At 40.6% G+C, this 121,896-nt stretch overlaps 2 protein-coding genes across 2 annotated transcripts; both read right to left on the reverse strand.

Moving 5' to 3' along the window:
- Positions 1–8,436: 8,436 nt before the first annotated feature.
- Positions 8,437–31,852, reverse strand: LOC308254422 (isochorismatase domain-containing protein 1). The gene is made up of 5 exons (XM_080680512.1): positions 31,364–31,852; positions 18,070–18,189; positions 17,749–17,952; positions 15,342–15,458; positions 8,437–10,007 (listed from the first exon to the last, which is right to left on the reverse strand). Exons 1-5 carry the CDS (start codon positions 31,667–31,669, stop codon positions 9,861–9,863), a joined length of 894 nt encoding a protein of 297 aa, XP_080536638.1. The 5' UTR covers positions 31,670–31,852; the 3' UTR covers positions 8,437–9,860.
- A 31,594-nt stretch (positions 31,853–63,446) lies between these two features.
- LOC308254423 (long-chain fatty acid transport protein 6-like) lies at positions 63,447–120,580 on the reverse strand. The gene is made up of 10 exons (XM_080680513.1): positions 119,229–120,580; positions 107,226–107,429; positions 102,295–102,453; positions 100,808–100,932; positions 83,118–83,312; positions 75,778–75,868; positions 70,376–70,574; positions 69,071–69,168; positions 67,735–67,865; positions 63,447–64,034 (listed from the first exon to the last, which is right to left on the reverse strand). Exons 1-10 carry the CDS (start codon positions 119,707–119,709, stop codon positions 63,858–63,860), a joined length of 1,860 nt encoding a protein of 619 aa, XP_080536639.1. The 5' UTR covers positions 119,710–120,580; the 3' UTR covers positions 63,447–63,857.
- Positions 120,581–121,896: the final 1,316 nt, after the last annotated feature.

The following is a 121,896-nucleotide window of genomic DNA, read 5'->3' on the forward strand; positions in this document are numbered from 1 at the left end:
TTGAGAAGTATTGACAGGTGACACTGTGCTAGACGTTTTATAAACACTACATGAAGTTCTCTCATAAGTAACAGAAGAGATGTTATCTCCTTTCTCCAGCTGGAGAAACAGGAGCAATCTGACTGATCCCAGGTGATCTCTAAGTCCCCTCAGGCAAGATACCTGGTTGACGGAGCCACTCCTGTGGTTTCTTACTGGCCTGTGTTTGGGGGACTGGAGCATGGATTCTGCCCTTCGCCTCAGCCGAAGCATCTGAGTTCTGTGAAAACACAGTGAATGTGGTTGCATCCAGGCATCCCAGTTCCTTGGAAAGGTCCCCAGATGACTTTGCTGTGTAGACAGACTGAAAACCAGAGAGTGAAGGACTGCCTGTTTACAAAGGGGGCAGACTAACTCTTAAACCCATCTTCAAAAGTGGCAGTTGAGGAGTTAATTAGCACAAGTAATCAAAACATTCAGACCTAGATATAATTGCTTACTTAGTTTTGGTAGTAGGCAAAATCCTCCCAGAGCCTTTTAAAATATGAATTATCAGACAACTTTTTTTTAAGTTTATCTTTATTGTTGAAAGTATTACAGATGTCCCCCTGCCCCTCCATCTCCTTTGACCCCCTCCACCTCGCACCAGCCCCTCCCAGGCCTTCACCACACAATTGTCTGCGTCCATGGGCTATGCATACATGCATATAAGGTCCCCGGTTAATCTTTCCCCACCCTCCCACCCCTGCCTTCCCCCTGAGATTGGTCAGCCTGTTCCATGCTTCTATGTCTCTGGGTCTATTTTGTTCATCAGTTTACTCTTTTAATTGTCAGTTTATTTTTCTCATTAGATGCCACATATGAGATCATTGGTACCTACCTTTCTCTATCAGACAACTTTATGGTAGAGATATTTATTGGGCGAAGACAAGTTCGTAGAACTACAAAATGAAGGAAACTGAACTAAGGCAGTTAGTTGTTTTCAACCCTGTGGCATATTAGACTCACTTTGGGACAGTTTTTAAGGAGGCTGATGCCAGGATTCACCACAGATCAATTAAATCAGACTCTTCCAGAACAGGCTGGGATATAGGGACATTTTGGAAACACTCTGGTGATTTTAATGTGTAACTGTGGTTTAGACCCACTGTCCTAAGGCTGAAAAGGGTGGTTCAACCTGTTACTTGATAATTAGGCAATGCTTTAACCTGTGTAGGACTCACCTGGGAATGCCGTTAAACTGCAGGGTCTTCTCGGTAGTACTGGGGTGGGGTTTGAGAATCTGCATTTGCCACCGGCATGATGGTGATGACATGAGCGGCACATTGAGTATTAAGGCTTCAGAGCCTGGTCCTCAGACTTGGCTGCATCTCGGAATCTCCTGGGTCCACGGAGTTTCAGATTTCATTGGTGTGGGGTGTGGTTTTAAAAATTCCCCAAGTGATTGTAATTTGCATCAAAATTTGAGGAGAGAGAAAACTAATAAACCTGAATGAGGAGGAATTAGAAGGACTAGAAGAGTATCATGTGCAGGGAATGAGCTGCATCGACAAACAGGTTTTGTGGCCTACAGACAGTATCAGAAAGGTCTGGCTTTTTATTTTTTTAGAAGATTTGGAAGCTATGCCACCACTGGATCTGCGTTCCATTGTGGTAGCAACCAGGTGGCACCAAGGAGGCCTGCCCCTGTAGAAGGTGCATGCACTTTCCCGTGTGCCTGGCCTACCTGTGTTTCCCATGCCATTTACTTGTGTTCCCTGTCTCGCCCTGAGAGCAATCGCGTTCAAGAGCCCTGGGCTATGCAATGCCTACTGCACCTTGACCCCAGGTCACTTGGTGCAACTGGCAACACCCCATCAGAGCTGCCTTTCATCAAGAGTGACTGTCCATACAATGAATAACTAGCCTCCTCAACAGAATTTGTAGACATTGCCCTGGTACCTGTAGTAAAGAGATGTCCTTGCCCACAGCTGACATTTAGGAATATTAGTGGGGGAGCCCCTACTCCAGAGTGTGGCCATTCCAACTCCCAGCTCCAGGCACTCACCCTCTGTGTGGGAGGACAACAGGAACCACCTGACGAGGTAACGAGAATCAGATCATAGACGTAGAGCACCCATCCAAGTGCCCGGCTCAGAGTAAGTGCTCAGTCTGTGTCAAGCTGCCATCATCGCCCATTTTGTACATATGTCCTTCGCCTGTTCATAGGCGCCAGGACCAGAGCACACCGGGCAGCATTTTAGACAAGCAGACGCTAACCTCCGTCAAGAGACTGTAACCTTGGAACAAAATGTCCTACTCTGTTAAAGCAGCAGCCAGAAATTTCCTATCCTGTTAAAGAAGAAGCCAGGAAATGTTTTGTGTATTAACCCAAACCAACCAACCACCAAACAAACAAACCCTCCCAGAAAGAATTAAAATGAAAGGCTCTGGATTTAAAAAGCTCTAAACCATCTGGGGAGAATTTGTCATCCGCATCCCCTAACTGTGTCCAGCACCTCATATCTGTACTAATCAGCCGTGTGCCCTTTGTTTTGTCTCTCACTCCACCGACTTCCTTCAGAAACAACTCTCTCCTCTGTAGACAATCCCCAGGGGGGCGGCTCTCACAGCTAAGCAATCAATAAAGCAGTACTGAAAGAATGAACAAATAAACCCACACATACTCATCCCAGAGGACTCTTGCTAGCTAAGGTTTGCTTGTATTATATTTATGTGTTAAAATACTTCAAGACCCGGGGTGCTAGTCTGTTGGAGACAGACAGCTTTCGTTGGATGATGTTACTATAAATAAACCTCTGCACCTGGACTTACAATGTTCCGCATTCCAATTAGCCCACATAGAATTTGTGTACAATCCAAATTTTAGCAATAATGATAGCATAGTTGATTTCTTCCAGAAATGTGCTTCGCTATTTTGCAAGCTAATATAGACTAAAATAATTTAACACCTTGCCTTCCTAAGTATCTTTCATTTATATCTTTATTAGTTCATTCAATAGAGAAGTTTTTTAAAGGGTAAAGAGGAGATGCTAAAACAATTTTGAGAAGCTTCGACCAACCAAGCTGATCTAAACAATGTACAATTTAGCAAATTTGTCTTCACAGAGTTTATTCCAACATCTAAAATAAAAATCTATAAAATGCATTTCAAAAGACAAAGCAATGAGCTCTCCTTCATTTGTTCTTGAAAACAAACTCACCTATCTCAAACAATGCAGTCAATCTAAAAATCTCTAAATAATCTAGACATTCCATAGAGATTAATTTTTAAAATGCTCACAACACCCTTATGCCCTATTCAATCACTGGGTTTTTTATGGTTATCAAAAAAAAAAAAAAAGTGAGGTAATCGTTATGCATTCATAATTGTGTTTGCATTTTCTAAGATATATTTCTCTTTAATTTATATAGGGCATCCTTGATCAAACAATTACAATGATTCATTTTCTCTGCTATCGAATCCATTTAGCACTTGAGGGCCATCAGTCACACTATTTGTGTTGCTTGGTTATGTGAAAATTGAGGCTCAATTTTTAGCCATAGGCAACCTGTAAATCTTATTTTAAACTAGTGGCCCAGTGCATGAAATTCGTGCACATTAAAAGGGGATTAATTAGAGGAAATAATTTAATATTGCTATTTGCCTTTTCTCTATAATAGAAGTGTCAGAGATGAAAGAAAATTAGTAAAATGTATATGAAAACCTTCCTCCTGTCAGAGTCTGGGGCACACTACGGGACCCAGAGTCAAGTCCCCGCCCACCCACATCCGCCTCAAAATCTGTGAGACCAGACCTGGCCGCCCCAATTCGGATAGATCCAGACCTGGCTAGTCCCACCCTTGTCAAGCCCCGCTGGGCAGGGAACGTAGCCTCAGGTCCCCTGGCCCGGCACCAGGACGGGGAGCGTGGCCTGAGGTCCCCCAGCCCAGACCAGGGTGGTGGGGGGCGTGCCTTTAGGTCCCCCATCAAGCCCCAACAGGCGGGGGGCAGGGGCGCAGTCTCAGGTCCCCTGGCCCAGCACCAGGAGGGGAGAACAGCCTCAGGTCCCTTGTCAAGCTTCATTGGCAGGGGGGTGCAGCCTCAGGTCCCCCGACCCAGCACTGGGGGTGCACCTTTAGGTACCCTGTCAAGCCCCGCCAGGCAGGGGGGCGCAGCCTCAGGTCCCCTGGCTTGGTGCTGGGGTGGGGGGCGTGGCCTGAGGTCCCCCATCAAGCCCCGCTGGGCAGGGGGCATGGCCTGAGGTCCCCTGTCAAGCCCTGCCAGGTGGGGGGGGGTTGCGGCCTGAGGTCCCCCGGCCTGGCGCTGGGGCGGGGGGAGCAGCCTGAGATCCCCTAGCCCTGCACCAGGACGGGAAACGCACCTTGAGGTCCCCTGTCAAGCCCCACCAGGTGGGGGGCACGGCCTGAGGTCCCCTGTCAAGCCCCACCAGGTGGGGGGCACGGCCTGGCACTGGGGCAGGGGGAGCAGCCTGTGGTCCCCTAGCCCAGAAGCAGGATGGGAAGCGCACCTTGACGTCCCCTGTCAAGCCCCACAGGGGCGGGGGAGGGCGTAGCCTCAGGTCCCTGCTGATTGCTTGTTAAGGCTCCATATGGGACTTGGCCTCAGCTGTGGGTGCAGCCATCTTTGTGATGGAGTGATGGTTAATTAGCATATTCCCTCTTTATTAGATAGGAGGATTATGGTTTTCAGAAGAGGAAGGGGTAGATAATTTTTGTCATCTTATCCAAGTCCATTTCCTGTAAGAACCTAGAGATCTCTCAGAAAGGCTTCAGGGCTGCTGCAGAGAGCTGGACAGGAACCAGAGCTCTGCCAGGCTGCCCTCTCACTGCAGGGCACTGCGCCTGTCTGCCGGGAGGTGCAGCACCCCCTTTGAGTTTCTTGCACCCCTACATGTCTTGCTGGGTGTGCCCTGTCTTCAAGGCCCACCCAGCAACACTTGCAGGCCATTTCTCAGTGTTATTTATGCAGTTGGTAACCTTGAGAAATGAAATTTGCCCCAATTATCAAAGTAATTAAGAATGGAGCCAGGTCTGTTATTTCAATGCTTTCAATTACACAATGCATCACATAGCCACTGAGAGGAAGGGAAAGGGAGAGGGAGAGAGAAACATTGATGAGAAAGAACCACTGATTGGCTGTGTCATGCACACCCCTACTGGGGATCGAGCCTACACACTGGGGCGGTGCCCTGATCAGGAATTGAACCGGTGACCTTTTGGTGCATGGGACAATGCTCAACCAACTGAGCCACATCAGCCATTTCTTTTTTTAAAATGGCCCCAACCATTAATTTTTTTTTTTTACAAGAAATCTATGTTTACATGTGCATGTGGCGCGCACACACACACACACACACACACACACACACTGTTATATATAAACATGCTGTCTACCTTCAGGAATGAATTGCTGAAATGCAATATTGACTTCATGGGATACAGCGTATTTAAATTTTGCCAAATTGTCCAAAAGAATAAAGCACTTACTTATTGGCATACAAACAATACAAATAAAAGGCACCAATATATGGGTAGTGGCTAACAATTTACACCCACGTTCTTCATTCGTGTTTCATGTTTTCTTTTCAGGGTTTTAATTTCTTGGGGAAAAAATCCACATTTCCAACAATTCATAAATCATCACATTTTTAGCTGGGGCTGCCAAACAGTCTATTTTGAAAGCACAATATGCATTTTCCAGAAGCCCAGTTCAAAGCAGTGTGTATTCAATATATGTTAGCAATGAGTACTTGAGTATTAACTATAGGTTCTAAGACACATCACCTTTCATTTCTTGCATTTACTGTCTGGATGGACAATTTAACAAGGAAGCAGCTGCAAGAACAATGAACAAATCCCAAGCCAAGTGACTTTTAGAGCTGAGAAGTAAAATACACTGTGCAGCTAACAATTATATTAAGAAATGACAGGTGTGTTCCAAGTTGACTGTTTTCTGCAAAGAAAAACACAAAAAGCTAACCTTACAATAAAAAAAGCTCTACTAACAATGGACTACAGGACATATTTTCCCTGCCTACCTCACTTTCCTGGAAACAAATTAATAGGAGCTAATCGGAATTTAAAATAGACTTATTTTATCCTCTTGCTGGCATCCCACTTATCTCTTTCCCCCTTTTCTTCATATAAACATGACTGCAAGTTAAAAAAATACAACCCCAAAGAGCAAGCACATTAGTTTTCTATTGCTCTATTATAACAAAGATAAACTTTGTGGCTTAAAACAAGAGAAATGCATTCGCTCACGGTTCTGGAGGTCAGAGGTTCAGGCACAGCATAGCCTTCTCTGCTCAGGGACCCCCAAGGCACGAAATCAAGGTGTCAGCCGCATTGCGTTCTTACCTGGGCTCTGAGGGAAATCTGCTTCCAAACTCAGGTTGGTTGTTGAATTCAGTTCCTTGTGATTGTGCAACTGGGTCCCTGTTTCCTTCCTGGCCACCCCATCCTCAGCCATGGTGAGGCCTCCTCCCTGGACGCCCTCCCACATCCTGAGTCCCATTTGCCCGGAGGAGCCCAGTCCTTTTTAAGAGCTCACCTGATTGGCTCAAGACCACAAAGGCTCTCTCCTTATCTAAAGGTGATTTGAGACCTTAATTCCCTGAGCAAACCCCCTACAGCTGCACTGAGGTTAGCGTTAACTGGGAGAAGGTGTGCGTACACCACAGTGGGAAGCTTGACGGCCATTTCAGAATTCTGTTTCCAAAAGCACACAAATCAGGATTATAATCTCTCCAACAGCAACTCATAAGCTATTTTATTGGACCACCATTTTGGATTTGTCTCTCTTCTAAAAATAAACTTCCTTGGTAAGAGGTCTGCTTGTTCAGGCTTAGTAGATAAAAGCAACATGGAAATAAGAATTCTAAAAGCCAATTGCAATTATTTTAAAAATCTATTTCAATCACACCTAAGTAATTGATATATCTCGTGGTAGCCTGGTGATTATTAAGTTCTTTTTAATCAAGGTTAAACAGTGACAATAATGCTCAATGAAGTAGAAGAGGCATTAACGATGCGGGGATATTGATATATAGTTATTTGACAATGAAAATGATAATTTTTGTATTATCAGCCATTATCCTGATTTAGTTAGAAAACCATCCGAAAAGAAGAAAGACTAGATTGAAGATTGTGGCACAGGAAAAGCTGTGAGCACCAGGAATATCCCATTAGCTTTGCTAATGTAAAACAGAGGACTGTTTTTATTGTCCCCCCCGCCCCCCCGCTCCCTGCCCCCTTTCCACTACTGAAAGTACAGGTCCATGTGTTAAGTAACCTGGTTCTCCTCAAACTGTCTTTAACCACCTGTGCAATTTTAGAAACAGGGCATCTCTGGGCCTCACTAGCCGAACCTGTGAAATAAAACCATGTTAGAATTTTATAGCTGCAATGGACCTTTGAAATCATGATCTTTGAAGTTCTACCCAGCTCTAAAGTCATCATTACCCAAATATTAACTTTTAAAGAGGGAAACTATCCCACCTTATTAGAGAAATGTGATATTTGAATGGATATAACAGGGTACTTGGTTTCCTGGTTAGAATATGTTATCCCTTTCAATTTTAGATTAAGTGTCTGCAGATGTGTTAGCATTTTAATAAATGAAGTGTCTTGATCCTGGCTCCTAACCCCCTTGCAGTTCCATACACTATACTATCCTTTTGCTTATGTTGTCAAGTTGTCTATGTACATCAGTTAATAGAATCTTATTATCCTACAAAATTATAGACACTTCCAAATTCAAAGTCTAATGTATTAAAATCAATTCAGTTTTCCTATAATAATAAGGCCTTGACATCTTGCTTTTGCATAATCTGCAAAAAAAGAAGGGAGAAGGCAGAATTCCCAATTATGTTACTCTGAACTTTAACACTGAATTGACATTCCTGAATCTTAATTCAATTCACATTTACTGGGAGGTTATGGTATATCAGGTTTTGTACCAGACCATAAGTTGCCTGAGCATCTTTTTATCCTAACCACATAGCACAATATTTAGAACTAATAGGTTCTCACAATATGTTTCCAGAAGGAGTGTAGACAATGCACAGGTCCTGCTTTTAAGGAACTTACAATCCACTGGGAAAGATGGATTTTAGCCCAGTGAGACCCATTTCAGTCTTTGAACCTGCAGAACTGTAAGATAATAAGTGCGTGTTGTTTTAAGCCACTAAGTTTGTGGTAATCTGGCATGGTGGCCACAGGAAGCTAGGCAGGGTCAGAGACTTGGTTTCAGCTCTGAAAAGCTTCGTGGTGGTGGCATTTCATGAAAAATGAAGGCCCTGGAGCAGTGAAGGGATACGGGTGCTGTTAGTCAAATCGTTGCTACTCAGTGTGGTCCATTCCGAGCAGCACTGGTGGGAGCCGGTTCGACCCAGACCTACTGAGCCAGAGTCAGCATTTTAACAAGATCCCCAAGTGATTTGCATTCATATTGAAGTTTGAAAAGCACTACATTAAATTTATTAAAAACTACCTTAAAATGTGGAGAAATCTTTGATTCTTCTTTTTGACACACAAGGTTGCTGAAAAGAAAAAATTTAAACACACCCACAAGAAGAACTGTGAAGTTGTTGTCTGTTACCACTGACAAAACAAACAAACATTCCGACTGCTCTTGAATCATGAAGAAGGCCCTTCAGCAAAATCTCTGTACCCCTGCCTGCAAAGGATTTTCCTTCTTTGAAAATTCTCAGAATTATAAATGGCAACATTTATACCTTATATATATATTCTACCTTTAAATAAGTATTAGAATGCCTGGAATAGTACTCAGAGAGCTGTGTTGTGGGGGACACAATAATTTCATTCACATAATACATTTTCTTTAATTACTTTAATATAAAAGACAGCAATGTTCCATAGTTCACATAATACTTTAAAAAAGGTTTAAAACCCTCTACTAAGTACTTAACGAAAATAAATTTATTGAAGGATAGCAATGACTACAAAATTAATACTACCAAATCGTTACTGGTATCTATATAAGTGGAGGGTAGGTGGAGAAAATATCAAACAAAAATATGAACATTTGAAAACTTTTGCTAAATCTTATGCATATTAGAAGATATATTCGACATTTTTGTAAAGACAGTCAGCTAAGGTAATACCTCAAAGATTTAAAAACAGCCCTCCAGTAATTATATGACATTGCAAATCATCCCATCTGTTTACAAAATTAAAACAATGACCCCATGAGTCTTGCTAGGAAAAGACTCAATTAAAAAAGAGAACATTAACAGGGAATTAGTGATGGTGACAAGAACAAGAAAATTAGCATAAACATGAAAGATATATAATTACCCAACCTAATTCCGTCTGGTTAGATGAATGCAACTCAGTCAATAAACTGACTGCATTATGAGGGGAAGGGGTACCATGAATCAGAGACCTGTTTTTAAATCTCATATAAGAATCCTATTTCAATCAATTTGTAAAGTAAAAGCACTGAGTCCACATTAAAGTCTTCACATATGTGTTACAATAATACAAAAGTCAAACTACTGTCAATACAGCTTTTTCTTTGCAGTGCACAATATAAGAAAACTTCACGAGTGTGCACTCTTGAGCTATGATCAATGTATACAGTATAGACAAAACAGGCACCTCTATTATAATTTTTTAAATAAATAAGAGCTCATTAAGAAGAAAAAAAGAAGATAAGCAGCACCTGAAGCTTTGACATTTGTAACTAAATGCTGGTACCCAAATGTTAGAGACCATTTTTACTAAGTTTTACTAAGAGGTGCAAAAAAAGAGCCAATATTTGACTTAACATTTTAATTCTAGTAGAGACAAGAGCTTGTCCGGTTACAGCCCTGTCACCTGATGGTGAGTGGCACACCAGTCCTTCAAATGTCCTAGACTTTGGAAAGCAGACCCGACTCTGGAGCACTCGCCTTAATCAGATTCTGGACTTCCTTGAATTTTGGATGGTCTTTATCAGCCACCAACTGTAGCAGAACAGCCTCGCTGGTAGTCACTATGATCCCAGTTCGAGCAAGACGCTTTAAAAAGAAGAAAGATAAAGACAGATGAAGACAGAAGCATGAGCATAAACACCAGGTTAAAACAGCAAAAAGGATGCTGGGACACAATGATTAGTATTCGCTATTAAATCCATGGTCCTTAGCTATACTATCCAATTCAGTGACGGGGACACACTTCAAACCAACCACACCACAAACCCGCTGTGATTGTTCTTGATTTTGGTACTACGGGCTAGAAACAAGTAAAAGAAAATAGCCAATGTTTTGCCAAAGATAGATGGGAAATCAAGGCTAATGGCTGTAAAACAATGACTCTCATTTACCTTTTCTGTCCACAAACATGTGACGTATAGCATGTGTGTCCTCCCACTAAGTAAGAAATGACAGGTGGTGGAAGAGCCTCAGGTTTCGTTTAAGAATGTGCCCCTTGCCCTAGCTGGTTTGGCTCAGTGGATAGAGCATTGGCCTGGGAACTGAAGGGTCCCGGGTTCAATTCCAGTCAAAGGCACATGCCTGGGTTGTGGGCTTGATCCCCAGTGGGGAGTGTGCAGGAGGCAGCCGATCAATGATTCTCTCTCATCATTGATGTTTCAATCTCTCCCTCCCTCTCCCTTCCTCTCTGAAATCAACAAAAATATATTAAAAAAAAGAAAGAAAAAAAGAATGTACCCCTGGATGACAATGGATCCTCCACCACTGCCACCATCGTTAACATGTGGGAAACACATTAACTACGGCATAAAAGTTAAGATTGTATAATTTCACTGACAGGTCAAAGAGTCCTTGCCAAATTGCGCCAGTGGAATTATGGCAAAGAACTAAGGACAGAAATGTAAGGAGGGGAAGGAGGGAGAGAGTGGAAGAGGGGGGGAAGAGAAAAGAGGGAGGGAGGAAGGCAAACAGGGGAAAGTGGAGGGAATGACAGGGGAGAAGGGGGAAGGGAGAAGGGAGGTGAGAAAAGAATTCTGGAGTAGAGATTCATTTTTGGATGTACTCGTTATCCGAAACCCTAGGCAAACAAACAAACAAACAAAAAACCAAACTAATAGCAAAACAATGGACCAACTGTTATCCCAGAAACATCAGATATAAGAACCATGGAAGATTAGGTGGTGAGAAAAATTTCTAGGCAAGTCAGAGGAAAAGGCCCAGGTCAGTCTCTCATTGGAAAGGAGGGGTTGCTCATTAGATTCCACATATGAGCGACTCCTGGGAATCTAATGAACATAAACTGAAGAACTAAAATAGGTCTGAAGACATAGAAGCACCAAACAGACTGTCAAACCTCAGAGGGAAGGCAGGAGAGGGTGGGGGGTGGGAAGAGATCAACCAACTAACTTGTTATGAATACATGAATATGCATATATTCACAATCCAGGAACACAGACAGTAGGGTGGTGAAGGCCTGGGCTGGGGGCGGGGGCAGGCTGGGAGAGGTCAATGGGGGGTAAAGAGGACATATGTAATATTTTCAACAATAAAGATTAAAAATAATAATAAAAGTGTAATATGCTAATTAGACCAGATGACCTTCCCAATGAAGCTGAGGTGGCGGGGGCCAAGGCAGAGGCGGTGGGGGACCAAGCCCCTTGCACAAATTTGGTGCATCAGGCCTCTAGTAATAAATAAATGGAAGGAAGGGAGGGAGGAAGGAAGGAAGGAAGGAAGGAAGGGAGGGAGGGAGGGCGGGAGAAAGGGAGGGAGGGAGGGAGGGAGGGAAGGAAGGAGTCGCTTGAATAGCCTGACAGCCTGTGGAGCGAAAGTAAACCCTCCTTCATGGCTATGGATGCGCAGGCCCTACCTTCCCACCGGCACACTCCTGCTTTTTACCCCCAAAGATGTGGGAGGAAGTATAGCCACAGCCTGCTTATGGGAAAACAGGCTTGGGCCTCGAGAGCCAGGACAGAGGCGTGCAGAGCAGAGGACCAGAACTCTCAGGACACGAAAAGACAGCAGGGAAGAATGGAGGAAAGAGGAAGCACAAAGCAAGGCTGCTGGTGCCGTCACGTTGGGATAAACACCAGAAGGTGAGTTACCTCTGAGTTTTTTCAACACTTCTGGAAATTACTTTCCTCCTCCTCGCTTTTCAGTCCACTAACATCTCAAAACCTGTAAAATCTCAAAGGACTGTGTGCCTGCTTCAGACAGAAGGGCAGGGAGTAAATGTAGGACTGGCTGCAGCCCAGCTGCATGTCCAGCCATTCAAACCCCGCTGGTGCCCTCACCCCCGGCTGTCCTGCCTGTCTTGCTGCTCACTGTTGCATCAGTGGACCTTCAACATTCAGCCTGAATCTGAATCACACACATTCAACGTCAGTGAAGGTGCTTTAGAAAATCCAAAATGCCAACAAAAGTGAGCTGTCACTCATCTTTCTAGTTCCTTAGTGAGGCGGGAAGGACAGAAAGCTGTTCCCAGGTCCAAGGAAGAAATCTGGTGACCCAGGAAGAAGCCAGCTTTCCTTAGTGCTCTGCTGACCCGAGCGTGGTCCCCTCAACAGCCTTCAGAGATGTTGAGAGTTGATCACAGTGGTGGGGTAGGCCGGGAGGCTCCAGGCACAGAAACACACTAAAACCTATACGATATTACTTGGCTTCAAGACTGACATATGGACAATATGGATTGGATTCAAAAATAATCAAGCCAAGAACCTGTGCAGGGGAAGGTGTGACTGGTAGACCTTTACATGGTACCTGCCCAACCCCAACCTGAAAGCAGGGAGGAAACCACAGCAACTTTTCCAGACCCTGGCAGGCTCCTGCTCACTACCCTGAGCTACAGGACACTTACAGTGCTGGTCCCAAATCCACTTTCTTTCCTGGCTTTAAGAGGGCAATTAAAACTCCAGCTGTTTTGACTACACATGGGTACATGATAATAGGTTTCCGACGTGCTTCCCTTACACTTGCAATATCAGTCCAACCAGACCAAGGGAAAGGAATGATTAGTCTGACCCACAAACCGAAAAATGCAAGAGCACAAAACCATGATGACTTTAAGAGAGGACAGGGGTGTGGGGGCTGTGGGGGGTGTGGGAAGCAAATCCATTAAATTTCCGAGCAACACTAACAACTCCCCAGAAGTACAAGGACATCACCTTCAAGAGAGTGTTTTATTCTATTTTATTCTGCACTTACTCTACAATTATTAGTTGAAAGCAACAATGCCTGCTAGATGGTAGGCGCTCAAAGAGGTTTGCTGAGTGAAGCTCACAGCACAGATCCTGGCACAGAAATTCCAGTAATGGTAACTATAAACTTTATTAGTATCATGACCTTGACAGGCAATATGGGTGGTCTCAGGAATTATCTTCAGTAATTGTAAAGGAACCAAGAAGAAGGGGAGCTGGCAGATTGCTATTTAACTTGCAGAGTCATAACATAAAGGAGAAAATGTAACATTTCTCTCAATAATTTAGGGACAAACTAAAACAGTTCCACAGCCAACTCAGACTCAGCAGAAAACGGAAATGTGGCATGGCTCCCCTACCACCGTCTGACCTGATTCTGTTTTCCCTTTCAACCTCAACACTTTAACTCAATGCTGGTTGCTTCATGCTCTTCCGAATCCACCCTGGACTATATTCTTTTCTCCCCTCCTAAGAACTTTTCACAACTAGTCCCTTCTGGGTCTTGCAAGCTTATACATTTCTGATAAGACTAACCTCATGAAGACAACAAATAATAACAATAAAAATAAAAGCAGCAGCTATCATTTGTGATTACAGTGTCAGACACGGTATTAAATGCTACCAAGACATTATCTTATTTAACCCTCCCCAAATCCTCCCATGTAGTGAATATTATTTCCATTTCACTAGTGAGCAATCTGAGGCATAGATATTAGATAACTTGTCTAAAGACACAAATTTCAAAAATGCCAGAACCTGCATTCACATCCATATTAACCCTCCACGGTGTGGACCCCTAGTCACTGAGATCACAGGCTACCTCTCCAGGAACGAGGTTCCGATGATAAAAAGCTATGCTTTTATTTTGAGCCTTGTGAGAAGACAGAATTGCCAACAATAACAATCTTCTGTAATAAATGCCATAATAAAGACATGTCTAAAAAACTTACATGACTGTAGAACAAACGTCCTTGTACTATCTTTATAAACAAGGAAGATTTGTGTTCCTTGTATGCTTTTAGTTTTCACTTCCTTGGAAACACTTCAAGTTCTAGACCTCAGCACTACCAGAAAGATAAATTATCCACAGAGGAGCAGAGCTGCTTGCTGGGACAGTGAGGATCTGGCAGTGGAAGTGATAAACTCATTATTAAAATCTGAAATGTGGAAGTTGATTAACTCCTGGTTGTAAAAACAGCTTAAAGATCTTTGCTGAGATGGGAAAAAGCAACACTTAGTACCTAAGCAACTGCTACCACCCAGAGAACCCAAGAGTCCAAATGGACTGAAAAATATTTAAACAAAACTAATAAAACTGTTTCCACCCATAATCCCAAAACAGGACTCACTGCGGCAGGAATAAAACAGAGAAGGGATGGCCAACCAGGGCCTTAAACCAATGCTGCTCCCCACCTGCTCCCCACCAGCCCTCCCCACTGACTCTTCTCCTTTCCACCTCGGATTCTTCCTCATTTTCCCCACCTCCTCATCCCAGGGAACGCTCCAGGCTAAAAAGATGACAGCCATCCTACAGAGAAAGTGGTTCATAGGCCATCAGTTAAAGAACTCAGCAACTCAATCTACACGTACATTACTCTAAAATCATTATAGGATTAGAATTAAACAGACACACACACACACACACACACACACACACACACACACACACAGAATGAATCTTCACCATATGGAGTGAATATTTCAAAGGACTATGATGCACATCTTGACACTCTAGTCAGAGAACCACGATACACTGCATGTGAGTGGTATGCACAGTCCGTGACATACCTCCTAGTCCCAGAGATTCAAGTCTGAGGAAACCTCACATGAGGAAACCTCACATTAGGCCCATTATGCCCTCAGTTTGGCTAGATCTTGGTTGAGTTAAATCTAGGTGAGCTGTTTTTAATTTGCAAATCTCTAAATGGTTCAGGTTCAGCTTACTGGAATTTCTCTGAGTTCATGCATAAATCTCTAGCAAAGTTATGACAAAAGACATCAAGGAGCTCTTGGCGTCACCAGTCATCTAGATCTAAGGAGACAGCGGCTATAAAACAGGCTGTGGGGGTAAGATCTCAAAGGTCTCTGGAAACCAATGAGTCTGGCCCTGTCTGACCATGCTCAAATTGAAGAGGTAAATCCTGCATGGCTACCAAATATTCAATGCTCTTCAAACTTATTTGGAAAACGTGGCAAATGACTTATTTTACGGCAGGACAATTACCTCGAGAGCAAACATCCTGTCCATCATGCTTCTTGATGAAGTGGCGTCAGCAACAATATGAACCTCAATACCTCGGCCGACGAGCTCCAGGGCTGTTTGTTGGATGCACACGTGAGTCTAGGAGGAAAGTAAGAAATCATATGCAATAACGCGGTAAATGTAAAGTATTTTGCAAATGTGCAACCACATGATTAGGCAGGAAGAGCAGGGCAGTCTAATGACCTTGTCCTAACCTTGTTTCGCCTCTAACCTGCTAGGTAACCTTGAGCATAAAGAGCATCTCTGCTTAGTTTCCTCTTTGTAACGTCAGGGACTGGATTACTTCAGCGTTCCTCATACTGGGATCCTTGACCATATTCTTAGAGCTCTGTGAGGCTTTGTTAAAAGGTTTTCCTCTCTGTCACCTGGATGACCTCCCAACAGCTGACTGCTACCACCCAGTTTTGATGCCACTCACAATTGGGTTTATTTCTGAATTCACACTAAGTGCCCAATACAAAGAATGAGTCTGCAGTACTGCAGACTGAGAAAGTAATAGGAAAACTGAGTTGTTACAAAGCGCCCTGGAGTAAAGGTAGGCCAGGTTAAAAATAACTCGTGACACAGGCAAAAAATACCCAGTGTGCCAGCAAATGTATTATACAGGTTCCATCTTTCCAAGTAGTAACTTGTAACAAATCATTAGCGGAAAACATAAAGTGAAAACATGCTCCAACAATACTGGATTATACAATGAATGAAAGCAGATTCCAATAATGCCATGATGCCAACCTTATCTTTATACGACAAGAGAGTTTTGGAGAATTATCAACTGACAGCTCAGCTCACTGCAATTAGCACTGGAGGACTGCTCAAAGATCATCTTCATTAGGCACGAGGTCTAATAATGATGAACAAGCAAAAAAAAGTGCAAAAGTCAGCAACAGTATTTGGTGTGACATTTATACAAAAAGGCTTCCTCGCCGGAACCGGTTTGGCTTAGTGGATAGAGCGTCGGCCTGCGGACTGAAGGGTCCCGGGTTCGATTCCGGTCAAGGGCATGTACCTTGGTTGCGGGCACATCCCCAGTGGGAGGTGTGCAGGAGGCAGCTGATCGATGTCTCTCTCTCATCGATGTTTCTAGCTCTCTATCCCTCTCCCTTCCTCTCTGTGAAATACCAATAAAATATATTTAAAAAAAAAAAAAAGGCTTCCTCTATATTTCTTAAGATTTTTTAAACGTACATCGAAACCTGAGACTACATCTTTCTACTGTTAAAACCTACCACTATAAAACCTACTCTCAAAACATCGTAAGTACATTAAATTAATATTTTCTGGATTTCATTGTTTTTAAAGTAACTTTAAATTTAGTTCAATAGTTGTTTAAAAGCTATGAGTAAACACTTATATTCTATTAGTACATGTCCAAGAAAAACAAATCAAACAAAAAATCATTTTAATCAGCACTAGGAATCCATGAGTATTTTTTTCCTTTAAAAAGGTATGTACATGCCAGTGGTTGGCAAACTGCAGCTCGTGAGCCACATGCGGCTCGTGAGCCACGGTTTGCTGTTCTGTTGACTAATGAGTTTGCTGACCACTGACCTAGACTTTCGATTCCAATAATTACAGGCTGTTGTTGTTCCTTGTGATTAAGCCCCTATCCCAGTGGTTGGCAAACTCATTAGTCAACAGAGTGGCAAACAGCGGCTCGCGAGCTGCATGCAGCTTGCGAGCCGCAGTTTGCCGACCACTTCCTTAGCCGGTTTGGCTCAGCAGATAGAGCGTCGACCTATGAACTGAAGGGTCCCAGGTTCGATTCCAGTCAAGGGCACATGCCCAGGTTGTGGGCTCGATCCCCAGTGGGGGACTGCAGGAGACAGCCGATCCATGCTTCTCTCTCATCATGGATGTTTCTATCTCTCTCTCCCTCTTCCTTCCTCTCTGAAATCAATAAAAATATATATATATAAAAAGTATGTACATGTTTGAAATGTGAATGACAATGAACTACATGACTTCTAAGGTTTTTCTAGAGCAAAATTATGACCCAAGGTGAAACCCTACAACATAAAAATAATGCCTTTAGTGAAAATGTGTTCCAGAAGTAATGGTTAAAAGTAAAAGCCCAAGAATTTATCAACCTAGACTGCAATCCAGCTCCATCCCTTAATGTTATACAGCATCTGTGTTTTAGTTTCCTCATCTATAATATGGGGAGTACTTAGCTTAGAGGGTTGCTATGAGAGTTTAATGAATTAACATATAAAGTGTTTAGATTAGTGCCATGCCAATAGTCAACACTTAATAAACGGTGGCTATTTTTCATCAGGATTACCACCTACATGGTATTCTATATAAAAAAATGCATTCTGGAATCAAGTTTTCTACAAATGAGATCCAAAACATAACAAAAGGTACTTACTTCTACTCCAAATAACACAACACTCCTGACTCCAGGAATCTCTGCTAATGCCGCTTCTACTTCTGGTAACACCATTGAAAACTTGGTCTTTGGAAGTACCAGTTTTACACCTGTTAAATCGATTTCTTGAACAGTGCTTCCAAGACCTTTAGGGTACTGCTCTGTTACAATAACTGGAATTCCTAAAATCCGGGCCCCTTGTAACTGAAAAGAAACCACACAAACAAACAAAAAACCCCCACAAAGATAATTAGTCATACGCATATATATATATGAATGTATATCATGCTTTAGTAAATTGGAAAAAATAAGCAAACGTACCAATCTTTGTCCCACACTAATAATATCCCCAAAATACTTGATGGCTGGTCGGAACCTTTCCTGCATATCACAGCAGAAAAACACGGTGCTTGAAGGTGTAAGATTTCCCAGGGTAGTGAGCTGAGGAAAAAAAGAAAAAAGAATGAGTTAGCACTCATTATCCGATGACATTTATTTTCGGTGGAGGTCAATAAAAGAAGAAAACGTTTCTACTGTTTGATCCACTAAGTCAATTTCTTCAACTATTATCCAAAAGAAATTATCTAAACTACAGGAAAAAAATTATCCACAAAGGTTTTCAGTGAATGGCTTTTAATAGTGAAAATTAGCAATAAACCCCGTCAATAATACAGAAATGATTTCACAAATTCAGATGACAAAACATTTTTTAGCCAATTAAAATAGCATACTATCTAATAAAGAGGGAATATGCTAATTGATCATCATGCCCTCACAAAGATGGCGATGCCCACAGCCAATAAAGAGGGAATACGTTAATTGACTGCCACACCCTCACAAAGATGGCGGCGCCCACAGCCACAAGATAGTGGCACCCAGTCCCCTCAGCCCCGCCTCATCCAGCCTCAGTCCCTCAGTCAGAGATCCCCCGAGGGGTCCCAGATTGGAGAGGGTGCAGGCTGGGCTGAGGGACACCCCTCACCCCGTGCATGAATTTCGTGCACCAGGCCTCTAGTATGAATATATTTCAAAAATTTGTACCACCTAAGAAGAAATGCTTATAATCTAATGTTAATTTTAAAAACAGAGCACAGTGTAATAGTATTTCAATAATGTTAAAATGTGAATAAGAAGCAGAAGCAAGCCTTGCTGGGTAACTCAGTTGGTTAGAGCGCTGTCCCCATAAATTTGATGTCTGCATTTTAAAACATGTTTATCAAAATTAGAGGCATCGGGTTTGATCGCTGGTCTGGGCATGTATGCATAAATAAGTGGAGCAACAAATTGATGTTTCTCTCTCTGTTTCTCTCTCTATCTCTAAAATCAACAAATAAGGCATTTTTAAAAAGTAGAAGCAAATATATAAAAATAAGAAGTGGTTATATATAGGGTGTCCTCAAAAATGTATACATACACTTTGAATAATTATAAAGGCAGTGTTTACTAAAATACATTTCATTTTCAAAATTGAGCTATCAGCTGTTAAAGTGTGTATATATTTTTTGGGGGAACACCCTGTAGTTAGGGGTATTAGTAATATTTCCTCTTTATACCTTTTTCATATTTTCCAAGTGCTATTTAAAAACATTTTCTGAATGCTATTTAAAAGTATGTATTACTTTTGTAATAAAAACAAACATTACAACAGTAAATAACTTAAAGTTGATGATGGCATTGCTTACAAGTACAAATTAAAATTGAAAATAACCTGTAATAGAGACTATGGAACATAAAACTAAAAAAAGCAGACAGAAACAAATCCAGAATTATTGCCTATCATCAAGACAGAAATATTATGATGCTATTATTAAGGATAACTTACAAGTTCATAAAAAGGCAATGAAATGATGCCAACCACATCACCAATGTTAAATGGACAGACATAAATTTGATGTCTGCATTTTAAAACATATTTATCAAAATCAGAGGCTTCAATGACAACATGAAAACTGGGTATCAGGTGACCAGGCTTTGCACTGCCATAGTTGGTCTATTCTAACTTGGGCCCAATATGAGTCTACCAAGAAGTGAAAATCACTACTGAATATAAGAATTTAACCAACTGGATTCTTAAAAGTCCATGGTGGTTTTCTTTTCACCTTCTCAAATTACAGAGAGCCATGTAAAGCATTCAGTCTGGTCCTGAATGAACCCACACCACTATTCTTCTAGCCACCCCGCTAATTAACCTGTTTTGCTTTCTCTAAAACCATTCCCCGATGATAATTACTAACAATCTTCTACAGGAACCTGTGTCTCCATTACACAGTGGTGGCTGTAGATGCCAGCCTGGCCCTAGATGCCTTACTGCCTCAGCACACAGCAGGAAACAGGTTACTACAGGAATTCAGTCAATCATTAAAAGGAATCTTTTATCCTTAATAGTATGACTGCTGTAATCAGTTTTCACTTTATTTCTCTATGCCCTGGTCTGAGGGATTCTGGTGCTTTAATCTCCCTCTGGTGTTAACGACATAAACATGCACTGATTAGCCATGTGCAATCCAACACCAAGTTCATGTCAGAGCAAGTGACACCTGTAATTCAAACACAATGTACAGGGTTTCCTACTTTGCCAATAAAGTATATTAAAATAAATATTCAAGCATCTTATATTATATACTAGAGGCCCAGTGCACAGATTTGTGCACCGGTGGGGTCCCTCAGCCTGGCCTGTGCCCTCTCGCAATCTGGGACCCCTGGGGGGATGTCGGACTGCTGGTTTCAAAACCGGAAGTTTGACATCCCCCCAGGGATGTAGTAGTGCCCGAAGTGGCAGACGGCCAGGGAGGAGCACGAGCCCAGGCTGGGCGTCACTCCCGCTCATCCTGGCTCCGCTGCGCCTGCCACCACCGCCACCACTCGGTAAGCTTGCTGAGCGGCGCTCCCACTGTGGGAGTGCACTGACTACCAGGGGGCAGCTCCTCTGTTGAGCGTCTGCCCCCTGGTGGTCAGTGCATGTCATAGAGACCAGTCAACCAGTTGTTTGGTCATTTGGTCATTTGGCCACTTATTGGGGGGGGGGGTCCCCTCAGCCCAGCCTACACCCTCTGCAATCCAGGACCCCTTGGGGAATGTCCGACTGCCAGTTTAGGCCCGGTGCATAAAATTCATTCATTGGCGGGGGCGGGGAGTCCCCTCAGCCCAGCCTGCACCCTCTCACAATCTGGGACTGCTGGCTCCTAACTGCTCACCTGACTGCCTGCCTGATTGCCCCTAACTGCCCCCCCGCTGGCCTGGCTGGCCCCAACTGCGCCCCCCCACCGGCCTGGTCACCCCCAATTGCCCCCCTCTGCTGGCCTGGTCGCCCCACGCAGCCTGCTGTTCAGTCGTTTGGTTGTCCCTCACTAACCCCCCTGCCGGCCTTGTTGCCCCATGCAGCCTGCTGTTCGGTCGTCCGTCTGGTTGTTTCGGTCATCATGGCCCCTAGCTTTTTATATATTAGGATTCTATGGGATTAAACACTATGTATAGGGTTTTCCTAGTTTTAATTAAACTAAATATTCAAGCATCTTAAATTATATACTATGTGTACCAGTTAATAATGTGGATATTTTTCAATAGATTGGGTTACACATATGTTGATATACAGTATATGCAATTTGATATGCATGCTATTTTGTTGTATTGACAACAAGCTTCAAAACTTCATATGTCAAATTTGCTGAAGGTGTTAACATCATAGATATTTTTACACTTAAAAATGTCGAATTTCATGCCAAAAAAAGAGCATTTGTGGGAAGTTTTAATTCATTACTTTATTTTGAAGAAAAGTGCTGTTGAATACTTTGGGAAGCTTATGGTGAACATGCTCCATCTCAAGATACTTGTGAACGCTGTTTAAATGCTTTAAAAGTGATGATTTCGATGTGAAAGACAAGACATCCAGGTCAACCGAAAAAGTTTGAAGACCAACAATTACAAGCATTATTGGATGAAGATGCGTGTCAGACTCAAAAACAACTTGCAGAAAGATTAAATGTTGCTCAGCAAACAATTTCCGATCGTTTACAAGCCCTGGGAAAGATTTTAAAGGAAGGAAAATGGGTGCCACATCAACTGAACGAAAGACAAATGGAAAACCGAAAAGTCATCAGTAAAATGTTGCTTCAATGGCATGAAAGAAAGTCTTTTTTGCATCGAATTGTGACTGGCAATGAAAAGTGGACTTATTTTGAGAATCCCAAACACACAAAATCATGGGTTGATCCAGGTCAATCAACCATCAACACCGACTGCAAGGCCAAATGTCTTCGGAAAGAAGACAATGCTCTGCGTTTGGTGGGATCAGAAAGGTGTGGTGTATTATGAGCTTCTAAAACCAGGTGAAACCATTAATACTGATCGATACTGACAACAAATAATCAATTTGAACCATGCTTTGATCGTGAAATGACCAGACTGTGCCAGAAGACACGGCAAAGTAATTTTGCTTCATGATGACGCACCATCACACGCTTCAAAACCAGTTAAAGACACGTTAAAAGATCTTGCCTGGGAAGTATTAACCCACCCACTGTATTCACCAGACCTTGCTCCTTCAGATTACCACTTGTTCCGATCGATGGCACACGCACTTTCTGAGCAGCACTTCAAAACGAAGAAGTGGAAAATTGGGTCTCTGAATGGTTTGCCTCAAAACAAGAAAAGTTCTATTGGGATGGTATCCACAAATTACCTGAAAGATGGGGAAATGTGTAGCTAGCGATGGACATTACTTTGAATACAGCACTTTTGATGTTTCTCTTGAAATTATCGTGTTTTCTTTGATTACAAAATCTGCTATTTTTAACGGGTACACTTAGTATGCTATCTTTGGCTGCTTTCTTACATACATTTTTAATGAAAGTATTATGCCACCATTTTGGTAATTTTTCAAAAGCTGTGAATATAATATGTATATAAGTACTTAGGGCAGCAGTCGCCAACCGGTGGTCTGCGGACCACTGGTGGTCCGTGAGGTCCGAAAAGTTGGTGACCGCTGACTTAGGGGACCATTTTTAGGAGAATCATTCTTTATGTCTATGTATTTTAAACTCTCAGTAAACATTAAATCTTGGTTACAAAGGCTCACAATCTATATTATTTTCTTCTTATAAATTTGAATCGTGGGTCTCTAGTCATTCACAATGTGTTTAGGGCACACTATGAAAAGCAGTTTACCATCAACTGACCTGTTTTATATGATAGTAATAGAACTCAGCCAAGCTCAACACTCTCCAACAGGGGGAAACCAGCAAGCATGCAGAATAAAACTCCTGGGCAGCTGCTTCTATGCCGGACGGCCAGGTATTAACATACAGTTTATACCTGCTTAGACCTCCAGCTCTCAGATCTCAGTCTCTATGGACTAACTCAAGTTTGGGTGTCTGGATTCTAAACTCATAGATGGTTATAAACAGCAAATGAGAAAGCAAACTGCTGGAGATAGGCAAACTGATAGCAGCAAGAAATGACAGCTGACCGAGAGAAGCTTCAATGCACAATAAGAGCAGATCAAAACTCAACTTGTCCCATAATCTAGACCTCTAGTGAAGAAATAACAAGCCGTATAAAACTTATAAATTGGAAAACATCATGTTTCACACACATTAAGAAAATATTAAATTATATAACATTTTGTGACTATAATATAAAATGGTCAAAATATTTAAAAATATTTTGGATACTTGAAGAAATAAAACCTTACCTACCCGGAAATCCTAAATATCCAGAGTTGTGATCTCCTGGGGTTCCTATTACCTGGTGCTTCCCTGTACCTCATTTCAGTGGTGAGGTATCCTGTTCTGGGCAGGGGACCACATCAGATGTATGTCATATTAGACACAGGTTGAGGAGGTCAGAAAATGCAGCCCTAAAATCCTCACTGCCCTGAAAAACCTTTCTAGTTCAGGAACTCATCATCTATAAACGTTCAGTAAACAAAGAAAGAAACCAGAGAGATAAGGGGGCAAGGCACATTTTTTTTTATGCAGAGATGACTGGTTATAATTTAGTGAACCAAAAATGCCTAGATAGTCTCCTCTCAAGGAGTTGGAGTATAACTCCCAACATCCCCTTGAATGTGGCCTGCACTTAGTAATTCACTTTCTCAGAGTATAGAATAGGGAAGAGGGTAACTTTGTAGTGGAAAAACCTGGCTAACACTGCCTGAAATAGATTAAGATGAAGGTAACCCCCTGTCTGGTGTGGCTCAGTGGTTGAGCGTTGAACTTTGAACCAGGAGGTCACAGTTTGATTTCCAGCCAGGGCACATGCCCAGATTGAGGGCTTGATCCCCAGTGTGGGGCATGAGGAGGCAACAGATCAGTGATTCTCTCTCATCATTGATGTTTCTATCTCTCTCTCCCTCTCCCTTCTCTCTGAAATCAATAAAAATATACTTTAAAAAATACAATTTTTTTACCCAATGATGTTATGTTGAGGGTAAACAGCTTTCATATAATGTGAGAATGACCTTCATAGTCTTCCTCTCAAAATCCCACAACTCCAGTCTAAGCATGAGAAAAAAATCAGATGAATTCAATTTGAGGTACATTCTATCAAATTATTTGGCCAGGACTCCTCAAAACTGTCAAGGTCATCAAAAACAATGGACGTCTGGGAAACTGTCCGAGCCCAGAGGCGCCTACGGAGACATGGCAACTAAATGTAAGTAGTATCCTGGATCGGATCCTGGGACAGAAAAAGGGCATTAGGGAAAAGCTAGTGAAATCTGAATGAAGTGTGGAGCTCAGTTAATAATAAGGTACTAATGTTGGTTCCTTAGTTGTGACAAATATGCCACAGTAATGGGGGGAAGCTAGATACAGGTCTACAGGAACTCTTTGTGCTATCTTTGCTATAAATCTAACACTATTCTAAAATAAAAAGTTTGTTTTAAAAAAAATGGTCTCCCCGGTGGTCGGCAAACTCATTAGTCAACAGAGCCAAATACCAACAGTACAACGATTGAAATTTCTTTTGAGAGCCAATTTTTTTAAACTTAAACTTCTTCTAAAGCCATTTCTTCAAAATAGACTCGCCCAGGCCATGGTATTTTGTGGAAGAGCCACACTCAAGGGGCCAGAGAGCCGCATGTGGCTCGTAAGCTGCAGTTTGCCAACCACAGCCCTAGGCTATGGTAGTTGGGGGGAAAGATGCTACTTTATGAATAACCACCATACTTTACAAGCCAAGAAAGAAGCTTTGAGGCTACAAATAAAACAAATCAAACCAATCCAACCCATATCCAACCAACACCCCCAACCCTCCAAATCCCCATAAATTCCAAAAGCTGTTGTTAAATTACACATTGACTCTATAATTCAGGGACTTCTTACCTTGACTCATGAATTTCTCTTAAAACCAACTAAAAATACTGCTCATATGCCCAGCTGGAGTGGCTTGGTGGCTGAGCATTGACCTATGAACCAAGAGGTCATGGTTTGATTCCCGGTCAGAGCACATGCCCAGGTTGTGGGCTTGATCCCCAGTGGAGGACATGCAGGAGGCAGCTGATCAATTATTTTCTCTCATCATTGATGTTTCTCTCTCTCTCTCCCTCTTTGAAATCAATAAAAACATTAAAAAGTGAATAAATAAAAATATTGTTCTTAGTCAAACATTTAGATGTCGCAACCACAAGATAGCAAAATAAAAGTGGATTCGACCAAATGCCGTCACAGTATCAGTGTAGCAATTACAGATGAATGCATATTCAAGAAGCATGAAGAAATCATATATAAAAATGTGTATATACATGCCTTCACATTTCTACACATATCCCTACAACATATACATTCAATAAATCAGATTTCAATACACACATTTAAATACAAAGAGCTGATCACAACCAATGGCTTCCTAAAGCTAGAATTTAAGAGATCATTTTCTAGTATAAATTTTTTGTCCATGTTCTTAAGAACTGTCATAGCTTGGATTTAACCTGTGATTTCATATACAAAAGGCTCTTCATCCCCAAGTCCCATTATTACCATTATCACGACAGCATCTACTCTCCTTCACTAGCACATGTGCACTGACTGTTTTCTAACAATGGCTTGTTCACTGGCTAGGACTCTTCCCCTCCCTGGGGTTCGGTCCCCCTGGTTACTCAGGACAGGCACATACAGGGTGACTGACTGGCCTTCCTCAGTGATGAACTGTGCACCAGTTCTGTTCTCTCCATAAAGTACTACATGGCGAATGTTATATGTTGAATTGTGTCCCCCAAAATTCATACATTGAATCCCTAACCCCAGTATTTCAGAAAGTGACTTTACTTGGATTGAAAATATAATTAGTTACAATGAGGTATTATTACTGGAGTAGGGTGGGTGCCTAGTCCAACATGACTGGTGACCTTCTAAAAAGGGAGAAATTTGGACAGAGAGGCCTTGTGAAGCTGAAGGCAGAGATCAGGGTGATGTGTCCATAAGCCAAGCAAGGCCAAAGACGGCTAACAAACCAGCAAAAGCCGGGAGAGAGGCATGGCACATTCCCCTTCACGGCCTCGGAAGAGACCCTGATCTCTAGCCTCCAGAACTGCGAGAAATAAACTGTTGTATAAGCCACTAAGTCTGGGGTAACTTTGTCACAGCAGCCCCCTAGCAAAGCACTACAGTGAGTGCAATTCATATCTTTAGGAATGCGTCAAGTTTGGAATTGTATATGTGGTGCTCTAAAAAATTTGGTAGTCTTTCGTAGTCTCAAACTAGGCTTGATCTGCGGGGAGAGAGTCCGGAAGAAGGCATGGGGCCTTCATTATTTCACCAGCGGGGTTTCCAAGGCATCGGCGTACCGGGCTACAGTAAGACCTTGCTCCCACACGGACTCACTCAGAGGCCTGTGTGATGTGACTCCCGGTTACCGGCTCCCTACACAGCACACCCTGTGGATTAAATCTGAGTCCAGATCTCAGTTTCTCTCATTTCAATTACATGAAATTCGGCAAATCCATTGCCATCTCCAAATCTGTAACAAAGCAAGAAAAATAGTATCTACCTCATATGGCTAGTTCAAGGACTACATGAGCTTCATATAATCAATAACTGTCTTAGGCTATTGTGAGATCCCTCTATTAGAAAACACACTACACTCTGAAATTCAGCACATTTAAAAACCTTTTTCTGTAATGAGGTTAAAAATATCACTTGTTATTAAGCTCCCTTAAGAAACACACACACACACACACACATACACACACACATTAATATTGTCTAACTTATTATGTTAACAGTCTGCAGAATTAAGTAAATCAGTGGTGGGCAAACTCATTAGTCAACAGAGCCAAATATCAACAGTACAACGATTGAAATTTCTTTTGAGAGCCGAAAACCGACTTCTGCACATGGGCCACGAAGTTTCAATCACACTGTATGTGCACGCCCACATGTGGTATTTTGTGGAAGAGTCACACCAGAGGCCAAAGAGCCGCATGTGGCTCGGGAGCCGCAGTTTGCCGACCACTGAAGTAAATGATTCGTAAAGTGGATTTCCCAATGTCACCAAAAGACTTATCATTACATGTTCTGTTTCTGGCAAAACAGGTTTTGGGCTTTTTAATACAGGCTGCAAAAGAATTATTTCTACCTGCTCCTCCTCCATGCTCCCGTGGTAAACGTTCCCAAATCAAAAATCACACCTTCAGACTAGCCGGCCCAGGGGGAGCAGACTCCTTTCCCTGTGCTTTACAGACCTGCCTTCACTCCCTTCCCATGAAGTCTGCGCTCTCTTCCAGCTATAAAATGCCCATGGCCTGTTTAGGATAATAACAGTAGTAATAAACTTCCAAGAAAGTGAAAGCTGGAGCTGACTCCCTTTCCAATTAACCATCTCAGGAAAAGGTCAGAATAACCTTCCCAGGGAAGCTTATCTCCTGTCCACACGAAGCTGTCAGAGCCTTCCCTGCTGGTGCTGAAGCAAATCCTCACTGGCGTCCTTCGCACAATGCCCATTTCTTCCTCTCCTCTAGTGGCTCTGCCTTCCCTGGCGACAGGCTGGGAAACACACTGGTGGTGGTATGATAGCAAATTCATGTGAGTTTCCAGAGAGGAATGTTTCTATTAGTAACAACTTGGGAAACACATTTTGGAAAATTAAAACTTCTAAGTAAAAAATATGACCTAAATTTCCACTGCATAATCCTGTCATTTACATTTCTTCCCCTAAGTCTCAAAATTCCTCGGACTTCAAACACATTGACAATGCTAAAGACACATAAACCATGCTTGAAACAAGAGCTGTCTTCCACTACCTGTGACAGAATATTTCAGAAAGGACGACACTAAAGCCTAATATTGGCAATGGGGGTCTTAAAGATCAGTCCCTATAAAACTGCTCACCAAACATGGGTGCCGACAGTGTGGCACAAGCAATGGCAGTCAGAACAAGCAGGAAAGCAAACTCAAACCCCTATGTAAATGGAGAAAACATTCTAGAATAAATAGTGTATGAGACAGGGCCACAAAGGCTCGAAGGCCTATGTCTGGAGAGAAATAACAAGTCACATTATTTAAGCAGTGACCTACATACGGCCAAAGTTATGCTCTTTGTCCCTGCCTCTGGGAGAAGGGGCCTACCATTCCAGTAGCATGGCTACCTTGAGTCTTCCTAGGTGACAGGCATCTATTTTAAAGAACAACAAAGAGCATCAAAACAAACGATATTACACGCTCAAGTCTGTGGCTTGTTTTCAATTCTGCTTTATATTTTCATTAAGCATAAAAAGAGAACAAGAATGCTATGTCCAGCGATAAGGGGGGACTCTCACATGCTTTGCTATCTTCACCATTACCATGAACCTTGAGCAAGTCCCTGTATGTTCTGCTGCTTGGCAAAGTGAAAAGAGTTAGATTAGGTAAGGAACAATAACTGGGCCTTACTCATGTCTACATTCACTGTGCCAGACAGTTACAGCTACCGCTCAAATGTTTGTGGAATGAACTCTATGGTCTCATCCAGCATAAAATGTCCATGTCTCTAGGATTATACTGTTGTGTTCCAAAAGACACATAAAATGGTTATGAAAAGAAATATCTTAATTTTTCTTCTAAGCGTACACACACACACACATCTCATATAGAGAGAAATAGGTATCAGAACAGGTACATGAATATATGAGGGAAGTATGTGCACATGTATGTATGTGTGTATATTCCTCCACATTCTCTATTTTCAAGGCACCTGTCTGAAGAAATAAAAATATGATGATTACTAAAATAATATAAGTCTTTAATTATTTAAAAATATATAAAATATTTTGTAACAGATACTAAAGAATTCTTGGGCTATTTAGTGAAAAGTCATTTTTCAAAGGATAAAATAAGAGTAGTGCTATGATCAATATTTTAAACATAACCACAAAAAATTAACTATATGTTACCTCCTATACCAGGAAAAATATTTCAAAAGCCACAAGTGACCTGAATTATATAATGTCTTTGGATAAAGTACGAGACATTTCAAGTATACACATATAAGAATGTTTAATTAAAAAGAGTTGTCAGCCCCGACCGGTGTTATACAATGATTAGAGTGTCGGCCCACACACCAAATGGTCTCAGGTTCGATTCCCGGTCAAGGGCATGTTTCTGGGTTGCAAGTTCGATCCCTGGCCCCAGTTGGGGAATGTGCAGTGTGGGAGGCAACCAATGATGTGTCTCTCTCACATTGATGTTTCTTACTCCCTCCCTCCCGGCCTCCTTCGTTCCCTCCTTCCCACTGTCTCTAAAAATCAATGGAAAAAATATCCTCTGGTATTAAACCTTACAGATGGGGGGAGGCCCTAGTTTGGCATAACATCTTTTTTTTTTTTTAAATATATTTTATTGATTTTTTACAGAGAGGAAGGGGTAGGGATAGAGAGTTAGAAACATCGATGAGAGAGAAACATCGATCAGCTGCCTCCTGCACACCTCCTACTGGGGATGTGCCCGCAACCAAGGTACATGCCCTTGACCGGAATCGAACCTGGGACCTTTCAGTCCGCAGGCCGATACTCTATCCACTGAGCCAAACCGGCTAGGGCTGGCATAACATCTTCTTAGGTAACAGCCCACCCTCCATTCCAACTACTATAGGAAATCATCACAAAGAAGTCTGCATCCTCAGAGCAGCTCCAAGACCTCCTCAGTTAGAATCTGGATTCTCGCCTTCATTAATGGATTTGTCAAAGGTGCATCCAACTTCTTAGGTATTTTGGCAGCAATAATCTAAATAGACAAGGAAGGCTGCAGAGAGGGTCAGCCATGAAAACTTTATTTTTAATTTTATATTTTAATTTTTTAAAATTTCTTTTTCAGTTACAGGTGTGACACAATATTATATTAGTTTCAGGGTACAACGTAGGGATTAAACATCCCCGTGACTGTTTTTTTAAATGCCATGGAAACTCTGGAAGATATAGAAATGGGGAGTAGTTAACACCTACAATCACAAGCCTACAAATTCTCCATGTGGACAGCAGCCCGCGCGAGACCACTTGCCTGGCTCCAGGCTCTGCAGGAGCGGACAGTGACTCTCAAAGCCTTTGTCCTCTGAGCACAGGAGCTTTAGGCAGCTTCACGCACCTGCTTAGGAAGCTTCTGGCATAGGTGCTGGGTGATAGGAAGCAAGACCGATTCCACAGCCGACTACAACGGGAAAAAACAACTAGAGAAGGATCCGCAGAGAATGACACTTGAATATTAAAAAGTGCCTTCTCCCCTGGAGTCCCACATTTCAGTTTGGTCTCCCGAAGACATGGCTTACCAGTTTCTCCACTAAAGGAAAAATGTTGATGGTGTAGTACTAAAATATACCTCACATTTTTCTTTTCAAAAATATAAATCGTTCAGTGAATCCTCTGAGCATAAAAAAAGGACAGGAGACTGACCCGCTGTTGTATGAGTGTGGCTTTAAAACAAAACAAAACACACACGTAAAAAGCTATAAAATAACCCTCAAGTAAAATAACTTTGAGTCATCCTGACCAGGAAATCATGGTCTTGCTAAAGTTGACATTTAAGAGGGTCAATCCGACATTTTTAATGTAGGCGATGCATGGGTAACCCACAGATTCAGCTGACAGTTACCAGGAAGAGGTTAAGCACATGGTTACTTCACGTAAGGTTAGGGGAGGCTTCAGGTCCTGAGGCTGAAAGCTGAGGAAGAGGAGGGGGAGAGGTCTGACTCCTAAAGTTTTGTTTCCTCAAGTGGTGAACACGACTCCGGGAACAAACCCGAAGGCCAATACTCCCTACAATTGCTCCCCGCCCCCCGCCCCCCGCCCCGTTTTGCATCACCCCAAATAAAAACACAGCCACTACCGCCCAGCCCTGTGGTTCCGCAGGAGGCTGGGACTCGCTCCCCGCACACAAAGCGGCTGCGGGCGGCCGAGGACCACACACGTGGGGGCGATCGCGCGCGCCGCCACCAGCTGGGAGGCCCACGCCCCCGCCTGACCGAGGACAGCTGGTGACCGTCACCTTTGCACAGGCACATTCTCTGGGGCGTCCCCGACGCTGGCGATAGCGACCGGCCCTTCCCAGGCGGCGAGGCGCGCAGGGCCGGGCTCCCGCGCGGCGCGGGGCACCTGAGGAGCGCGGCGGGGACCGGGCGTGCGGGGACCGGGCGCGGCGGCAGCAGGACCCACCTGGATCTGCAGCGGCACGAGGCGCACCTTGCAGCGTTCGCTCACCGCGAAGCCCTTGGGCAGGTCCACGTACTGGCCCCACTCCTCCGCGAAGAGCTGCACCACGAATTTGCGGTGCATGTCGAGCTGGTCGCCGTACAGGCTGAGGAACTTCTGGATGAGCAGCTCGTAGCCGGCGCCGTGGGGCACGGACGAGGGCCGCGCGAAGACCGAGAAGCAGAAGAGCACGGGGACCGTGCCCGACGGCGTCCCCGCGCCCCCGCCGCCGCTGTTGGGGAGCGCCGGGACCGCCGCCTCCGCCGCCATGTTCCCCGAGCGTCTGCCGGCTCCGAGGCCGCCAAGGCGCAGACACAGCCGGCCGCCGCGCCCCGCCTCCCCGCGCCGTCCGCCCGCTGCTCGGGAGGCGAAGGGGCGGGTCCTGGAGGCCGAGGCCGGCGCGCTCTCCTCCCCGCGCGGTGTGGGGCGGACCGCCGCCGAGGGCAGGGCGCTGGGGTAGGGTTGCGCGCGGGAGCGAGCGCCTGCGCCTGCAGCCGGGACCGCCCCCTCCAACCCGCGGTGGCTGCAAGGCGCAGCCTGGGGAGGAGATTTGGGGCACCCCTTTCACCCCACTCCGCCCACTTTTGAATGAGAGGTGTTTTCCAGAGCTCTGGAGTTGTGCTTTGGGGCACTGGGCTGCCCGGCTGAACCTGCTGCGTTACCTGTTGGCCTGCTGCAGAGACTTGCAGTCTTCGAAGACAGCACAGTCATCTTAAACCAAGAGGGCAGATGGGTGATCTAAGAGCAGCGGAGTTTAAAATGCTAATTTGGGGGCACCACAGGCTCAGAATTTCATGGTGTTTTTTTTTTTTCTTTAGTCCCATGGAACACAATATCTCTAATAATGGATTTGAGACCTTGACCTCCCTTTATCTCAACCCACTTTCCGGGAGAACTTGGACTGGGAATTGCAAAATATAAACAGTTTAAGAGTAAAAATTAGGACTTTATATTGGAACTGAGGATTGGTTTTTAAGCGAGTTAAAGCGATCACCTTCAAATAAAATCATTCTCTGTCTTATTAACGCTGCAAGGCACTCTATAACTTACTAGAATTAGAAAAGCATACACTATGAACAAAGTTTCCTTAACACCAAAGTTTCCAGGCCATGGGAAGACAGGCTCATGAGTCTAAACATAAAATTAGATTTTAGGTATTAGGGGCTTTTTGTTCTTTATGGTAAAGTGATAACTTTTTAAGGCTGGGCTTCTCAACAGGCGTCGCTGACATTTGGAATGGATACTACTTTTTCCTGGGGACCTGTATTATGTGTTTTAGGATGTTTTGCAGCATTCCTGGCCTGTATCCACTAGATGCCTGTAGCACCCCGCTCCTCTCTAGTGTTGACTGTCAAAAATGTTTCCAGATAATGACAAATATCCCCCAGGGGCAAATTTGTCCCCAGTTGAGAGCCACTGCTTTAAAGTAATGCTATGGCCATCATTTGGCTTTTGGCTCATTTGTACCCAAGCTACTGAAAATGTTCTGTTTTCTGACTTCTCATCAACTTGGAGAGATTCCAATTTAAAACTTGTCTGAACCCATCAGACCCAAAATGATATTTTTGCAGATATCACTCCATTGCAAGGTCTTTTGTATGCAGCTGTGCAAATCTGTGCTAGTAAGATGTCTGATTACAAGAGGTATCTATTCTGGGTTGCTAATTATAAAAGTGTTCCTTCCAATCTACTAACAAGAGCCGATGGTCAGAACCCTCTCATCCACACGACTGCTACCTACCACCCAAGCCCAAAGCATAGTCATCCCTCATCTGCCTATAACACTGTCCTCATAAATGGTGCCCATTCTTTGATTTTTAGACCCATAAGATCCATTTACCACATGGCAATCAGAGTAGTACTAAAAATAACCCCACACATAATTTCAGAATGTATCACATTTCTGTTCAAAATTCTCTAGTACTCAGAATAAGACCTCAAAAAAAAAAAATCCAGATGTTGGAATTGAAAGAACTTTAGAGCAATTATTATACATATATTTAAGAACATAAGGTGTAGTCATAAGAATGAACAGGTGGAGAATATCAGCAGAGAGGTGAAAATGACAAAAAGTTAAATGTAAGTTTTAAAATGAAAAAGTATAATACTTGGAATAAAAAATTCAGTATAGTCTAAACATCAGAAGAAATGATTAGTGAAATTATCACAACCTCCAGAATACTTCCTGGCACATAGTAGGCTCTCTACAATTATTTGTGAAGAGTTGTTACAGTGAATATATCTTTAAGCCTACTGTACTGAAAAATCAAAGATATATTCAGTCAAAGATAATATTTTTTCGGTGAGTCCTTCGTCTACATTGTAGATTAATCCTGGGATAGCTATTATTAGAGGATTACTGGATTTATCGGCAGGCTCCACACAACACTTTTTTACTCCATTTATGTTTTCTGGAAACTTTGTGATAAGGAAAGCAAAGAAAATCACTTATCAAAATAACTTATACTCTTCACCATGGGGAATTCTGACCATTTTCTGCAAAAGAAAAGAAGGTGTCAAAATGTTCTTTTATACATAGATGGAATGTGGTACAATTAAATGATTTGAGGAGCTGCCAGATAAATTTTAGAACTGGAAGATTATCTAATAGAGACATATAACAGAAAATGATTGCTAAGATTTATTATTTTAATATAACATCACCAAAGATCTTATAGTTGATTGCTGGCATATCCAACTGTGACTGTCACCCAAATGTGATTCAAACTCACATTAATATAAAATTGAATTGTTTGAATTTTTCATCTAGTCATTTGCTCAATGAATAATATACACTAAGAGTTCTGTGGTGAACAAGAAAGATAATGCTCTTACAGAGTTTCTTGCTCTTTTCTTTTTTAAATCCTCACCCGAGGATATTTTTTCCATTGATCTTTTTTTAAAATTTAATAAATCTTTATTGTTCAGATTATTATAATTGTTCCTCTTTTTTCCCCCATAGCTCCCCTCCACCCAGTTCCCACCCCACTCTCTGCCCTACCCCTCCCCACACTGTCCTCATCCATAGGTGTACGATTTTTGTCCAGTTTCTTCCTGCACCCCCCACACTCTTTGCCCCTGAGAATTGTCAGTCCACTCCCTTTCTATGCCCCTGATTCTATTATATTCACCAGTTTATTCTGTTCATCAGATTTTTTTATTCACTTGATTTTTAGATTCACTTGTTGATAGATATGTATTTGTTGTTCATAATTTTTATCTTTACCTTTTTCATCTTCTTCCTCTTCATAAAGAATACCTTTCAGCATTTCATATAATACTGGTTTGGTTGTGATGAACTCCTTTAGCTTTTTCTTATCTGTGAAGCTCTTTATCTGCCCTTCAGTTCTGAATGATAGCTTTGCTGGGTAGAGTAATCTTGGTTGTAGGTTCTTGCTATTCATCACTTTGAATATTTCTTGCCATTCCCGTCTGGCCTGCATAGTTTCTGTTGAGAAATCAGCTGACAAACGTATGGGTGCTCCCTTGTAGGTAACTAACTGTTTTTCTCTTGCTGCTTTTAATATTCTCTCTTTGTCTTTTGCTATTGGCATTTTATTTATGATGTGTCTTGGTGTGGTCCTCTTTGGATTCCTTTTGTTTGGTGTTCTGTGTGCTTCCTGGACTTGTAAGTCTATTTCTTTCACCAGGTGGGGGAAGTTTTCTGTCATTATTTCTTCAAATAGGTTTTCAGTATGTTGCTCTCTCTCTTCTTCTGGCACCCCCATAATTCGGATGTTGGTATGCTCGAGGTTGTCCCAGAGGCTCCTTCCACTATCTTCAAATTTTTGGATTCTTTTTTCTTTTTGCTTTTCCAGCTGAGTGTTTTTTGCTTCTTTGTATTTCAAATCTTTGACTTGATTCTTGTGTTCCTCTAGTCTGCTGTTAGGTCTCTGTATAATATTTTTTATTTTAGTCAGTGTATGCTTAATTTCTAGTTGGTCCTTTTTCATATCCTCGAGGGTCTCGCTAAATTTATTGGCCTTTTCTAGAAAATTCTTGAAAAATCTTATAACCGTGGTTTTGAACTCTATATCCAGTCCTTTGCTTTCTTCCATTTCTTTCATTTGTGATCTGTTTCTTTGTTTCCGCATTTTGGCTGCTTCCCTGAGTTGATAGAGTGGCTTTGTGTGCTAGGTGTCCTATAAGGCCCAGTGGCTCAGCCTCCCCAGTTACCTGAGGTGGACACTCTTGGTGCACCCCTTTGTGGGCTGTGTGCACAGTCTTGTTGTAGTTAAGCCTTGATTGTTGTTGGTATCACTGGGAGGAATTGACCTCCAGGCCAGTTGGCTGTGAGGATCAGCTGTGTCAATGCTGGGAGAACTTCTGTGCTGGAGACACCTTTATGAGACAAGACTTGCAAAATCCACTGTGCTCAGCTTGGATGGGGTAGAGTCTCAGGGTGGAGCAAACAGCATTGGTTTCCCCTCAGCCCTGTCCTAATAGGCCCCTGTGTGTCTCAGTGTCCCATGGTAATCGCTGCAAGCACCTCTGAGAGAAAGCCACCCTTGAGTTTTGCCCGCTGCCAGACAGTCCAGTTTCTCCCTGAATGGGTCTGGGTCCCCAGAGTCTCACCTGGAACTGGAGTTCAGTGCAGTCGGGAGCTTTTGTTTCCCTCCCGCTTGAGAAAGCCAGCCATGTACTCAGTTGCTTGCCCTCTCCCCACGCATGCCTTGATACCTCTGCCTTCCGCAGTTCCTCTGAGTCTCAGTGTGCTTTTTTCTTTCCTGACAGTCCAGTTTCACCCCGTATGAGTCTGGGTCCCCAGAGTCTTGCCCGGAACTGGAGTTCAGCGCAGTCGGGAGCTTTTGTCTCCCTCCCGCTTGAGAAAGCCAGCCGTGCACTCAGTTGCCAGTTTTCTCCATGTGCGCGTCTCAGTAACTCTGCCTCCTGCAGCTCCTCTGAGTCTCAGTGTGCTTTTCTCTTTCCTTCTAGTTGTAGAAATTCCACTCAGCCAGCCTTCCTGTGGTTCTGGATGATGTCCATTTTGTCTTTTAGTTGTAGTTTTGAAATTGTTGTGTGAGGCAGCAGTTTAGGTGTTTACCTATGCCACCATCTTGGTTTCTCCCTCTTTCCATTGATCTTTAGAGAGAGAGAGTGAAAGGGAGGAAAGAGGGGGAGAGAGAGAGAAACATCGATGTGAGAGAGACACATTGACTGGTTACCTCCCACACGAACCTGACCAGGCACCAGGAATAGAACCTGAAACCAAGATATGCACCCTTGACTGGAAATTGAACCTGAGACCCTTCAGTCTGTGAGCCGATGCTCTAACCACTGGGAAACTGGCCAGAGCAAGAGCTCCTTGCTCTTATGGAGCTTACTGTCTACTGTGGATATGTAGACAATAAACATGCAAACAAATAAATGAATGAGATAACCCTACTTGGTGAAAAGGCTAAGAAAAAGGAAAGTCCTAGAACACAGCTGGGAATGGTAGGATGCAGGATCTTTAAAATAAATTGTCAGTGAGCTACTTTCTTAGGAGAAAACAGTTAAGCTGTGATCTTAGTTGGTAAGAGAAGTACTCCAGACAGGGAAGAACAATTCCAAAGGCCCCTCGAAGGTAACAAGCCTAGTACATTTGAGGAATGGTGGGTTGGAACATAGTGAATTGTATGAGATGAAATCAGAGATGTGAGCAATGGCTATAACCACCCAAAGAATTTGGTTTTGTTCCTAGTAAAATGTTTTAACCAGTGAAATAACATGAACTTATTTATGATTTAAAAACACCCTTCTTACTAGTTTGTGGAGAATTGAATGCAGGAGGTCAAAAGTAGCAGCAAGGAAAAAAACAAAAGGAGAAGCAAGGAGACCTGCTTGGTTGGCTCTTCCCCAGGTAAGAGGTGGTGGCAGATTGCTCTGGAACAGTAGTTCTCAGCCAGGGGTGACTTTGCCCTGGGGCCTATTTGGCAATGCCTGAAGACATTTTTAGATGTCACAATTGGGAACTGGGATGCTCCTGGCACCTAATAGGTAGAGGCCTAGAGTGGTGCAAGCACCCAACAATGCATAGGACAGCCCCCCACAATGAAGAATGAATGATTCAGCCCCAAACTGCAATAGAGCCAATGTTGAAAAACCCAGTTCTAAGCTATTGGTACCTGTAAATGGAATGAGCGGATGAATGTGCTATTATTTTGGAGGTAAAAGCAAGAGGACTTTTTATAGATCAGATGTGGGAGGTAGGAAAAGTCTTTGTGCTTGAGTATCTGGCCAGGCCGTGGTGCCATGACTGTGATGAAGAAGACGAGGAGAATAACATGTCGGGGATGAAAACCAAGAATTCCATTTTGGCCATGTGAAGTTTGAGATGCTTATTAGGTACCAAAAGTAGGTGGTGAGTAGGTAGTTGCATATATGTATCTGGACCTCATAGGAGAGGAAACTCATGAAATAAATATAAGAGACATCAGCACCAAGAAGGTATTTAAACCATGGGAACAAATTAGAACACCTGGAGGGGACCATAGCTTGACTGGAAAAATAGGGCTTATGACAAAGAGTTTAGCAAAGGTGATGAAGGTAGGAATGAAATTGATAAGGAATAGATACTGAGACAGGAATAAAACCTGCACACTGGAATTGACCTCCTGGGAGGAATTGACCTCCAGGCCAATTGGCTGTGAGGATCAGCTGTGTCAATGCTGGGAGAACTTCTGTGCTGGAGACACCTTTATGAGACAAGACTTGCAAAAGCCTCTGTGCTCAGCTTGGATGGGGCAGAGTCTCAGGGTGGAGCAAACAGCATTGGTTTCCCCTCAGCCCTGTCCTAATAGGCCCCTTGGGTGTTAACAAAAAGAAGTATCACTATTATATTGAGCCAAATGAAATTGCCTGTCACAGAAGTATCATATATCAACCTCATAGAAAGAAAAAATGGCCAGCTATGTCAAATAATGCTGAGAATCAAGCATGGTGAGAATGAGCCTAGAGAATATGGTGACATAAAGGCTCTTGGTGACTTTGACAAGGGCAGTTCCAGTGGAATAGATGGGATAAAAGTGTAGTTTTCTTGAGATCAAAGAGAAAATTGGTAGTGGAAATGAGTCAGTTAAGTCCTTAGATAAAGAGGGACAGGATTTAGAAGAGTTTCTTTAAAAATAGAAAATGCCAGAAATGTTAGATTATTGTTCTACACTGTTGAGAATTAACCGGAAGAAAGGGACAGATTTATGGTACAGTGGAGAGAGGATAATTGAAGAAGTACAGACTTTGAAAAGGATGGAATCAGAGCACAGAAGGGGGTTAGGTCTTCTTGTAGGATCAGGAACACTTGTTCTGTTGAGAATGAAAGGCAGAGAATTTGGGTAAACATACAGGTGGATTAATAACTTTAAAATAAGAAAATGAGGAAGCTGTCTAATTTTCTTTTCTTTTTTATTGGGTGTTACTGCATACTATGTTTAAATGCCTATTATCTTTAATTCCTGGTATATGTTATTATATATTGCCATGTATATAACTAAATAAGGCAGTCATAATTTGGGCCTGGTATGGTAGTCCTAATTGTCTTGAGTTATTTTCTTTTCAAAAAACATACTTTAAGAGCTGCATTTCTATTTTAGTTACATTCACCTTGCCATGACCATCTTTTGTAGATAGAAAGACGTTTATAATTTATTATATTTTACATTTCAGAATTTCCATGGATCTCATTAAGAAGTTTCTGTCCAATGCTGAGTCTGGTTCATTTTTCAGTAAAGGGACTGTAGAAAGGAAAAAGCAAAATTGTAAACTCTTTCCCAAACCCAGAACTGCCATTGTCTCCAAAATTTATGTTGCCATTCAGTATTCATCTATTTCATAAGTTTATTTATGAAGTGTACACGCTACACGAAGGCAGAGACTGTCCACCTCCTCCATCAAAGTAGTCCCAAAAGCACAGTGCCTGTCAAGGAATATAAACTCCAAAAATACTTGAACAGCCCCGGCCTGGCCGTGTGGCTTACTTGGTCGGAGCATCATCCTGTGCACTGAAAGGTGGCAGCTGGTTCAATCACTGGTCTGGGTGCTTATGGGAGGCAACCAATCGATGTTTCTCTCACATCAATGTTTCTCTGTCTCTCTTCCCCTCCTCCCTCCCTCCCTCCTTTCCCCTCTACAGTCAATAAAAAGCATATCCTCTGGTGAGGAAAAAAAATGAATACGTGAACAAATCAATAAATGATTAAATTTGATTTGTCTTTCTTTTTAACATTTAAAAAAATTGTTTGAGTAATTTGAAGTCATTTCCCACTCCCTCCTCAAAGATGTAATAATATACAGTCATCCTTCAGTATCCATGGGGATTGATTTCAGGACCTGAACAGATACCGAAATCCCTGGAAGCTAAAGTCCCATATATAAAATGCGTGATATATGTATATAACCTAAGCACATCTTCTCATGTACTTCAAATCATCTCTAGATTACTTGTAATACTATATACAATGTAAATGCTATGCAAATAGTTGTTTTACTGTATTGTTTAGGGAATAATGACAAGAAAAAAATGTTCAGTACCTATGCAACTATCAGTGTAGGCCTAACTATATAGTAGAAATTAGCAACAACTAACATTTGTTCAAATATTTTTGACTCAGTTCTTTGAATTCATGAATGTGGAACCCATAGATACGGATGGCCGACCATGGTTACATCTTAGTGTGCTCCAAGGTCATTGAATTTAAATTAGTGACCATCTGAATTAGTTGTATATATTGCATCAATTACAGATACTTTTACTTGTTAGAAATAGAATGCCTGACAGTTTACATTTGCATGTAACTACAAGTTGAGGAGCGTAGTGGTTGAAGTGGGGCTGGTAACTCAACAATGTCATAGTTTAAGGTTGGTGTCTTTCTAGTTCTCTCACCATTTCTCTCATGGTCCCGTGATAGGCCCTATCATTGCAAGCATCACACAACTGTATTCAGAGGCTGGAAGCAAGGAAAGCACAAGGGAGAGACATTTTCTCTGCTACTCTTGTCATTATTGAAGAGAAAAAATACTTTCCCAGAACCCTCCTGAGCAAACTTCTCCTGGCACATCATTGTCCAGAAGTGGGTCACAGGCCCACCTTCCCACTTAGAATTGGGTACTAAGGAAGAAGAAGGAAATGGCTCCTGGTGGCCCATGCAGAATGAGGGCTATAAACTATCACGGGGTCAGCCAAACTCACATTCCACCTCGGGCTTCGCTAAGTGGAGGCAGTTTGCTAAGTTACCCCGGTTTCCACTCCATTACTCTACTCACAATTTTGGGATGTTGGTCAACACATGAGCATCATGACTGAAGCAGATGGGGAGGGCTTGTGCTTACTCCATCCAGGTAATACATGTCTGGCTGCTCTACAAGGCATCCTCTGTGACCACTTTGTACTATCAATTCTTTCATCTCCATTAAATTTTAAAATCTAGCTATGAAGAATTAAAATGATTTCTCATAACCTCCTTTCTGGAGCTGAAACTTGGCAAAAAGAGGATTTCTATAATTAATATTGTTTGATGCCAGCCTCTACTTTCATAGGCAGGATTTTCCTCCAATTTAAGTTTATTAAAAAATTGCATTATCTCCTATTACTTTTCTTTTCAGGAAAACCTCCAAATAGGATACCCTCCAACATGGTGCTACTGGACTTTTAAGATTTACAGAGTAAAGAAAATATTTGGGGCTAAAACAAATAAACAAAAAACCTAATGCGGCGTTTTGCACAGAAACTTTTTCCTTTTCTTTAGCTTTATTTAAATCAATTGTCTACTTCATCCTTCATGTCTCTGAATAAATTAGTGCTTTGGCCTCACCTTTTTGTTTTTTGTGTTTTTTTAAAAAATATATTTTATTGATATTTTACAGAGAGGAAGGGAGAGGGACAGAGAGTTAGAAACATCGATGAGAGAGAAACATCGATCAGCCGCCTCCTGCACAACCCCCGCTGGGGATCTGCCTGCAACCAAGGTACATGCCCTTGACCGGAATCGAACCTGGGACCCTCCAGTCCGCAGGCCGACGCTCTATCCGCTGAGCCAAACCGGTTTCAGCTGGCCTCACCTTTTTGGATATTATTCATTGAATACGTACTGCTCATCAAGTCTCAGACTAAGCACTTCACATATTTCATTTAATTTGATTCAACAATATTCCAATGAGGCAATATTTTCTTCCTCCCCTCGCCATCCCATCCCCCTCCCACAGTTTACCAAGAAAACTGAGGCCCAGAGAGGTAAAATGGCTGCTTGGGGTCCTGTAACTTGTAACTGCAGAGGACTCAGTAGGGGGTCAATGTACCTGACTCCACAGGCTCTTTATAGCTATAGTAAACCACCTTCTCTTGCATGAGTCTCTGATCATTCTTTGGGAAGCAGATTTTAGCTCCAGATACTGTTCCGTGGCTTTGACAAATACCTCACACACCCTTTCAGGTGACTTTGCTGCCCAGAATCTAAATGGGATGTCTCTTAATGAAAGCTTTGGAGTGTGGCTGCTGCTGAGGCTACAGGGGTCCCTTCTCCCTGTTGCATCTGATGAAAAGATCTGTTGGTGGAAGGTGGACTGCTCCTGGCATGTTCTTTTATTCACATCCCTTGTCAGAATAAGCTTCTATCTGGAATCCCCTTCTGTACTTAGACACAAATTCCCCCAAAATATACAGTTAATGGTTCTTGAGTTTTCCAGTTCTCAGTATTTCAGAGTGTGAACTTCTGGCCATTTTCCTAAAATACTAATAACAAACACTTTTATACTACTTAGTATTTTACAAGCACAGGTCTGAGTGTATGTATTATTTTCCTGTGCATGCTGTAACAAATTACCACAAACTGGGTGACTTAAAATAATAGTTTATTCTCTCACAGTTCTAGAGGCTAGAAATCTGAAACCAGTATCACTGTGCTGAAATAAGGACGTCAGCAGGACATACTTCCTCTGGAGACTCTAGAGGTGACTGTGCTCTTTGCCTCTTTAAGCTTCTGGTAGCTACTGGCATTCCTTGGCTTATGGCGGCATCATTCCAATCTCTGCCTCTCTCTTTGTATCACCTTTTTCTATGTCTGTTTGTGGTCAAATCACCCTCTCCCTCCCTATCATATGGATGCATATGGTTGCATTTAGGGTCTAACCGAATAATCTCCCCATCTCAAGATCCTTAACCACATCTGCAAAGACACTTTTTTTAAAAAAAATATTTTTTATTGATTTTTTACAGAGAGGAAGGGAGAGGGATAGAGAGTTAGAAACATCAATGAGAGTGAAAGAGAAATATCTATCAGCTGCCTCCTGCACACCCCCTACTGGGGATGTGCCTGCAACCAAGGTACATGCCCTTGACTGGAATCAAACCAAGGACCCTTCAGTCCGCAGGCCGACGTTCTATCCACTGAGCCAAACCAGTCAGGGCTGCAAAGACTTTTTATCATTTAAGGTAACATTCACAAGATCCAGGGATTAGGACCAGGTATCTTTGGGAGCCATTATCCAGCCAACTACCGTATTTGACAGTAGAACTAAATCACATGGCTATGAAAATAAATATTGTTACTCTCCCCATTTATTAATGAAAAAACTGAGGCAGAGAGGTTATACAACTTCTCTAAGATCATACAGTTATTAAGTGGCAGTGTCTGGATTTGAACCCAGGAAATTTGTGACCTTAAAAACTAGCTGCCACTGTAAGTAAATGCAAAAAAAAAAAAAAAAAAAAAAAAATCCTATAGAAGAATTTCCCAGATGGAATGTGCCAAGATAGAAGTCAGATGAAAAGAGGTTCCACTTTTTAAAGGCAGTACTGCTCCTAGGTTATGGAATTTCTCCACTTTCTTATCTTTGGCAGAACTCCTTGTTCCATCATGTACTTTATCACCTTATACATACACAATCACTGTAAGTGCATGGCTTTTAGAGCAACGTGAGAAAAGTGTGCTCTATAAACTGTGTGCAGTAGAGGTATTTGCTGAATGAATGGACTTTTAACCATTCCATCAAAGGTGTTTGAGTTGGCAGTAAGTAGCAAAAAGCTAGATACATCTTACAATTTTTTAATTTTTAAGACAGACTCTTCTAGAATAGCTTGCCAGATTCCTGTACCCTCAATGCCTCAGCCTAGTTAATGTTTCTTCTGCAACCCCCAGATCCCAGGAAAGTGTTTTCTAGACTGAACATCCTATGGTATCAATGCTTTTCTTTGGTTTTTAGAGAGAGTGGGAGATGGGGGAGAGAGAGAGAGAGAGAGAGAGAAACATTGATGTGAGAGAGACACATTGGTTTGTTGACTTTAGCTGCAGGGAAGGTGAACTTCCTGCACATGCCCCGACCAGGGCCAGGGGACGAACCTGCAACCCGGCTATATGCACTTGACCAGGAATTGAACCTGTGAGCCTTCAGTGTGTGGGCTGATGCTCTGCCACTGAGCCTCACCAGCCAGGGCTCTCTCTGTAGTTTTAATTTCACTTTCATGAGTTAATTAGGAGGTTAAACATTTTTCAGATTTTTGTTTGTACATTTATATTTCATCTTATCATAACATAGAATTTTTATTTTAATTCTTTGCCATTTGTGTTTATCTGTTACTTGTTGACTTGCAGAGTTTTATATGTATATTCTCAAAACTGAATTCATTAAAAAATATCAGCATCCCAAATGTCATTGCCTATTTTGTGGCTTGATATATTGTTTAATAAAGAAAAAAATCAAATCAATATTTCATAACTCTGGTGGGAAATTATAATCATTTTCAAGTTGTTTTTATTGTGTTTAATACATGCGGTTCACTAAAAAGATTTGCGGCACAAATGTATATTCCACCCAGATCAGAGAAATATAAGCCATTGCACCTCCTAGAGTTCCCCTTCCCTGCAGTTAAAGACAACAGAATCTAAGCATGCTGCCAACTGCAAGGATTTTCGTATTGCTCATCCAGGCTTAAATGTCTGCTAATTTAGATAATGGCTGCAGTCCATCAGTTAATAGTATTTACAACAAAAACATATGGCCAGTAGTTGGAAGGCCAGTCATTAGCTAATGTGAGTCATTTCCAGATGATAGAGAGATAATTTATATTGTCATTAGGAATTCTATTTGAGTAGTATGGCATCTGCCAGGGTTGACCTTAAGAGTAGACATTGGTAGCTACTTATGTGTTGATAATTGAGGGACTCAGAAAAAGACCACTCGCTCGTCACAAATGATGGGGTTCAGACTGAAGCAAGCACTAGAGCTTGAGGGGAGTAGGGGAGAGATGCGAGAAAAAGAAGGAACGAGTAAGAAAGACTAGGAGGACAGAGATTGAGCAAATTAAAGTCTACATTCATCAGAATAGATGCTGGGCTATGCTGTATAATAAGTAATCCCTCTTCACAATGGCTTAACCCAACACCATTTTTCTTGCTTACAGTACCTGTTCAGCATGGGTCAGAGAGGGCTCTGCCTGATGCAGTGACTCAGGAGGTAGAAGCTTCTGTGACCTCAGAGCTCCCTCCCCAAACTGATATGCATTTCTGATCACACTTGGTTGTCCACAGCAAATCCCGTGGCCATCTATGATGTACCTCCCATCGATAGATATGCCTGGAAAGGAGTGAACTGGAAATATCTGGTAAACACCATGTTAGTGTAACAGAAACAGGAACCATGATAAGGCTGGACACAGTAGGAGATTAGTTCAGGAAGGTAAGAACTAGGCTGAAAACTGCTTTTCCTGCAAATCTTACCAATGAGCAGGAAAAGGAGGCCTCTTGTCATTTCATTCAGCCTAAACTAGGCCTAGGGTGATGCCTGGAAAAGACAGAACCGAGGAGCGTCCAGTACTCAGTACTTTGCCAAATTAATACGAAGTTGAAACCCTATGCAGCATATATAGACAGGCACTAGAATCTGACATAGTTTACTCTGATCCCAGGCATTTCTGCCAGTTTCTAGATCTGCAAAATAGAATCCCCCCGTGAGCTGGCTAAATTAAACTCCAGGACTCCTGTAACAAATGCACAGCTCTTCTACTTCTACCTCATTTTCTTTCTGCCAGTGCGGTCTGCAGCCCCTGAGCTCATTTGGTCTAAAGTCTAGGATCTGTGCTTCTGCATCTGGTTTGTTTGGTCTCAAGGGAGTCTTACAGAAGGCAGAGCTATGAAAAGAAAGGGGAATTTAAAAAAAATAAGAATTAAAGACTTTCCTATCACAACTGTTATTGTGACTGATGGTACAATTGGCTGAAAACGAAATAATAAATGAAAGAGTATAGAGGTAACTTATAACACATAGATTATACTTCAAAAAGAATAACATCAGAAAATCTCTCTATATAAAAGGCTAATATGCAAATCGTCCCCTCGGGAGTTTGACCGAGAGACTGGGAGTTTGATCGCTTGCTATGACGTGCGCTAATCACCAGAGGGCGGCGTGGAATGAAGGAAGGCCCCGGCCAGCAGCCAGAAGGCCCACAATCATCCCTGATTGCCAGCCAGGCCTAGGGACCCTACCTGTGCACGAATTTCGTGCACCAGGCCTGTAGTAGTGAAATAACCTTGGAAGAAGTACAGAATGCCAAACACCAAAGGGAAGAAGCAACTGAAAAGAACAAAGCCTGGGAACTTATAAATGGAAGTCTGTCCAGGAGGCTCGCTCACCCTTGCTGTCAAACAGGATCTGGGTAGCATCTGGGAATTTGTTAGAAATGCAGAACTTGGGTCCTGAACTTTCCAGAGTCCAAGTCTGCGTTTTAACCACATCATCTGGTGATTCATGTGTGTGTTCATGTTGGCACTCACCTAGATTGTAATGATTACAAATTATTGAAAAATAGAAAAACGTGATTGTTTATATGTTCTTACATTAAGAAAGCAGCACCTAAGAGTGTCTGACAAGCTACTTGGTTATTGGTGACCATATATTATTAAAATCAAACTATGCTGGAGACATTTCTTTTGCTGTATAAAATATTATTGCTGAGGTTAAGTTTATGTGGATGGCAAAACAATAAATATAAAATTGGAAAAAATAACTGAGGAATGTCTTAACCATTTATGTATTTACACATTCCTGTACATGAATACAAAATCAACGGAAAAAATATCCTTGGGTGAGGACTGATAACAACAACAACAACAACAACAACAAAGTGTAACCTTTACCATGTAAGTGTCTTTATATAATAAAGGATACTTTGACATAGAGAAGTTAAGTGTACCCAAGGTCACAAAACATTTTTCTGTTAATCCTCACCAGAGGATATTTTTTTCCATTGATTTTTAGAGACAGTGGGAGGGAGGAGAGGCGGGGGGGGGGGGGGGGGGGGGAGAGAAACATCAATATGAGAGAGACAGCTAAGAATTTCCCAAAACTGATGAAAGACTTTGATTCATAGATTCAAGAAACTCAAATTTCAATCAAGACAAAATTTAAGTTTAGAGGCAAATAAATGAGAATACGGTTAAAGAAGTTACAAAAGTAAAAAGGAACAAAAATAGGCAGAATATATATAAAGCAAGTATCAAAATTATAGGTTTTTAACTTAAATACTATTGTTTCAACTTACATTAAATGTAAATGTGCTAAGTGCTAGGACTGGGATTTTTCAGGACCTCTCAGAGGCCTTCATGCTGTCCTGCTGTCTCTGCAGGAGCTGATTATTCCTGGTTTACCCTGACTCCTGGAATGAAATTTTCAGAGTCCTAAAGCATTGTGGGTTCCTACGGGTTCCCTCCACTTGTGGGCGCCGGAGTGTAACTTTTGTCCCCCTATCTTCAAAATTCTTTCCATAGTGTTGCTCAGCTTCCTGGCTACCACCTCTGGGCGGACCAAAGACCTCTGAGCCAAACAAGCCCCAGAGAAATACTCATTTCTCTGCATTTCTGTTAGCACTCAATTTTCTGCATTTCTGTCTTCTCATTCAATAATTCTTTACTGCCTTGTTAGGATACTGATCAAATATAACATAATTTTATAACATAATTTATGCAGATTTTCTAGTTGTTATCAATGGGAAGAGGGGGTCTTAACAACAAATTTGTTACCACTAGTAAAAGTAATTCCCCTTTTATTATTTTTTAAACTTACTAAACATAAGGGTTTTAATAAAAACAGCACACAAATCATATTAAACATCAGTGAATATCCGAATTCAGTCATTAATATTATATTTTTTATTTGTAAGTCAAGGATTAATGTATTTATTATATACATTGCCCCAATGCCCAATGCCATCAATATTCAAATGGGCTTATGTTTTATGCAAGCATGTTTAACATCAACTTCCTTTAGTTTAGCTGATTCTAAGGAAAAACATAATAATTATGGGTATAATCTAGGGATAAGGAGCAAGTGGACTCCACATATCTGTAACCTGGAAGATACAGAATAATAGGAGGACCATGAAGCTGAAAGGAAGACAGAAATGAAGCTAATATACAGAAGACCAGTTTCACTTTCAATTTTCCAGGATCTACTACGGCTCTCTGAAGCTAGAATAGCTGTCAGTTGACTGTTTCTCCCATCTCAGTTTCATAGGTTTATGCTTGGTTATTCTTTTTTTTTTAAATATATTTTATTGATTTTTTACAGAGAGGAAGAGAGAGGGATAGAGAGTTAGAAACATCGATGAGAGAGAGACATCGATCAGCTGCCTCCTGCACGCCCCCTACTGGGGATGTGCCCGCAACCCAGGTACATGCCCTTGACCGGAATCGAACCCGGGACCCTTCAGTCCGCAGGCCGACGCTCTATCCACTGAGCCAAACCGGTTAGGGCATATGCTTGGTTATTCTTAATGATGAAAACAAGGCCAGATGGCATGACTAGTTAACAGGCTCTAAGAGACAGCTACCAGAACTTAAACGGGAGTTAGTCTTAAATAACTCAAAAGCTCCCAATTGCTCTTAGTGTGGATGAAAAATGTGTAGTCAGTTGTCAAGAGACAGACTCAGTTACTTTATTTTAATCCTTCAAACTTTGCTTAAGGCAGTTCTGTTCAGAAACTGCTTATGAAGTAGGGAAAAATTTGCTGGTAAAGACCAAGTCCCTGATGACAGTTGAAAAATGAATATGAATTAGCAAGGTAGAGAAGGGCATAGGGAAAGGGTAATCAATGCAGGGAGATATTGAAGAGATATATTTTAAGATCTTATCATGTGAGAAGCTAAGGAGAAATTTCTGCTTCTAATCAGACAAAAGCTTCTGACCTGATTCAGAATGAATGGATAATGATGCAGTTTACTATGATCAGAAGAAATACAGTATGTCAAAATCCCGAGGTACATCAATATTTAAGAAATGACTTGGAAAAGAGGGCAAAGGACTTTGAGATCATTAATATTGAGAGCATCTCCCATCTGTGACGTGTGCTCACCTTGGCCTCCTGAGCAGGCCAGAAGAGAACCCAGAGAAAATAATATCTGATAAGTCAAGAGATTTGCAAGTTTCAAGAAGAAATAAGGTCTCAAAGATCTTAAATAAAGCCTGTGAATCTAAACAGAGAATACTGAAAAGCCATTAGATTTAACATTATGTTGATGATTAAGGAATTTTAGAGACATTATTATGGCATCCAAAATAAGATTTGAGTGAGTTAAGATGCAAAGGAAGTGGAAATAACAAGGGCATAGCAGACTTTCAAGAATCTTGGCTATTGTGAGATGAGGTGATAGCTCTTATGGGATGCAAGGTTGAGGAAAGGGTTTTTTTCTTTGTTTGTTTTATGTTGTTCCCCTTCTCCCAAGAAGAAATTAAGTTAGAGATCTAGAAAGACGCAGAGGACTGGTAGGATAGAGGAGAAAAAATGTATAGTTGATGGAGGAAATACCAAGTGAGAAAGAGAAGTCTTGATGGGAAGTAGTTGGCCATAAAATAGAAAGGCATTTTTAACATATGAGGGTAGGCAAAGGTTGCTTAATGAAGATTTGATGGGAATATGTTTTGGAAGTTTAGCTGTGCAGATGATTTATGATCAGACCCTAAACTATGCAAGACATATTGATGAGTTGCAATCTCAAAACTTAGTTGAAGTTGATTTTAATACAAATGTTATAATTAAGAAAAATAAGATGATTTGTAATAGTCATCTACATAATGAAGACTCAAATAAGAAATGGAATTGCAAACAAATCCACCAAGAAGATTTTATTTTATTTCATTTTTCTAAAATTAAAAAAAAAACCACTTTAATTGATTTCAGAAAGAGGAAGGGAGAGGGAGAGAGAGGATCTTAGATTAGCTGACATACATGCCCCTTACTGGGGATCGAGCCTGCAACCTGGGCATGTGCCCTGACTAGGAACTAAACCCTGACCTCCTGGTTCATGGGTCAACGCTCAACCACTGAGCTACACTGGCCAGGCTCCAGAAGATTTTAAAAGAATCTTGTACACAAGACGGAGTTCGAACGAAGATTACAGGCTGGAAGGGAGTTGCTGGTATTCCACAAAGACTGTCTTCTCACCAGTAAGACTACCCTTAGACACCCAGGACATCCTGCCCATCAACCAAAGGAAGTGCCAGCAGCCAGCATAAGATGAATATTTGAGATGGCAAAAGTCAAAGAGGAAGACATGCCTAAAAATATGATGCCAACTAAGAGCTGAGAAAAGGGTTTTTGAAGCATTCACTGCAATTCATTGTACCTAGTAATCTTGTCTACTTGCGATAGCCTTTGGGATTTAAATAGAGATCACACATCCTTATTTTCCGGGTTTGTGCCTGCTGTCACAGCAATATTTCCTGTTTAGTGTTTGTCATACGGTGATCCCAGATTTAGGCACACCTGGTTGAACATTACAACTAAGAAAGGTCATGCTGGAGTTGAGTGAACATGTCAAATTAGGAGAGCTAAAAATTTTTTAAATCAGATTGCCATGTCCATTGGTGTTTGCCCTAAGCCACTGCAGCCAATGCATTTTGCTTTAATCTAATTTGACCTTGATGTGCTTGATGTGATGAGTTTAGCTGTTCAGACTACAGTAAATTAGCTAAGGCTGAACTCTTGACCTGATGATAAAAATCTAATCACAGGAAAAATGCCTAAGAGGCTCAAGAACCTCTCAGACTGTAAACATTCTCACTGTTTCCCAGTGGCTCCAGTGCCCTAGAAAGAAGTTATTTGCAGCCACAAGTGATCAGGAAGGATTCTATTAGCATTTTCCCCCACCCTACTTCCCTCTTAATCCTGGAAAACTAACTTATATTTTGAATATTATTTCTTGAATATAAAATCAATGTGAAGTGCTCTATAGGCCGATTGGATTTTGTACTTTAGCTCAGTGATTCTCCAACTTTGGCATTAGAAACTCCTGGAGGGCTTGTTACAACAGGGATTTCTGGGCCCTGCCTCCAGCGTTTGTTTCAGGAGGTCTGGAGTGGAGCCTGAGAACTGCATTTCTAACAATTCCCAGGTGGTGCTGCCGCTGCTGGTCCAGAACCCCGCCAGACAACCACTGCCTTGCTACAGGTAGCTGCTCAAAGCACCCTCTTCCTTGTGTGGTATCTGAGAAGCCCCGATTCCTTCTTCCCCCACCACACTGCTTCCTCGAATCAATGAAAATTCAAGTCTGCACTGAAATCTCAGATCACTCCAGATTAATCATGTGCTTTCAAGAGACTCTGGCCCCTAAGGGGTTCTTGTGAGAATTAAGTGAGAACATAGTAAGTTACATGGCTATCAAGGTGCCTGATCAAAAACCCACAAGTCTGCTGGTTACCAACACAATGCCTGACGAATGGGAGTATGTGAGAGCATCTCCCATCTGTGACGTGTGCCCACCTTGGCCCCCTGAGCAGGCCAGAAAGAACTCATCGGCAGTCACTGAAGCAACATCTCTTCCATATCCTCATACGATGGCAATTTTAGCCATAATTGGCAATTTTAGAGATTACTTAACAAAAATCACACACACAAGAAACCATTGCTCTACTTAGCAGTTCTTAAATATTTTAGGTTCTGGGCTTACTTTGAGAAACTGAGGAAAGCTATGGACATGTTTCCCAGGTAAATGCATATGATTTGTGGGGGCAGCAGTTAGAGATCTCCCAAGGGATCCATGTTCTCAAATTTAGAACCTCTTGCTCTATGTGCTCAGGCTGATCCCTTCCTGTTGAAAGAGCAGTTAGTTTCATGATTCTATCATATGAAAGCTACTTCCGAGAGGATTTCAGCATCAGGATGGGGCAGGCTCCTACTGACCTGCCATAGTCGCTGTCTTTACCTCAACTTCTGCCTTTTCTTGAACTTGGCATCTGTATTACTTTTAGCTGTTGCAACGAAGTACCACAAACTTTGTGACTTTAAACGACACACACTTACTATCCCACAGAGCTGGAGGTCAGAAATCCTAACATCAGTGTCGGCAGAGCTGCATTCCCTCTGCAGGCTCAGAAGGAAGCTGGCTTCCTTTTCCAGCATCCGGAGGCCACTTGCTTTCTTTGGCCTGTGGCACCTGCCTCTGTCCTCAAAGCCAGCAGCCTACCTTCTTCATAGCTCCCTGCTTTCCTCTTCATAACTCTGGCTTTGGTTTATCTCCTGCTTTCCCCTTTCTCTTTGTAAGGGCTCCTGCATTTCATTGGGTCCACCTGGATAATCTAAGATAACCTCCCATCTCAGTATTTTTAACTTAATTATATTGGTAAAGTCCCTTTGGTATTTAAGGGAACATAGTCACAGGTTCTGGGAAGTAGAACATAGGGTGTGTGTGTACATTATTCTATCTACCATAACATCCATTTTACTATTTTTATCTCTCTAACACACACTAATGACCATTTTGGCTGATGGTCATTAATTTTGACATCAGTCAAATGAAATTAGTAATAACTGTGGCTGTCAGTTAAGCACCTTAAACTTACTTCTAACATTTTGTAGCACTCTAATGGCCATGAATTGTGAAAAACTTCTAAAATAGATATTTATACCCACACTAGAGGCCCGGTGCACAAATTCATGCACGGGTGGGGTCTGGCTAGCCTGCCCTGATGGGGGCTGATTGGGGGCTGGGCTGGTTGGGGGGAGGGGCCATGGGAGGTTGACTGGTAGGCCCCACTCCCGATCAGGGTAGGGGGGCCAATTGCGGGTGGGGCCGGCCAGGGTGAGAGTTGGCCGCCGCAGTGCATGTCATAGCAACTGGTTGTTTTAGTTGTTCCTGTCATTCCATCATTCCGGTCGCTTGGCTTATATAGATATAGATAAAGATAGATATAGATATAGATATAGATATAGATATAGATATAGATATAAATGATAATAATGTTGCTTCCAGTCCTCTAGTGTAAAGCTTGCACACTATGGAAACGTGGTCAAAGGACCCTATACTTTGGGACCAACTGAAAAAAGATAGAAAAAGAACAAATTAGTTCACCTTCAAAGCAATAGAAAGACACGATTTTACAGAAATATTGTAAAAAATAAAGTGCTATTGTTTTTTAGTTGACTCCATGTTTAATATGAGTTTTTAAGATAATGCAATTTTAAGCTGAATTAACAATAGTATAATGTTTAGGACATAGATAACACTCATTCACTCAAAAGAGATTGTTTTTAAAGCATCTACGTGCCAGGTACTGTGCTAGACAATGGAAATACTTTCCACTTTGTACTGTTACTATGTCCTCATTAAAAAATATAGGTTAATATAACATGGATAAAAAATGACATTATTGTTGTAGAAAAAGGCCCAACCTTTAAACTCAATAAAATCTTTGTACAACAGTTTTCCCCCTGAATTATTGTATCTGGTCACACAGATTTATTAGCAAAAAACTCATTTAAAATTATTTATTGCTGTCTAGGTGATGATATTAAGGTTTTAAACTAGCTGCTTTTCAAAATGTTCACTCGAACATCACCAGCTGCAACATTTGAAAAATGTTTATTTTTTCTTTTAATTTTGCTTATATTCCACCTGAACACTTCTCATGAACTACAATCATGTATAGAATTTACATTCTATTATTATTTTAAACTAAACTTAGTATGTTGCAACTTTGAACCACAATAAGAGTAATAAATAGGTATTATAAAAATGTGAAGAATTATTATGTAGATAATACTCTAAATTGTCTCACCCTTTTCCACAGACTCAAATCCCTGTTTAGTTATATTTATATTTCAGATACACATATTATTGAAATCCTGAACTGATACATATCTAGGCAGATGCTATTTACGTTAAAAGTTTTATGACTAACTTCATTTCTCTCCTTCAGCAAAGAAAGCATCGAAGAAGGTGGGAAAACATGAGTGAATGTATCAGACCACAGACTCATGAGTCCTCAGTCATTTTGGTCACTGCACGCTGGCATCTGCTGACTTTCCCATCATCCCCTCAGTGGCACTCAGTAGCAGCTGAGTCTTCCTCCTCCCCAATGTCAAAGCTTTTTGTTCCAGTTCTTTCATTACAAGGATGCCCCTCTAAAAGGCTTAGAGGAATACTTGGCTGTGTTCCCAAGCCCTGCTGGCAAAAGAAGAATTCTCTCATGTTATCTCAGACCCTTTTTGCTTAGACATGCAATAGGCAGTTCCTACCCACACTGAACCATGTTGGATAAAGGGCTCCTTGAAGTCATGCTGCCTCCCCAGGTCTTTACTTGAACTGGGGTTCAGAACCCCTCCCCATCAGGTTTCTATGAAGGTTTCTATTGTTCTTCTCTTTCCTGGTATTTGGTCTTAGACATCAGCCAGGGCACAGAGCCCATTCTCTGGGAGTCATACCAATACTAACTCTTTGGTATTTGCCCTCCACCCACCTTCCAGTCTGGAAAACTTGGATATTATCTTCAGAAAGAATAAACAGTGCCTGACTGAAGTTGCAGCATACACTTCTGAAGCTCAGAAGCTGAGCACTGACTTTGTTCTGTGTTCTTCAATAACTAACAGGCCAACTCTGAGGTAATGGATGTCTCTTGCTCCAGCTGGTTGAGAGGGTAGTGAGGAAGGGAGATGGTGAAAGGATGGTTACTGGGATAACTAGGAGGTGGATAAAATGCAGCCTTGGTCTCAAACTCACAAGGACAAGGACAGGACACATGTGAGAGTGAATATTTGGAGGGGAAGCTCTTAAATTATGTGGAATTCTTAAAATTAGATGAATTGTGGGGTGAAAATGGCTCTCCTTGAGAGGGATAGCATTAAAGAGTTAAATCCAGGCTAGAATAGAAACTCAGGTGAGAGAGACAAAAAGTGCCAGTTAATTAACCATTTTTAAAATGTATGTTTAATTTTATTTATTGTAATTTTTCTTTTCTTTTTTTTTTGGTTACTCCTCAGAAGAGGATATTTTTTCCATTGATTTTCAGAGAGTGGACTATGCGGGGGGCGGGGGGGGGGGAGGAGAAATATCGATGTTTCGATGTGAGAGAGACACATCTATTGGCTGATTCCCCACAATGCCTCCAAGTGGGGCCTGGGATCCAACCTGCAAGCCAGTACATGCCCTTGACTGGAATCAGACCTGCAACTCCTTCACTGCACAGGCCAATGCTCCAACCACTGAGCAACACTGGCCAGGTCTGTGATTTTTTAAAAAAATATAAGTTAAGTTTAAAATTTTGTAAATGCTGTGAGAAATGAAATGTGCTGGGGAAGAAAAGAATCACTCACATTTGTACAGCCTGTTCTCTTCCAGTCACATGGTGCTTGCAAAATTTTACCTTAGGAAAAAGTAAAACAAAATGCAAACCCAGAGAACATGTCCTCATCATACTCTCCCCTTGTTATTGAAGACTTTCTATTGTAAACCTCAGATGTTGCCAAGTAGTATGAGAGGGAGTTTTCTTTCTCTCTTTTTCTTAAGTTGATATTTTTATATTGTTACTAAAGAATTACTTGTTTTTTTGCTAGAAAATGATTCATTTGACTACAAAACCCCATTTGATCTAAATGTCTTTTCATGTTTTCATATAGCACACAATTAGGTCAAGTATGTCTTCTTTTTGGATTTAAAGAGGCTAGGAAGTTATTTTAATGCAAATAATAAACAATGGATCAATCATAGATTTTTAAAAGTTTAATAGTTGGTTGGCTTACCAATCATCAAAATATTTGAGTAATGCAGGATTAACAGGAGTAGTTTTTTTAAAATGGAAGATTTATTTATTTTTATTTTAAAAAATTTTATTGGGGTGACATTGGTTAATAAAATTATATAGGTTTCAGGTGTACAGTTCAATTATATGTCATCTGTACATTGAACAGGAGTAATTTTGATTATTATCTGTGACATAAACTGATTAGTTCTTATTTCTCCCTTATTCGTTTCCTTGATAACATAAAAAAAATAATTGCTTTTTTTGTTTGTAAACTCAGTCTGGTAGAAATTTGTTCATTATGTTATTGCTCTTTTGGCATAAGCTTTCAGGTACCATCTTCAATATTTTAGCTTGTTTGCATGAGAATATAATATGTGGTCTCAATACTACAGCCCTTAATATATATGGAGAATTTAATTTTTCACTATATCATTGACAATTTATAAAACAGAAAATGGCATTTTTTTGACTGAGATGTCCACTTCAGATAATAGTATGTTCAAGAAATAGCACAAAAAAGAGCTACGGTGGAAAAGATCGTGAATGAGTTACCTATTTCCTTTCCCAAATCTGGAAATGTGCTTTCATTGTCTTTTCCTTATTCAGAATTTTGGTTTCTTGATTTAATTTGACATTTAATCCATATACACGATTCAACTCAAATCCTTCTAGAGACAGAAGCGTTGCTGTATGGTTACCATCTGTGTGCTCTGGCCTAGTTCAGCAGTGGGGCAACAGGGTTGAAAGTGTGAATGGGTTATCCAGTCAAAATACCTGAGCTTGTGGACAGTGCTGGCGCCTCCTCATCAGATGACTGTAGAAAGCCGTAATCACCTTCGTCCCCAGCCTCTCACAAGAGACAAAGGGCTCTCGAGGCCAGGGTGCATAACAATCATTTGTGCAGCTTTTAATATTCAGATTCTCAAGTGCTTCCTAGCTCTACTGAATCAGGAACTCTGGATGTAAGACCTGGGAGCTTGCATTTTTAACCACTCTCCCAGGATTCTGAACTCTGGCTATGTATTACAGCCTGTTTTTAAAATTCTCATTCTTTGACTATCCCTGCTGCCCAGACTTTCCTCTGGACTCTCTTGGAACCCAGGTATGTATATACCAAATTCCCTATAAATCCTTAGTGTCTTATCAAACCCATCTGCCAATATCTGCCTTATTGGAAACCTGGCTCTCCCTCGAGGGGACCATTTGCCCTTCGGTCCACTAAAGCAGAGGCCGGAAACTCTCCTGTAACCCAAATATTGTGGTCAAGACATTGTGCACCTGTACCTCATGGCCCCTTCTGTCTTATGCTTCCTTGTCCTGTGATCTTGCTTTAACATCATATCTTGGTGCCTCCACCTCAACCTCTGAAGACTTTAAGGGCTTACAGCTTCCTTCTCTTTCCAGTTCATGTCATCAGTCAATACCAATCTCCAATTGATTTCTCAGTTATTCTCCACTACATCATAACTTCTCCCGGCTTCCATTCCTCACCCACCCCACTACATGCAGCTGATGGCTCTCCTCATACTTGAGAACCTATAAGTCACCAGAGGGGAACACCAGCTTCATGCACTGGTGGGGTCCCTCAGCCTGGCCTTCAGGGATCGGGCTGAAACCTGCTCTCTGACATCCCCCAAGGGGTCCCAGATTGTGAGAGGGTGCAGGCCAGCCTGAGGGACCCTACCGGTGCACTATCCGGGCCTGGGAGGGACCGCAGGAAAGCTCCAGGGCATGTCCGGCCCATCTGACTCAGTCCCAATAGGCTGGACCCCAGCAGCAAGCTAACCTACTGATCGGAGCGTCTTCCCCCCGTTGGTCAGTGCACATCATAGCGACTGGTCTCTTTTCTCTTTTGCATTTAACCTCTCCTCACTACTAGATTATTTTCCTCAGCAAATAAATAGGCTCTGTAATTTTCCATACTTAAAAATACTTCCCTTTTCTATAACTAAACAAGGTGATTTTAAAGTCTGTGTGGAAAAATAAAAAGGCAAAAATATCTAAGATAACTTTGAAAAAGGAAGAGCTATGAGGTTAAAACTATAAACTCTCAGCAATTAAAGCCATGTAATTGGCTCATAAATAGACAGATAGGCCAATGGAAAATGATCCAAAGGTTAAAACAAGGACAATAATTTAGTAAACAATAAAAGTGACATCAGAGGACAAAGATAACATTTTAAATAAATGGTCTTGAGATAACAAAATTACCACCTGGGAAGATACAGTTAAATTAATACTGCACATGACATATGAGGATAACCTCTAGATACATAAAATATTTTAATGTAAAAAAAATCTCCACAAGAATACAGAAAGAAAATATAAACCAATTTCTTTATAATACCAAAGAGGCTAAAGCCTTTCCAGCTTAAATAAAAATTCACAAACCAAAGAGGAAAGGTAAAAATATTTGACTACATAGAAGAAGGAAAGGAAGGAAAAGAAAGAAAAGAAAATTTAAAAAGTTAGAATGGAAGAGAAAGACAGAGGAGACAGAGAAAGCAGGTGGAAAAAAGGAGGGGAGAGAAGGGGAAAGAGGAGAGGAGAGGAAAGGAGAGAAGAAGAGAAGAGAAGAAGAGAAGAAAAATTCTGCTTGGGAAAAAAACTACAAAATAAATTAAAAATGAAAAAGGTGGGGGAGAGAATATTTGCACTAACATCACAGATAAGGGATAATCTCTTAAATAAAGATCTCTTATGAAACATAAGTAAGACAGAAAAGAAAAGACAATGGTAATAAGCACAAATAGTTCAGAGAAAATAATTCAAGTTTATAAAAATGTCCAACTTTATTCATAACTAGAGACCTGGTGCATGAAATTTGTACACTTGGGGGGGGGGTCCCTCAGCCTGGCCTGTGCCCTCTCACTGCTGCTGCGGGGAAGGGTCTGACCCTGGAGGGCCGCTCAGGCCTGCCTCCACCCGGGTCTGGAGTTGTAGGGAGGAGAGGCGTGCCCGGCCCTAGCAGAGGGGGCCCGGCAGCAGCAGGCCTTGGGGGTGCTGAGGGGTGGTCCCCGGCATGCTATTGTTGTGGGCATCCCTGGCGGGAGTGGCAGGGGAAGAGATCCGGAGTCGGAGGTGCGGGCTGCAGCTACCCCTGAGGCTGGGTCTTCTCCCTGTCCGGTCAGCCTCCCCGTCCCCCTGGGAGTACGGGGGCTGGGGTAGGGTGTCCGTGCAGGGAGATTGGAAGAGATCCCTGTGGCCGCTTCCTCTTCCTTCTTTGCCGTCCAGACTCCTGTCAGGCACTGTCCTCAGACTCCCGGGAACTTGGCTCCTGCCTCCTGCCCCCTGTTGTGTGCGCATCAATATGCAAATTGGTTGTTACAGGACACCGTCATGGACAAATTAGCATATTATCTCTTTATATGTATAGATAAGAGAAACACATACTACAAGTACACTTAGCTTCTATTTCACTTATCAGATTGGCAAGATTCAGGTTTCACAACAGTTGGCAAGGGAATAGGGAAACAGGCCCTCATATATTGCAGATAAGAATGTAAAATTATGTAACCCACAAGAATCAGTTTAGCTATATCTATCTACATCACAGAAACAGGCCCAGCCATCTCATTTCTGGGAAGTTATTCAACAGATGCACCTGGACAGTTACCAGAAGAAATATTTACAAGGTCATGGATTTGGGCACTATCTGTAGTAGCACAATACTGGAAACAATCCAAGATTGCATTAATAGGGGGCTACTTAAAGTGATACATGCAGCAAAAACTACTATAAAAATTAGGAAGTTCTCCATATACATTATTAAATGGAACACTTCAGGTACAGAATAGTATTTTATATGCTTAAAATATGCACAGAGAAAAACCAAGATGGTGCCATAGGTAAGCACCTAAACTGCTGCCCCGCACAACAATTTCAAAACTACAACTAAAAGATAGAACGGACATTATCCAGAACCACAGGAAAGCTGGCTGAGTGGAAATTCTACAACTAGAAGGAAAGAGGAAATCTCACAGAGAAGGAGCGGCAAAGAGCTGAGGTACGGAGACACGCATGCACAGAGAGGAAGGGCGGCGGAGTGCCTGGCTGGCTTTCTCTGGCGGGAAGGGGAAGGAAGCCCCCGAATGCACTGAACCCCAGTTCCGACTGCACTGAACCTCAGTTCCGGGCGAAACCCTGTGGACCCAGGCTCATACAGGGGGAGTTTGGACTGTCAGGTAGAGAGAAAGGCACATGGAGACTCGGAGACTCAGGGGAGCCGCAGCGGCAGGGGTCGGGAGGCACGAGTGTGCACAAAGACTGACTGCGGAGGTTACCACAGGCTATCCCTAGTGGAAGGCAGTCGGAAGCTCCTGACTGCACTGAACCCCAGTTCCGACTGCACTGAACTGCAGTTCCGGGCGAGCCCCTGGGGACCCACGCTCTTACCGGGGAAATCTGGACAGTAAGGCGGAAACTCGGGAACCGCGGAAGGCAGAGGTCTGGAGACTTGCGGGCAAGGGCAGGGCTGATGGGAAGCCAAGACTGTCTGCCCCACCCTGAGACCCCACCCCTTTCAAGCTGAGCACAGAGGCTTTTGCAATCTGGCAAGGCTAATCCTATAAGGCTGTCTCCAGCACCAAAAGTCTCCCAGTGTAGACACAGCTGATCCTCACAGCCAACTGGCCTGCAGGTCAATTCCTCCCAGTGATACCAACAACAATCAAGACTTAACTACAACAAGGCTGTACACACAGTTCACAAAGGGGTGCACCAAGAGTGTCCACCTCAGGTTAACTGAGGAGGCTGACCCACTGGGCCATATAGGAAACCTAGCACACAAAGCTACTCTACCAACTCAGGGAAGCAGTGAAAAATGGGGAGATGAAGAAACAGATCACAAACGAAAGAAATGGAGGAAAACAAACGACTGGATATAGAATTCAAAGCCACGGTTATAAGGCTCTTCAAGAATATCCTAGAAAAGGCCGATAAATATAACGAGACCCTCGAAGATATGAAAAAGGACCAACTAGAAATTAAACATACACTGACTGAAATAAAAAATATTATACAGAGACCTAATTGCAGACTAGAGGAAAGCAAGAATCAAGTCAAAGATTTGAAATACAAATAAGCAAAAAACACTCAACCAGAAAAGCAAAGAAAAAAGAATTCAAAAAGTTGAAGATAGTGTAAGAAGCCTCTGGGACAACTTCAAACATACCAACATCAGAATTATGGGGGTGCCAGAAGAGAGAGAGCAAGATACTGAAAACCTATTTGAAGAAATAATGACTGAAAACTTCCCCCACCTGGTGAAAGAAATAGACTTACAAGTCCAGGAAGCACACAGAACCCCAAACAAAAGTAATCCAAAGAGGACCACACCAAGACACATCATAATTAAAATGCCAAGAGCAAAAGACAAAGAGAGAATATTAAAAGCAGCAAGAGAAAAACAGTTAATTACCTACAAGGGAGCACCCAGACGATTGTCAGCTGATTTCTCAACAGAAACTATGCAGGCCAGACGGGAGTGGCAAGAAATATTCAAAGTGATGAATAGCAAGAACCTACAACCAAGATTACTCTACCCAGCAAAGCTATCATTCAGAATTGAAGGGCAGATAAAGAGCTTCACAGATAAGAAAAAGCTAAAGGAGTTCATCACCACCAAACCAGTATTATATGAAATGCTGAAAGGTATTCTTTAAGAAGAGGAAGAAGAAAAAAGTAAAGAGAAAGTTATGAACAACAAATACATATCTATCAACAAATGAACCTAAAAATCAAGTGATTTAAAAATCTGAGGAATAGAATAAACTGGTGAATATAATAGAATCAGGGGCATAGAAAGGGAGTGGACTGATAATTCTCAGGGGGAAAGGGTAGGTGGGGTGCAGGAAGAGACTGGACAAAAATCGTACACCTATGGATGAGGACAGTGTGGGGGAGGTAAGGGCAAAGGGTGGGGTGGGAACTGGGTGGAGGGGAGCTATGGGGGGAAAAAGGAGAAACAATTGTAATAATCTGAACAATAAAGATTTATTAAATTAAAAAAAATGCACAGAAATGAAAACATGTATTCATATTTACTCTATCTTCACAAAGAAACACCGAAAGTTTCCCCAAGAAATGAATAAAGTAAAAAGTGTTTATCAAGGGTAAGAGACAGTCAGTATGCAACCAAGACTTACCAATGTATCTTTTCATCTTGTCTTATTTATATGTTACTTTATTTAAATCAAGATGGTTTGTGTAAAACAAAATATAAATAAGATATTAAAATTCTCTCTTTACTCCACATTTGCCTTAAGGTTTTTATTTCTCTGTCCCTGTTAGTGCAAAATTTCATAAAAGAATTACCTCCACTTGCTCACCCATCACTCACTCTTCACCCTACTGGATTTGCTCTTGCTGCCTCCCCACCAGTCAAAAACTACTCTGGCTGAGGTCATTAATAACATTCATTTTGACAAAGCCATGCAACACTTTCTGACTTTATCATTCTTGACTACTTCCTTGATGGGTCTGTGACACTATGGTGTTCATTTTCCTCCTACTTCTCTGATAACTCCTGTTTCCACTTCTCCCTGAGCTCTCTCTGTAGTTTTTCTCACACTGGTCCTAGGCTCTCTGGGCTGGTCACAGGTCATCTTTTATTCTGCTGCTAGAAGTTCTCCTCAAACTCCTTAACTCTAAATATAGTATTTATGTGGCACCAACATTTTATCTCTGGCGCAGACCACCCACTGAACTCTAGCATCCCATATTCACAAGTTTAGGTATATACTTGGCTTTCGGTGGCTATCTCCATGTTAACCTGGACAAAGCAGAATTAATTCCCACTATCCTCACCACCCACATACTTATTGTTCCCCAGTTACCTTCATTTCAGTCAATAAATCACTACCCACTTAGTTGTTTAAATAGAAACCTAAGAGGTAATTCACTTCCTTTCTCTTAATTCCTTATCCAATTTATTATTAAATCTAGTCAATTATACTTAGAGACTATATCTTGAATCTGTATACTTGTGGGTGTTTTTTTTTTTTTTTTTTTTTTTTAATCACTACTCCAACTTTATCTCTTGCCTGCACCACAATAATGGTATATCAGTCAGGGTTCTCCAAAGAAACAGAATCAATAAGATTATCTATCTTTAAAGGAACTGGCTCATCCGATTGAAAGGACTGGCAAGGGTAAGCTATGAAATACACATCTGTGCAATACATTCACAGCAACATCTGGACTAGTGTTTGCCCAAACAACTAGACACACCATAGCCTACTCAAGATGACACATAAAACTCACCAAAACGAGTAATTCTAATTAGTTTCTTATTTCCACATTAACCTCATTTCCCAATCTGATTCCCACACAACACTTGGCATAATCCTTCTAATCGTGTCTCTTCCATGATTAAACTATTTCCATTGCTTCTCATTGCACTTGAAATAAAATCCAAACACTTTGCCTACAGGTTCATCTTCCAGTCGAGTTTTCTCCTCTGCATTTACTACGCTCCAGCCACTTGGAGTACTGGCCTCCTCTCTGTTCACCCAGCATGCCAAATTCTTTCCTATGCTAGGGCCTCTGTGTATAGTTCTCAGATGTGATACGGATTTGTGAAGGAATAAATAACAAATAATCCCCTCCTATCGAAGATAGCTCACTTTGTTAAGAGTCATTCTCGTGGTTCCAGCTTGAAGCAAACACTGGAGCCTGGTGCTTCCAGATTGAGGTAAGTACAGTTGTGCTAATTACACTATCCTTGTAGGACATTTCCCATTTAACCACTCACAAACCTGCCATGCTCAGTGCCCATTCTGCCTCTGATCTTGGTGTCAATACCTGTTATTCTAGTCTATTCTTTCCATGTATTATTAGTGGTTTCTACAGCTCTATTTGATTTTATTGTGAATTTGATCCTGTTTATATATCTTCAAAAATCCCTAAATCCTTTGGACTCACCCATTTTCCTGCTTCAAAGTTTTATATTTCTTCTGCCATCTTAATGTGAGCTTAACATGAGGAAGACAGGAGTGCGTGCATTTACTTGGTCAGGTTCCTGACTGTAAATTTATCATTGAAAACATCAGAACGGAACCTCAAAACATATTAATGAAGACGGTTTTATTGAATTACAGGACAGAGCACATAAAAATTAAATATTTGAGTAATTTAATCAATTATTCAAAAGTAGAAACTTTAAATGTTAAAAAGTACATTTTTAGTAAGTATCTAGGCAATAGCTACTTATTTATTATTTAAGAGTTTTGTGATTAAGGCAAATATTTAGTTATGCACTGAATCTCCATATTCCCCATATAGGTAAAAAAGATAATTAATTAAATTTTGTTATTAAAGCAAATGAAAGTTCTTAATTAAAGAAAAGCTACTGCATAATAAGGAAATACAGCACATGCTTAATGTCATTTCTTTTCCTCCATTTCATGCTGAAGAACCACATACTCTCCTCTCACCTCTCCTAAGAAAGCATTTGAAAATGCTGTATATAAAAGAAACCTTAAAGTTTGATCTCACCTATCATTATTTGATCATAAAGTTCTTTGGTCAGTGGAACATAAGTTTTTTTCAAGTTATCCATGAAGTAAAGTGGATCAGAAATTTTCAATGGACTAAATCCTTCTTGCACCAACTGAAACTTCTTTGGTTTGAATGTCCCTGTTGTTTCCATCTTTTCCTATAAAGCAGTTACCAGGATTAGTGGAATCATTTAATATTATATATAACACAAAAGTAACACGTTTAACAGTGCAGACTATAAGAGAGTTACAACGTTTTCATACCCAATGGCCATCTCTACTTACTACTAATAATTTAACATTAGAAACAAAAAAAAAATTGGCCTCTAAACATTTAAATCTTTAGCTTGATTTAGCTGTGAACGTTATTCAACATATAAAAACTATGAACATAGTCAATAACTGATTACAACGGATTATAAATATGTCTAAGACACATAGGTTTATCTCTTCAATTCAATGTCAATACAATTATCTATAGAGAATGCTATTAAACACGAAGATAAAGGATGTAAAAGACAGATATCTATTCCATAAGGCAGGTTACTATAAGAATCAGGGGGAGTGAAGAATGATCTAAAACTCGAGTTTCCAAGCTATACACTGAGGTGCATTGTGGTACCTAAGTGAATTTCTAGGGTCTCCACAGAATATTTTACATTTTCAAAATAAACCCAGTGACATCTGTAAGTCACCACGTGGAAACAACTAGCTCAATATTAGTTTGTGTTACATTCATTTCAGTAATGTCATGTCTTTGCAAAACAGAGTTTTCAGTGAAGCCGTGATAAAAAGCAAACCCAAATCAACATGTAACATGGAATTAGGCTGGGCTTGTTCAGTCCAATCTAATTCCAAAGTTTGAAGAGTTGTGCAATACCAAACTTACACATCTTTATTTCTGTGGTTAGTTGAAAATGAAATAAAAGCATTTTTCTTTCACTTTATGTGTATTATTTTTTCAATTAGCAACTAATTTGTTAGACCCAAATACTTATTAACTTGTTTTGGCCTAACCTCTGAATAAACAAATGTTTAGATATTTCTTTTGGTCCAAGAGTGTCATAAAACAATTACTGAGACACTAAGGATACCACGAATCTAGAAAGTTTAAGAAGCTCTGCTTTAAGGGATTTAAAGGAGATATGAGTGAATCTCTGGCAGTTTCAAGCATGGAGAAGCAACCTTGTTTTAAATCAGATGACATGTGGAGGTCCATATGAAGTTCTATGAGTAACCTGGTCGCTTTGATTTATTCTTCGAAACAAATTCTAGACTCAACTTCTCTTTGAACCTCCTTCCCTGATCTCATGCATTCTCTCCCCTCTCCTACCCAACACTGTAATCTCAGAATCTTTGATTACTTCCTAAGGATAAATTTCTGGAAATAAATTGCTAAGGCAAAATATATGCAAATTCTAATAGTCTGATCACATATTTAGCACATTGTTTCCTAGAGAGGAAACAATTTGTGTTTCAAAATGAAAGGATCAATTTAATTTCTTCCAAGCCATACTAAATAATAAAACATTTAAATTTTTCTTGTAAATTTATTGGCAAGAGAATTCTTTTAAAATTTGTGCTAACCAGATTTTTAATAAAATAATTGTTTCATTCATTTCGTCAGAAGTTACTTATTATTTTGCTTATATCAGATCATAACTCATTTATTAAATAAAGATTTTGACAACTAAGTGTCATGCATTATTCTAACTATAGTTAATACTGTAATAAACCCAAGTACTTTTAGGTGCTTAATGATGCTAAAATATTTTCTAAATTTGTATAACACTGATATAGTCTTCTAGAGAAGTCCTATGCCAAAATACTTCTTCTGTTTAATAACAATGAATTTAAGTAGTCCCAGGAGAAAATGTTTAAAATATTATGATTTCTCAACTTCCTACTTCATTAAAATACATTGCTTCTAGTGGGATAGGGAGGGCTAGGAGGGAGCTGGGTGTGGTCATAAAAGGACAACATGGAAGGATCCTTGTGGTATTGAAATTGTTCATATCCTGACTGTGGTCATTGATGCATAAAGCTACACAGCTAATGAAAGAGTATGGAACTTAAGACTGAAGGGGTTAAGAACAAGCCTCCCAAAGGTATGCCACTTTGGCATGTGAATTATTTTGAAGGCAAATGAGACCCTGAGGACTCATGAGAAAATTTATATCTCCCTTAAAGAACTTAAATTAGGGGCCTTGCCCATAATAAGTTATCACCAGAAATAACATTTTATGACCTATCTATATGGCAGGGCAAATTTCTGATTACTGAATGCCTGCTCTTCTTATTGTCCTGGAAACGACCTTCCTCTTCTGTGAAGCCCCAATGCACCTTACCTCATCCTTAGCTCAGAATGCCACACGTACCTCATTTTAACTATCTGTCGCTAAAGCTCTCATGTATGTGGGGTGGGGCCTCTGACGCTCTCAGGTATGTGGGGTTCCCAGATGTATGTATGCATAAAATTTGGTTATTTTCTCTTGGTAATCTGTCTCATGTCAATTTAATTATTAGACCAGCTGGAAGAACCTAGGCTAGAGGAACATTTCTTCCTCCCCAGCAACACACACACACACACACACACACACACACACACACACACACGCGCGCGCGCGTGCGCGCGCGCACGCATGCACGCACACACATGCACACTAGTACAAGTAAAACAGAAAAGTTTAAAAAGATGGGCAAATTGTATCAATGTCAATATCAGTTTTGAAAAATGTTACCATAGGAGGAAACCAAGTAAACAGTACACAGGATCTTTTCTGTATTATTTCTTACAACTGCATGTGAATCAATTAAAAATGTGTTATTTCTGCTTCATATTTACTTACCTTTAGTATTTCAGATGATATGAAAATAATCTGAGATGATGTATGTAAAACCTCTTTAAAGAAAAATATCATGTAAATGAAATATGTATTTATGACAGGTCAGATGATATGTCCCATTGGCCAAGCATTGACTTGACCATAAGGATTGCTCAGCAAACGCTTTAAAAATAAATATGATCCCATCTATCATGCTATTAGAAATATAATAGCAATATGATAAATGTACCCAGAAAAATTCTGTGATTGATGTTGAGAGATGATGAGTACTAGCTTTGGGAAATTTCATTTAAAGCACAATATTAAATAGATGAATGGCTGATGAAATGAGCAAGCAAAATTGCCCAGTAGCTGAATAAATGTGTTTTTATTTTTATTGTGTTTTAGTCTAGTTACCTAACAAGAGAAAGCCCATTTCTCAAAACAAATAAATGCAGAATTCCTCCAAAATATAAAATCCCAGAGGGCTTTTGTGGCAATCCTTATAGCCAAGTCATTGCTTGGTCAATGTGACATGTCATCTGACCTGTCATAAATACGTATATCCTGTACATGATATTTTGGACAGAATGAGGACAAAGATTAAAAGCAAAATTGCTTAAAGCCAATTCCCTTTAGGTTCTGTACACCTCCTATAGACACCTTGATGTCAGCTTGGTGGAACCCATTTTAGGCACATAGTACTAAATGTCCTCAGAAGGCACGTGTACAATGTGGTTTTCGGCTTGTCACTGTCTCTGAGACCCTCATTTTTTGCTCTGAGATCTTGACTCAACAGGGAGGGAGCAATTCTACAACTAGGACAAGACAAAGACATCCTAGCATTTCATCATGCTCCCCCTTCTATAATTAAGTGTCAAACATGGCATAAATTAACATGCCACGGCTTTTCATCGCTCTTCAAATTCTCTAATATAAATAAAATGCACATATTAGCTAAAAGATAAAATCTTATTTTATAATTAATCTCCTGGATTCCTGGTTTTTAAATTTAATGGGTAAGTAAAATTACCTGAATTCTTAAAAATCGTGGGCAGGCATAAGCTGGTAGAAATGTTACAACTTGTTCATAAACTTTTTCCAAGTCTAAAGACTTATTTGGTTTTAAAGTAATAGAGGCCATTCCTGTTTTTCCTTCACAATCTGAAAAAGAAGTTTGAAATAGAGTCCATTTACAAGTACTAGGTGCATTTTAAAAATAGTGCTATTGATTGCATACTAATTGTTGTAAAGGGAGACATTACATTTATTGCCGCAATGACAATGCGACAGTAATGTAAATGAGTGGGTCCTTCCCTGAGCACACGATCTACTCCCTAGAAATAATTTAGGAACAAGGAAGGGCAGAGTCTAATCCTAAATATCTACACTACAATAATGAAATAGATGGAATGGAAAACACCATAAATGACCCATAATTTGCATCTTACCACCACTAATATAAAATATTAAGAAGAAATATGTATTAAGAAGAGAAATGTTCATAATAAGCATCAATGCAAAAAATAAAGGGCATGTATTTATTTAGAGGCTGGTATTGTCCTAACTACATCCACAGATCGCTTCCTGAGTATCATGGGACCCATAGATATTTCCAGGGGACTGGAGTCTCCCACAGCATTTCTCCAGCACCCAGTGGCTGGCTATTAGAGTAAATACCCCTTCCTCTGCTCCCCTATCCACACTCTCACCCCACTCCTACATCCCCATGCACTTACAAACATTAGAGTCTAACTGTTATTGTCTAACTGTTAGACAATACTATCATTAGTAAAAAAAAAAAAAAAAAAAAGACAGTGACGGGGAGTCCCGTGATTTCAAGTTGGTCACTTTTATTTGCCATTTCCACCATCATGATACAGTCCTCACATGCATATTTATAAAGATAAGTGAGGCCAAACAATTTAAAAATAATTTTTAAAAGGTTCAACTTAACTACAAGTCAGTGTTCTTAAACATTTAAACTAGAACATGTTTCTGTTTAGTGGCATGTATAAACTCCAGTCTCAAAGAGAAAAATAATAGACTATTGAAAAGCAGTGAGTCACTGACCGGAATGTTTGAGCTCTGCTTAAAAGTAAACACATATATTAAAATTCAATGGGGAAAAATCAACCCACACTAAAATAAAGGGCAAAAATCATAAAAATGTCAGTGGGTACCTTTCCCCTGATGTGGCCATGAAGTTGGTTAGCTTGCTCTAGGGCATTATTTGCCATGACAAGACTGAGATAACTATCAAATATATATAAAAAATGTTGAATTAGTAAGAAATGTTGAATTGCAAAACTAAAGAGAGTTGGCAATTCTCTCTGAGAATCCTTCGCAAACCCAAAATATATTCATACCTGGCACTGCCACACCATATACGTTTGATTCTTGTATGAAATCCAACATTCCAATGATATCAGCAACCTCTGTGGTTGCAATGTTTTCTCCTTTCCATCTAAATAAAAAACAAGTTCCAGTTAGTACACCTATATCTGAAGAAATAGGTGCCCAGTTTTAGTTTTAGTGCCTTGCACTTGGCTCTGTGCAAACACCCAGTAACGAAAAATAATGGCAGTTTTCAAAACAAAATACATATTCTAAGGAAGCACTTTGTTGATAACTCAACAAAATCCAGTATCTATTTTTTAAAATTACTTTATCTATGTCTCATTGGTATAAATTGCTTACTGTAAAATGTTTTTTATAATATGTCATGAAAATCCTTTTTATTTTGTAATATAATATCAGTTAAGTAGAAAATGTCCCCTATCTCTAATGACAGATAGAAAAAACTGAAAGGAAAGCTATAGTTAGTTGCCTTTCACTGTACTAAACCCTTTTGATTTCTAGGGATTAATCCCTTTGGCTCTTTCAGTGCATCTGAATAGATATTTTATTCTAATTAAAATAAATTTTAATTGATTTAAGGGGGGAAGGGAGAGGTAGAGATAGATAGAAACATCAACGATGAGAGAGAATAATTGATCAGTTGCCTCCTGCATGCCCCACACTGGGAATCGAGCCCACAATGTGGGCATGTGCTCTGACCAGTTTCAAACCATGACCTCCAGGTTCAGAGGTTGACGTTCAACTACTAAATCATGCCAGCAGGGCTTAAAATAATTTTAAATAGTGTGAGCTCCTAACTTGGTACAAGAAAGTGAGGAAGTATAATTCATTTATTCATTCAAGCAATTTTTGAATGTCTATTGTCTGTCCTTCACTGTTCTATAGTCATTGATTAGGAAAGTAAAATGTCATAAGCCTAAAATAATCTTAAGTATTAAGAAAGAAAATCTAGAAAGGGAAATGTTGCTGTTTCATTATTTTTATCACTAGGTCAAGAAGTAGACCATATTTGACCAAATTGGTTTAACCCTACCATTTAGACTTCATATCTGTGTACCTGTTTGATATTCTAAGAAAAAGGAGCTTACTTATTGGACCAAATGGATTCATTAAAATAATTATAAAAATTGACATCAAAATTTAACTTATATTTCAATCTAGAAACAGATGGCCGATAGATTTTTAAATGGGGAGACATGACTGAGTCTGCCCTGAAGGTAAAGAGCACGTGGTCTATAATGCTTCCCTAGAGTCCTGCTCAGAGCACAGTTCATAATCACAGAACAGGCAGTGTAACCGATGATATCTCATACCTGAAAGTGTCTCCAATGCGGTCACAAAAATAGAGAAAATTCTCGTGATCTTGGACCATTAAATCTCCTGTGTTAAAGTAAACATCTCCCTTCTTGAAAACATCACATAACAATTTCTTTTCAGTGTGCTTTTTATTCCCAACATAACCAAAGAAGGGATTCTTTTCATTCACTCGGGAAATGAGAAGTCCAGGTTCTCCTGTGAGAGAAAGGCATCTTCAGTGATCTGATTAAAACTATTATTATACACACCATGCACTCATCTAATTTACATCTGACCAACACAACTAGAGTTGCCTATCTGCCTTTCCTCTGAACTTATTTTATTATATTTAACATCATTTGCTCTGGGTGCTCAGAGTACAACCAGCACATCTTTTCACAGACTGCCACAAATACAAATTACTTTGGGAAAACTAACAAAAAGGTAATGGAATGTGAAGAAAGTATATTAAATTTATTTTACATCATGGCTGGATAGAACAGTGGCTACTTTTGGATTATGCAGATTTTACCACTGCTAATAATGGAAATTCTATCAATAACAACCATAATAATAATTTTAAAAAGGCGATGATAACAGCAATATTTACTGGGCACTTACTATGTAGCAAGCCCCAAAACTGCCATTTTGTTTATTCTTTACAGAAATGCTTTGAAATTAATAATTATAATCCCTATTTCACAGGGAAGAAACTAGGGACCAGAGTCCAACAGCTAGATAGGAATGAACCTATGAACCTAGTACTCAAACTCAAGTCTCAATGATTTTTTTTTTTTTTTTACATTTCAAAGTCTTTTATATTTTTATTTTTATTTTTATTTTTTTTAAATAAATCTTTATTCAGATTATTACAATTGTTTCTCCTTTTTCCCCCCCATAGCTCCCCTCCACCTGGTTCCCACCCCACCTTCTGCCCTTACCTCCCCCCCAACTGTCCTCATCCATAGGTGTACGATTTTTGTCCAGTCTCTTCCTGAACCCCCCATACCCCTTGCCCCCTGAGAATTATCAGTCCACTCCCTTTCTATGCCCCTGATTCTATTATATTCACCAAATTATTCTGTTCCTCAGGTTTTTAATTCACTTGATTTTTAGGTTCACTTGTTGAGAGATATGTATTCGTTGTTCATAATTTTTATCTTTACTTTTTTCTTCTTCCTCTTCTTTAAGAATATCTTTCAGCATTTCATATAATACTGGTTTGGTGGTGATGAACTCCTTTAGCTTTTTCTTATCTGTGAAGCTCTTTATCTGCCCTTCAATTCTGAATGATAGCTTTGCTGGGTAGAGTAATCTTGGTTGTAGGTTCTTGCTATTCATCACATTGAAAATTTCTTGCCACTCCCGTCTGGCCTGCATAGTTTCTGTTGAGAAATCAGCTGACAGTTGTATGGGTGCTCCCTTGTAGGTAATTAACTGTTTTTCTCTCGCTGCTTTTAATATTCTCTCTTTGTCTTTTGCTCTTGGCATTTTAATTATGATGTCTTGGTGTGTTCCTCTTTGGATTCCTTTTGTTTGGGGTTCTGTGCGCTTCCTGGACTTGTAAGTCTATTTCTTTCACCAGGTGGGGGAAGTTTTCAGTCATTATTTCTTCAAATAGGTTTTCAGTATCTTGCTCTCTCTCTTCTTTTGGCACCCCCATAATTCTGATGTTGGTACGCTTGAAGTTGTCCCAGAGTCTTCTTACACTATCTTCAACTTTTTGGATTTTTTTTTTTTGCTTTTTGCTTTTTCGGTTGAGTGTTTTTTGCTTCTTTGTATTTCAATTCTTTGACTTGATTCTTACGTTCCTCTAGTCTGTTTTTGGGTCTCTGTATAATATTTTTTATTTCAGTCAGTGTATGTTTAATTTCTATTTGGTCCTTTTTCATATCTTCGAGGGTCTCGTTATATTTATCGGCCTTTTCTAGGATATTCTTGAAGAGCCTTATAACCGTGGTTTTGAATTCTATATCCAGTCATTTGTTTTCCTCCATTTCTTTTGTTTGTGATCTGTTTCTTTGACGCCGCATTTTCACTGCTTCCCTGAGTTAGTAGGGTAAATTTGTGTGCTAGGTTTCCTATGGCCCAGTGGGTCGGCCTCCCCAGTTAACCTGAGGTGGACACTCTTGGTGCACCCCTTTGTGGACTGTGTGTACAGCCTTGTTGTAATGAAGTCTTGATTGTTGTTGGTATCACTGGGAGGAATTGACCTCCAGGCCAGTTGGCTGTAAGGATCAGCTGTGTCTATGCTGGGAGAAGTTCGGTGCTGGAGACAGCCTTATAGGATTAGACTTGCCAAATTGGAAAAGCCTCTGTGCTCAGCTTGGATGGGGTGGAGTCTCAGGGCGGAGCAGACAGTCTTGGCTTCCCATTAGCCCTGCCCTTGCGCGCACTCGTAGACCTCTGCCTTCCCCAGCTCCCAAGTCTTTGCCCGAGAGTCCAGACTCCCCCCACAAGAGCGTGGGTCCCCAGGGGCTCGCCTGGAACTGGGGTCGAGTGCAGTCAGAACTGGGGCTCAGTGCAGTCAGGAGCCTCTGACTCCCTTCCACTAGGGAAAGCCTGTGGCAACCTCCGCTGTCTTTGTGCGCACTGGCACTCACACGTCTTCAGACCTCTGCCTTCCCCGGCTCCTGAGTCTCCGCCCGAGAGTCCAGACTCCCCCCGTAAGAGCGTGGGTCCCCAGAGGCTCGCCCGGAACTGGGGTTCAGTGCAGTCAGAACTGAGGTTCAGTGTGGTCGGGGGCTTCCTTCCCCCTTCCGCCAGAGAAAGTCAGCCAGGTTCTCAGCCGCCCTTCCTCTCTGCGCGCACAAAGACCCTTTGCTGTACCTCCAATTCTCTGTGAGCTTTTCTCTTTCCTTCTAGTTGTAGAATTTTCACTCAGCCAGCTTTCCTGTGGTTCTGGGTGGTGTCCGTTCTGTCTTTTAGTTGTAGTTTTGAAATCGTTGTGCGAGGCAGCAGTTTAGGTGCTTACCTATGCCGCCATCTTGGTTTCTCCTCAATGATTTTTGAAACCAGGTTTTTATATAATACTATCTATGATATAATTAATATGTTATTAGAAGTTTAGGAAAATGTTTTATTCCTCAGGTATGTTAGTCTGGTAATCCTCGATGGGCAAGAGATGAAACATGAAATTTATTAGTTTTACTTTAGACACATTATCAAAAGTAATTTTTCAATAACATTTATTCAAATTAATCCAGATTTTGGCCAGCAATCTGTGAGGTGAGAAACTACTTCCAAGAGAAGGGTGGAAGACAAGGGAGAGCAGCAATCACTGCCCCAGACAATTTCAAGGCTATTGGTGACTTGTTTCGCTCCTTGTGACGCGAGTGAACATCTTTGTGATGAGTTAAATGGGTTAAATGCCAGCTTTTTATTTTTTTTAACTTTCTATTCAACTGCCAATTACTCCTACTCCTGGACATTCTGGCTTCTAAAGGCTCACAAACCAGTGGCCAAAACAAGCCTGCTTTGCTACAGCAGAGGCCCCTCATAGTCACTGTCATTACCAACCCCACCATCATCATCATATCTATCATTATCAACGTCATAATCAACTTCATTATTACACTTATTGAGCAATTTCTGGGTACCAGTCACTATTCTGAACACTTTACATATGTATCCCACTGGATTCTCATCACAAACCTGTAAGACAGGCCCTCCTATAATCTTATTTTACAGTTGAAAAAATGGAGGAAGAAAAAGTAATTTGCCCAGTGTCACACACAGCCAATTGTGGGGGTTGGAATTTTTAACCAGGACACACTGACTCCAAAGCCTCTTCTCATTGCATATTGCATCAGTCTGCATTCCCTATAATTCAGAATTTTCAAGCCTCACATTTCCCTTAAATTTTATGTTGTTTTTCTTTTTCAGGACACAAATGACAGTTTCTTCCCTAAGAAATCAATTATTGCAAATGCTTGAAAGGTCATAGTGTATTCTTATCTGTCATTTACAGGCAATTTATGCAAGACACAATGCCTTAATGGGAAAAGAAAATATTTAGTAACCTTTAATTAGAATTGCAAAATAGTAATAAGCAGTTCTGGGATTCAAGTTCTAATATCAGATATTACTGTAATTGTAAAAAAATAATAAAAAAAGAAACCACACACTCACTACCAAGGTGTGTTGAAATGAAGTTCCTTAGAAATGGCTTTTCTTTTGAATACTATCTATAGAATTCATTTAGCAAAAGATATTTGATAAATATCCTCAGGCTTGAAATTCAGAGGATTGGGAAATCTGTTTTTTAATAGATAAGGTTTGTATTTTTTTCTTTACTTTCAGCTGCCAAGAAAAACAAAACAAAACAAAAATCAGTTTTGCAGCATTTCCCTCCACATCTGAAGTAAAGATTTAAAGGAAATCATCTCTGAAACGTAGTTTAAACATATTCTGAGGCAGTAAAATGTAAGTTTGGCCTGATTTATTCAGTCTGGTCCGCTAAACAATTTTAAGTGCACATCTCTACATTTAATTTTCTAGATTGATGACATGCAGCAGCAAGTTAATTGGGGCACTTGCTTTCGTTAAAATTTCTAACTAAAGCCCTAGCTGGTTTGGCTCGGTGGATAGAGCACCGGTCTGTGGACTGAAGGGTCCCGGGTTCGATTCCCGGTCAAGGGCACATACCTCGGTTGCAGATTTGATCCCCATCCCTGGTCGGGGCATTGGCAGGAGGCAACCAATTGACGTCTCTCTCTCTCACATTGATGTTTCTCTCTCTCTGTTTCTCCCCCTCCCTTCCATTCTCTCTAAGTCCTCTGGTGAGGATTAACAAAACAAAACAAAAATTTCTAACTAAAAATTATAAGAAAGTCTACCTTGGTGGAGGAGGAGGAGTTAAAGGGAGAAGAGAAGGGGAGGGGGTGACAAGCACATGCCTGGCCCTCTGCAGGGCTTTGCACACATCATCTCAAATAACGGAAAGCAATAAACTCACAAAATAAGTGTTGTCACCTCTACTCTACATATGAAGAAAATGAGACTCAGACAGGTTGGGTGACCTTCCCAAAGCAGTACAGTTTCTAAATGTGAAAGCCCAGATTTAAATTAAAGTCTGCCTGATTTCCCACTACACCTAGAATGTTAAATTAAGTCATTCATTTTAATGTTGGTGATATAGGACATTGGACATATGCCACTGTCACAAAGCAGAAGTAAACGGTCCATTAAGAAAAACACGAGGCCAACAATAATCCCTTTTGAATTTTAATAATTTAGCATCCGAGAGATTCATTTGTGGCCTCTAACATCTAATAATTAAACCATCCTACCTACATTGAAATTCCAGTTAAGTCATATTACCTATTAGAAATAATCATTCTTTCTTTTCTAAATTTAAATTTAAAAGGAAATTCAGAAACCTTGCCTGAGGTGACATCTTCAAATATAAGAATCTTACCTTTTTTTACATGACTACACCAGCCCTGTTCATTTCTAATGGGCTCATCTTTCTGGAAATCATACTTTATCAAGTCAAAAGTGAAAAAAAACTGCAAAAACAAAATCAAACGAAAACAAGACTTAGTTTTTTGTGCAGTGACATCTATGGGTAGAAGATTTTGTTGAAACAGTGAATTAGAATGTGGATTTATTAAAACACAGACTCTTTACTGATGCAAAATTAAATATTTGAACATCAAAATTGAAGGTATCAGTGAACAGCACTCATGTGCTGGCATTTACTTTCATTTCTTTCTTGTTGCCCATTACACCTTGGCAAACATTCCTAACTTTAATCCTGAATGAGAGAATGCAAGCGATCCCTGCACTCAACTACATACTTGACTAACTACAGGGAGGAGGACCACTGCCTTGCCTTCTCCTTTCTGCAGTCATTCAAAACATCCCTTGAAGGGGAAAGTTTTAATAGAACTAAAATGTAAACTATGTGAATACAAGGAGCTTATTGTCTATTTTTAATTTACAATCCCTTGAAAAGGGACCAGGTGCCCAGAAAGTACTTGTTATCTGACACTTACTTTGACCTTTTCCCCAGGCCTTTCACCTGATGTCCCTAATGCAACACTCAGTACTTCTGTGCACTACTGTGGTGTGAGATGGCAAATTTGTTGGAACATCCTGATCACATTGGGTATCAAGCTTATTGGACAACTTTCCTTGTCCCCAAATATTTCCAGCTGTCCCCCTCCTGAAATGGTCATTATTACCATGTCATGCTGATTCATAGATCCACTAAAATCTGACCCGGGAGAGAAAACTACAGATTGGTTCAATCCAAACCCCCTCATTTTATAGTTAACAAAATTGAGGTTTTTCCTGATTAATTAAATAAGCAATCTTATTAAGCTGAACTAGAAAATAGTAAACTAAAATAGAGGGAATAAAATGAAGTGAGAAAAAATAGGAAGGAAGGACAAATAGGAGAAAGAGAGAGAAAAAGGAGGAGGGCTAGAAGGATGTGAGAAATGAACAAATCCTATATAATAAAAGGCTAATATGCAAATTGACCAAATGACCAGTTGCTATGATGTGCACTGACCATCAGAGGTCAGATGCTCAACACAGGAGCTGCCCCCTGGTGGTCAGTGCTCTCCCAACAGGTGAGCGCTGCTCAGCTAGAAGCCAGGCTCATGGCTGGTGAACGCAGTGGTGGTGGTGGGAGCCTCTCCCGCCTCCGTGGCAGTGCTAAGGATGTCCAACTTCTGGCTTGAGTAGGCCTAAGCCGTCAGTCAGACATCCCCCGAGGGCTCTTGGACTGCAAGAAGTTGCAGGCTGGACTGAGGGACCGCCCCGAGAGCACGAATTTCATGCACTGGACCTCTAGTCCTATATAATAAGAGGCTAATATGCAAATTGACCAAATGGCAGAACAACTGGAACAACCGAACAACTGGTCGCTATGACGTGTGCTGACCACCAGGGGGCATGTGTGGAACATGGTGAGCATTGACCATGGCGGGATGGTGGAGAGGTGAGCGGGGGCACCAGACGAAGGCGGGGCGCCGGCTGCTGTCATCGGGGCAAGCCTCTGGTGGTTACTGAAAATTCTTTGCTCCCGCGTGCCACGGCCCCGCCCAGCGCTTGCACCTGCTGCCAATGCCGGCCCTGTTCGCTCCTGCTGCTGGCACCGGAGCCACTGCTCCCACCCACTGCCAGTGCCAGCCCCGCTCACACCTGCAGCCAGCGCCAGAGCCACTGCTTGCACCGCTGCTGGTGCCCGGCATCGGTCCTGATCACAAGGTGACGGTCCTGATCACTCAGTGCCATCAGCAGGTGTGAGCAGCGGTTGCCAGCCCTGATTGCCCCTGAGGGCTTCTCCACCTCCCCCTGCTCCTGAGGGGCGATCAAGGCAGCAGCCGCCGCTCACACCCACTGACGGGGCTGGCCCTGCTTGCACCCGCTGCTGGTGCTGGCCCCAATTGCTCCGAGCGGGACCGGTGCTATTAGCATGTGGGAGCGGCGGTGGCGGGAGCAGGACGGCTGGCAGACAGGGGACCGGGGGCCGCAGCAGGAGGGGCCAGGCAGGGTTGCGGAGGATCAGCTGAGACTGGCCCCTGTGCCTTCCGCAGCCTCGCGGCCCACAGTTCCTTTCAAGATGCATGAATTTGTGCACTGGGCCCCTAGTATAGAATAAGAGGGAAAAGATGAGTGAGATTAATAGCATTATTTTTATCAAAGACTAAACACAAATATCTCTGGTTTTTAATCTTAGTAAAATCAGCATGTAACTAGAATCACAATTCATTATTTGAATTAAAATATAAATGAGAACAACTAATATTGACTTACTGTATGCCAGCCACTGTGCTAAGGAATTAAGAGCAGTTTTTAATTTAATAATTAAATCACCCTATAAAGTAAAAATTAGTATTATCCTATTTTAAGATGAGGTCCAATGAAAGAGGTTGTAAAGCAAAACATATTGTTATTCCAGACATAAAGATTCTTTATTAAAATGCAAGCTTGCATCTTGTTGGTCTTTGTCTGTAATTGAGTAATAGGATATTGGCCACTTGCCTAATGACTGGTAAGAAGAAAGATTCCAGAAGTTCCAGAACTGCATTTGTCAATTTGGCCAAATAAGAGCAGAGCCCTGTTCATTATCCAATCTCTTCTCTCCTGTCTTAATATGCTTTCTATTTTGAAAAATTTGCCCAGCAACTGGTGTTATCAGCTTTAGTGTTATTTCTTTTAAATTAATTTGGCAACTACCTGCATGGGTGACATTCACTCCACACCAAATCACTGTTCAATGTGCCTGTTGTCAGATACAGGGGACTTGATGGTCAGAAATTGGGTAATTTCATGATATAAATGAAATTTAAATATATCACAGCATCTTCTAGAAGTCACCAGGATCAGAGCATTAAGTCTCAGCCAGAGGGATTTCTATATTTCTCTTGCCTTCAAGAGGCTCCACAACGTTACAAAAAATGGCTGTTATAACACAAATTAAAAAATAGGTGCCACACTTTATTTCCTAAGGAAATATGCACGTGTACATTTTCACCCTACACTATGTGTATCCTTTGCTTTTTCTGCCTCAACATATCCAATGGTTCTTTAATTTATGTTTGATCTTTTCACAGGATATATTTTTCAGATGATCATTCTGTACCATATCCCTCCTCTCCCTGGAATAAAATGTGCTCTTTTGCTAATGATTCAAATCTTTATTTTAAGGAAGTTTTCTTCTATTAGGTTTCAAATAATTATTATCTCTCTGATTTTTTTTTTCTTGCAGGAACACAAGTTAAGCATATATCAAGTCATTGTCTGTTTTCAAAATCTGTCTTGTTAATTTATTTTATATTAGAGGCCTGCGGGCACAGGATTCATGCACTGGTGGGGGGCATGGCCTGCGGGGATCGGCCCACTGTGGGAGCGCTGCTCATCCCGGTCTGCCGAATGGCTGTGGGCCTGCCCTCTGAGCGGCTGCTCCCTGGTCTGACATCTTCCGTGGAGCTGGAGCACTCACCTCTCCAGGGGACCCTGTCAGGGCCGGGCCCAGGGACAATAGCACTGAGGGGCAGCAGAGTAGGCCTCAGTCCCATGGCCACGAACCTGCCTCCCAGCCTCTGGGGTCAGTTATGCGAGCCCAGTAGTGGTGCTGCATGGCCTGTGGGCATCTGGAAGAGGTAGCAGGGAACGAAGAGGAGGAGCCTGGGGTGAGGAGACGATGATCGCAGCTTGGGTTCCTGCCTGTTGGCCCGGGGTTCACAGCGGGAGCAGCCGTTCATCTCGTGCAGCCGAGCGGCACTCCCACTGTTGTAGTGCACTGACCACCAGGGGGCAGACGCTAAACGCAGGAGCTTCCCCCTAGTGGTCAGTGTGTGTCATAGTGACTGGTCGACTGGTCGTTCTGGTCATCACGCCATTTGGTTGCTAGGCTTTTATTATATAGGATATGAATACTCTTTTTATTGTTTGTGTGACCCCTTAATCCCATTCATCTTGCTCCCTAACAATGTTTACAGTCCTGTTTATTTTTAAGTCCTTTAATGTGGTGTTAATCTCTGTAATATTTTCATTTTTTTCTTTATTGATTTCTTTTGAGCTGAGTATGCCTATTTTCCAACTCCTTTTGTTAATTTATGTTTTCCTTGAAATGTCCTCTGCTTTAAGCTCTTATTTTTAAGGAGAATATTAGTGTAATTTTTGAACCTATAGAAAATTGTTTTTTAAAATTTTCTTGGCCATTTTGTTTTATATAAATTTTGCGAGAGTTTGTTCTAGGTCTGTGAAATATGCTGTTGGTATTTTAATGGGGACTGCATTGAATCTATAGATTGCTTTAGGTAGTATGGACATTTTAATGATGTTGATTCTACTAATCCATGAACACGGTATATTCTTCCACTTTTTTATATCTTCCTCTATCTCTTTTTTTCAATGTCCTGTAGTTTTTCGAGTACAGATCTTTTGCCTCCTTAGTGAAGTTTATTCCTAGGTATCTTAACATTTTTGTTGCAATGGTAAATGGGATTGTTTTTTTACTTTCTCTTTCTGTGAGTTCATTTTTAGTTCTAGGCCATTTTGGAGGACTTATTATTTTGATGTCCATATTTTTTTTCAGTTGCCTTTTAATTTAGATTCATTCCCTACCTCCTTTTCAAATTTTATTTCCTCTAGGGATTTCATGTTTGTTCCTTCCCCAGGTGTAGAAAAGAAGGCAGTCCATAACTTTTACTTGAGTTTGTTTTTTTAAATGAGTTGTCACCAAATTTTTTATATTGTTTGCTTTGGGAGCATATGTGGGACACATGTCCCTTCAGTCTCATGCATTTAAATAGTAAGTATAGCATACAAGAAGGACATTTGGGTCATAGGAACTCTGTGTTGCTGCTTCATCTTTTTCCTTCACTTATAAAATCCTATCTCCTTTGAGAGGCTGATTCCTCTCTGAGACACACTTATCAAATCTCTCTATACAATTATGAAAGAGTTACTGGTCCGATTTTTTCTGATTGCCTGCTATGTAACAAAACAATATGTGAATGAAGTGATAAAAGACAGAATTCATATGATTTAGGTACTTTTTTTTCATTTCCAAACTGGAAAAAAAAACTAAAATGAATGGAAAAACAGACGTTTTCTAAATAAATTGGAGACAATCATGACTTCCTGCATTATTGACATTACTAGAGGCCCAGTGCATGAATCCATGCACATTGAAAGGAAATTAATCAGAAGAAATATTTTAGAGGCCCGGGAGGGACCATGAGAGGTTGGCTCCAGGGCGTGTCCAGCCCTTCTAGCCCAGTCCCAATCGGCTGGACCCCAGCAGTAAGCTAACCTACCAGTCAGAGCGTCTGCCCCCTAGTGATCAGTGTGCATCATAGCAACTGATCGAGTGGTTGACCGATCAGTGGGACACTTAGCATATTAGGCTTTTACATATATAGTTTATAGTCTGACAGGGAATTTGAGATATCAGAAAATTAAAATTAAGTCAAGCCAATAATAAAGTAGAAATATTCTTCATTGTACTCTGTGAGATGATTACTTTGGAGTGACTCAGCTTCACTAAAGAAGCTTTTAATATAAATACCAATTTTTAATGGAATTAGTTCAATGAATTGAGAAAATTAACTGTAAGGGATGTAAAACTCAGTTAATATTAGCACTTACTTTCCCCAAATTACTTTTATTCAGAATGCAAATATACTTCTGGCAGGACAACAAGATCCTTAAAATCCCAAAGAATGCATTAACCTTCTTTAGGTTCCAAACATTAGGGCAATTTATATTAGCTTTGAGTCTATTCTTTCACTTTTTAAAAATTACGTATTTTATATATTAAAAAATTTTTCAATTACAATATACATTCAATATTATTTTGTTTTAGTTTCAGTTAACAGCATATTTTTATCTCTTTTGACACTAAATGTTTTACTATTTTTTAAATTTATGATTTTTATTATTTCCTTCCTTTTAATTCTCTGAGTTTGTTTTTTAAAATTAACACTATAGAAATGGATATTTAGCCCACTAATTTTCAGCTGTTCTTATCTGAGTCTACCCATTTTAAAATGTAACATTTTAAAATGTAGCCGAAACCGGTTTGGCTCAGTGGATAGAGCGTCGGCCTGCGGACTGAAGGGTCCCGGGTTCGATTCCGGTCAAGGGCATGTACCTTGGTTGCGGGCACATCCTCAGTGGGAGGTGTGCAGGAGGCAGCTGATCGATGTTTCTCTCTCATCGATGTTTCTAGCTCTCTATCCCTCTTCCTTCCTCTCTGTGAAATATCAATAAAATATATTTAAAAAAAAAAGAAAAAAAAAAGAAAATGTAGAGATGTTTTATTTCCAAATACATAGGAAATGATCTAGCTGACATATAAAAAATATATTTTTACCTTCATTAAACTGTTGTCAGAGACCATAATCCATATAAATTAAATCTTTTGAAATTTGCTGGAATTCCCTAAGTGGAACAATAATCTTTGTGAATTTTCACAAGTGCTAGAAAAAAAATGGATACTCTGCAGTTTTTAGATGTAGTGTCCTATATATGTCCATTAGTTCAAGTAGCTTGTTCATTGTATTATTCAAATATTCTATATCATTGACATTTTTTGTTTGTTCTATAAAATATTGAAAAAGCTATAAATACAATATCCTACTATGATTCTGAACTTATTTTCCCTTGAGGTTATATAAATTTTGAGACTATTTTCAATTTTATCCTTTAAAAAATATTGAGTACAAATTCTATTTTGACAATTATTTTCTCCAAGTCAGTTGAAGATATCTGTTTACTATTTTTTGTGTTCCATGGTTGCTGTTGAGAAATCAGCTATAAGTCTTTTACTTTGAAGAAGGTGATTTTTTGGCTGCTTTTAACATTTCAGGGGTATCTTGATAAAGCTTTAAAATAAACTATATATTAGAAGCCTATACATAAGTTTTGACTGAAATAAAAATGAAAGGCAAATAGAAATAGTGGATTGAAAATACTCAAAGAAAATGAGGTCAAATTAGTATATATCAGGATCTATGCTTACTATTTATATTGACATCATTAAATCTGAAAACTGAACAAAAGAATTAGGTGTCATTATCCTCATATGAGAGGGAAAACATGGAAGGTTGAGGTTTTCATAATCTCTAGTACTATAGTTTGCGTAGAGGCTACTACTTTATTCATAGAAGTTCTCAACTTAAAAAAAAAACAAAAAACACCTGATAATACTTACCATAATGAATAAGCACAAAGCTAGAAGAGAGGTCATCAGGTCTCAAAATATTTCTTTTGTAAAGAAAATATGGTACTTACTTTGTAAAAGAAATTTGTTCTCCCGACTGCTCCAATTTTCCCAGTGTGATTCATAAAACAAATGTTTCCTTCAGTAGCTCCATAAAGCTCACACATCTTGATATTTCCAAATCTGTCTAAAAATTCTCTCCATACATCACTCCGTACACCATTTCCAACTGCCAAACGCACCTGATGATCCTTTTCTCCTTCTCTCTGTTAGAAGAAAATATTTTACTTGTAATTTATTAATTCTAGTTCCCAATTCTTTCTTTCATTACTATTACTCAAATGGTAAATACCTAGAAGTTGCGTATGGAAAGTAAAAAAAAAAAAAAAAAAAAAAAAAATCATGTAAATCTGTTGCAGAATCATGTCCAAAAGCTAATGAAACTAACCTGGCCCAGAGTAATAAACCTTTATTTTTCCATATGTGAGAAAAGCTCTTTATAAACTCCAGCTTATTGAAACCTTATTTTGGCAAATATCAGGTAAGGAAGAAAGCATATTTCAGGGGGGAAAAAGCATTACTTAAAAAAAATTATAAAATATACTTGAGTTTGTACTCTCAGCTCTATCATTTATTGTCTATATACCTTTGAACAAGAGGTTGAATACTATTCTGATTCTCAGTTTATTCATTTGCAAAAACTGATAATAATACCTATTAATCTCACCTATACTATACTGCAGTATACAGTTAAGCCCCATGCCTAGCATATAGTAAACAATAAATTGAGGTCATCTAACCACTGTAATATTTTGTTTGCAAATATATGATTACTACTTATAACTATTATATTTTTGAATGTGCAATATTCTTATATTTTTACTTCTAAATCATATGTTAGAATTTAAATAACTATAACCATATTTTATTCTACATTCAATAAGCATTATATTAATTAATATAAATTATACAGTAATCAAAAATCATAACCTCACACACCTGTTAGAATGACTACTTTAAAAAAGACAGGAAATAAGGGTTAGAGAGGAATTGGAGAAAAGGGAAACCTTGTGCCCTGATGGAGGGATTTCTATAGTGGATTGCAACCACTATGGAAAACAGTGTGGAGTTTCCTAAAAAAATTAAATACAGAACTACCAAATGATCCAGCAATTCTACTTCTCGGTATTCATCTGAGATAATGAGAACACTTATTTGAAAAGACATATACACCCTCATGTTCCTTGCAGAGGCAAAATATTGATAGCAGGAGTCTACTGTTTATCTTGAGAAAACTACTCAATAAAGTAATTTGATAAAATAAAAACGAAGTAAGAGACAGCTAAGACTATGGATATATTGGAAATAACAGTCTGACTTGCTGTTGCAGGCGTAGGCCTCACACCAATGGAATTTAAGGTAAATACTTTGCAGATAGAGAAAAAAACTCACTCAGAGCAGCAGCTCCTTCCAAAACAGAGGATTCTTTTCTACCACTAACTAGAACTCTGAGGAGTCTGCCCTGCTCCCACCTATGGGCATGTCAGATACTGCCTACCCGGCAGGAACTAGCTCTTGGACTTTCCATTGCATTTTCTATATAAAACACTAGTGTTGCAAATCTTAGGATTCGTTCTGCCTAAACAGAGAACTCTTTAATATGGAATAACTGTTGGATGCTTTTCAGGTCGGAGGTGAGTTTTAGCAAGCAATATTATTTATAAAATGTGTTGGCACACTCTGGAAACCAATAAGAAGGTGATTTATAAACCAAGTCTCATAGACTTTAACCTGTGTGGGCTTTAGCTACACAAGTTTACTAAATAAGAATAACCATTCACCCAAAATGATGTAATTGGTGTAGAAAATCCAATTATCAGAACTAAGATAAGGCTTTTGCCAAGAAATATAAAATTCATTTATTTAACTCCTAAGTTATTTTTATTTTACTCTCCTCTCCTTCAAAAGAAAATCCAGAATATCATGCTTTAAGGGGTGTGAGAAAAGATTAACTGGTTTATTATTTAGTGTTGTGGGAAAAAGAGAATTTATATCTCTATGTTAAAATGTATGCACATGATAGAAAATTTGGAAAGTACAAAAAAAAAAAGGTTAAAAACAAGCTGTAATTCTACCACACCAACATTATTATTTTTATATATCCATATCCTAATAAAAGAGTAATATGCAAATTGACTGCACCTCCACTACACACACAAGCCACGCCCACAAGCCAATCAGGAGCAAATATGCAAATAAACCCAACCAAGATGGCTGCGGCCACAGAGAGCAGGAGGGAGGCTTGGGTTTCCCCGGCAATGGAGGAAGCCAAGCTTTCCGCCTGCCCTTGCCGGCCCAGGCCTCCACTCCAGGCTACAAAGTTTCAATGATAGAAGATAAATAAATCCCAACAGAAATGGCGGCAGCCATGGAGCTGGAGAGAGTAGGAGGCTAGGGTTGCTCCCGGCGATGCAGGAAGCCAAGCTTCTGCAGCCCTGGCCTGCTTTGGCCTCTGCTTAAGGCTACAAAGTTTCAATTATAGAAGATAAATAAATCCCAACAGAAATGGCTGCCGCCATGGAGCAAGCAGAAGGCTTGGCTCTGCTCCAGGCTACAAAGTTTCAATTGTAGAAGATAAATAAATCCCAGATACCAGGTCCTCTGTTTGGGTCGCTGGGGGGGGGGGGGCATGGCTGGCCTGCAAACCACCACAGGCCCCTTGCCCATGCCGCCCCATGCCCCAAGGGAACCCCCACCCTGATCCAGGACACCCTTCAGGACAAACCAGCTGGCCCCCTCCTGTGCACCAGACCTCTATCCTATCTAATAAAAGAGTAATACGCAGATTGACCATCACTCCAACACACAAGATGGCTGCCCCCATGTGGTCAAAGATCCTGCCCCCATGTGGACACAAGATGGCCACCACAAGATGGCCAGCAGGGGAGGGCAGTTGGGAGAAACCAGGCCTGCAAGGGAGGGCAGTTAGGGGTGACCAGGCCTGCAGGGGAGGGCAGTTAGGGGTAACCAGGCCTGCAGGGGAGGGCAGTTAGGGGTGACCAGGCCTTCAGGGGAAGGCAGTTAGGGGCAAACAGGCTGGCAGGGGAGCAGTTAGGCATCAATCAGGCTGGCAGGGGCGTGGTTAGGGGGTGAATAGGCTGGCAGGCAGAAGCGGTTAGGGGCAATCAGAAAGGCAGGCAGGTGAGCAGTTGGGATCCAGCAGTCCTGGATTGTGAGAGGATGTCCAACTGCCTGTTTAGGCCCGATCCCGGTGGATTCATATAATGACATTATTCACGTTTTTGTTTGCTTGATTCAAATCATGAGCCAGGTTATATATATACATACACATACATATATTTTATATATATATATATATTATATGTAAGTAAAAATAAAAATATATAAATAAAAATAGTATATAAGTAATAATGTAAAAATTATTTGAAGCCCTATGCCCTATCGCCCAAAATATATCATTATTTTTGGTACAAACACAAAAAGAAAGAAAGGAAAGAAAACCCAAAAGTTAAAAAAAAATAGTTTACAAAGGAATAGAAATTTTACCTAAAAGATATATACAATAAGATGTTATAAAATCTAAATCAAGGGTTAGCAAACTATAGCTTGCAGGGGCCAAATTTGGACCACCTCCATTTTTACAAATGAAGTTTTATTAGAACTTAGTCATACCCATTTATATGAATTGCCTATTGCTGCTTTTGCAACAGAGGCAGAATTAAGTAGTTGTGACAGAGACCGTATGATCCACAAAACAGACAAAGCTTTTGAACTCCCAAAGTAAAAATAGCAACAGTTCTTAATATTAACACACGTCCAGCACCATCTAGTTAATGCACAATACATGTGTGTTACAAATATTGGTTCATTAAGCATTCTCATTCAGATCCCCACATATGTTCATTTTATGTTTCTTTCTTAGGAAGGGATTTATCTCACTGGAAATAACTGGGAGTTTGTGTTGTTTGTAAAAGGGGTGAAGAGTTTCTTAGGTGCATTGAACATATTGGTAGGTGGGCAAAATATCCGTCAGATGAGCCTTAAAGCAAAACAAAAACAAAGAAACCCACAACTACCTGCCTAGTGATGTGAAGTTCTCTTGTGGCCCTGGAAGATGACTGGAAGCCAGGGGAGGTGTAAAAACATTTACCTGGCAACTGGCATGATGGATGGGGAGGTGGGCAGGGGTCAGGAATAGTGGCTGAAGTGATCCAGGTAAAAGATGACAAGGGGAAGAACCTCGGTTATGGTCAGGAAAATGAAAAAGGAGAGTCAGGGGAGAAACCAAGATGGCAGCATAGGTGAACACCTAAACTGCTGCCTCGCACAACAATATCAAAACTACAACTAAAAGACAAAATGTACATCATCCAGAACCACAGGAAAGCCGGCTGAGTGGAAATTCTACAACTAGAAGGAAAGAGAGTGGCACACGGAGACTCAGAGGAGCTGCAAAAGGCTGAGGTACGGAGACATGCGCGTGGAGAGGACGGGCGGCTGAGTGCCTGGCTAGCTTTCTCTAACGGGAGAGAGATGGAAGCTCCTGACTGCACTGAACCCCAGTTCAGGGCAAGACCTTGGGGTCCCAGACTCATACAGAGGGAGTCTGGACTGTCAGGAAAATAGAGGAGTGCACGGAAACTCAGGGGAGCCGCGAAAGGCAGAGGTCTGGAGGCATGCGCGTGAGTGCGTGCAGAGAGGACTGACTGCTGAGGGTGCCGCTGGCTTTCTCTAGCGGGAGGAAGACGGAAGCTCCCGACTGCGCTAAACTCCAGTTCCGGGCAAGAATTTGGGAATCCAGATTCATTGGGGGAGAAACTGGACTGTCTGGCAGTGGGCGAAACTTGAGGGCGGCTTTCTCTCAGAGGTGCTTGCAGTGATTACCACGGGACACTGAGACCCAGAGGACTCATAGGGCAGGGCTGATGGGAAGCCAAGGCTGTCTGCTCAGCCCTGAGACTCCGCCCCATCCAAGCTGAGCACAGAGGCTTTTGCAATTTTGCAAGTCTTGTCTCATAAGGCTGTCTCCAGCACAGAAGTTCTCCCAGCGTAGACATAGCTGACCTTCACAGCCAATGGGCCTGGAGGTCAATTCCTCCCAGTGATACCAACAACAATCAAGGCTTAACTACAACAAGGCTGTGCACACAGTCCACAAAGGGGTGCACCAAGAGTGTCCACCTCAAGTAACTGGGGAAGCTGAGCCACTGGGCCATATAGGACACCTAGCACACAAAGCCACTCTATCAACTCAGGGAAGCAACCAAAATGCGGACACAAAGAAACAGATCACAAATGAAAGAAATGGAGGAAAGCAAACAACTGGATATAGAGTTCAAAACCACGGTTATAAGGTTTTTCAAGAATTTCCTAGAAAAGGCCGATAAATTTAGCGAGACACTCGAAGATATGAAAAAGGACCAAATAGAAATTAAACATACACTGACTGAAATAAAAAATATTATACAGAGACCTAATAGCAGACTAGAGGCACGCAAGAATCAAGTCAAAGATTTGAAATACAAAGAAGCAAAAAACACTCAGCAGAAAAGCAAAAAGAAAAAAGAATAAAAAAATTTGAAGATAGTGTAAGAAGCCTCTGGGACAACTTCAAGCGTATCAACATCAGAATTATGGGGGTGCCAAAAGAAGAGAGAGAGCAAGATACTGAAAACCTATTTGAAGAAATAATGACAGAAAACTTCCCCCACCTGCTGAAAGAAATAGACTTACAAGTCCAGGGAGCGCACAGAACACCAAACAAAAGGAATCCAAAGAGGACCACACCAAGACACATCATAATTAAAATGCCAAGAGCAAAAGACAAAGAGAGAATATTAAAAGCAGCAAGAGAAAAACAGTTAGTTACCTACAAGGGAGCACCCATACAACTGTCAGCTGATTTCTCAACAGAAACTATGCAGGCCAGATGGGAGTGGCAAGAAATATTCAAAGTGATGAATAGCAAGAACCTATAACCAAGATTACTCTACCCAGCAAAGTTATCATTCAGAATGGAAGGTCAGATAAAGAGCTTCACAGATAAGCAAAAGCTAAAGAAGTTCATCACCACCAAACCAGTATTATATGAAATGCTGAAAGGTATTCTTTAAGAAGAGGAAAAAGAAGAAAAAGGTAAAGATAAAAATCATGAACAACAAATACATATCTATCAACAAGTGAATCTAAAACTCAAGTGAATAAAAAATCTGATGAACAAAATAAACTGGTGAATATAATAAAATTAGAGGCATAGAAAGGGAGTGGACTGATAATTCTCAGCTGGAAAGGGGTGTGGTGGGTGCGGGAAGAGTCTGGAGAAAGGTCGTACACCTATGGATGAGGACAGTGGGGGAAGGTAAGGGCAGAGGGTCGTGTGGGAACCAGGTGGAGGGGAGCTATGGGGGGGGGGAAAAAGAGGAACAATTGTAATAATCTGAACAATAAAAATTTATTAAATAAAAAAATAAAAACATAAATGCAAGAGTGTTCCAAGAATAAAAAAAAGAAAAAAAAAAAGAAAAAGGAGAGTCAGCAGAATGACAAGGGTGAGGGAGAAAAAATCATCAGAATTGGCAAAAGGAGCCTTAAAAAGTGACCCTGGAAAACATGGAAATTGAGAGGAGGGTCTGAAGGTTCCTCATTATATTTGGTTGTATGTGTCCATTTTGAAATTGCTGTGAAACTAGCAGTGCATTGTCTAAAATAGAACCAAGTCTTCATAACACCCATCTATAATTTTAAAAATCCCCTTCTCTGTTCATCAATTCCCTCGAGCTTTCTTTAGAACAAATTCCCATTCCCTTTAATTCTCCCTGAACCCTGAGGTTACTACCTAAATGTCACTGGATATCACTGGGAATGGAATGAAGAGAGCATGGATGCATAAATATGAGTACAATTAAGTGAATGAATGGATATATAACACCTGCATATACACATACACAATGGAAAGAAACAGTGTGGCAGAGACTGAGGGACAGAGAGACAAAGAGATGGATAGAGTCAGAGAGCGCGCATGAGAGACACAGACAAATGGAAAGCAGGAAAGACAGAATGAAAGTGAAAGAAAGTGAAAAAGACCGAAAGAGAAAGAAAGCAAGAGAGACACAAAGAGCAAGAGGAGAGACAGTGACAGAGAATACAAACAAAACAAAGAGTGAAACAGAGGTAGTACATAGAAACATAGGCACAGAGTGAAGTATGCACAGAGACCCACAGTCTACGAGAAACAGAGATGCAGAGACACTCACACACTCATACAGGGATGCAAAGTGAGGCACATTCACAGAGACAGAGACCCACACACTGAGAATGAGATACAGAGACAAAGACACATTCACACAGAGAGATATTCTCTCTCTCTCTCTCTCTCTCTCTCTCTCTCTCTCGCTCGCTCTCGCTCTCTCTCACACACACACAGAAAAACAAAACAAAACACATACACCCCAAACAAATCTGGACACAGAGGAAGATATTGGAAGAGAGAGAGAGAGCCACACCCAAATATGTTGACACAGTTGCACAAGTATTGAGACACACAGAAAGAGATGCAAACAGAAAGACATACGAACAGAAATCGAGGTAGAGAGAGAGACCAAGAAAGAGAGCAAATACAGAAATCCGGAGTGCAGGATGTGCGGGACAGGAATAAGAAACATGTTTGCAGCCCGATCAGGAAAAGCAATGGGAGTGAATATGTTTGAGCTCTATGTCCAGGAGCTCAGGCATTATCTCATTTTAATCACCACCATGCCCTATACCAGTGGTAGGCAAACTGTGGCTCGTGAGCCACAGGAGGCTCTTTGGCCCCTTGAGTATTCTAATGCCACTTCTTCAAAATAGACTCGCCCAGGCCGAAAACCGACTTCTGCGCATGGGCCACAAAGTTTCAATCGCACTGTACGTGCGTGCCCGCACGTGGTACTTTGTGGAAGAGTCACACTCAAGGGGCCAAAGAGTTGCATGTGGCTCGTGAGCCGCGGTTTGCCGACCACTGCCCTATACAATAAGAAGCATTATTCCCATTTTGCACATTGAGCTAATGAAGTTCATGTCCAAGATCATGAACCAAATGGACAGAATTTGAATACATTAAAATGTAAGCACTGTGTGGGCAGGGACTGTTGCCTGTTCTATCCTCTGCTGTATCAATTGCCTAGGACAGTGGTCGGCAAACTGCAGCTTGCGAGCCACATGCGGCTCGCGAGCCGCCGTTTGCCGCTCTGTTGACTAATGAGTTTGCCGACCACTGGCCTAGGACCATGCCTGGTGCATAAGAGACATACACAATCCATTTGTAAAAGTAAGAAAGAAAGGTAGGGAAGGCAGATTCAAGAAAGGAAGGGAGGGAAGAAAGGAAGGAAAAAAAAGAAGGGGGGGGGGTAAGGAGAAAACCAGCTTTAAAAAACCCTTAAAACCCATGCTCTATTTTTTCAAGCATTTCTCCATGATTTCAGTAATAGGAAGCAATCAAAACATGAGTTTCTAATTAGTAGTTAGTGTTTCAATGTTGACACACTCCCACACATGTATAGAGTAAGCCATTTTATGATATACTAGAGGCCTGGTGCACGGATTTGTGTACCGGTGGGGTCCCTCGGCCTGGCCTGCACCCTCTCACAATCTGGGACCCCTCGGGGGATATCAGAGAGCCAGTTTCGGCCTGATCCCCGCAGGCTGGGGGCTGGGAGGGACCGCAGGAGGGCTCCAGGGTGTGTCCAGCCATCTGGCCCAGTCCTGATCAGCCAGACCCCAGCAGCAAGCTAACCTACTGGTTGGAGCATCTGCCCCCTGGTGGTCAGTGTGAGCCATAGCAACTGGTCGAATGGTTGAACAGTAGGAGGGACAATTAGCATATAAGGCTTTTATATATATAGATAGAAAGTACTAATTTTTAAAAATATTTTACTGCTTTTTTACAGAGAGGAAGGGAGAGGGATAGAGAGTTAGAAACAACAGTGAAAGAGAAACATCAATCAGCTGCCTCCTGCACACCCCCTACTGGGGATATGCCCACAACCAAGGCACATGCTCTCAACCGGAATCGAACCTGGGACCCTTCAGTCCGTAGGCCAATGGTCTATCCATTGAGCCAACTGGTTAGGGCGAAAATACTAATTTTATCTTCAGCCACTTAAAATCCCATTTACTAGTAGAATTTAAAAGAGAATTTGCTGAATGCGTCAGGGGTTTTAATATTGCCCCCAAATTTTGGATTTCAGCAGACCAGTTTCCTCTGGCTTTCAGTGCCCGCCATGCAACAAATTGATGTGACAGTACCAGTAAAAGGGTCATACTGATTTGAACTAAGGCTCATGTTTCTTCAAAACCTTTTTTGGGACCTGTTGACCAGTTATATGTGATGCAGTGATTGACCTACAGTTACCTCCTACTGTGTCACAGATTTATTTATTCAGTGGCCGGAGATAGCAGGCCTCTAACAATGCCCTGCTAGAAACAAAGTCTCTTTCTTCCAGAATATGTGCTTAATCCTACTCAGAGAATCTATAACACACCAAGCTGAATGGCCTCTTTATATGCCTATGAGAAGTTGAAACTCGGGAAGTTCTGTTTAAATACAGGTAATTTTGTATCAACTTTGATTTCTCAGTAAACAAAAACTGTACTGTTTGTTAACAGATGGAAAGACAGAAAAGAAACATAAATTCATAGTGAAAACAAAGGTTTCTACCTTCAACCCTGGAAAACTAGCTGCTTAATGCCCAAAACAAAAGTATGATCTAATTCCTAAAGTATCATCTAAAATATATAACAACGTATGTTAGGGATTATAATTGTTCCATCTTGATTCTATTTAATTTAAGACCTCTTTTTCTTAAAACTCACTGATAATTGCATATGCACACCAACATATCCCATAACAGTAACTACATATTCCAACGGTTCACTTCCTTCACAGACACTAATATACATCGAAAACATATTGATAGCAAGCCAAGTAGTTATTACAGAATAGGTACAAAATAACATTAAATACAAATAGGGTATCAGAGAATCCTGGGGTACCCCCTCCCATTTACCGCCCCCCCCCCATACAAAATAGCAGGATTTCTTATACTGAAGCAGGAAAGGCATGGTAGTGGGAGAGGGTGAGGGCTTCTTTTGAGAGAGGATGGGAGCCCAGGACATAAAATGAGAAGCCTCCAGGCTAAGCCAGTGTGGGCTCCGGTGTCCCCTGAAAGTCTTTATCATGCTGCCTCTGCAGCCTGGGTCTGGGCAGGCCATGGTTTCAGAGATGACAGCCATCAGTTCACAAATCATCTTAAGGCATAAATAATAGTTTGAAAAGACCTCTGTGATCTCAAGTGTTACAGCAAAAAGCAAGCACACTGTGGGCTTATTTCATGCTCATTTTCTAGCTGTAATAGTAATGGTATTGCCATTTACAGACCACGTATTCTGAACAGGTGCTTTCTCTCCTGGCAGCCCTGGGGAGAACTGAAAGTGGAAGGAAAACAATGCTTCAGACCAGAGACATTTCAAAGTTGCCTTAAAAGAAAGAGCAGCTCTTAGAGTCTGCAAGACTTGCCTCTAATCTGAATGGCTGTGCTGACTCACCTGAAAAAAAAAACACACTGTAGACTTCAAGGGAGCTTGCTCTTCCCTGGAAACCCAGGAAAAGGGTCACCGGAGCCCCAACCACGATTCATGAATGAAATGTTCTGAAAGTGCAGGTGCCCATGAGCTGTGAGCTGGATGCAGCAATGGCCTGGCTCCCTCCATGCGATGATGCAACTCTGATTTATCTAAACTCCCTCTTTGCTTCTGTCCTCCTTAGGAACTCCGACTTCCTGATTATAACCGACTTCCCTTGCAGGTCTAGGACTAGGGAAAGACTGGGTTGGTCCTGAGCACATGAGTCTCCCAGCAACTGGGCTTGTTATAGTACTTGATTTCTAAAATATAATTCTCCGAATTTTCATTGAGCACCTACTGTATGTCAGACACCACTGTCGGTACTGAGGATACAATTATATAGAGAAAAAACATGAACTCTCTGCTTTCCTGAAACTTATAGTGTGTGTGGGTAATGTAGGGGTAATGTGTAACGGGTTAATAACTTATATGAAGAAAAATAAAGCAGTGAAAGAAGACAAGGAGACACACATTGAAATGAAGAGTCTGACTCCATTCGTGATGTTTGACTACTGATGACTTTCCAGCCACACCAGTCAGTCCCCTTTCCTCTTCTGCCCACATCTGGCAAGCTAATGGGAAAGCCCTGTGCTCCTCCCGTTGGTACCACAAAGCATACAAGCAGTTCTGTATGCACAGGACTCCTCGCCCCAGTGCTGCCTGCTTATCACAATGAAAGCTGAACCAGTCTCTTTCAAGTCATTTTTGGACATGCTTGGGAGTCCACCCTGCCTTCCCCAGGAAGCCCTTTTATGTGAGCAATAAGCCTGTTCATATTCTCCTGGTGGCATCAACAGAACAAATTTAGCTTTTGGGGTCCATCTGAGTTGGTAAGGTGACCATACCAGACATCAATAAGGGTTGTGGCCAGACAAGACACTTGCTAGGAGGGTTAGAGGATGAGCCACATAAATATCTGGGGGAATATTCAATGGGGTGAAACTGACAGTCCTGGTGCATTGAAGGAAAAGCAAGGAGGCCGGTGAGGCTGCAGCAGCATGAACAAGGAGGAGAATGTGTTGGGGGTAGAGGCGGGAGGAGGGGTCAGGGGAGGTCCCAGCAGGGGAGCAGATTACCTAGAGCATGTGGTCCATGCTCAGGGAATTTGGGTTTTCTTTCAAGTAAACCATCTGAGGGAACTGGGTAGAGAAGTAACATAATCTGAGTTACATTTTAATAGAATCATATGAACTACTATTCCAAACGTGGAATAAGGAAGAGGCTATTGCTAAAATTTGAGGCAGGAAGTAGTGCTGACTTAGATGAGAGTAGAAGGTAGGTGGTAAATTGAGGTTTGACTGTGGATATATTTGAAAGTAGGATCTGCAAGATTTGCTCATGGATTAGACAGGGGTGTGAGAAAAAGAAATTTCAAGGGGATACCAGAGATTTTGTGACTGAATACCTGGAAAGATGGAGTTGTCATTAACTGAGAAGGTCAAGGTGGCAAGGAGTAGATTTTAATGGAGTTGGTAAAAAGTTAGGCTCTCGCCATTTTTGACAGAAGATATCAATTAGATTTCTAAGTGAAGCTATTAAGTGGGAATCCAGACATATACAACTTGAAATCAAGACAGAAGACAGGGCTGAAGATGTAAACTTGAGTTAAGTTGAGGAAGATATTTGCAGCCAGGAACATGTTCAGGGAAGGAGAGAAGAGAGAAGAGAGAAAATGTTTGATTGTGGAGTCCTGGGCTCTCTAACATTAGAGATGAGAAATATTGAGGAAGATTGAGCCATGGAGACAATTTAAAGCGATAAACTGGCAATTTTGAGCCTGGTTTATGTGAGTCTAATCTAAAGACAAGCACTGACTAGATGGGGTTGTGAGCCTGTCAGGCTGAAGACTATCTTCAATTTTGGCATATGCACTAAGATGAAACCACCTTGTGAGGCTCCTGGGAGAAGGCCCTGCCATTGTGGTGAGTCTGATTTTGGCTGGGCCATTTTGTCAAAGTTTTAATGCACTGTAATGAAATAATCCAGAATCATAAGGATGCTTTCTGGCTCCCCGTGAATCTCTCAGATTTTAAGAAAACAGAATAAAAAAGAAAAGGATATAATTTACAGAAAATATGTATAGGGTGTCCCCAAAAATGTATACACACACTTAGAATAATTATAAAGGCAGTGTTTATTAAAATACACTTCATTTTCAACATGGAGCTATCAGCTGTTAAAGTGTGTATACATTTTTATGGCACACCCTGTCTATAGCCTAAATGATAAAGTATGATATTAACTTGAAAAGTAGGCTTCACACATATGCATGATGTTTTTAATTAGACCCTGCCCACACTATACTCTCTGGGGTCCAGATTTGTACATCTTATTTTACTTCTTCACATGGGTGCCTAATTAACATACCAAACTTAACAGGTCCAAAATAAACTTAATTTCACTCCTCAAATCTGTTTTCCTTATTTCTTCAAATGGTTCACAATTTAACTAGATGTTTGAACCAAAACTCTGGACTCTATTCCTGATTTTTTCCATTCCTTCACTCCCTATCTCTGAACTAAAATATCCTGTTATCTTTCCTTCAAAACAGATCCAAATTGGTACATCTTTTTACAATTTGCTTTTATCTTTTCTCAAATGCTCTGATGGAAGTAAAATCCAAATTCCTCTCTATGATCCACCAAGCCCTATAAGATCTGGTCCATGGATGGGCCAGCCACTCTTCTTCTCTTCAAACATTCAGGCTGTGTCCTCTGTGGGTCTCTTAGTTTTTAGTTCATTCTGTTAGGACTGCAATCCCCCAGCTTTTCCGGCTGGATCCTACCCATCCTATCAGTTCCTCATCTCATAAGTGACCATTCAGTGAAGTCTTCCCTGACCACTCCATCTAATTAGCAATGTCCCACTCCCACCACTCATCATTCTCTAGCATCTCAACCTGTTTAATTTCTCCATACTTGTCATTGTCTGTAATGACTTTTCTTCATTTCTTTGCTGGTTTATTTTCTCTCTCCCCAATCTAGAGTGTCAGTTCCATGAGAAAAGAGGTTTTATTTGCCTTGTGTGCCCCCACCCCCGCATACCAAAATCAACAATATTACTTGAATGACATGAGTGACATATATGACTCTATCCCTAGATATATCCCTAGGTATGGTTAACTATCGACTGCCTTAAGAATTACTTAAATAAGATATACTCTATAGCAGGAGTTCCCCAGATACTGATGTCTAGAGTTCTACCATGTTCTTCACCTATCATATTAAATGCAGTGTTAACCTTAAAAAAGTATAAAATTAGATCCAATCAGAAATTGTATGTTGTTGCTTCAGAAACATAGAAAGCTTGGGAGATTGAAAGGTTGGAAAGAATTCGCCTGGCCAGTGTAGCTCAGTGGTTGAGCATCGATCTATGAACCAGGAGGTCGCAGTTTGATTCCTGGTGTGGGCATGCAGGAGGCAGCTGATCAATGATTCTCTCTCATCATTGATATATCTATCTCTCTCTCTCTCCTTTTCCCTTCCTCTCTGAAATCAATAAGAATGTGTGTGTGCATATCTATATATATAAAATTCTAAGCGACTGGCCGACCATTCAGTAGCTATGATGCTCATTAACCACCTGGGGGCAGACACTCAATGCAGGAGCAGAAACCACAAGGCATGAAAACATGGAACAGAATGATGAATCTCAGACGGAAGTGGGGAGGGTGGGAGGAGATCATCAATATAATGATCTTATATGCATACTAGAGGTCTGGTGCACAGATTCGTGCACTGGTGGGGTCCCTTGGCCCCTGCAATCTGGGACCTCTTGGGGGATGTTGGAGAGCCGGTTTTGGCCTGATCCCCGCAGGCCAGGCTGAGGGACCCCACCGGTGCACAAATCTGTGCACTGGGCCTCTAGTATATATATATATAAAGGAAGGTTGGAAACAATTGCTCTCCTAGTCTCAGGGAAAGAGAATAATTACCTCACTGCTCTGGGAATAAGAGGAGACAGTACCTTGGCTTTTTTTTTTTTTTTTTTAAAGGACAGTGCTGCTGCCACCAGTTTGGCATAAACATGCCAAATGTTTATGCCAATGTTTATGCCAAAGGAACTTTTGCAACTGGAGCTTTGAAAAAGAGAAAAAAGTTGGGATTGGGTGGGGGGTGGATAAACACTTTTGCCAAGGAAAGCCAATCCTAGGGCATTTTTATGCATCTACTAGTATATATGAACACTCAGACTGTGATTTTGCTTGCAGGTAAATCTCCTTTGGAATATATTACTTACCCTGACATTCACAATGAATCTGGATATATTCAGAGAATGTGTGGTTTTGCTTTCTTTTACTTAAGCATTTATTTTAAATGAATGTCTATGGGACTTCTAACCATGGCTTATGAGACATTCGATTTTAACTCCTTGAGGGTGTGGACCACATCACTTGTTCACTCTCTGGCCCTACCCGAATCCACTGCTGTTCTAGTTGTACAGTAGGCATGACCCCTTCCTAGAAGCTCATTGAAAGGAATGAATACTGGACAGCACAAAGCAAGTTCTTGAAAGGATAAGATGTCATAACAGAGGACTCTCCTTTGCCTAAACTTTAATGCCAAGAACTGCTTGTACTTGTTCTGTGTGAGCCCAACAAAGAGATTAAGAATACAATGCATCTCTGCTCAGGAAAACGATTAAGCTTTCCTTTGGGCAAAGCTATATTTATTTCCCTTGCTCCTGCCTACAAGTGAGTGCTTAGAGATTATTTCACAAACACCGTCTTTCCTCCAAATAACTTATCTAAGCATTAAAATATTTAATTAACTAAAGCAATCAGGAATTCTTTTTCAATTCTCAGTTCTCTAAATTACCTCATTTCCTCAAAATTTGTGCATTACAACTTCAAAGAGGTAAAAAAGATATTTCATTTCATAAAAAATTCAAAGGAAAACACCTTGAAAAAGATTTATAGAAAATATGACAAACTATTAATATCTTTATTAACACTATCATACCTTGCCAGTAATCTTAATAAAGAAATTAAATATATACTTATTTCTGGCCTATAAAATTATAAAGTTAAATAATCTTTTCCCCATTAAAAAAAAACAACCCAAGGCATTCTTTGTTAAAATAAACTATTATTAAGAAGCCCAAGCAAATTGGGCTTTATCCACCCTATTTGAAAGGGTGGGCCATCAGGACTGGCTTATATTCCGTTTTCCTTCCTTCAGACACTTTTGAGGAAGCTTCAGGGAGGGTTGAGTTCTCTAGCATACTATTTTTAATGCCCCCAGTACTGATAAAAGACTGTGCAATAGGCATATTTCCACATTGTTTAGATTCACTTGAACCACTTTGAAATGCAATCTGGAAATATTCCATAAAAATCACCAAAATATCCATGTCTGCTGACTACTTTCACTTCTGAGACCCTTGTGCTGACTATATTGCATGAAAATACTAATTGCAGCATTATACAAGATGGTAAAACTTTAGGACAATAATAAATGCATGTATTCAACCATTCAATAATTACTTAGTGAGCAAAGGACCTTGCAAAAGCTAATGTTTCTATTAAAGGATGAGAGGAAATAGGAGTGGCTGGGGGAACAGTTAGAAAGGCCATGGGGAAGTTCGTTAGATAGTGCCTACTATGTACTATGGCTTTTATCATACTGCAGGACATTAATTCCTTAAATTAACTCAATCCAGAGATCATATTACCAAAGAGTACAATGAAAACTAGAAAAGAAAATATGCCAGGTTTGTGGCATTATAATTCGTCCGTTGGGACTCTTCAGGTAAGATCACAATCCTGATAATGGTAGTCTCCCTGAAGAGAATAAAGGTAAAAATCACCTAAAACATTTCTCTGGGACTCCCTGTCTTAGCTATGGCTCTAGGAAATCCATAGCTGCTGAAGCACTCCTGACTAAACAAAAAGAGTAAAATAGAAGGCTTCTGCCACAAGGAGGTAGGTCAGGAACTGGACAGGAGGTCTGTCCCTAGTAAACTCCAAGCTTAAGATAAATAAAAGCATTTTGTAAATAAGATTATCCAATGTCACATTTTTTTTCCCTTGTGTTTATGTCCCTTGTGTAATCCCATATCTTTAATAAAGTTTTATTTAAATGCCTGCAATCTCATTTCAGCTGTGCTGTGGGTGAAGGAAGGATTCCTTATTTTAGCTGACCAGAGAAGACATCTCAGCCCGCCTTCCATGCCTTAAACTGTTGTGATAATGGCAAAGGTGATGAGTGAGAAATGCCCTGGTCTGGGAAGGGTGTTTCTCAGAGGCACAGGGCAGGCTGTCTCTAAGCCTTAGAGTCTAAGGGGAAGCATTCTCTATCACCATTCTTCAAGGGATGGTGTTGACTTGATTACTGAGTCACTTCTTTGTATCCTCAAAAATGTTTAGAAATTCAGACAGTTAAAAAATAAGCATCTTGAAATACAGATGAGACCAGGAAAGTAAAAATAACTTCTGGAGGCAACAAAGCAAACAAATTAATAAAGACAAACTTCAGGCTGTTGCAATTCTCTGCCTGTTTACTTTCAGAAGGGGGCATTTTATCAAAACTCTGTGGGAATGATTGCTTTAGGTGGGAAGAGAAGTGTAAGTCAAAGCAAAATTTATTTTTTACATTTAAAGCAAAACCAAACAAAAAGATATTCTAATATAATCACTTATTAAAAATAAAACAAAAATAGGAAAACAAGTAAAATCAGTGTTGTTAGTTGTGTTTTTTTAAACAGCATTTAGAAAGATTATTTAATTCAACCTTGGAATAATTGCTTTCTGTAAACATAGCATGCATCTCTTTTCATAATCAGATGAATGCTATGTACACGGAGATTGTCATCAGTCTAAACATGAAGTGAACTGGATTGCAGGTCTGTTTTTTCTGCCACAATATAGAGCACATTAATAGTACACTCCTCCATAACTCTCCTTTTATTTTTTTCTGATTTGTTTTATATTCATTTTATCTTGGGGTAAGTCATTTTATCTGTGTAAGTCAGCTAAACTATGTTCTGGAAGAAGATAGAGTATAACAAACAAAAATTACTTTTTCTCTCAATACTTTTCCTTCTGGATTTACTTTTTCTCCATGAGAATGATTACTCTTACCTTAGGTTGTTTGCATAGGTAACGACAAATTTCTCCAATATATTGAAACACAGTCACATTATACTTTTTGCAGTCATTCCAAAATTGGCTTGCTGAGAATTTCTTCTTTAATACACAAGTAGCTCCTATGAGAAGAGGCAAAAAAGGGTACTACGTAAAAAGTTCAAGGGATTTTATAATCCAGCAGTGGCCATTTATATCAAGCTCATTTGAAAACATTAATCTTACTGTCCATATCTTGAGGTTGAGAGTAAGGGGGTTAGTAAGAGAGCTCCAATAGAAAGTTCACTGATGACTGCAGAATTTAACTTTAGCAACACATTGGTCACATGAATATGTCCGAAAGAAAAGCTCTAATAATTTGACCTTCATCTTTACTTACTGTGGACATTGATCATATTCTAAATATGCTACTCTAAAAAGTTACTTTATAGTATTTTAGACATATAAACAGTAGTAAATGATCTCTATCCTACATAATAAAAGCCTAATATGAAAATTGTCTCCTTGGGTGGTCATTGCACTGGGAGTTCAACTGGGAGACCAGGAGTTCAACCACTCACTATGATGTGCACTGACCACCAGGGGGCAGCGCAGAACATGGCAGGCATCAGTGATGTGGCTCTGGCAGTGGGCAGCAGTGGAGGCACTGCGGGCCCCAATGGGCCCCGATGAGAGCGGGACTGCAACGGGATGGTGGAGCAGGTGAGGGTGCGGCGCCAGGTGGGGCTGCAGGGCTGCGAGCCTGGGGGCATGAGCTGGGGCCCGATCCCCACAGGCCACCCCGAGGGACCCCACCATGCACGAATTTGTGCACCGGGCCTCTAGTTTATATATAATTTCCGGACGAGCTGGTAACAGACACATAACCTCAGCATGTTTATGAATGGAATCTACTGTGTCACAAGCGCCACCAACTGACTTATTTGGTGTCTGGGGCACACTGCTGGTGAAGACAGCCTCAGCAATTCTTATTATGCACTTACCTTTCCAGTGTAAGTTTGTCACGCCTCCCTTCCTGAGACAGGGTCTATTTCCCAAACCTTCAGTTTCTGAATCCAGATTGGCTTGTGACTTGCTTTGATCCACAAAATGCAGGTGAAATGATCTATGTGACTTCCAAGGATAAGCCCTAAGAGCTGTGCAGCTTCCACATTCACTCTCTGTAAAGGTTTCTACCACCATTTGAGGAGGCCAGGGTGGACTATTAAAGGATGAGCGAGCCCATGGAGAAGAAAGCCCAGTCAACAGCCAGCTCCATCTGCATGGCCAAACTCCTAGGGAACTACTCTTTCCACTTTAGGAATACGCTGAGCATATCATGAAATTGTGTACTTTTAATAAATTGTATAAATTATTAAATGGTATAATTACATAATATGCACACAATCATTCTGAATTCTACTGGTAGAGTTTCAAAATTTAAAAATACAAGTTCTAATTATTAGGCATTTTGAAAACGTATCATACAGAAAATAACAACTTACCTAACTCAATACATCCACCAATTCCCAGGATAGCTCCAGAACTATGATACAGAGGAAGGGTTATATAAATGATGTCATCACTAGTACAACCAAAAGCCCACAATCCAGCAGCACCCTTTAAAGCCTGCAGCTGGGTAATCACAGCTGCTTTTGGTAGACCTGGGAGAAAAGAAAAAACACACATCTGTAATAGGAATGAACCCTAGTCTCTCCTAGACATCCTTGAGGCTACCAAACCAAGGCCAACATAGTCCCTCAAAGCACAAAGAATGGAATTAGAGATGACAGCAACAAGATTTTGGAAAGCAGATGGATCACTGACACCATCCACTCAAGAAGCTGAGAACTAAGGTGAAGCCTTGAAGAAAGCTGATTAGCCCGCACAGAACCCCACAAAAGGCTGAGAAAGTTGCTTACCAGGTACCTCATGGAATAGAAGATTATTATGGAACTATAAATAGGGAGCTTTATAGAAATTCTGTATATGAAGCAATTACATTGACACAGAATCTATATACGTAAATCTCACCCCTTGTTCATCAAGATATCGCATAATGTCGTAGGTCCCACAGACGTTAATGGTGTGAAAACTGACCTCAATTATTTTCTTAGTCAAATACACTCTGAATTTGTTCCTGGGTCCCAGAATATAATATTTTCATGATACTGGAAAAACAGGACTTGGCAGTAGTAAGAGTGGTAAGGAAATATTCAATACCATCCAAGGGCTCCCTTATAACCAGCGGAAAGGGCCTGTGAGCAGACTCTACTCCCATCATGCAACTTTTTAAATCCTGACTTGCTACATCACTTCCTAACTTGCACCAACTTTCTTCATTATCAATAGTATACATTTATTTTTTTGTGAAAATCTAATGATTTTTATGATATTAGGTGACATACTGATTGATAAAAATTCTCATATTTATTACCATTATAATAATTTAATTCAGTTCTGGGTTTGAGTTGTAAAACATCCTATATAATAAAAGCCTAACATGCTAAGTGTCCAGTCACCTGGTCGTTCGTTCAAACAATCAAAGTGTAATATGCTAATGATATGCAAAGGCCGCTCAACTGCTCACTATGATGTGCACTGACCACCAGGGGGCAGACAGTCGACTGGTCAATCAGTCACCATGACATGCACTGACCACCAGGGGGCAGATGCTCCAACTGGTAGGTTAGCTTGCTGCTGGCGTCCAGCTGATCAAGACTGAGCAAGACAGGCCAGACACGCCCTGGAGCCATCCCCTGGTTCCTCGCTGGCTGGCCAACCTCCCACGTCCCTCCCTGGCCCTGATCGTGCACCTGTGCCCTCTCGCAACCCGGGACCCCTCCGGAGGATGTCGGAGAGCTGGTTTCGGCCCGATCCTGCAGGCCAGGCCGAGGGACCCCACTGGTGCATGAATTTGTGCACCGGGCCTCTAATCAGTTTATATTAGAAAGAGAGAAAGAGAAATGCTTTTTATAAAAGACATTGCTATTTTTTATATCAATTAAATCCTTACTGAGGCTCAATGTGATTTTGTTATACCCTTTGATAGTTTTGTATTCATAAAGCATGACATTATCTCTATGCCTAATTCTGTATGTTTCTCTGCTCTGGCCTCAATAAAACCTCATGGTGCTCAGGACTTTGAGCTAAAAGAAGATATTCGAATAACTTGCCCTGTATAATAGGTCATTCACAAACTAATTGTGTAAGAATGTCAATATATGCTTTTGATATTTGTTTTAAAATTCAATAAAATAAAATAAAATTACAGCCCCAGATTGTTTCTTCCACACTGGTAGATGATCTGAGATTTATTCTCTGGAAAAGGTAACTCTGGGAACAGCAGGAAAGAGAGAGACTGGACAAATAGGGGGAAGAAGAGAAATCTGCATACTCCTCCAGCTCCCTTTTGACCCTTACCTAGTTTTATCCTTCCAGATCCTTGTCTGAGGAATCTGAATAGTCCACAGTAAAAGCTGAGACACTGACAGTCATAAATCCCCCAACAAAGTGTCCTGGACAATGAAACCACCCAGTCCACATGTCCCACCCAGGTACACAGAGCTCATCTAGTCAGCATGTGCTGTGTTTTTTGTGTGTTCTGATGTCTGTACTTTAAGTATTAACTGTCAGTCAAAAGTCACAAGATTTTTGAGGAAATCCTCTATGGTAAAGGTTAGAGACCAATACAAACCCAAAACGAAAGGATGATGAAGAAAATGAAGACAAGGTAGAGAGGATAAATTTTCAAAAAGTTATTATAATTAATATTCCAAGAGATATGAGGATATAAAATATCAATAATACAAAAATAGCCAAAAAAGGAATATTAAGAGAACACAAGAGTTAGAAGATAAATTTCTCAAAAAGTAAATCAAAAGATAAGAGAAGGAAAACAGATAGAAAAAATAAAATTAATAACTCAGTCTAGGAGGGCCAATCTTCAAAAAGTTAGAGTTCTAAAGATAAAAGAATAAACAAACAAGCAAATGTACTAGAAGGAAGGAACGAGGAGAAAGAACAGAAATAGGAAAGGAAAGAGAAGGGAAGTAGGACGTAAATATTTTTTTCAAGTAACTAGAATTGCAAGACATGAGTTTCTAGACTAAAAAGGCTTACAAATTTCCCAGCAAAAAGGATGAATAAGACCAGTCTCCCTATAAGTCACTATGATGTTATAGACTAATGAAAACTCATAAAAGATTCTAAAAATCCTCCAAAAGAAAGAAAAAGAATACCAGTTTGCATATAAAGAATAAGAAATGAGAAAGAAAAAGACTTCTCAATATGTATACTGAGAGTCACAAGATAATAGAGTATGTCTTCAAACTCCTGCACAAAAATCATTTCTAGCCTAGATTCTATACAAACAAGTGTAAGGGTAGAAAAAAGAAGACATTTTCAGACATGTGAGGATCAACCCTACCTCCTAAACACTCTTTATCAGACAGCTACTGAAAGCAGGGCTATGACAAAATGAAAAGTAAACCAGGAAACAAACTTAGGACCTAAGAATTAGGGGGTCAGAAAAAAGAAAGGAGTTGAAGGGAATTCCCAGGAATACGGTGAAGAATGAAACCAGGACTATAAGAGAGTAACTGGTCAAGACTGAAGTAGAGTGAGGAAGGCTCTGGAAAAGAGATGGCCAAAATCATGGGCTTGATAAAATACAGACTATCCTTTCAGTTTCAAAGGTGAGTTACCTTTTTGACAAAGGGGTGAGCATGAACCAGTTATATATGCATAGGAAACCAGGCTAGCAAACAAAAACAGTGATTAATTTCAGGGTGGAGGGAGTTTTATGTGAAAGGAAAGAAATATACTTATGCTACACTGTAGAGCTCAGCTAGAAATAGTGTTTAGTAAGTTATGATACTCATACTAATAGAGTCAAAATTTATGGTGAAACAATATTAGTGTGATGCTGGGGAGAGAAAGTGCCTGCACAAGAGAGAAAGAAATGAGTGGAGGAAGAGAGTGGTGATAAAAGAAGAAAAAACCCTCATCCTCCCATGAGGAAAATCAGTAGATGCTTTTTAGTATGTATCTATTTATGTGTCTAGTAAGATTCTATTTAGACAGATGGAGGTGTGTATATAAAGAAAGATACAAAAGTACTCAGTGTAGTTGGTTTGGTGAAGGGGACTCTAAAACTTCTAAAATTTTCACCTCTGTGCTAAATAATTTCAATACAAATAAATACCATACGAAAAAATAGCAATGTCTTTGCTTTCAGCCTGTTGTGCAAATGTATAAAACACGCTGGTTTTAATCCTGAAGAACAAAAGCTGTTCTCTTTGGGCTGGGGAGGAGGCTGCAGAGGAGGAGCAGTGGAGAAGATTGTTTTAAAGGCCAGAGTCACTTTCTATTTTTTCACAAGAAAACGGTCATAAAGATAAACCAGTTAATAATCTACTGCAGGAATTTTTCAAAGTTGATCATTTCTAGAATTTCACTGTCTCTTCCAGAGTCCAAGTCAGACTGAATTTATGCTGACAAGTTGGTACATACTAGCATTTTCCAGTTCATTTATGAAAGCTCGTAAACATAGTAAAAAATATAGTCTACTCTCTAACTTAAAAGAGATCATTGTTAGGTTCCAAATAGAAATAAAATAAAATAAATAAAATAAAATGTAGGAAAAGAAAGGAAGGAATGAAGAAAAGGGAGGGAAAGGAAAGAAGAAAAAAGTAAAAAAAGTATGCAATCGTAGTTTTGCTTCCAATACTACCTGTGCACAAGAAATTAGTAACAGAATATTTTTAATATGTCTCATTCAAACCCCCAGTCATCTTCGAACTAATTACAAAAGCTTCTTTAGCCTCTGAAATACCATTCAGTTTTTCCTAAGAATCAATTAAGTGTAACATTTCTTTTGAATTCTTAAGCAGTTTAATTATTATTATTATTTTTTGGTGTGTGCATGTTATTATTGTTTACCTAAAGAAGGGAGAGTTTAGTTACTTGATTCTGTTTTGTATTTTCTCTCAAACCTGCAATGCCTTCAAGACTTTCTGTTTGTCACATGTTCCAGTCATCCTTAGGAGAGTCAGCAGAGCCAGCTACAGGAGCTTAAATTGCAGTGACAGCTGAATTGTTTTAAGGATTTAACATTTTAAACAAGGACATATAAAACTGTTTTAAAGTAGACTAAGGGATTTTTTGATCTAGCAGGATGATTAGAAACTATTTAAATGAATCTCTCCATTTTGTATACCAGGAATCTAAGGAACAGAGAAGCTAGCAAAGATCTTGCCAAAGAAGCTGGTCAAGTCTTGGGACAGTCCTTGGCCCTTGGTGCTATCAAAAGTGAACGTGGTGACTTGCCAAGTTAAAGTTAGACCGAGTTAAAGTTAATGCCATTACTCATGCCAGAAATTTGCCCAACACTGTTGCTTTATTTTTGGGTATTAAGAAAAAAAATGAGTCATACCTGTTGTTCCAGAGGTGAAAATATAAAGAGACGGAGCCTTGAGGTTCGAGGCAACATGGTGGCTGCGTGGTATCGGCTTGTCAGATGCTGTACTCAGTTTTTCTGTGAGTGAAATTACGCCTCGTGGAACAGAATCTTTTACCGCCCAAACACTCATGTCTTCTGGGAGGCTGGGGAGGATTTCTTCTACAGCTTCAAGCAAATCTAAAAACCAAAGGATTAGGAATAGGTAAACAAAACAGAAATCTCAAACCATCCACCTTGGGTTTTCTTGGGCGTGTTGGAATAGAAATAAAATGTAAATACAATGCTAATTTCATTTTCATGTTGGATAAGTAACATCAAAGTCATTTTATTATTCTGTTTCAATGGGATCAACTGAAAGGTAAATCTAACCATCATTTAATTTAATCAGCACAAATAGGCCAATTCAAATTGAATTTTGAAGAAGCCATTATCCAGACTATGTTTTTTTTCCAATTAAAAGAAACGTATATATATATTTTTAGAAAGGGGACAAGATTTGGGGTTAGACAACCCTGGATTGGAACCCAGCCCCACTATTTACTGACTGGATGATTTTATTTTATTAATTTTTTATTGATTTTTTAGAGAAAGGAAGGGGAGAGAGAGAGAGACATCAATCAATTGCTGTCTGCACACGCTCTGACCAGGGATCGAACCCACAGCCTGGGTATGTGCCCTGACCGGGGGTTAGGCCCGCCACCTTTTGGTGTACAGGACAATGCTCCAACCAACTGAGCAACACCAGCCAGGGCTTAAATAAAACTATTTTTAAACTCTGCCTTAAATCTAAATTCAGGACACTGCATTAAACATTGTCCTTGAAATACAACTCAGTAGCTCCAGAAAACCATCTGCCTGTCACTGTTTAGTTCAACCACAATGAAATACATTTGGGAGAACCCCTTGATCGCTATGGAATCACAAGATCATTATGAGTTGGAGACCATGTCAGAGCCCAAAGTTAAATGAGGAGATTTAGAGATGTAAAACATGCCCTGGTCAGAATGCTCCAGTGCATGCAAATATGGACCTTCCACCCAAGCAATTATATTTATTCCAATGTTTTGGGGTTTTTTAAACATATATTTTTATTGATTTCAGAGAGGAAGGGGGAGCAGAGAGAGATGGAAACATCAATGATGAGAGAGAATCATTGATTGGCTGCCTCCTGCACCCTGCTACTGAGGATCGAGCCCACAACTGAGCCCTTGACCAGAATCGGACCTGGGACCCTTCAGTCCGCTGGCTAATGCTCTATCCACTGAGCCAATCCGGCTAGGGCTATTCCAATGTTTTAACAAAACTTTAAAAATAATCACAAGACATATTCTGGTTTGAAGCTGAATCAGGGTCCTGCATTAAACATTTTCCTGAAAATGTGAATCACTATCCAATTATATAAAAAAGCCATCGGTCAGCCACTGTTTAGTTCTACTATAATAAAAGACATTTGCGAAAAACTCATGATTTCCTTCCTCAAAATCTGTAACCCAGATTGATCCCAAAGAGGCAGCAACAGAAATATGTCAAATGGGACAAGGCAGTTCACAAATAAAATCTACAAGAAAATGAGGGAAACACAGAAAACGGTAAGGAGTTGATATGTCATAGGTGGTAGGCAGATTGGGCTTTGAAATTTTTGTTTTTTTGTCTCCTGAGGGTATTTTCCCCATTGCTTTTCAGAGAGAGTAGAAGGGAGGGAGAGAGGAGGAGGAGGAGGAGGAGGAGGAGGAGGAGAGAGGGAGAGGGAGAGAGAGAGCAAGAGAGAGAGAGAGAGAAACACTGATGTGAGAGAGACACATGGACTGGTAGCCTCCCGCATGTGCCCCACTATATATTCTTTTTTCTTTACTTAGAACAGTGGTTCTCAACCTTTCTAATGCCTCGACCCTTTAATACAGTTCCTCATGTTGTGGTGACTCCCAACCATAAAATTATTTTCGTTGTTACTTCATAACTGTAATTTTGCTACTGTTATGAATCGTAATGTAAATATCTGTGTTTTCCAATGGTCTTAGGCTCTACAGCAGCGGTTCTCAACCTGTGGGTCACGAGAACTGCTAGCAGGGTCGCCTAAGACCATTGGAAAACACAGATATTTACATTACGATTCATAACAGTAGCAAAATTACAGTTATGAAGTAGCAACAAAAATAATTTTATGGTTGGGGATCACCACAACATGAGAAACTGTATTAAAGGGTCGAGGCTTTAGAAAGGTTGAGAACCACTGACTTAGAATAAACAGGAAATGTTGCAATGCTTGTATATAATTTGAAAAAGTATACATAATTACATTTTTGGATATATATAATATATATATATATATATATCAATAATAATAATCTCTTTCATTTTAAAGCAGTTTATACATTTCATTGTTTTCCCATATATTATCTATGTGATTCTCACCTCAGCCATATCCTCATTTTAAAGATGAGGAAGGCATAGTTACAGGGGGCAAGTAATCTCCTCTAGCTCAGACCTCTAGGAGAGGCTGTGTGGGGATGGAGCCCAGGTTTTCTGATGCTAAATCATAAAAGCTTGTTGGGTGCACGTTTGTCCTCCTTTCTGCTCCTTTTTATTTCCTCATCTCCATCTTTTCCCTTCCTCTCCCCTTTCCTTACTACCGCCCTCACACTGTTCCTTTTCCTCCCTACTCTCTCACCTTCCATCTGTCCATCTGCTTTCTTTCAGCACCTTTTACACCTCAGCTATGCTATGATTCACAGCAAAGCAATGCAATGGTAAAATTTTATTAGCCAATTTACAAATAGATATTTGTGTGGCTTTGGGGAATAGGCCAAGCACAGTAATGTAACCTCTTTGAGCTGAGAAAGTTTGTTTTGTTCACTGATACAGTCTCAGAATTTAGCACAAAGGAGATGCTCAATAAATATTCGTTGCCTGGATGAGTGAAAGAACTAACAAAAAACTCTGAGGTACAGATGAGCACTCAGTAACATTTTTACTTAAAAATTTTTGCCAATAAATTGTCCCTCTACTGTGTATTTGGTAACTGATTTTGAGAATAGATGTATCAATGGAATGCCTTTGTTATTTTATATCAATGTTGCTAAGTGCTAGAAGCATGACACCCCAAAACCACAGTGTTTTAGACACACTAAGCATCCAGAACCCAGGTACATGCCCTTGACCGGGAATCGAACCTGAGACTCTTTGGTCCCAGGGTCGATACTCTAACCACAGACCCACACTGGCCAGGGCAGGACTTGAAATTTTTAAAATGTTTATATCTATAACAAATTCACACAAAAGAAACTGTGAGAGTCCAGAGAAAGTATCCAGTTCTAGTGAGCATACACAGGAAGCTGCCACATACAGATTGCTCTGCTAAGACAGAGAAGTGAAATATCACAAGGAATGCTGGGGGAAGAACAAGTCCCAAATAAAAGAAAAAGCAAGACAAGCAGTAATCTAGACTTCGTATTTTCCTTTAACTTTTAGTACTAAATTTTGTTTTAGTCACTCTCTCTGGCACTTAGCCCTGTGTAAGTACAAGTCTCTGAACGGACTCATTTCATTATCTTAATTTCAAATCTCTCACCTGGAATTGTAAATTAGCAGCATACACTTCTATATGTTCTGAATGACATGTCTATATAAATTGGCAAAATAAGTGCAAATTGAGTTACACTATGATTCATTTAAATTATGGCCCCAAATCTTCTTTGGAATTATTGTCTAAAGAAATAGTGAGCATTTTACAAAGAGTAATGACTTTTACAGGAAAAAGGAAGCAAGCAGGTTCCTAAGACTCTGAGGAGATACAATTTTAACTTCCTTCATACGTTAAAAGTAAATTAACCTAGCTGAGCCTTTTAGAATTTTCAAGTAGAATTTTATCTAACAAAAGCATTTCTGCAATAGTGGTAGGAAATGTGGGTGAAAATAGTGAAGATTGAAATAAAAAAGTGAAATATTATGTAGGTGATAAAAGAATTATTATTTACTTACCACTGTCAATCTTTTATAGTAAGAAGAAAAGTTTTAGTGTTATTTGGAAATTAAGTTCTGAATATTAGGTCTTGACAAAAAGTAGCAGTTTAAAAAATACTTCAAGGAAACTTGGCTGTGTTTCATGAAGATTTACTCTTTAGGGAAGTGTACTGCCATTGAAATCTCTACAACTGCACGCGCCTCAAAAGAATGACGGGTGCTCTCCTCCATGCTTTGGCTGATTGCCCCTGGCCACATACACCACAGGGGCTGCATACTGGTGGATATCTGATCAGAGAACTGACCTCTGCTCCTGGGATTCACTGTACGTGCAGGTCTTGAAAGTAAACTACCATAAGAAAATGAGATAGCTGAGACATTTAACAAAGTCTACATTGCAGGAGAAGGCTCAATCTCTCTTTGAAAAGCAATAGGGTCTTCCATTGTTTCTCGCATTGTAAGGCACTATGTTAGGTGGGGTTGCAGCACAAAACCAGGTCTCTCCTTACAATCCACTAGTACTTTTTGCACAAATTAATTTCTTGTTTCTACGTTATTATTATATATCTTATTCAAATTTATGAGGCTATACAATCAGTGAGTTACTCATACTGTATTAAAAACTCTTCAAATTACCCTAGTCTACATAAAACAAGCTAATATTTTTAAAGGTATTGCTTGTAGCTCTTAACACATTGCCAAACATTTCAACTTTAAAACTTTATGCATTAATAAAACTAATAGGATACTCAATTACAAATGGTCAACTTGAGTTTTCCATTATTGCAAAGCAATATTCACACAGAATCCACAGTGAAATTAGAATTTCACCACATACTTATAACTACCATCCTATTAGTTAGAGCAACACTTTAGGTTTTCCATGGAATGCATGAGCAGGCTACAGTTTCTAAGAAAACTGACCCATAAGTAAGCAAAAGCAGTTCATATAGTGATGTAGATACTAATACCTCACATCAGGCCTGAAACTCATTTCATCATAAATAATGTGTCAGCTATTTTTATGAATATGAGTTTATTAACAATCATCATAATCCCAGGAAGTGCACAAAGCACGTCTTTCAATTGTGATTACACACTGTTCCTTGAAACAATTTTATTAACCGCCCTGAATACATGCACATAGATTTGTAAGTTTGGTTATGTGTTTTCCTCTCAGCTGTTCCCACATCTTTTGGGGAACAGGCAGGCAAAAGTGTACAAGAAAAGAAAAAGTAAAACACTTTGTTTGATATTATTTATAATACATTGATTGCCAATGAATAATCATTACTCAAATGGGAGCACAATGACATAATGTGCCTGGTTTACCATTTTTCAATGACAAAATAGTGAAAATTAGAAAAGGAAATCCATAAAAAAATCTCTCTAGACACAATTAGATTAATTAGTACATAAATTATATCTTTTTAAAAAGGCAATTCCAAGATGGCATTTTTTAAGATTCAGATCCCAACAGGGCTACTTGCCACAAGCCTTTTGGTAATAAATGAAAGAATCCCCCTCTTCTTGGCCAGAGAATAGATAACCATCTAGCTCCTAACCTGTGTCTGAGAGCATTCCAGCCCTAGTCTCTGAGGGCTGGGAAGCAGATATGACTACACTGTTACTAGGGAGGACGGAACTGGCTTAAAACCAGTTTTCTGGATCATGTGACATGTGCCTGGATCTCCCTTCATACAGCCTTCTGCCCACAGCAAATCCCATACTAGGAGACTCGGGAGCAAAGACTTTGCATATATGTCTCTGCCACTATGCAATTAAAAATAATTATGGTAACCATTTACTGAATATATACTATGGTTCAGGCACTCTGTTGTGTCCTTTATATTTAAGTCACATAAGACCCAATGATATTCATTGGTCATCAGCAATGTGTTAGCAGTCAGTCAATGGCAGAGTTAGGATTCAAGCCCATGTTTGTCTGAGTCCAAGATGTGTATTTCTCCCATTTAGCCTTACAGCTGTCTGAGGAAACACAGCCTCCCTTTAAATTGTTTTTGCTCCTGCCCGTACTCAAGCATCATGCCCTTACAGTAAATACAAGGCCAGCAGATATTGCAAATAAGAACATCAGGTCAAGTGTGTCTATGGTCAGTAAAGAATAAATGGTGCATCATCAGTTCTTAGAACATGGCCTTTGCCAGCTTGTGAACCATGAAGCCACTTAAACTTCCTATCAAAGTCAGTTGTGTTCTTTTGGAATGGCGGTAATTCTTGACCTAGCTGAATCTAAAATAGAAAAAAAAGGCAAAACAATGATTCATTCTACTAAGTATAAGAAAAAGTATAGAAATTCCCTGAAAATGAAAATAGATTTATGTCAGGATATCATAGTACATGGATAAAAAAAAATAAAAGTTCACACAGGCCATTTTATCTATCTGAATATATATATTACTCTCTACAAAATTTAAAGAGTCTATTTTTCCTCTAACTCATCCTCTTGGTCTTTAAAAACTGGTGACTTTATGGTTAAAAGTCATTTGGAGAATTACAATGGCTCGATTGTTAACTGGAACATTTGTCCTGCACATTCTGAATGCAACAGTTCACAAAAACTAAAGGGCAGGGCTTCGTGCATTATTTTAAGTTTATTGAGTTGACACAGGATTTTTACTTCTTGTGAACAAAATCCAAAACCCTTTTAACATGTAAAGACACAAAATACTATTGAATCTAAAGTAAAAGACTTCAGGGTAATATGAACATAATTTCTTAGTTACATATAATTATAATGACTTAATATGTGGTATATTGACAAAGGAGAGACAAATATATATACCTGCAAGTACACCTGAAATCTTGTGGATGCTTAGTGTGTCTAAAACACTGTACTTTTAGCACTTAGCAACACTGATATAAAATAATACAACAAAGAATTCCATTGATATATCTATTCTCAAAATCAGTTACCAAACAGACAGTAGAGGAACAATTTATTGGCAAAAATTTGTAAGTAAATAAGTTACTGAATGCTCATATGTACCGCAAAGCTTTTTGTTAGTTCTTTCACTCATCCAGGCAACGGATATTTATTGAGCATCTCCTTTGTGCTAAATTCTGAGACTGTATCAGTGAACAAAACAAACTTTCTCACTGAAAGTATTTCTATAAATACTTTCTCAGCTCAAAGAGGTTACATTACCGTGCTTGGCCTATTCCCCAAAGACACACAAATATCTATTTGTAAATTGGCTAATAAAATTTTACCATTGCATTGCTTTGCTGTGAATCATAGCATAGCTGAGGTGTAAAAGGTGCTGAAAGAAAGCAGATGGACAGATGGAAGGTGAGGGGGTGGCGGAGGGGGAAGGAACAGTGTGAGGGCGGTAGTAAGGAAAGGGGAGAGGAAGGGAAAAGATGGAGATGAGGAAATAAAAAGGAGCAGAAAGGAGGACAAACATGCACCCAACAAGCTTTTATGATTTAGCATCAGAAAACCTGGGCTCCATCCCCACACTGCCTCTCCTAGAGGTCTGAGCTAGAGGAGATTACTTGCCCCCTGTAACTATGCCTTCCTCATCTTTAAAATGAGGATATGGCTGAGGTGAGAATCACATAGATAATATATGGGAAAACACTGAAATTTATAAACTGCTTTAAAATGAAAGAGATTGTTATTATCATTGTTGCTAAGTATATTAAAGAATATAATTACATATACTTTTTCAAGTGATATACAAGCATTGCAGCATTTCCTGTTTGTTCTAAATAAAGAAAAAAGAATATATAGGTAGATGACAACCTTGGCAGCGGGCATTACTAGCAATAATAATCAGAGTTGAAATATTGGGGGAAAGGAGTAGGTTTAATCTAAGATTATTTAATTTTTTCTAAATACTGAAATTTTGCAATGAAATTTAAAATGCTACTTGACACATCTTCTAAACCAAATTACACAGATATAAAACTTTTTTTGCAAGTATTTTTTAAAAAATATATTTTATTGATTTTTTACAGAGAGAAAGGGAGAGGGATAGAAAGCTAGAAACATCAATGAGAGAGAAACATCGTTCAGCTGCCTCCTGCACACCCCCTACTGGGGATGTGCCCGCAAACAAGGTACATGCCCTTGGCTGGAATCACACCCGGGACTCTTCAGTCTGCAGGCCGACACTCTATCCACTGAGCCAAACTGGTCAGAGCTTTGCAAGTATTTTTGAGTCTTCTATGAAAAGAAAGGAATTCTAATTTTATAAACATTTGATTGTTTTCTAGTTATCTGTGTATTAAAAACCTGATGTCTTAATATTTGCAACTTTTGCTTTACTAATTTTACATAAATGGAATGCATATATTTTTCATAGCTATATCCTAAGGGGATTGACAGCCATAGAAACCTCTGGACTATACAGACAGCAGATCTTACATTGGAGAGCAGGTTTTGCGTATTTGCTCTGAAACTTACTAAGTTGTGTCATCTTAGTCACCTAGGTGAATTTCTTTCCCTCTCCAAAATATACTTCTGCATCTGCCTCACAGAATCACTGGGAGTGCCTTTTACAGAATCAGCCTCGAGTAAATGCCAACAGTTGATATTTTTGTTAATGATAATAATAACAAAAGTAAATACATTTTCAGAATTTAGCACAAACAGAGGCTCAACAAATATTCATTGCCTGGATGAATGAAAGACCTAACAAAGAACTTTGAGGTACATATGAACATTCAGTAACTTTTTCACTTACAATTTTTGTTAATAAATTGTCCCTCTGCTGTCTATTTGGTAACTGAACAAGCTTTTTCCTTTGGCTTGTTCCTGGAGACAGAATTACTAGACACCTGCCATGACTGAAACTTTACCTATCACCATGAACATTACCTGGCCTGTCGGTAAAACCTTTTTGAAACTAGTTCTATAATACTAAAAAATAAAACTTTGCTAAGACATGTCAAAGTAAAGTGTTTAAGGTCCTATTCCAAACAAATTCCTTCCTAGTTTTCTTATAGCTAACACCAAATTAGGTTGTAGCAGCAAAATCCAAATGAGATCCCTTATCAAAAGCTTGGATGACTCCATAATAATAACAGCAATTATTCAGTTCACTGAGGATCTAGTTAGTACATACCAGGCACTCAGCTATCCACGTTACAAAAATTATGTCATTTACTTTTCAGAATAACACTGTGAAGTAGATAGTATTATCACCATCAACTAAGCAAATGAGCCCAGGGCAGCTAATCTTTTTTTTTAAAATATATTTTTATTGATTTCAGAGAGGAAGGAAGAGGGAGAGAGAGACAGAAACATCAATGATGAGAGAGAATCATTGATCGGCTGCCTCCTGCACGCCCCCTACAGGGGACCAGGCCCGCAATACAGGTATGTGCCCTTGACCGAAATGGAACCCAGGACCTTTCAGTCCACAGGCCGTCGCTCTATCCACTGAGCCAATCCGGCTAGGGCCAGGGCAGCTAATCTCATCTTTGCTCACACAGCTAAGAAGTGACAGACCATAAATGAAATCCAAGTCTGGCTTATCTCAGTCTAAACCACTTGATTGGTCTTTCTACCTCCATATACTTACTCTCCCTGGAGATATAATGACTTAACTGTTCATCTCAATCAGAAATATCCAATGATAATCTAAGACTGCTGAAATTTATTCTAAAATCTATATGTATACATTGTTCACTGATTACACTCAAGATGCCAAGAATACAGTATTTTTAGGGTAAAAGTTTCAAATACAGAAAGTGACTGTAACCTAAGCTATGTCTTAAAAAAACATTGTGTAACTAATCAAAATAGAATTGTCCCATCTTTGAAAAACTTGTAATTTATATATTTTGAAGGTATGCTAAAAAGAACTGTTAGTAAGATTTAAGGTTGATTTCTCCAGCTACCTTCTTATTGAACAAATTGACTAAATGGTTCTTTCTTAAAACCCCAGCATCCCAAAGTGGCTTTGATATCTAAAAAATAAAATCAGCCGAGACCGGTTTGGCTCAGTGGATAGAGCGTCAGCCTGCGGACTGAAGGGTCCCAGGTTCGATTCCGGTCAAGGGCACGTACCTTGGTTGCGGGCACATCCCCAGTGGGAGGTGTGCAGGAGGCAGCTGATCGGTGTTTCTCTCTCATCGATGTTTCTAACTCTCTATCCCTCTCCCTTCCTCTCTGTAAAATATCAATAAAATATATATTTAAAAAAAATAAAATAAAAAATAAAATCAGTTATTGGCAAGCAAAAGAAAAGCAGGCACATGTAAAACTGAAAAATTAATTGGTCCTAATTAAGCAACAACCCAGTCAACAGCAAAGCTTGAATACTCTACTTGAGAGGTAACCAGGCCTATGCATGTTAAAAGGCCCTCAGGAGATGCTATGAGATATTTCTCAGGTTGGCCTTAACATCATGGCTTCATAAATCTTTTCAGAGATACTGTTTTGCTTTTCTAAAGAGAATTTATGGCTTTATCAATTTTTAGCATAATTTGAGGTTTAGATTTGCTCCAGAACCTGCAATCTAGATTAGAATGATACATAATATGGGAAGTGGAATACATCAGAGTATATCCAGAAATGAACTGTGATTTCTTTTTCCTGCTGCACTCCCATTATCAGTTGTCCCTGCACAAGTGGTAAACGTTGTTTCACCATGTTATCAAAATTGTGTGACTCATTTATACTACTTACTGCTACAGTTCAGAGAATAATATCATTTTTCATAGTTTGATTTTTCTTTATCATGCAACCCATCTTTAATAATTAGGCATTCAACCAAGACCTTTCTTCTTAGATCAGTGTCAACATGTACCGGTATACCCAAAGCCTGAATCCAAAGGGAGGGGAAAGAAGGTTAGAACTTACTGAAAGCAAGCAAGCAAGCAAGCAAGCTGTGGTACATTTACACAATGGAATACAATTCGGTTGTTAAAAAGAGGGAGATCTAACCCTTTGCGACAGCATGGATGGACCTGGAGAAAATGATAAGCTAAGTGAAATAAACCCAAGAAAGACAAGTACCATATGATTTCACTCATATGTGGAATCTAATGAACAAAATAAAGTAACAAATAGAAAAAGACTCATAGATAAAGAACAAACTGACAGCTGTCAGAGGGCAGGGAAACTTCCGGGCTGGATGAAAAGGTTAAGGGGTTAAACAAACAAACAAAAAACTCACAGTCACCAATAATAGTACAATTATTAACAGAGGAAAAGAGAGGTGGGGGAGGTGGAAGAGCATAAAGGGGTGGAGAAATAAATGGTGATGGGAGGAAACTTGATTTGGGGTGGTGAACACATAATACAATATACAGATGATGTATTATAGACTTGTACACCTGAAATCTATATAATTTTATTAACCAATGTTGCCTCAATAAATTCAATAAAAAAATTGTGCTTGCTATTTTTCTAAAAAAAAAGAAAAAGAAATGATATACAGATGGGGGCAGGGGAAGAGAGAAAGAGGTCTTAGAGTCTGCCAAGAACCCGCCCACTAGCTGGGAGGTGGGTGCCCAACCTTGCTAGGCAAATCCTAGCTTGCAGGCCGTGCAAAATAAGAGTAGACATGAAGATAGGAATTCATGCACCTCAGATTAAAAATATTTGTTCTGCGAATATAGTTAACCTTGACAATGTTACTATTAGAGACAGGTAGGTATTCCACAATGAAATCAAGATACCTTTACTACTCATCAAATACATTTTTCAGATCTGATCAAATCTAGAACTGACTGAGTTCTAAGTCTCTGTGCTTTTGTACTCAATGAATCTATACTAAATAGCAGTAAAATTGCCCTCTTCTCAAAATAGAAGCAGAGATTTCATAAGTTTTCCAAAACTGTCTTGTTATTTACTAATCTACAACAGAGTAAGTGGGAGACGAAGGCATTAAACCACCAGAGGTAGAATTGTAAAATTCTTTTGTAACATGCAAACTTCATCACACACCCAAAGTATTAGTTGTGCACTGTTCTAACAAAAAAAGGGGGATGGCGTAGAGAACAGGGAGGGCTGACATTCTGCAGCAGAGGACACCCTACCTGCGCCCACCACCAGGGCCCGAGGCTCACAGCTGCGGATGCAATGCAGGAGGGAGTTGGACCGAATGTTGGAGTTGAGGAAGGCCACCACGCAGCCCAGCTTGGCCAGGCCAAACCACACGTGGACAAAGTCGGGCTCATTGCTCATCAGCAGAGCCACAGTGTCCCCCTTTTCCAGCCTGGAATGGTTCAGGAAGACGTGGGCCACTCTGCTGCTCCTTTTGTCCACATCCTCATAGGTATAGATGTCTCCCTCATACACGATGAAGGGTTTCTGGGGCTGCTTCCTGGCATGGCTCAAAAATATATCCAGGACAGTGACCAGCTCCCCTTTCCGACGGTACAGCTCTATCCGAATTCCACAGCGTATCACCTTCAGCAGGAACCAGAAGTCCTTCCAGAAGTAAGGGAACAGGAGTTTCTGCAGGAAGTGCAGTAAGACTATTCCCGCTCCTAGTCCTGATACCCACGGCAGGAGCATGGGGGCCACAGGGCCAGGAGGCCGCTCTGATCCCAGTCCTGACAGTGTCCTTCTCTTCCAGGCCAGTCCTCAGCGCTCAGGACTGGTACCTGCAGTTCTCACCAGCCTTTGAGGGGTGGGGGCGGGCGTGGAGCTTCTGAAACAGAGAAGTTTGCAAAGAGAAGCTTGCACAGAGGGGATACCCGGAATAAGGCTTGAGACACCTGGTGGCTGGGTAGAGAGCGCTGGATTCAGGCGAAATTAACGCAGGCAGCCACCAGGGGCCTCGGAGTCTAGGAGTCCAACCCCGCCCCCTCGCCTTGGCAGCCCGGCGGCGGTTCTCCCGCACGTTCCAGCCCGCTCCTCCTGCGGCTGACCCTGAGCAAGCCCCACCTCAGGAGAGGGGAGTCCAGGAGCCAATGCTCTCCTCGGAGTAGTTCTTCCAGCGACTGCGACTTGGAGGCTGAATTGGAACCTGGAGAAACTGGGGTGGCGACAGCTGAGAAATCAGAGGCTTCTGTCCAGACACGTCAGAATCCGAGGAGGGTTTCGGGACCGCGCCACCGTCCCGCCTGTGACCCCAAGGCCCATGGGATCCCGGCTCTGGAGCGCCTCCTTTGCTGCGCTCAGAACTCCCCTCGGACGCACCGGGTCTGGGCGACCTGCTCCGAAGTCAGTGCTGCTGGAAGGAGGTGTCTCTGTTCCCGGCCGCAGCTCCCCTCCCAGTAACCTTGGGGGCTGGTTTATTTCTGCTCTGAACTGCGGTGGGGGTGTCGTCCGCCTGCCTCCCGCCTCCTGGCTCCGGGCCAACCCCAGCTCCTCCTTGCCTCCGGGCTGGCAGGGAACAGGACAGTCCCATGGAGGGCAGGGCAGGGATGCCAGAGGACTTGACAAAGGATCGAGGAGAACCAGGCTGCTGGGGGACAATTACAGAAAACAAAAAGAGAGGGAGGAAGAGAGGGATGAGGGAGGGAGGGAGGGAGGGAGGAAGGGAGGGGAGAGAGAAAGAGAGAGAGAGAGAGAGAGAGAGAGAGAGAGAGAGAGAGAGAGAGAGAGAGAGATATGAATGGGGCAGTCAAGGAATATTTGAATTCTTTGTTCATAAACCACCACAAAGTTGGTTTGTTCTACAAAACGTATTTCTGAAAACATATTAATAGGTTGGTATTGACATTTATTTTGGAATTCAATGCTTACAGTGCCCTAGACAGTGCTTTTCACAAAAATTCCAAATTGATGTGGTAGCTTCAGTCCATATGGACATCATATTTTTTAAAATGTATAAAATACTGACTATTCTCTGTCCTTAAAAATAAGATAACACTTTAAAGTTAGATCATTTAAAAAATTCTCAGACTTCAAACTAAGGATTCAAAAAGGGGCAGAAGGAGGTGGAGAGGGAACAGGTCATTGCAAAGAATAACAGCAAAATGTTGTACAATGATGAAATTTTACTGAAGACAAAAAAACAGAGGCATTTAATTATACACTGTTTTCCTTGCAGACACTCATCCCAGCTCTCTGCTTTTAAGATTAATTGTGCCTATTGAAATGATGAAGCACTGTCTCACATTATCAGCTTCTGCTTCTTCTGTCTTATGTTTTGCAACTGGGTTCTAGCTAACCTCAGATTTTCTAATAAAGGAAGAGCTGGTAACTCCAAAGACAGATGTCTGAAAGTGATTTCTTACAGTCACAATGAAGAGCCCACAAGACACTCTTCAAGCCCTTTTGTGTAGATGAAGAAAACACTTTCTAAATTTGCAATTCAGAAAGATCTTTTCAGTTAAAAGAAAAGTGATAGCATCAAGTAGTTCACAGATACAGCTTGAAAAGCATATTTGAAGTTCTCTCCTTTTCACTCCTAGGCCTAGTCTTGTGGCAAGGACCATAGGCCAGATATAGAAGGTCACCAGGAAGAAAGCCCCAGGTGCTTAGCAACTGGCAAAACTAGGAAAACAAGGACTGTGCCTTGTTTTCTTCCCCTAGCATATTGCTGGTCATGTGGTTCTGTTCCTCCCCTGACCTTTTTTCTCTAGGCATGTTCCTAGTCATGTAGTAGACCCGCCTAGAGGGGGAACAAGGGGTCCAGAGAATAGCCCTTAAGCATTAAGCTCCCCGAACAATGAGGTTCTAACCCGCATCGAATACATCTAGGCCTCAGTTGTGTTTCAGCTCTAGGCCCAGATAAGCAGCAAAACCAGACAA

Source organism: Plecotus auritus (genome assembly GCF_963455305.1).
Source record: "Plecotus auritus genome assembly, chromosome: 7".
NCBI lineage: Eukaryota > Metazoa > Chordata > Mammalia > Chiroptera > Vespertilionidae > Plecotus > Plecotus auritus.

Bases quoted from the DNA above. Each gene is read 5' to 3' on its own strand.
- LOC308254423 (XM_080680513.1), bottom strand. From the start codon at position 119,709: ATGCTCCTGCCGTGGGTATCAGGACTAGGAGCGGGAATAGTCTTACTG. The intron at 83,313-100,807 runs GTAAGAGTAATC...TTCTTCTAACAG, and splicing joins ACCTATGCAAACAACCTAAG to AGAGAAGGAGAAAAGGATCA. The intron at 70,575-75,777 runs GTAAGATTCTTA...TTTCTCTCACAG, and splicing joins GTGTAGTCATGTAAAAAAAG to GAGAACCTGGACTTCTCATT.
- LOC308254422 (XM_080680512.1), bottom strand. From the start codon at position 31,669: ATGGCGGCGGAGGCGGCGGTCCCGGCGCTCCCCAACAGCGGCGGCGGG. The intron at 17,953-18,069 runs GTACGTTTGCTT...GTTTCTTTTCAG, and splicing joins TTAGTGTGGGACAAAGATTG to TTACAAGGGGCCCGGATTTT. The intron at 10,008-15,341 runs GTAATTGTCCTG...TTCTTTTTAAAG, and splicing joins ACAGGATGTTTGCTCTCGAG to CGTCTTGCTCGAACTGGGAT.